Here is a 144,179-nt window from a genome sequence, read left to right on the forward strand (position 1 = left end):
AACCATATATCATGTGTAGAAAGTAAAATAAAAAGCAATTGTTCAACCATATTCCCTCAAATAACCCAATTCTTAAAAACCTTTGTTTTCATAGTTATTTAACTTTTAAAAGTATTTCCATTAATATCTACTGTTGATGAATAGAAATATATCTTAAAATAAATCTGGCCACATATATATGTATCAATTTTTTAAAAATAGTTTTATAGCCGTGTCTACCAAAGAGGCAAGCATGGCTAAATACAGCAACAGCAGAGGTGGTTTGCCTGTGACTATGCACATGGCAGCAGCCACGTCAGTACAAGGCCCAATCGGTTTGAAAGTTTGGTTGATGCGTTTAAGCGGCATCACGCCTGTTTTCACTGGCCAATCGCATTGTGGGTTCCCATCTTTCTTGCTGCATCAACGAACAAGCCAATGGCACACCAGGATGCATTGGCATGACTATGCCCATGCTGTTCGATGACATCCGCATGTGCAAAATCATCGAGTAGCATGGCGAATTACATTGACGCGGCTACACATCCCTGTGTCTCAGTCCCCAGCCAATCATATCACACACTGCGGCTTCGCGCCTACGCGTCATTGTTATCCGCGTCTATGGAATCGTTACAAAAGGAGGCATAATTTAATATCCAGTTTGACACAATCATACATCCAGAGGTATTAATGTGGCTATGCCCATGCCATTCAATGACATCCATTCATGCAAAATCATCCAGCAGCACGTTGAATTACATTGATGTGGCTATGCATCCTTGTGCCTCATTCCCCAGCCAATCATATCACTCACTGCAGCTTTGCATCATTGTTATTCGAGTCGACGGACCGTCCAATCACACGTTCAGCTATATTAACACTGCTATGCCCATACCATATGATGACATCCGTGCATTCTACACTGTCCAATCAGCGTGCGCAGAAGTATGTAGCTGCTAATAATCACCAAACCCACTAAAAAGATGTTTACATGTATCATTGCTATCTGTGCTTGCTAGTGAACAGTTATCTGAGTAACTAAAAGAACTTTTGGCACTTTACCCCTTAAAATGTTTATCTGTTTTACTTTTTTTCTTTTTTAAACTTTGAGGCACTGTCTTTTTCGTGTTGTCATTTTTCATTATTTTACATATTCCTCCCCAGTTGGACATTACAACATGTCCGACCACGAGAGTAGCAGCAGTGATTGTGTTGTTATTTGGGTCCCCAATCCATCACCACCTAGAAGAAAGCAAATGAAATGAAGACCACTGCAGACAGTTGGCGCTACTTCAAAGTGAACGAACACCATTGTAGAAAAGAAGCAACAGGAGGTACGCTACATATTGTGCACCAAAACTCTTTGACATGGCCCTTCAAATATTCTGTCTCAAAGCTTAGTATCATCTATTATGATCAATCGTCTAATGCAAATTCACTGGGATGACATTGATGATGACTATTGGAAATCGCACGAACACCACAAAATGAAAATGCATGGGTCCCATTCCTTACATAGACAGGGATGAGCACAACATTCAGCCCCTCCATCCGCCAGGCAAAAACATCACCAACAGAAAATGAAGCCTCAACATCAGCAGCCATGAGAGGTGCCACAATTAAAGAATGGGAGAGTTTAATCACTAAACACCATATTAACTGTCATCCTTATCTTTTTTATTAAGTGGCAATTTTTCTCCCCTCTTTTTGTAAAAAATAAATAATAAAAATAAAGCAAATGCAACAAATATGTTTTTGTATTTTAATCCCCTTTGTTATATGTTTCATCCTTATGTAATTTCCTCCCTTATTCCACACTTTAAGTTACAAAAATAGATCAAATTGAACACAGACGGCAAAAACATAATGCAATCTCTATTGGAATTTATTTTATGCAGTTTGAGTACTCAAAATCCCGCAATTGTTTGTAACTGCGGTTACACTGTTAACAGGGGAGCCGTTTAGCTGCAAATAAAAGTACTCCAGTCGTTGCTCACCTTAGGCACGCAAGCAGAATCATGCAACTCATTGACCGATACTGTAGCCAGGGCTACAAACAATTTTATTAAAACAAATATACAACTCTGTGTCTATACATATGTGCATTACACATATATATGTATCTTATCTATCAAATGTCTTACCAAATACCTTCATACGTGTTTTCTTCTTTCATCCATATTACCAACTCTGAAACAAAATGAAATGTATTTCACAACAAAATAAACACAAAATGATTTATGTATTTCCGATAATGGTTCTAAGTGAAAACTGATTGTATTCCTAGTACACAACCAATAAAAGGTTGTATTCATTAATCATGCTATAGAGGGAAAAATACTTCTTGTTGGAGAGAAAATAAACCTCTATTCAGTTATTTTAAATATTTAACAATAATTATATAAACATATACACATTGTGCACTAGCTCACTTTCTACAAGTATATCTATATAATTACATGTAAAATAAAAATGTAAACATTTTTATAAAATAAACATTCTATCAAAAACACTGTTCACAAAATAACACTTCAAAAAGTAAGAGATTCTACAGTGCAGTATAGGAAACAAAATTCTGTATTATAACCTCAACTATACTAACCATTTAGGTAACTATGAACTTTTGCATCAGCAAATTGTAAAAAGAATTGCCCACAACATCAATAGTTTGTACACTGATAAAGGTATTTTACTACATTGCACATATGTTATAATACTGTACAAACACCTTCACCAGGAAACCAAGACATATACCCTAGCTATGGCTTCAGTTTTACAAATAAATAAATGAAGACATGCCAATTGTGTAACATTATTTTGAGTACTAATCTTTTTAAAATATAGTCTTACCTATATTTCAAATAATGTGTAGGCAATACAAATCTTTGTGTGTAAATATATTAACACTTCGCAAAAACGACACTAACAACCTAACATATTTTATTACCATAATTCTTATAAAATATGTGTGCGTTCTTTGTTTGGCCAGCTACACACATGAGAAGTTCATAATGACATTTCATAATCTACACATCATATTTAAAAACTAGGAGTTTATTTAAACTTCTATTAGAATACTTTTATATTATTTCAACAGTCATTATAAATTATATAAATTATATCTACATCGCCATTTCACAACTTCCTTTATAATTTGGTGTGTGTCCTTTTTCCTGCCATCTACACACCTAAGAAGATAATTCCTATTCTCTTAAACCTACTATACAAAAACGAAAAAACATCCAAGGTTTAATGACTGAATAGATTGTATGACTTTTCTGAAAACTTCCACACTACAGATAGAACATATTTAAACAGTTAACAAACTAACACTTTGAGTAAGGTGTTTTGATTTTTTATTTCAATTAGAATATTCTTTAGAAAACATTGTGTGCATATTTATTTTCACCACCTTTACACATAATAAGTAAACGCAGTATGTGTACATTCTTCCCTAAAACTCTTATTAGTAGTTGCATCTCATTTATTAAAACAACAATTGCACTATATGGTTTTTCTATCTACAAACTACTGTTTACTTGTTTCATACGTAAACAATCATGACCTACTACACTCCCTGAGAATACAAATAATGTACATGGAACCATTCATGTAACCTACCACTTATAGGGAACACTTGTACATATTAAAATATACAGTGTTTTTTTACAGAATAAAACAGAAGTAGAAGATTGCAGAATATTGTTCTTCTAATTTATGTAATCGTCAAAGTAATACCTCTACATTTATTGCATACTCTTTTTAAAATACATTTTAGTCACAATCCTACTTCTACCTCACATTGAACACTTATTTCCCTATTCTTCCATTTCAAACTTTTATTTTGCATGTTTATATTTGCAAACAATCTACAACATATATTTTCAAACGTTTGTTCTAACAACATTAAGTAAGCATTCTGTAAACCCTTTGCCAATCTAGCTTAGTGTGCGACTATAGAGTCATTACAAACAAGCCAATCTACTCTGTATGCACCCATGCAATGAAATCTCCACACTCAATGGATGGCCCCTCGTGAAAAATAATTGCACACGTCTTAAATGTGTTCTTATTAATAGAAACTGGACCAATTTTAAAATTCATTATTGATAAGTTAATTTTCCTACCATCTACACTGTATCTTTTAATCAATACATACTTATTTAAAGCTAAACGTTGCAGTGTTGATTGTAAATTACCCCCACAGTCACTGCATTGCAAGTCATGGAATGATTTAGTTACACGATCAGAAAAATGTACACTTTTCTCTTATCCAACTCTAAAGTTATAACATAACCGTCTAAAACATCACATTTTTATCTCCTCAATATTTTGCTTCTCTGACAGGTAACAGTTAAACCTGTTGCACCCTGCAAGTGTGCCCATCAATGCATCACAAGACATTTTTCTTTCCTTAAGAGTCAACATGACATCAGATGGACTGCAATCTGCATGAAACATGTTATAAAGCAGCCTTCCATTTAAAACTGCTTTCACTTTCTCCTCAAGAACACCTATACAAATCTCATTAAGCATATCTGCATACTCTAAGTCGGCAAATTGCCTCATATTAATGGTAAGTTCTTGGAATTCAAAACTATTTCAAAGGTTAAAATGACCAATACTCCCTATACTTTTTTGACTATCCTTAGATTGCAGCATTTTGAAAACTGGTTAACCTTTCACAGGAGTTAATTGTAACAAGTCTCCAAAAACAAGTACATGTTTACCTCCAAACAAAACCTAGTCTGTCTTCAAAACCTCTTGCATTCACAAGTGAATGAAAGCTAACATCAAGTTAGACACCATACTTATCTCATCTACAATCAAGGTATTTTAATTTTCATAGAACCTCTCCTACGTCTTGTGCTGCACTTGCTATGAGTGTTTGATACTCTAATTTGTTGTCATGCTTTACTTGTAGCATCAACAGACGATGTATACCTCCTACAATAAATGCTGCTAATCCTGTTGGAGCAGTTACAACACATGACAAAGATCGATCCATTACATTTTGGATCATAGCTCTAATTGCATGAATTTAAAAATGTACCTGTTCCTGCTTGTTCACCAACATAAACAACCATACATGTTTGTATTCCACACATGAACATTCATGCTTGTCATTCTGTAAACCATGTAAGAACCTATCTTTAATTTTTATAATAAACCTCTTTTTGCTCTACATTAAGTTTACTAACAATTTCATCACAATCTACATCTGCAACTTTACTTTGTTGCATTGCAATTTCAACTTAATCCATGGCAAGCTCAATATCAGTTTGAATAATTGGCCCACCAAGCACATTTTGACTTCCTGCTGCAGAATCCTGCCTTCCCTCAGGAGTCTCTTTTGCAAATTCATCTGCCAAATGTTTTTCTTGATGTAGTTCCTTCTACAGTAACTCCAAGTAGTGCTCAAATTTTGGATATGCAATTAAGCTTTCTTTTAATAGCAAAAAGTGATTCTTCAAAAGTTTAAACACTTCCAAGCAAATCACTCTCTGCATGCCATGGGCAGAACAATTGCAAACCAAAAAATAGAATAATTCCTCTGCAGTTTGGCAAGAAAGTTGTATGTGGTTAATGAGACTTGCCTTCTCATGTCTCACTGGACAACCATTACTTCCATTTACTTTAAACGGTCCTCTGTTACTGTTTGCTTCAATATTTTGATATGAGTAGCATTGTGCTACATCATATAAACAAAGATCCTCCAATACTTTTGATTGATTTGGATAATATGTATCAATCAGGTTGGTTTTCAGAATCTCTGCACTATCAGGTACTGCCTCAGCTAACAGCTCAATTTCACTCAAAGGCTTCAGTAACCAATTTCTAGTACTAGCTGGTCCTAGACCTAACCAAAGTACATTAATGCTACATCCGTACAGAGTTAACTAGTTAGCTGGTCTGCGGCTTCGTAGCTATAACACTCTCTATGTGAAAGCATCTTCAGACCAAAGCTTAAAGGTTTCTAAGACTGGTATCTGCTGATAAATATGCCCATACTTCAGCTGCATTGGTCATTTGTCATGTATGCTGTAACATAACGAGCATCAGCTATTGTTATTAAAATTGCATTGTGAAAGTATTTAAAATTGCATTGTGAACATATTTAAAATTGCATTTGTGAAACCTAGGCCTTTTTTCCCCTTGTGCAGGACTCTCAGACTTAGGTGTGTTTTCTCCAGTATTTAAAATTGCATTGTGAAGGTAGAGCCATTCTGTGGTTCTGTCATGATCTCTGCTTCCAAAAGGTCAGGGTTTTCCCAACTCCCTTGGAAGCAGATCCATAACCCAGGTTCCGAGTGCCAAGGACCCAGTCCTGGCGCCAGTGGCACCAGGCTCATAAATATGCCCAGTCCCAGCGCTGGAAGCGCCGGGCTCATAATGCTTGGGTGGACTTACCTGCAGCAGACCATGCTGCTTACTTGCCTGCCAGTTGAGCCTCTGATCCTCTTCTGTTTGGAACTACTTTTCCTGTTGGGTGGGGCAGGAGCCACTCCCTAGATTCAGAACACTGGAACTCTTCTGGAAAGCAGGAACTCTTTTCTTTCCTAGGCGTGGCCGTGGAAGGAGACACCTAAGCACTACAGGAGGCTATTTAAACCACACCCGATGGATGAATCTTGCTTTGCGTTATTCTGCATCCTCTGCAGCAGAACGCTCATCGTGTCTTCTGCATCTGATCCTGGGCCTAAGGAAAAAGGCTTACCATCCTGAATCCAGTCTTCAGCAACACCTATAAAGACAAGAAAGAACAGGTTAGCATTACGGTCTTCAGTGACAGCTCTTCACTTACCTGGTCCATCGGCTGTCACCAACGCCTCGTGCTGCATTCCGACATCTGAAAGACAAAGGCTTACCTACTCTTCGTGCGCTCCGGAGGTCTTCACACTGCATTCCGGCATCTGAAAGACAAAAGCTTACCAACTCTTCGCACGCTCCGGAGGCCTTCGGCGCTGCATCCCGCATCTGAAAGACAAAACAAGGTGCGTTTAAAGACATTGGGGAACTTTAATATTCACGTGCCATTACTCCTTTCCACATCTAACCCAGTGGGTATTCCGGCACCCTGCAGCCGCTCCGAACTTGTACCTGCAAAATAAAAAGACAGTTAGAGCGCATCGTGAAGCAGGCAACAAGCGCTTACTTACGTGCTTCCAGGCGCTTCTATTCATCACACGGGCTCCATCTTCAACTCTCTTCAGCCCGTCATCCGCCATCGCCGGAACCCTGCAAAACAAGAGACATCATTACTAAAGACTTTAAAAACATTAGAATTATTCGAAACTTACCGTTCGTGCAGTAAACGACGGACAGCAGTCCTCTGAAGTCAAGAGGCCTGCTCCCCTTATCCAGTGAAGAAACTGGTTACAGCACCCTGCCCCGAGGCAGATGGAGAGCACAGCGTTCACTTACCTAAGGTGAGAGCCTTAACCTTTGGGGTTCTACAGGAGAAGAGAAAGGGAAGAAGAGAGAGACATTCAATAACCCAGTTCCTTAATCCCATATTTTCTATCTGCAGACATCTTACCCTTCGAGTCAGACATACAGTGCACAGAGGTCCAGCCCAAAGAGCCAGCCGTGTGTTACACATCACCTTTCAAGATACGGTATACGCCCAGTCAAGACCGGCGCCTCTACGGGAATCAGGTGAGCGTTACAGAACGCAAAGCCTACCACAAAACTCCCGTCCAGGCGCTATGGAAACCTCGGATACCGACCAGCTAGCCCAGTTACTTGGGGAACTAAGGGCAGAAGTGCATGCAGCCCATCAGGAAACGAACGCTCTAAGAAAGGAACTGATTATTTCCAAGGAGCGAACAGATGATCTCGCTAGACAATTGCTACAGTCACAAGCCGGACAGACCCCGTTACCCGCATCTGGGGGAAATCTTCCTTCTACATCCTCTATGAATCCAGTGCAGATCAACCTACCTGGGAATGTACCTCTGGCTCCGCCCGAACGATTTTCTGGTGACCCAAAGAGGTTTGCAGTATTTATCAATCAGTGCGGGTTGCATTTCTTATGCCGGCCAGCAGCCTTTCCAACTGATCAAGCTAAAGTAGCTTTCGTGCTTTCGTACCTTAGTGGCAATGCGGCAGACTGGTCGATCCCTCTAGTAAATCAAGATGATCCGGTCCTCCATGATGTTCAAGCTTTTCAGCTCAGTATGGAAAAACTGTTCGCAAGACATTCACAGGGGCAGGCCTTGGACAATGAGCTTCTTTCGTTGCGACAAGGTAATCAAGACCTTTTGGCTTATATTGCGTCTTTCAACAGACTGAGTGATAGTGGAAACTCAATGGCCTGAGGACAAAAGGATTACACTGTTTTATAGAGGTCTACGTGGAGAGCTCAAAGATGTGTTAGCCCAAGTAGTGAATCCCCCACAAGATTGTTCGGACTATATAGACTTAGTCGTTCAAATAGATCACAGACTGCAGAACAGGAAGGCCGATCGTTCCAAGTTTGATGCTCGAGTATTTTCCAAACCGCCAACTCCTTCCAAAGGAGTAGACTCCGGGGAACCCATGCAAATAGGGGGTCTGAAAGGTCCTCTAACACAAAAGGAGCGGGAAAGGAGAAAACAGTTGCAATTATGCCTCTATTGCGGAAACTCAGGGCACTTTCTTCGAGACTGTCCGGTGAAACCTGCCAAGAAGGCAGTAGGAGCTGCAGTTACCAAAGTTACAAACTCTGAGCAGGGAAACGACCTCACCCGACAAGAATAGAGGTCCTCTTGCCGAGCGTGAAAACCAGTTCCGTGACCTCGCATTTCGTGATACCTATGGTCCTCATTAGCCCTGATAATCCGGATCGATTACATGCAATTGAAGCTTACGTCGACAGCGGTGCCATCGGCAATTATGTGGATCATGAAATGGTTTTGAGGATGAATCTAACTCTTTGTCCCAAGGCTGTAAAGGACGTCATTACTACGGTGGATGGTACGGAGATAGCCTCCGGGCCAGTAACGCATACCACTCAAGAGGTGACGCTAGTAAGTCAAGATGGACACCATGAGAAGATCGTGTTCGATATGATCAAGGCCCCTCAGTTTCAGATTATTCTAGGAATACCTTGGTTAGAGAAACACAATCCTCTGATCGATTGGCGAGCAAGAACGGTCCAGTTTCCAGAATGTGTCTCTACTTGTCACCCTCCACCTGGTGTTGCACTGGCAGCAATTTCTTCAGAGACTCCCCAGTTACCTCCCGAATACCTAGAATACCAAGATGTTTTCCGGAAGGATCAGGCTAACTCTCTACCTCCTCATAGGTCTTATGACTGCCAGATAGACCTGATACCTGGATCTACTCCTCCTTGTAGTAGAATTTATGCCCTCACCGAGCCTGAGAACCTTCACCTTCGACAATACCTGGATCAATACCTGGCAAATGGGTTTATTCGTCCTTCCAAGTCCCCTGCTTCTTCAGCTTTGTTCTTCGTTCCAAAAAAGGAAGGAGACCTTAGAACTTGTATAGATTATCGCTCCCTGAACCAGATCACCGTTAAGAATAGATATCCGTTACCTTTGATCCCTGAACTCCTGGACCAAGTCAGAAAAGCATGCATATATACAAAGCTGGATCTTAGAGGAGCTTACCATTTGGTACGAGTAAAAGAGGGCGATGAATGGAAGACGGCCTTCCGCACCAAGTATGGGCTATTTGAATATCAGGTCATGCCCTTCGGACTTTGCAATGCCCCGGCCGCCTTTCAATATTTTATGAACGATGTCCTCAGAGAGCTCATAGATGTGTGTGTTGTTGTTTACATTGACGACATCCTCGTTTATTCTTCATCGGAATCTGAACATCGGAAACACGTGAAAATGGTCCTCGAAAGATTGCGTCAACACAAACTTTTCGCTAAGTTGGAAAAATGTGTTTTCAACGTGACTGAAGTTGAATTCTTGGGATTCATATTATCACCTGGCGGAGTGCGTATGGATTCAAAGAAGGTCGATGCAGTTCTCAAATGGCCATCACCATCCTCCGTAAAAGGTGTGCAAAGCATGTTAGGCTTCGCTAACTTTTACCGCAGGTTTATCCCCGAATTCTCTCGAATAGTCCAGCCACATTTTGAATGGTCTACCGAGGCGGAACAAGCTTTCCAGGATTTGAAGACTAAATTTATCTCTGCACCAATCTTAAAACACCCTCGCCCGAACTCCCCTACATCATGGAAACTGATGCTTCAAGCCTTGCCATGGGGGCAGTTCTATCACAAAAGGACCCGGTAACCAATCAGTTGCATCCCGTGGCATTTTGGTCCCGCAAATTCTCGCCTCCTGATATCAATTTCACGATTACTGACAAGGAACTTCTGGCTATCAAGTCTGCCTTTAAGGCTTGGCGGCATTATCTGCTGGGGGCCCGACACACCGTTACTGTGATTACTGATCACCGAAACCTGCAATATTTGAAAATCGCAAAAGCCCAATCCTCTAGACAACTCCGTTGGGCATTATTCTTTGCCGAGTTTGACTTCATAATTACCTATCGACCTGGTACAAAGAACGGTAAAGCTGATGCCCTTTCTCGGATGGGAGTGGAAGAACACTTGATCAACCCTAAACCTGTACCAATCATTCCCGAACAAAGAATTCTGGGTGTAATCACCACAGAATCCATAGAGGAAGTTAAGGATAAAGCCAGGCAACTTGTAACTCCAGCAGACATACAGAATTGGCATCTGCAGGGAAAGGACTTTGCAGTAAAGGACAACTTATTGTATTTCCAAGAACGATTATACCTACCCAGCACAGATTTACAGAAAAAAGTAATCTCTTGTTATCACGATTCTTTAATGGAAGGACATCCCGGTATGGCCAAGACCTCAGAAAAGATCAAGCGCTACTTCTGGTGGCCGTCTTGGTAAAAAGATATCAGAGACTTTATAATGTCCTGTGGAGTATGCGCCCAAAACAAGAGTCAAAAGGAAAGACCAGCAGGCCTCTTACGCCCTATTGACATCCCACCTCGCCCTTGGCATGCGCTTTCTATGGACTTCATCACCGATCTACCTCCATGCTCCGGATACAATACGATTCTAGTAATCGTGGACTTATTCTCCAAGATGGCGCATTTCATTCCTCTCAAAGGCTTGCCAACAGCAGCAACTCTGGCCCGAGAATTTCTCGAAAACATCGTCCGACTGCACGGTTTTCCTTCGGTTCTAATTTCGGATCGAGGTAGTCAATTTATTTCTCATTTTTGGCGAAGTTGCTGTCGGTCGGCTCAAATTGATGTGAGACTATCGACCAGTCACCACCCTCAGACCGACGGACAAACCGAGAGGACCAATCAAACTCTGGAACAGTATTTACGCTGCATGCTGCAACAAACTGAAAAAACTTGGAAAGACATCCTTTGGATAGCCGAATATGCCTACAATAACTCTGTCCATTCGGGAACTGGGAAAACCCTGTTTTTTCTTTTGTACGGCAGTCACCCTCCAACCTCGGAGTTGGATCCCCTCCAAGATCTTGAAACACCAGCAGTAGACTACCTGCATTCTACAATCACCCAAGCCTTTAAGGAAGCTGTTTCTCACCTTCAAAGGGCTAAAGAACAATACAAGAAAGGAGCAGATCAACATCGGAAGGAAGCCCCTCAATATCAAGTAGGGGATCAAGTCTGGTTATCCACCAAATATCTACCTCTAAAAGGGCCACGCACATTCAACCCAAGATACCTTGGTCCCTATTCCATCACTACCATAGTAAACCCAGTAGCGGTCAAGTTGGACTTGCCCCCGCACATGAAGATACATCCGGTCTTCCACGTCTCTCTATTAAAACCTGTGCAACCTCAAACCCGACTAACTAAATCTCAAAAACCTATCCTAGTTGATGGAGAACTCGAGTTTGAAGTCAAAAGCATTCTGGACTCCAAGATCTCCAAATCTAAACTATTTTACCTAATTGACTGGAAAGGCTACGGCCCCCAAGAGAGATCCTGGGAACCTGCTGAATATGTCCACGCTCCTCGCCTAATCAAAAGATTTCACCGAACATTTCCTGACAAGCCAAAACCCCCGGAGAAGCCCGGTTTGGGAGGGGCCTTGAGGGGGGGTACTGTCATCATCTCTGCTTCCAAAAGGTCAGGGTTTTCCCAACTCCCTTGGAAGCAGATCCATAACCCAGGTTCCGAGTGCCAACCAGTCCCAATTGGGACCTTTTGGACCCAGTCCTGGCGCCAGTGGCACCAGGCTCATAAATATGCCCAGTCCCAGCGCTGGAAGCGCCGGGCTCATAATGCTTGGGTGGACTTACCTGCATCAGACCATGCTGCTTACTTGCCTGCCAGTTGAGCCTCTGATCCTCTTCTGTTTGGAACTACTTTTCCTGATGGGTGGGGCAGGAGCCACTCCCTAGATTCAGAACACTGGAACTCTTCTGGAAAGCAGGAACTCTTTTCTTTCCTAGGCGTGGCCGTGGAAGGAGACACCTAAGCACTACAGGAGGCTATTTAAACCACACCCGATGGATGAATCTTGCTTTGCGTTATTCTGCATCCACTGCAGCAGAACGCTCATCGTGTCTTCTGCATCTGATCCTGGGCCTAAGGAAAAAGGCTTACCATCCTGAATCCAGTCTTCAGCAACACCTATAAAGACAAGAAAGAACAGGTTAGCATTACGGTCTTCAGTGACAGCTCTTCACTTACCTGGTCCATCGGCTGTCACCAACGCCTCGCGCTGCATTCCGGCATCTGAAAGACAAAGGCTTACCTACTCTTCGTGCGCTCCGGAGGTCGTCACACTGCATTCCGGCATCTGAAAGACAAAAGCTTACCAACTCTTTGCACGCTCCGGAGGCCTTCGGCGCTGCATCCCGCATCTGAAAGACAAAACAAGGTGCGTTTAAAGACATTGGGGAACTTTAATACTCACGTGCCATTACTCCTTTCCACATCTAACCCAGTGGGTATTCCAGCACCCTGCAGCCGCTCCGAACTTGTACCTGCAAAATAAAAAGACAGTTAGAGCGCATCGTGAAGCAGGCAACAAGCGCTTACTTACGTGCTTCCAGGCGCTTCTATTCATCACACGGGCTCCATCTTCAACTCTCTTCAGCCCGTCATCCGCCATCGCCGGAACCCTGCAAAACAAGAGACATCATTACTAAAGACTTTAAAGATATTAGAATTACTCGAAACTTACCGTTCGTGCAGTAAACGACGGACAGCAGTCCTCTGAAGTCAAGAGGCCTGCTCCCCTTATCCAGTGAAGAAACTGGTTACAGCACCCTGCCCCGAGGCAGATGGAGAGCACAGCGTTCACTTACCTAAGGTGAGAGCCTTAACCTTTGGGGTTCTACAGGAGAAGAGAAAGGGAAGAAGAGAGAGACATTCAATAACCCAGTTCCTTAATCCCATATTTTCTATCTGCAGACATCTTACCCTTCGAGTCAGACATACAGTGCACAGAGGTCCAGCCCAAAGAGCCAGCCGTGTGTTACACATCACCTTTCAAGATACGGTATACGCCCAGTCAAGACCGGTGCCTCTACGGGAATCAGGTGAGTGTTACAGGTTCACTTCTTAGCAAAGCATTCATCTAGCAAACTTTCTACCATTGTCTGAGCGCCTATCATCTTGTCAAATTGTCACTATTGTCTCGTCTCTCTCTCTCATCTGCTTGCACCCCTCCCTGTATCCTTCCCTAGTGTTCTCCCATCCCTCCCCCAAACCTCCTCTTCTCTCCTCTCCCCACCTACTCTATGGTGCTCTGTGTCTCTCCTATCTTTTCTAACTGCTTCTCTATCGACTATCCTGCTCTCCTCACTAAATCTGGTAGGAAGAAGTTTAAAAAGGACATCCTGGTCTCCAACCCAGGCCTCTCTATCAAAGACACCTATACCAGCGTCTCATCTAGGCAAACTCTCACCGACATCCTCTTTGTCGTTCCTTTGCCAGACCTATGGACTCTTCATATGGTCTCTGTGCATTCTCCTCTCTCTTCTTCTCCCATTAATGGTGGCTCCCGGTGGGTCATTATACATGTTTATCTGAATGGCCCCATCTTGGTCCAAGGCCCTCAGGCCAATCTTCTCCTCTTTGATAGATGCTTCCTGCACCTCATCAATTTACTTTCTTCTCCTGCTGTCCCCTCTCTTCCCTCCATGGCTTCCTTGCCTCCCCCTGCCGTCTCCTCATTGGCTACCTTGCCCCTCCTCCTTCCTCTTCTGCCACCCCTCGGCCTTCTTCTACAACTCCATAGGGCACAACTATGATTTGTACCCCTCCCCAGAAGTCTTTCAAGGATGGCAACCTTCTCCATCTTGCCACTCTTAACTCTCGCTCAGCTGTCAAACACTGCTCTGACATCTGCCGCCTCCTGGAAGAACTTGACCTTGATGTCCTCGGTCTCACTGATAAATGGTTCACGGCCAGATCTGTCACAAGCTCTGACACTCTTCTCCCTGACGGCGTAAGAGCCTCTCCGTGCCCAGGTCCAACTGTTCTGGAGGGGGTGTAGCCCTGATCTTCCCCAAGTGAATTGCTGCCTCTGTCATTCCTAAACAGGCTTACTCCTCTTTCAAATGCCTCATCTGCAGGCTTTATCTCTCCCCTAGCCATTTCCTTAATGTGGCTACCATCTCTTAGCCACCTACTCAGATCACCTCCTTCATCTCTGAGTGGGCGGACCTCTTCTCTTCCCCCCTGGTCTTGACCACTCAACTCCTCCTTCTTGGAGACAATAACTTCCACCTGGATGCTTTCTGTCCTTCCTCTGAACTCTTAAGCGACCTCTCTCTGAGACTCTCTCTCACTCTCTATCCTCTCTATCCTCCCCTCTGGCCCAACTTACTCTGCAGTGCACCTTCTTGATGCTCTGATCTCTACATACCTTCCACTCTCTATCCCTCTCACCACTCCTCTCTCCTGGAGTGACCACTTTCTCTTTTCCCAAGCCAACTCCAGCACTGCCACCTACCTTCTCGGTTATCTGACCCATGAAGTGTGTGTCAGTTGAGGCTTTTGGGCCACTTTCCTCACCCCCTCCAACTTTGGCTGACCCAGCCCTCTCCATGCTCTACTCTGCTATATCTGATACTCTTGATGTTCTTGCCCCTGTCCTGAGGATCCGCTTGAAGCCCAAAGCCAAGTACAACTCCTGGTACAACTCAGACCTCATATTGTATTCCCATTTAGTAGGAGGGTGGCAACACCATGCAATGGGAAAGGCCCTGTGTGAAAACTACGACTCAGACCTTATCACTCTTAAAAGCAAGTGCAGGGTGGCTGAGAGGTAATGGCGTGCTTCTGGTAATCCTCTGACAAACTGACCTGCCGCATGCTCCAAAGGCAATACCGGCTCTCTGTACGCACCAAGAAGAGAGCCCACATCCAAATCTGCATCTCTGCAGCATCTAACAACTTGGCCAAACTCTTTAAAATCTGCAAGGAGCTGGACAATCCTGCTGCAGTCTCTACCTCTCCTGTCCCCTCCCAGTCCCTCTGCACAGCCCTGGCTTCTCATTTCATCACAAAAACTCAGGACATCCTATCCTCTCTCTCTTCCTCTCCCCCTGCCCCTCTACTCCCTGCTCTTCCAATGGCCCTTCTTCGGCCATCTCTCCTCCCTCCTTCTCTGCCTTTGCCCTATTCTCCCCTGATGAGGTTTCTAAACAAGTCCGATTTATGAAAGTCTCTTCAAAACAGGTTCATTCCTGTTCCTCCAAAGCCATTAAGGACCACATTGACACCTTAACCCCTGATCTGCAACCACTCCTTTGCCACTGGTGTCTTCCCCTCCCCACTTGAAGAATTACCTTATGCACCCCCTTCTTAAGAAACTCTCCGCCAACCCGTCCTGCATAGCTAACTATCACCCAAGCTCCATCACTCCTTTCCTGGGCAAACTCCTGGAAAAGCTGGCCAATCTCCCAGCATAATCTTCACACTTAATCTGTTGGTAGTCTCCATGACCATCAGTCTGGCTTCAGAGCTGCTAGAAGCACAGAAAAAGCTCTCCGGAACATCCATAAAGACCTGCTCTCCAACCTTGATTCCAAAACCCACTGTGTCCTCATCTTACTTGATCTCTCTTCTGCCTTTTGCATGGTCAACCATGGCATCCTGCTCAACCGTCTCCATGATAACCTGGGTATCACCGGTCAGGCCTTGGCTTGACTGACCTCTTTCCTCACTGATCGAATCTCCCAGGTCCAACTTGGGCCTGTCCTCTCCTCTATCTCTATCTGTGGTGTTCCCCAGGGATCTAACCTCTCTCCCTGGCTGTTCACCCTATATCTAGCCTACCGCATTGCTGCTCTCTGCCCCAACTTTCAGTGCTATGCAGATGATACTGAGCTAATTTTCAGGCTACCTTCTGCCACTTCTTCTCCTTCTCTCATCTCTGTCTGTCTGCTATCCAGGAGTGGTGTGCTGCCAATGATCTCTGCCGTAATGCCAGTAAGACCGAGATGCTCCTCATTGGCACATCCACTTCCTCCTTTCCTGTCACTCTCTGGCCAGCCTCTCTTGGCCCTCTTCGTGCTCCCGCCTGTGAGGCTAAAAACCTCAGGGTCATCTTTGACTCCACACTCTCCTTCTCTCCTCACATCTCTGATGTCTCTAGGAAGTCACACTACCAGCTGCCCCTCCTCAGAGGTACTCTTCCTTTCCTCTCCTTCGCCCAGACGCTCACTGTCTCCAGAGTTCTGGTTCTCTCTAGGCTGGGCTACTGCAAAAGCCTCTTTCTAAATATGCCTGCTTCTACTCTTCGCCCTCTGCAGCTCATCCAGAACAGGACTGCGAGACTTGTCCTTGGCCTCAAGCCCAGGGATCGTATCTCTCCAGGACTGAAATCTCTGCACTGGCTCCCAGTGCCTGCGAAGATTAAGTTCAAAACACTCTGCATTGTCCACAAGGCATTCTGGGGCCTGGGGCCTCAATACCTTCAACTCTCTCTTCCTAAATATCTTCCTTCTCAAGCTCTTCACTCATCTGCCTCCAACTCCCTCAGGGTGAGTTGCTTCTCCAAGCAACATGTTGGTGGTAGATCCCTTTCTTTGGCTGGGGCCTCCCTCTGGAACAGCCTCCCTGCCTCCCTGAAACTTGAGGAGAACCATCTCCAGTACCTGAAAACCTTCCTCTTTGATTATGCTTTCTTTCCTCCCCTCCCCTGCTGAACTCCTGGCTGAAACTGCAATGGTCATCTGGCTACACTCTGATCTCAGGCTCAGGCCCCTCTCAGCCAGTTGCACACCTGCACTGCCATCCTGGCAACCCCTGGGCTTGAGGACTGTTTTCTGCATCCCTACAGTTCCCTTCAAACACTTGACACCTAATTTCTACACTTACCCTTGCACTTGCCACCAGCTGGCCGCACCCTTTACTTATTGCTTATTTATTCTATTTATTTCTATGGTTGATCACATGTACTGCATGCGCCCCTAGCCCCCCCCCTGCACTTTTTCCCTCCCCCCTCACCTTCACTTGCATCTGTCATCCCCCTGTTCCCCCTCCCTTGCCTCCTCGCGCCTTGAAACACTTGTGTATAGGCACATCATAAATGCCATATCATATCATATCATAGAAATAAATTGTACATCAGTATTTGCATTCCATATCTCAGCAATGATGGCATAGTAATCATTAATGAATTGGCATTCCTTACCTCTTTCTAAATTACATGTATTTCTTGGTGACTTACCCATAAAATGGTGTCAAAAAGATGATACCAAGCTATTCACTCGACCAACTGGTGTCACTGGCCTTGGAAAGCCAAATTGTCAGTGTAGCACTTGTCTTTACTTTCGTATTTTCTCTGACAGTACTTTCTACATGAGTGCCTTTGAAAGCATTCCACCTTGTTCTGTAGATCAGCATTCACATGCTGAGCAGGAATGGAACAAGTAACATAGTTTTTGATGAACTCCATCACACAGCCATCACTTTCCTTACCAAACTGAAGAGCATCTTTAATCCACAACAGCTTATGTATATGCATGGCCTCACTTACCCAGTACTTTTAAAGGACCATTTTCTTTATTACATATAAAGTATTATATGACTCAAAATCTGTGATGAAAGAACCATCATACACTTACAAGGTCCATGGAACACAATTCTCCTGATGTTATGTGTTCTATTTTTTCTTTCTCTGCATTAGTTTTACGAATTCACTCAGCAAATCATCCCAACCATACTCAGCGCAACCTAAAGTCACAAACCAAGATGGAGAGCCCACGAGTTTATGAGCAACAGAATGTTGAAAAATCACTTTCATATAATAAGTGAAAAATATATTCAACATTGGTGCGGAATAATCGAGAATATTCAGAATACATTCTTGTATAACATTCTTTTACAACAAACATCTGAAGCAGATATTTGCACCTTCCAATCATCCAATCTCCCTCCTGTGGCAGTTGGAAAAAGCATAGGGAAACAACAAGCTTCTAACGTCTTTTCCCAAACAGTGATGGGTGCAAATTTCATTGCTTTCATTTGATACAATTCTAAACTGTTGGCCATGACTTCACGAGTGAAGAAGATGAATAGTGTAATGTTCATACAGACTATTCCCTTCTGCAGCAGATAGACTTTGAAACTGACCTTCACTGCTTTTGTTTGTTGACGCAGCATCCAGCATAGACAAGTCTGGTGCAGTCAGACTGCCTTTGTATAAATCAGTGTGCTCCAATAGAATCGCTAATGCGTTTTTCACTTTTTCATTATCTATAAGCTGTTGCCAAATGCTCTTATCTTTAGTAGCAACACCATTCACTAAAACAAACAAAGAATCTGCAATGTCATGCTTCACTTCTAGAGTGTTCACATTTTCTTCCAAATTGAGACATAAATACACATCTTTGGTTCTCACACCTTGCACTAATGTTTAACTAGGTACATTTGACCTCTTTGTGTGCAATCTAACAATAACTTGGAAAGGATGAACAGTTTGCAATGCAATCCCTTCAAACATGTTCAATTTTTGAAACACAGAAGTGATATCAGGCACTACCATGTAATTCAAAAAACTTCTTGGAGGAACACTACTTTGATTATAAAATACAACACAGTGTCTACAAACTTAAAGTTCTTCTGCTGTGTCAAATTGTTCTTCTACAAACAAATGCAGATAAAGTTTTTTTCCAAACAACTTCTACACTGTGTTTAATGTTCTCCTTAATTGCACTTGAGACTTATAAAAAGTGTGTCGACAAGATACGCAAACAATGTCAGGTCGTCCAGTAGAAAATAACTCTAACATTGCAATACTTCTTTTATACTGTTGAAAAATCTGAACCTTTGAAAGCATAGGATCATCGTTTCCACTTCCTGTAAGTGTTTCATCTACTTACACATAGGGCCTCATTACAACCCTGGCGTTAAGGGGTTAACGGCGCCGTAAAAGGCTGCGGCGCCGTTAAACCCTCAACGCCAGATTCACACTTTAACGCCTGCTTTTTGCAGGCGTTAAAGTCCAACCTGCTAAGGGACCTTGGTGCTAATTACGGCACCGTTATTTACGGTTCCGTAATTAGCGCCTTCCCCATTCCCATTGAGCCCTATGGGCCAAAAATGGGAATGGGGAAGGGGCCATGGTGAATGGGGATTTACCACCTCGCCAACCTTGGAATGGGGTGGTAAATCCGCCATCCACCATGGCGGAAACCGGCATGGACCATGGTGCTAATAGCACCATGGTCCAACGCCAGGGTTGTACTGTTTTAAATGCCTGATATTTATCATTTCCACTGTAGAAACTAAACTTTCTACAGTTCCAGTCAAAAGTGCTTGATTTAAAATTGCACGATATATACTTGGTGTTTTGCACTCATACATTTTAATTAGAAGGTATCTATTTTTAGTATGATGTGCAGCCAGTATCCGTATATGGTGAAACTGGCTCTTACACCAACCTTTATCATGACAAACTAGAGAGTGACCCAGAAGAACTGTTTTCTAACAAACATCACACTCATCTATTCTTTGTAGCATAGTCTTTTAACATTATCATTATTGTGCAAAATTGCCAAAATCTCTTTAAGACTTTACAAAAAAAGGATCAATATTGCACAATAAATTGCACGTCCATACCTCACAATACTTCTTTGTTTTTTTCTAGACTGACCTAAAGTATCCATTCATGTATTATGACACCTTACAATTTCTTCTTTTTTTTAAATCACACCATTTCGGACCGCATATCTACATTCACTCTCATCAATATCTTGGGGAACATTCCTTCCTTAAATGTAACTCTCCTCATAAAAACATATTTTTGTATGAGAAGTGTGTTTCTACTCTACACCAAACATGTCACAAAAGTTGTCACATGTAAGTACATAAACTCTTTATATATTTGTATATAATGGTGTACTTACCTTAAGTAATTCTTACGTTTATTCAATACGAAAATTAAACATTTTATTTTCATAGCAAAAGCTTTTTTAATTATTACTTCTTCTTTTTCTAAAGATTTGTAACAATTCGAGAGTGATACATTTTCCTATATTTATCTTTATTCCTCTGTTTAAAATTGATAGCACATTTGCTACCTTTACTTCTAAAAATCTTTATTTTTTTACTAGGTACTTACATATTTGATACATTGTTTCTTTTCTTACTTACAATAAAAACATTCTTGGTTGCATCAATTTGTTCAGCTGGCACATCTCTGTTTAAAATTACAGATTTTCAAAGTATTACCAATAGCAGGTATTGTTGTATTATCTACAGTATTTGTATCTACAGATTTAACAACAATGCTGTTTAAAATATTACATTCTAAAACAATACCTCCCTGCAGACGATCCTTTCTTATGGCACTTTGCTATCTTGATGGCATCTTACAAAAAAGCTGTATAACAAAAAAAATTGGGATGGTGAAGGTCACTCATATGTTTCTTTATATTTTCAATATATAATATAACTTTCACGCCCGGGCTGACGGGCAGAGACAGGGTTTAATTGCCCGCCAGCCCAGGCTTCGCAGGCCCAAGCAAAGTCAGTATTTGCCCGCCAGCCCATGCATGAGTTATTCACACACTGGGGTTTGCCCGCGGTGCAGATCATTTTCTCTTTTTTTATACCCAAAGGTACATGTGCTCCATACCCACCAACATTGAAATCGAAAAGGGATTAGGTCCATTTTCAGATGACGGCAGCCATTTTGGAACAGCTTTTCCATGGGAGCCGTCATTCAAAAAGAAACTCTCTTTTCAGATGACAGCGACCATGGAAAACCTGTTCCAAATAGCCACCATGAGTCGAAAAGGGAACAATGTCCCTTTTTGAATTTGTTGGAAATGGCAAAGCGAGAGGAGAATCAGAGACTGGAGCTTTGCGCTCCAGTCCTCGATTCTTCTCCTGCATGTAAGCTGGGGGTTGGGGGAAGGGTAATTGCATTTTTCAAATGTGGTGAGGCAACAGGGAGAGTCTCCCTGTTGCCTCCCCACATTAGAAAAACATAAAAAAGTGCCACCTGGGCAAGGGTCTTGGGTGGCTAGGACAGCAGGCAGTAATTATGTAATCTTGCCTACTGTTCCGGCAACCTGATTGTTGAGCACCCTTCCAAAAGGCATTCCTTCACCAGAAATGTGAAGGAAGGACACATGGGCCTCATTACGAGTCTGCTTTGCTGGAATGCGGTGATTCCGTGTCGACGGTGACTCTGCTTCCACGACCGCAAGGTTGCAGAAAGAAGGGGCGATTATGGCACGTGCGTCGCGCGCAACACACCGAGGCGGAAACGGAGTCACCGCCGTCACGTAAACACCTATGTGCGTGGACTTAGCGCCACAGAAAACGGCGCTAGAACCGAGTCCGCCCCCGCTGACACGGAAACACCGGAAGCGGAAAAACAAAACCATGACCGCGGGGGAAAAAACGGAAACAGAGAGGCGGCCATTATATAAAGCACAATCCACTGCCATCCTCAGACACCACAGGTCAGATCACCTCCCTGAGACTGACAAACCATCCAACACCATCATGGCATCCAGGATACCAGCACGCAGACAGAGAAAGCAGCGCTTCAGTGAGGCTGAGCTCACAGTACTGGTGGAGCACATTGTTGAGCATGCTGAAATGCTCTTTAGTGCAGATCAGCGGCGCGCTACTCAGCAACAGCGCAAGGAGGTGTGGGCAGAGGCAGCACGCAAGTGCACAGCGGTTGGCGTGACCACACGCTCAGTGAAGGAGTGCCACAAGAGGTGGGATGACCTCAGGCTCCGAGTGCGCAACCTCATCACAGCACACTGCCAACACAGCACTGGTACTGGTGGAGGCCCTGCATCCCCTCTAAAGCTGCAATCGTGGGAGGAGCATTGCAGCAGTGTCATGCACCTCGAAGGCATCCACGGCATAGGAGAGGCAGAGGCAGGAGTGAGCCCACCTGCAGATGCTGGTAAGTGCACAGAGTACAAAGCCATACGTGTGATTGGGAGTGACCCAATGGACCCACTCCCAATGCCCCCCCAAACAGGGGAGGAGTGACCCAGTGGACCCACTCCCAATGCCCTCCCAACAGGGCAGGAGTGACCCAATGGACCCACTCCCAATGCCCCCCCAAACAGGGCAGGAGTGACCCAATGGACCCACTCCCAACGTCCCCCCCTCCAAACAGGGCAGGAGTGACCCAATGGACCCACTCCCAATGCCCCCCCAAACAGGGCAGGAGTGACCCAATGGACCCACTCCCAATGCCCCCCCCCCCCCAAACAGGACAGGAGTGACCCAATGGACCCACTCCCAATGCCCCCCCCAAACAGGGCAGGAGAAACCCAATGGACCCACTGACTGGCCAAACGATGAGTATCACATCCCCAAAGCACGATCCCCTGAAATTCACACAGTGCGTGCCTGACTGGAAGCAGAGTCATACACCTGTGTGTATCAATAGTCAAAAGTGTTGAATTGCAAGTGGCCCTCTGTATCCCCACAGTCGTGACAAGTGACAGCGACGACGGACAAGAGGCTACGCAGCAGCCACCTGCAGGCGCAGAACGCAGCACTCATGTCCAGGAGGATGATGCGAGCTGCTCTGGCACACAGGCACTGGCTGCAGCAGACACACCAGCAACATCAGGCACACCGGCTGCAGCAGGCACACCGGCAACATCAGGCACACCGGCTGCAGCAGGCACACAAGCAACATCAGGCACACCGGCTGCAGCAGGCACACCAGCAGACGACACCATCCCCATGCAGCCACCCACCCTGGCCCCGGATGATGATTCGCAACCCATCTGCACAGCTGAGGAGGCTGCATCAAGTGATGGGAGTGCCCCGGCCATGCAGGCCAAAGCAGTACAACAGGATGAGGCGGAGAACATGGATGGCCTGTCACCCATCCATGTCCTGCAGTTCAGCCCCCCAGAACTGCACAGCCCCATGCGCTCCCCAACTCCATCCATGGGTGAGCTCTGTACACGATTGCAGCACATCGAGCAACAACAGGCCACCCTGATGCAGCTGGTGGAAAGACAGCTGGAAGAGGCCAGGCTGCAGCGTGAGGAGGCCATGCAACAGTGGCAGGAGGCCAGGCTGCAGCGGGAGGAGGCCAGGCTGCAGCGGGAGGAGGCCAGGCTGCAGCGGGAGAGCAATGCCACGTCGGTGCGTCAGCTCACCAGGTCGATTGGACGATTTGCAGTCACAATTTTCACCCTGGCACGCCATGTCAGGGAAGGGAACAGTGTGCAGTCCAGCATTGCCGAGTCAATGTTGGTAGCCCAGCAGGCGTTTCAAGGACGCTTGCCCATAGTTACACCGACAGTCACCTCAGCCAGAACCACCCCATCCAGCTCTGCCACTGGCAGCCCACGGAGGCGTTCAAGTCGGTTGACTGGATCCACCAGCAAGGACACACCTGCGCACAAGCACCCCGCTGTTAGGGGCCTGGTTGGGGGTGGGAACATTTGGGTGGTTTGGGTGGTGGGTGGCATGGGTGTACAGCTTGCCTACCCAATGCACTTTCTTCCCTGTTTAATTGATAATACAAAACCTTTGAAAACTACCATAATGAGTGGACATATGTCATTTCATTAGCAAACAAAAATAATGTATTCACTGGCGTCGTCATATCCATGCTTTGCTGTCAATGTGCAGTATCTCAAAAGTAAATGCGAATGAGTGCATCCCGTGCTTTTTGGCCATCTTGCGCACCCCTGGGAGGCTGTGCTGCCACCCCATCCCCATCGCCATCCCCTTCTCCATCCCCATCTTCATCTTCTGCATCTGGGGGCAGCAGAATGTTCCTGCGCAAGCACAGATTGTGCAGCATGGCACACACAAGCACAATTTTACCCGTCTTCACTGGGTTGTAGAGCAGTGATACTCCAGATGTGCTCAAGCAGCAGAACCTGGCCTTCAGTAGGCCAAATGTCCTCTCAATCATGCCACATGTGCGGACGTGTGCCCTGTTGTACGCCTCCTCATGCCTGTTCCTTGGCCTCCGTACATTTGTCATCAGCCATGGCGTGAGTGCATATCCAGCATCACCTACATGGGATGTAAATGTGTGGGACATGTCAGTGTTTGTGGTTCTTCTCACGATCTGATGCAATGCAATATTGTGTCATTATATGGGCCTAGCCATGGTCGGAAGGGCGGGTGATTGCCATCCATGGGTAATTTTTGTAGATGGTGGCATTTGGACATTGCGCTATTACTTGCTGTGCATATGAAGTGGACCTTATACACGATAGTGGTTGGTAAGTAAGGCACTGTGCAATGACAAGCACACATGGGGGAGTCATTCCATGGCCTGTTATGATTTGGCTGTTGCAGTATGTCTCATGTGCAGCCTTCATGTGCTTTGGGGGGGAAGTGGTCCTAAGTGTGGGTGGCTGGATTGTTGGATTAACTTGTATGGCCTGTTGGTAGCTTTGGTCGTATGTCTCCTTAGGCAGGGTGTGTACTGTGGCAACCGGTCATGTGTAGATATGTGATGTGTGGGTTATACTGACTGTCCATTACATGGGCCAGGGGGTGATGCATGTGCAGTTGTAGCAGCCCACTTACACAGGTCATTGGCCTGGGCACTCAACACACTTCAACAGGGCCTATGCATTGGCAGTTGTACACACCCAATAGCCATGTGCTTTGTCCAGCGTAGCGTTCCATGTAGCGTGGCAATGTGGAATTCCACAGGACCATTGAGTCATGTGTTGACCCAGGAAAATGTGCGCAGCAATGTGTAATCAGCAGTCCGGCCTCACATACCATCTGTACATTCAGTGGGTGGTACTGTTTCTTATTGCGGTACACCATCTCCATTGCACGTGGTACTGTCAGCTCTATGTGGGTGCAGTCTAATGCACCTATGCAATTGGGCATGGCTGACATGGCATGGAATGCCAACTTGTTTTCAATGACCTCTGCAAGTGTATGGGGTAGGGCGATGTGTTCCGACAAATGGCGCAGCAGAGCGTCCAGTACCTGTTCCAATATTTTTCAAAAACAGGGTTGTGAGAGCCCGTGCAGCTCACCAACTGTGTGCTGATAGGTTCCGGTGCCTAGGAAATGCAGTACTGACACCACCTTCAGGAGGTGGGGGATTGCGGTCGAGATGGCAATGTGGCTGCTGATGTCGTCCTCAATCATGGCAGTGATGTACATGATTGTTGGACGGTCCAGCCGGTATAATGTGTGGATCTGTCCTGGGGTCAGGTTCCAGGGTGAGGCCCTGATGCGGGGTATTGCAGGCTGCCTGCGGGGTAGTGCCGGCTGCGCAATCGGGTTTGGCATGGGTGCAGGTTTGCTAACTGACGCCTGCGCCTCCTCCGCCTCCGCCTCATCCTCCTCTGCACCATTGCTGCCACCATGTGCACTGCTGCCTGTAGGTTCAATAGTCCCAGTGCCAATGCTGCTGCTGCCTGCATTGTTGTGTTTGGAGTTGGCCTGGGTGTGGGTGTGGCCTTTTTGTAGCCTCCCAGTGACCTGTTGGGTCTGGCTGGCCTCATTCGGGGCACCTGTGGCCTGATTCACCTCACATGGTACTGTTTAACGTCATGTTCGTGGTGGCGTTGATACCGCCTTCGTGGCCACGGTTTTTCCACCATTTTTGTGGCGGTGTTTCCATGTCTGTGGTACTCGTGATGCCCATGGTGTTTCCTGTTATCGGTAACTGGGTGGTTTCGCGGCCGTTGCATTCTACGGATCCCTTAACTCCGCGGCAGCGGTTTGTGGTGGTAGTTTTTCCGGGTCCGTGGGTCGTGATTGCACGGTCATGGAAACAACGCCGGTATGGTTTTACCGGTGGCGTTAAGTCCGGGTCGGCGGACTCGTAATGAGGCCCCATGGTCTTTTCCCTTTACACAAATGTATCACTTAAAACTAAACATTCAAAGTGTGCATCTTACTCCAGAACACAATAAACATAGTATACATTATCATCACTTGTTAATATACCTACAAAAAGGTGTGGCAAGATAATCTATTACATATCTTGACTTTAATGTAGCAAACTGCCATTCATTAATCTCTGCTGTGTCCTCAATTCATGATGAAGGTGATGAGATAGCAGACCTGGAAGGTAAAGCCCTGCTACTCAGTTACCTCACACTGCTCCAGTTTTCACACCTTACAAACCTCTACTTAAAGACTATAGGTCAACTCTACGTACACAGTATTGAGTAGGATGCTGCTCACATAACCAGAGCCTGCCATTCACTGCCTCCTCCCACCACCTACTTAATCGCTCCTCAGAATTTTGAAAGAAGGGTACATGCTCTTATCTCTATACATTAATTGATCTATCTCTACAAACTAAAGGTGCAAAGTGGGCATCTAAGGCCTAAACCCAATAAAGATGGTATGAATTACCACAATTCCTTACTACACATTCATAAAGGTGTTGCAAGATAATCTGTTAAACATTTTTCCTTTCATGTTCCAACTTACCATTCATGCATCTCTGGTGTGTCCTCAATTAATAAGTAAGGTAATAATAGAACAGAGCTGTAAGAAAATGCACTGCCACTTAGTTGCTCCACCCAGCTCCAGTTGTCATACCTTACAAGCCTCTGCTTAAAAACTGTTGGCCATCTCCACACACACACACCTGTGAGTACACTGCTTCTCACATAACTGGGCCCTGCCACACCCTGGCTTCTCCCACCACCCATTTAATCAGTCTCCCTTAGCCATCCTCATTTAACAGCATTCAAAGTGAACCACCTCACCTGTTCCCACCTATTAAAGCATCATAAGCCAACAGCCTGAATCGCTACCCTGCATTTCACCTACAAACTACTCACTACTACTGCTACTCAACAAAACATAGCACCATGTATGTCCTCCCTCCACTGCCCATCCACATTCTCACTAGAGATTGAATGGCCAAGTGCCCTGGGCAGCCCCAGAAATCTACCCTACTAAACCTAATTAATAATACCATTTTCCCCTAACTCCAATGACCCTGCTGACACAGGACGAGCCGCGGTATCGGGGATGATGCAGACATGGGCTGCGAGATATATGGTGGGAATTACACCCTGATACCACAGGTTATACTTATTACTCTACGCCTCATGGCACATATCCCAGAATCAACTACATATATATCTCTGGGGAATTGGCCGAGGTGACACCCAACTCAGAGATTGAACCAATCACTTGGTCGGATCACGATATGGTCTCAGTGGTTCTAGATATGGGAACTTTACTGCGCAGACAAAGTAAGTGGCGATGTTATGATACTCTCTGGAAAGACCCGAATTTTTGGGCATAGATGGAATGTGAGATAGAAGAATATTTTAAAGTCAATGACAAGGGTGAGGTATTTAAGCGAATAGTGTGGGAAGCAGGGAAGGCAACGTGGCTGGGGAGGTGTTACGCTCACCTGGCTCCCACAGAGGCGTCGATCGGAACTGGACAGCAGCGGTCTCCACCAATGAGACGCGTAGGGCCGAGATGACGGACTGGACTGGCCCACCTTGCTTCGTTTGCTTGGCCCATAGGAATATTCTTCTGCAAATGGAGAAAGGGAATTAACCACCCATGGAGTTGAGCGTAAATCCCCCCACCCCCGCTGTTCTCCCCACAGATCGCCTTTGATGTCCCCTCTTATAGTCTCACCTGATGGTTTGAAAAGATGAGCTCTCCATCCTGCATTGAGCGCAGGGGCGCGTTGATGACCAGTTGCTTCACTGGCTCGAAGGAATTGGTGAGTTCCAGAACAATATTGACTCTGAGATTCCCGGCAAGACGCCATAGGTATAAAGTTCGAAAGAGTTTAAATGCCTGACTTTCACTCTTGTCCGATTCCTTGCAGGTTGCAGCTTGACCCTAATGAAGAGTTCCTCGTGGCAACCGGCAGTATTCTGGTAAGGATTTGTATTTTCCAACACAGTTCGATAAAATAAAGTCAATATGTAACCTGTTGCTTTCTCCTTTATTCAGGCGCTGAGAGAAAGTATGAAGTCTTGGGGAATAATACCTCCGGCGGTAAAATCAGGTAAGTCTATGGGGGGTAACTAATATTCCTCTGTGTATTCCCTTAGCTCACCTTGCTGTTCTTGTCTTCTCTTTAGGTGCCCGAGTGCGGCGGGAACATGCAGAAGGATGCGGTTGAATGTGAAGATGCTGCGAAGGCCAGTGAGTTCAGCGCGGCGCTGCAGCAGGCAACAGGCGAGGTGATGCGCATAAAATAACTTCTTTCTTCCAGCTCGAAGGCGCGATGGATTGGGAATTCAGGTAAGGATTAAAGGTATTGCTCTTGTTCTAGCCTTTTCTCCTTCTTTCTCCCTTTTTCTAGGAGCTCCAAACTCGAGGCGGGCGTGGCAGAAGGCTGAATGCAGACTTGCAGGCACGGTGAGCGTTACGCTGCTGGATGCAGAATAACGCGAAGCGTGTGCTGCTCTTCGGGCGTGGTTTAAATAGCCTCCAAAGTAGTCCCAGGTAAGTATTCCTCCCCATTCCCGCTCGAGTATCAAATAGTCCCTAAGTAAAGTAGTCCCTTCCAAGCCTCTTTTGGCTTGGAGCTCTTGCAGCATGGTCTGCATCAGGTAAGTTTGCAGCATGGTCTGCATCAGGTAAGTTTTCATCTATGAGCCTGGCGCCTATGGCGCCAGGACTGACTCTCCATATGAGCCTGGCGCCAGAGGCGCCAGGACTGGACCCAAATAGCCCCTATCAGGGGTTGTTGGGCTTGCTTAGGATAACTTGATGCCTGCTTCCGGGGTTGCTGGACGTGGTCTGGGTCCCTGGGGGTAGGCATCATGACGGGAGGTAGATCAGAGAAGGCGCTAGCAAGAAAAGGGAAAAGGACCTGGTCGAGATCAAATTGAGGAAGGAGATAGCACATTTAGATTGGGAGGTATGGACCACTTCTGGTGACAGAGAGAAAAATATTAATATAGCTAGACGGAAACGAAATGAGCTCCGCCTCCTTGAGGAAGCTCAGATAGCCCGGAAGCTACAACTACCTAAACAGAAACACTATGAGAAGGGAGACAAAGCAGATGCATTACTGGAAGCAAGGTTAAGGGGTCAAAGAGCGGATAGATGGGTGTCAGCCAAGTAGAGGAGGAAGGGAACGGTCAGGATCCCATGGGAATGAACATCCCGAAGCGTTTGCAGTGTTCTATGAGAGCCTATATAAATCGGAAACAACACAAGGCAATGCAGATATAGAGGAATACTTGAATGCGGTGTGAATGCCAGTTCTCACTAGTGAGGAAACAGATGCCTTGGATGCCACAAATACAGCCGACCAGGTAGAAAACGCAGTGAAGAGGCTATCTCTAGGAAAGGCCCCAGGAAACGATGGCTATTCAGCGTGCTTTTATAAAACCTTCTCGGGCCCCACTCCTCCCTTTACTGGTGAACTTATTTAACAAAATATTAGAAACAGGGACAGCACCGGACTCTTTCTCCGAAGCGCTGATCTCCGTCATCCCCAAGGAGGGAAGAGACCCCAAACGATGTGGATCATACCGCCCAATCTCTCTACTCAACTTAGATGTCAAAATATATGCAAGAATCCTGGCATCCCGACTAGAGATATATATGCCCCGGCTCATACACTCTGACCAGGTTGGATTTTTTTTAGGCAGGCAGGGATCGGATACAATGCGTAAAACGTTACACTTAATACATGAAGCGAAGTGGATGGCCGGACGACCAGCCCACCTATCTGTCGACACAGAGAAAGCCTTCAACAGAGTTGAATCGGGATTTCTCGAGGCGGTTCTCCAGAAGGTACGACTGGGCGAGAAACTTAGGAGAGGGGTAAAGGCAGCCTATATGTCTCCAAAAGCATCATTGTCGGTCAATTCTGAATACTTGTAGTGGTTCATCCTAGGGCAAGCACCAGACAAGGCTGTCCTCTGTCTGCAATATTATTTGCTTTATCGCTTGAACCTCTCGCACATGAAATAATGTTGGATCGCTCAGTTGAGTGAAGGCAGAGACAAGGAACTGAATATAAGTTGCCACTATATGCTGATGATTTGTTGTTACATGTTACAAACCCATTAACCTCCATTCCCAGAGCCATTCAATTAACAGAGCGCTACGGGCTCCTCTCCAGATTTAAAATCAACAAAACAAAGTCTATCTTGTTCCCCCTGAAAGAACCTACACAACAAGATATGGAGAGGTATTCAGTACTGGGCCTCACGATAAAGGACACCACATTACGCTATTTGGGGATTAATTTGGTGAGAGACATGAATGCCCTATACGAGGCCAGCTTCCCTCCCACTGCTGAATAAATTCCGATTGGATTTGGGTAAATGGTAAAAACTCACAATCTAATGGATCGGTAGATTAAATGCTATTAAGATGGTATGTCTCCCCAGGTTTGTTTGTTTGTTTGTTTGTTTATTTATTTATAAAGCACTCCATACCCTGAGGTAACTGGGTGCATTACAAGACAGCTTAAGATACAGCAGATGTTGAGGCAGACATGCGATGCACAAGAAAAAATGAAGGATACAAAAATAAGTGACAATAATTTACAATCATCCATTTACAGTCAGAGGTAAAAAGGGAGCTGTATATTGGTCGTGGAATCCTGTTATCACTGTTATCGAGACCTAACAGTGGGAACAGAAACGTCACTAGCAAGGAGCCACTTTTTTGTGTTCAGTCTGAAACTTTGGAAAGCTTGGTCCGTTCTTAAGTTAAGTTGGAGGGCATTTCTATGCCCCTTCCAGATGCTTCCGATGAAGATGCCCAATTCATTCTTTGGAGAAGTGAAAAACACCATACTAAGATTCCTGTGGCAGGGGAAGAAACCGATAATTGCTTAGGATGTTTTAACGCTACCCAGAAAGAAAGTAGGGGTGGGCCTACCTGACCTTGAAAAATACTACATAGCAACATCCTGTGAGGATCGTCTTTATGTTTAAAAACACAATTTGTGAGTTTTTATACGTTGTGTTTGTATTTGTGTTTCTTCTCTCTTTTTTAAACTTCGATGTGTGTGGTTGTTACACACTCCTGGGGTCATTAAAGTTTTTATAACCCAGTGGATGTGTACACACCCAACCACTACACTACCGAGTGTAAACCTGGCTATTTGTCTCTTCCAATACAGACACGTAGTGGAAGAGAGTGGTTGAGGAGCATGACTTCAACAGGGCTGAATGTTATTAACAACACCTAGAAGTGAATAGTTTATTTTCTTATTCTGTCTCCTTTTTGTAGGCGATACACAAGCGCTACACAGGGACAGATTTGGGTAGGAGGAAGGGATATCTATACATTCAACTCTATCCCTTTCTGTCCTCTTTCACAGCCTTGTTGTGTCTGCAAGTGGCAAAATCCATAGCAGTCCTTTGTTGTCTCTCTTTAAAACAAATTCTGCCCTCAACCACAGTAGTTTTATCCATAAAGCAGGCGAGTTGCCTGCTTTTGGAGATCAGACATGTTTTGGTTTTACCCAAATCAGAATCACAGTCAGCATTTGCCCTACATTTTGTGGTATCATGTTCATAGAGTAAGGGCACTTCCCTGTTAACTCACTCTTTTGGCCCCCCCATTTTCTGTAAATTATCTTCTAACGGCAACAGCCGTGGGCCTATAAATTCCCACAATAAATGGGATTTAGAATTTACATTTCTAATACAAATCACCGGAGTGTATTAATAACATCTGGTTTTTACACAACATTGGAGGTTGATTCACCTCTAATTATCATAAATATTCTAGCCAAATGGCTGATGTAAGCATCAATATGATGACGGAATCTAATTATTTGGCCTTTGCGGAAGACCTAGTGGAAACTATTCTAGCAGCCCCCTCACTCCTAGGAGACACAACAGCACCATCAGTGATGACAAACAATGATGTATGGAACGAACTTGAAGGTCTAATGAAAAAACTAATCAGGACAGAACTTCACGGACTGATTATGACAGAATACCTACGTGCGCAAGCCGCCCCAGACGGACTAATCATCCGGATAGAACCCAGAATCTTCTTAGATCAGATACAGTTCCGAAAAGACTGGAGTTTTATCACGAATAAGTGCACAAGGGATTGGCTTATACTTATAATCAACACGGCCAAAACCGTCTCGATCAAATTGATGAGTGAAATTGAATTGAAAATTGACCAACTAAAGACAACGGAGGATCTAGATAGCTTCAAGAAGAAACTAGATGACTTGAACTCCATGATTAAAGATTTCAAAGACCTGAATTTGACCAAAAAAATCAATAAACCGAAGAAAGATATATTATCCTTCACACATGAAAAGACATACCCATACATCATGGATAGCTACTATGAGGAATCCCAAATAGGAACGGGACAACAACCCACCAGCACAAATAAGCGGGGATGGCAACCACGACGCAATTTCTCCAAAAAATGGAATACACCGGCGCAATGGAGCTTTTCAAGTGGAAGCCCGGACGAAGACAACAGGCCAGGACCTTCAGGAGAACATGAACGGAACAGCTCAAGATCCCGTGACCAATCAGGGGACAGGCGAGTCCAGTTTGCAAACAACAATCAGAGAGGCAACAAAAAGGCCTCTTTTTTATACCACGGCCAAAGAGGAGGCAGACGTGGCAGGGGGCAAATACAGGGATCACCCCGAGTCACCAGTAGCAGAGGCAGGGACCAACAACAACAACCCAATTACTAGTAATGAACCTGTCAGAACATACCCTCTCCAATGCAGAAACCAGGGTATTACAAAAGGGACTGAGTTTTGCACCCACAACTAGACATAATGCGTTTCAGACCAGAATTGAAGTAGCCAGATTAATGAGGAACATCAGATTACGACAACATTTCGGACAACTAGAGTCTAACTCAGATACCAGAAGGGAACAAGATACCACTGGATTACACCCAAAATCGACCTTTTAACCACCGAATGTATCTACAGAATCAATTGTATTTGAGAAAGCTATCTTTAAGAAACTAGAAGAACTGGAAAAAGAAGAAAAACACAGCTTTCAGAATTTGTCCAAACTTGAACGAGAGGCACTCCAAAATCTGAAAAACAACTTGGCAGTGATTATCAAACAAGCCGACAAAGGAGGGGCTATAGTCATCATGAACTCATATGACTACGACCTAATGGTAACCACACTCCTGGAGAAGCAGAACCATTACAAAGTCCTAAAAGGGGATCCCACCCATACTTTACGACTGGCCATTGCAAACATTGTGGAAGAAGCAGCCTGTGAGGAATATATCAGCGCCAAAGAGGCGGCATTTCTCACCCCCAGATTCCCAAAACTACCAGTATTCTATGCGCTACCAAAAGTGCACAAGGGCATAACACCCCCGCCGGGAAGACCTATCGTAGCAGGGATTGAGTCCATCTTGGAACCTTTATCACAATTCGTCGATTTCTTTCTAAGACCGGAAATCCCAAAGATGTGCTCCTACTTGAAAGACACAATGAGCGTCTTGAACATGCTCCACGAGGTCACCTTTGATCCAGCAACTTATTTTTTGGTGACACTAGACATCAAAGCATTATATACCAACATCCCACAAACAGCCACATTACAAATTGTGGAAAAAGTACTACTAGAATTGGAGACCCCACCGGCAGTACCAACAGAAACAATTATGCAGATGGCCGAACTAGCACTAACTTAAAACTTCTTCCTACACAAAGAGACCTTCTACCAACAATGTTCAGGGACTGCCATGGGGGCTACCTTTGCACCGTCCCCGCTAATCTCTACGTAGCAGAATTTGAAGAGCTAAATATCTACACACCAACCAACCCCTATAGGTCACAGGTATCCCTGTGGACGAGATACATTGATGATATCTTGGCGGTCTACACAGGGACGCAAACATCCTTCTTGGAGTTCCTGGACTGGTTGAATTCTCGAAACCCGTTCTTGAAATTCACACACTGCATTTCGAAAGAAGTAATACACTTCCTAGATGTAGAAATCAGAACAAACAAGGGACATCTGACCATGACGGTCTTTAGGAAACCCACAGACCGCAATGCCCTATTGGACTACACAAGCTTCCATCCAAGGAGCCTATGTGAGAACCTACCCTTTGGCCAATTTTTGCACTATAGGCGTTACTGCTTGAGTTTACAGGAATACGACATCCAAGCGCAGACACTGGCAAACAAACTATCAGAACGGGGATACCCCAAAAAGAAAAAAAAACATCAAAATGGCCAGAAAAAGAGCCAGAAACATCCCGAGAGCCATTACTTTACAGCAGAAAGTACGCCCAATAGGTGAAAAAACAATAACGGCAATGTTCATTTATTCCAATAAGGTGAACCAAATCAAAAGAGAAATCATGAAACTTTGGCCATTACTAAACATGGGCCTGGTGACACTCCCTTTACCACGTTTTGCCATCAAAAAGAGGAAAAATTTGAGAGACAATCTCATACACTCCTATATGCCATCCCAGTCAGCTCCCAACCAAACTACTCTTTGGGAGACAACACCAGCATCTGGACACTCTCCATGTGGTCAATGTAATGTTTGCTCCCTCACAAAAAGATCCCAAACCTTGGACCTTGATCTAACGACCCCATGGCGGCAACAGTCGCTGACCAACTGCAATACTTCGAACGTCATCTACATGATTAACTGCCCATGCAATAAAAAATACATAGGCTTGACCACCAGACCTATAAAAAAACGCATACAAGAGCACCAGTCGTGTATAAGAACAGAACGGGAAAATGCCCCAATGGTGGAACACTTTAAACTAAGTAAACATAAAGCCAACGAAATCAGATGGACAATAATAGAGAAAGTGACCTGTCCGAGGAGAGGTGGGGACATGGCCAATTTACTCCTAAAAAGAGAGCAAAAATGGGTCTTCCACCTGAAAACAGACCAATTAGGGCTGAATGAGAATATCCCTTGGCAAACTTTAGCTATGATTAGCTAAACTTCGGGGCACAGACACAATGTGGTTGGGCAATGAATGACATCAGCCTGTATAAGTGAGAGCAATTGCACACACTCGTTCTCAATTATCCAACACGGCCCTGGCACAAGAATATGTGCAGGGTGAGCCGAGACCGTAGTGGCCAGGCACCAGTGACTATCAGAGGTGCCTGTCTTCCGGGTAACACGTATCTGTGATAACCAATGAAATGTGACATTTTCCCTGTCAGCCATCACATGATCTGTGGCGGATTGCGAACGCACGCTCAGGTTAAATAATATAACGCGATATGTTTGGTTACAGTCACATGACCTGTGACGGACTGCACAACGGGCCGGGCAGACGGATGCTGCAGATGTCCTTTCATACATGGACGTACTATAGCACATAGCACCTGCAACAACCAGGTAAGATCTAGCACCCACGGGCCAGAAACAGGGACAAATGCGGAGGGAGTACGACCCGGTAGCAAGTGACTTGCGTCACACACTTTTTGGCTCTGGGCTGTTTTTCCCGCTCCCCGCTTTACAATTGGTCTAATTTTCTGAGACTAAAAAGACCAGGACATGGAGGTAGGGCGCTTACTAACCCCAGCTCACTTTTTGCCAGGTCAGGACTCCACCTCTGACCACCGAGGACACAATTTACCATAGGAATCTTTTCCACATGAGCCCAGATGAAAACACCATGTCAAGTCAACTGTTAATCAGGTCAGTGACCTTTAATGGTCGCCAACGCAATATGATGTATATATATATGTTATAGACATTGTATACACCAGGGCTCTGTTGAATAATACACTGCAAATGGCATGCATAGACTACAAATAACACCAGCAGGTAAAAAATACAAAGTGGGGATCCCCGTTGGGAAAATAGTAAATGCAACATAGACTAACACCAGATTGCGAATTATGATAAAAGACAAGAATCAATCATATCTTGTGTTGTGTATTTAAAGTTTGAATAGTACTAATAGAACTGTTCATTCGAAAGCCATGATTGGCAGTTATTAACCAAACGGTGACGTGTACATATTGTTGTTTTCTGTTACACAGGGTCACCCATCTGTCCCAGCCAAAAGACACACTAAGGAGGTGGTAAAATAACTCTCCCGCCTTCTTCTTTGCTTGAAACCCAACTATTGGTATGTACTAATTAGACCTACCTCCTAGTTGAAAACCATAAGACTGTCCTGAAGAAAGTGACCACACCATAAATGCTGTCGCTGAAACCGGTAGACAGTAATTGCTACAGTCTATAGATACGAATGCAATTCTCTATATATGAGCAATTTTTTACCTCACTTCATCATATGCAGTAAGAAGAACATCTAGGGAAACTTATATTGAAGTGAGGATCGTCTTTATGTTGGTTCAAAAACACAATTTGTGAGTTTTTATACGTTGTGTTTGTATTTGTGTTTCTTCTCTCTTTTTTAAACTTCGAAGTGTGTAGTTGTTACACAATCCTGGGGTCATTAAAGTTTTTATAACCCAGTGGATGTGTACACACCCAACCATTACACTACCGAGTGTAAACCTGCCTATTTGTCTCTTCCAATACAGACACATAGTGGAAGAGAGTGGTTGAGGAGCATGACTTCAACAAGGCTGAATGTTATTAACAACAACTAGAAGTGAATAGTTTATTTTCTTATTCTGTCTCCTTTTTGTAGGCGATACACTAGCGCTACACAGGGATAGATTTGGGTAGGAGGAAGGGATATCTAGAAATTCAACTCTATCCCTTTCTGTCCTCTTTCACAGCCTTGGTGTGTCTGCAAGTGGCAAAATCCACAGCAGTCCTTTGTTTTTTCTCTTTAAAACAAATTCTTCCCTCAACCACAGTAGTTTTATCCATAAAGCAGGCGAGTTGCCTGCTTTTGGAAATCAGACGTGTTTTGGTTTTAACCAAATCAGAATCACAGTCGGCATTTGCCCTACATTTTGTGGTATCATGTTCATAGAGTAAGGGCACTTCCCTGTTAACTCACTCTTTCGCCCCCCCCATTTTCTGTAAATCATCCCCACTGAGTCACATCTGGGCACCAGGAATTTGAGAGGAGATCCCCGACTATAGCAGGTTTCAAAAGTGGTTTGAAGCAGGTCTCGGGACAACTTTGGAAGGGGGCGACTTCATCACGATTGCTGAACTTGAGAATGCACTGAATATAGGAATGCTGTCAGTCTTCCACTTCCTTCAGCTTAAAGGTGCATTGTCAAAGGGAGTATGGAAAGAAAAAATACAAAGGAACTCCACCCTCTTCTCTTTGAGACACTCCTGGATTCCCTCACTCAAACCAAGGGGCTGATCTCAATGATGTACAAAGTTTTGATAGATGCTGGGAATGGGTCCACAAACAAACTGAAAGATAGATGGGAGTTAGATATGAACCTGGAAATTGACTTGAAGTTCTGGTCTCCGATGTGTAAGGGAATCTCCATGGTATCGATTGCCACCCAATACAAACTACATTCCATGCAACCAAACTCCTACACAGATTGCGATACGATCCCTACAGAATGTCAACAATGTTCCAAACAATGAGCCCCCTTTGGGGGCAAGAGTGTGGGGAGCAGGCTAACTATTGGCACATGTGGTGGGAATGCCCATGAATAAGAATATACTGGGAGGAGGTCCTTGGATGGATCAAAGATATGGAGGGTATCCAACGAGAACGAGAGCCTTTGTTTGTTTTGTTCGGGTTGGAAAGGGATGAGGACGGATTCAGGAGGACAAAGGGGCTGGCTGCCCACCTGTTATTGGCGGCCCGTGCATGCATAGTGATCAACGGGAAAGCAGCTATAGCCATGAGTAAGAATGAGTGGGTGAAAGTTGCCACAGGAATATGTTTGGTGGAAAAGATTACTGTGGCCCTGCATGGGAAGGCCACACAATATGCAGCATTATGGCAGGATTATGTAGAAAAATATATCACTAGTGCCCAGACCAATACAGCTACCTTGATCCCGACCTGAAAGAATAAAGGGTATGCAGCAAAATATGTGTAGAACGGTGTTATGAGAACTGGGGAATACCCAGCATAGGTGGAATTTGCGTCCTGGGAAGAACTGTTGTTGATCGTCCAATAACAATAAATGAAAGATGAGACCCAAACCGAAATGTGAAGGGTAATATAAAGACGAAAGATCTACTGTATCAGCTCATATGAGAATAACGCTGTTCCCGTGGGGGAGGGGGAGGGTAAGGGAGAAATGTTTTTTGAAATAAAGTTCAAATGTTTATAAAAGAAAGGGTACAGAAATGGTCCTACGTCAGGTTTGAAGTAATGTAGTGAACTGTAATGGTAAAATGATTACTATGTTTTGTTTGAAAACTTCATAAAATCGATTTGAGAAAAAAAAGTATTTAAAATGTTACAATAACTGTTTACAAATACTATACTCAATACATGTTAAAAATGTTTCCATTTTTTCAAAACTGTTGTACAGCCGCGGCTTCAAACAATCCAATGACGCCCCATGTATTGCTGCCTCGGCTATATGAGTGTGTGTGTATCTTTTAATAAGCAGAGTAAAAACTATTAATAACAAAAGAGACAGTAAAAAGTGTGTAGTTTTTGTGCATTACCGCTATAGCCTGTAGTATAGTTCATCAAACCCGCGACTAGGACCGCCCCAGTCGTTGCTGCTGTTACCCGTACCTCCAAAATCCAACAGCCCATTGGAATACACCATAACTGCGGTTATTCATCTATGTTTAAAAAAATGTAAACCCTTTTAAAAGAAAACATTATCAATTGAAAAACAAACTTTTATGAACACAATACACCTGCTTTTATGACCCTCATATCGTGTATGCAGTCCATTTCATGCACTATATAAGATACATTAGTGCATACAACACTGTTGTATATGAAAATACCACTACAAGAAACAAACTGGGATATATAAACTGGGTGAGTATAAACAAATGACGTTATACTGGGTGGTTGCGGAACAGAGGATGGGAAGGTTAAGTAAACTTGGAGAACAACAGAGAATAGTGTGGCATAATAAAACATGGAGCACAAGGGATAGAAAACAATCACACAGGTAGAGACACAAGTACTGTCATTGTTTTTAGAAATGAAGACCACTACATATAGTTAGAAATATTTCAAGATAAATAAACACTGTTTTTAAAAAATAAAGAAAATCCTAACCACCTTGTGCAAAAAAACACTAAGCCATGGACCTTCAAATGTTCCATTTCAAAGCTTGAAAACAACCAGTTTCTTTGGAAGGCCACCAACAGTGAATAAACTGTCAACTTTTACAACATTGTCAATTCCACCTGTTCCAATTGTACTGCTCCCAATGCTTCTGTTATGAGAGTAATGTGTTGCCTATGCTACAACTGCTTCCTCCACGACATGTCATGTTCCCTCTTTACTGCAGCTGTGAACGGTGGTTGTACAAAATCAAACAGCACACATTAAAGGTGCTGCTACCAACAACCAGAGTCTTGAAAAAACTGCAACATGGCACCACTCCATGTAAAGAATCGTCGGAAATTCTAGAAAGGTCACAAAGAAAGCTTTCCGTGCTGCTTCCATCTCCATCAGTACCACTATCTTTTGACTATTGTTATCCTTTCACAGGAGTTAATTGTACAACATCTAGAGAAAATCCACTGGGATTATGATAACGATGCAGCTGCAAGAAAATACAAAAATAAACAAATTACAAAAATTAACTTGTGGAACACCATCAATTGAACAATCTCACAAAACACTCCAAACACCTACAAGTACTGCATACCTCAAAGTATGATATGATAGGTTATTTATAACGCGCTTACTACCCAGAGGTTTCTAAGCATGGATCCTGGGATTGAACCAGTGTTGCTTCGTGTTGTCTTGCTTCCATGGCCAGCACGGTACCCCTGGGCTATCCTCCCGAGACATTAAGTACATTAAAAGTACAAGAAGTACAATCAAATAAACCTTCAACTTTACTAACATAAATACAAAAGCTAAATGTCCACATTTGTAAAACATAAAAAATACATACAAAAATGCGCAAACACAGCAAAGGAATGAAATAATAATGAACACCGTCTGATATGATGTGATATGATATGGCATTTATAACGTGCCTATACACAAGTGTTTCAAGTCGCAATGAGGCAAGGGAGGGGATACAAAGGGAAGACAGACAACGCTTCTACTAAGCCAGGTGACATTGACATCACACAAGGGTAGGGGAGTGGGGAAGGGGAAAAGTACGGGGGAGAGGGCAGGGGTCAGTGCAGTATATAGGATAACAGTAAAAAATAAATACAATAAATATAAGTGCGGCCAGCTGGTGGCAAGTGTAGATATCAGTGGCAAGTGCTGGTAGGGGCTGTAGGGATACAGAACCAGTCCCAGAGAGCAAAGGTTGCCAGGGGGACAGTGCAGGTTTGAAACTGGCAGGGAGGTGACCTGGGCCCGAGGTCAGAGGGTAGCCAGGTAACCAGTGCAATTTCAGATTCAGCAAGGAGAGAGGAGGAGAGAAAGCACAAGCAAAGACGAAGGTCTTGAGGTGCATCCGGAACTGGATATGGTTCTCCTCAAGTTTCAGAGAGGCAGGGATGCTATTCCAGAGGGAGGCCCCAGCAGAAGAAAGAAATCGAACAGCAACTCGCTGCTTGGAGAAGCGACTGACCATGAGGGAGTTGGAAGCGGATGAGCGAAGATCTCGATGTTAGGCAGAATTATATGCAGTACCCTTTGGGAACACCACACACAATTAAGACTACAAGTGACAGTACAAATTCACCTTTGGTACAAGCCTGATCTACACAGTAGAAGTGGTAGTGATGGCTGAGCAGCCAGACTTATCTCAAGAGCAAGTGAGCAGTATCAATAGGACAGCAATTACTATGATTCAAACAAACACTGACCCAAAGTTTCTGAGTAAAAGAATATACATTTATACAGTAGTATAACATTTCACTAAAGTAAAGCAGTTTAAAAATCACACTCTTAATACACCACACCACTCCCAATAGATTCCAGACAAGTTAAGCACACAAATAAAGTTGGAGCAAAATGGCACTCCAGAAATTAAAAAGGGAGGGAAAGACAAAGGTAGGCAGAAATTGAACAGCCGCGGCAAAACTATTGTACAGCCGCGGCTTCAAACAATCCAATGACGCCCCATGTATTGCTGCCTCGGCTATAGGAGTGTGTGTGTTTCTTTTAATAAGCAGAATAAAAACTATTAATAACAAAAGAGACAGTAAAAAGTGTGTAGTTTTTGTGCATTACCGCTATAGCCTGTAGTATAGTTCATCGAACCCGCGACTAGGACCGCCCCAGTCATTGCTGCTGTTACCCGTACCTCCAAAATCCAACAGCCCATTGGAATACACCGTAACTGCGGTTATTCATCTATGTTTAAAAAAAATGTAAATCCTTTTAAAAGAAAACATTATCAATTGAAAAACAAACTTTTATGAACACAATACACCTGCTTTTATGACCCTCATATCGTGTATGCAGTCCATTTCATGCACTATATAAGATACATTAGTGCATACAACACTGTTGTATATGAAAATACCACTACAAGAAACAAACTGGGATATATAAACTGGGTGAGTATAAACAAATGACGTTATACTGGGTGGTTGCGGAACAGAGGATGGGAAGGTTAAGTAAACTTGGAGAACAACAGAGAATAGTGTGGCATAATAAAACATGGAGCACAAGTGATAGAAAACAATCACACAGGTAGAGACACAAGTACTGTCATTGTTTTTAGAAATGAAGACCACTACATATAGTTAGAAATATTTCAAGATAACTAAACACTGTTTTTAAAAAACAAAGAAAATCCTAACCACCTTGTGCAAAAAAACACTAAGCCATGGACCTTCAAATGTTCCATTTCAAAGCTTGAAAACAACCAGTTTCTTTGGAAGGCCACCAACAGTGAATAAACTGTCAACTTTTACAACATTGTCAATTCCACCTGTCCCAATTGTACTGCTCCCAATGCTTCTGTTATGAGAGTAATGTGTTGCCTATGCTACAACTGCTTCCTCCACGGCATGTCATGTTCCCTCTTTACTGCAGCTGTGAACGGTGGTTGTACAAAATCAAACAGCACACATTAAAGGTGCTGCTACCAACAACTAGAGTCTTGAAAAAACTGCAACATGGCACCACTCCATGTAAAGAATCGTCGGAAATGCTAGAGTAAAAGAATATACATTTATACAGTTATACAGTTGTATAACATTTCACTAAAGTAAAGCAGTTTAAAAATCACACTCTTAATACACCACACCACTCCCAATAGATTCCAGACAAGTTAAGCACACAAATAACATGGGAGCAAAATGGCCCTCCAGAAATTAAAAAGGGAGTGAAAGACATAGGTAGGCAGAAATTGAACAGCACCAACAGGTAAGTAAGCAGGGCAATCTAGACAGAGGAACTACAGTGATGGAATCAAATGAAAAAAGGGTTAGGGCCAAAGTCAATAGGACAAAAGTCTTTTGCTCAAGATCACACAGCTCAGGGTAGTTCACGGTTAAGTCTTTGCCAAGAGTTCGGACGAAGTTGGTCAGCAGAAAAGTTAGTTTAAAGAGTAGAGAAGGACAAGCCCTTGGATTGGAGAAAGATTTCACACACTTTAACCGCGGCTGAACGAAAGGAACAACCGGATTTGCACAGTACCTTTAAATGGAGAAGAATCTGTAGCTGAGGCGGACGTTCCTGGCAGTTCCTGCAGGCTCACGGTTCCTGAAGCGTCTGTCGGACTGACATGAAGTAGGAAGACTGGAGGGTCCTGCACTGCCCAGGGAAGAAACCAGCAGCAGAGCAAAGCAACGAATAAAAGGTGCACTCCTTAAAACCCAAGCAAGGATCGACCTTCCTGGCTATCCGGCCGACTGCAGCTCTGTACAGCGAATTCGACCAGAGGAGGGAGTCCTGGCTTGCAGTTTGGGGAAACTGGTTGGTCCCACCAGCTCAGGGGAAAAAGATTCCTGGAGGATCTTCTCTGTCGTTGGAGTTCAAAGATTCTGAACTGCAGCAGGGCTTCACCAGGAGGTTCAGTCATGAAAGGGGTCCTCTTCCGTCAGCTCCTCGTCTTTTCTTTCATTCCAGTGGCAGCTCTGCCTTTCCAGACCCAGAGACCTGCTCTTTATGTAGTTTTCGCCCATTCACACAGCCTGGCTGTCAATCACACAGCAGGGAGGCTGTCCCGCCGGCACAGTCACCACAGCCAATCAGTTCAGAGTGCAACATGGGTCTCCAAGGAGACCCTGTGCAGGGAGTCCTAAACCCCTCCCTCACAACATGTCCCCGCAAGACATACAAGCACCTGAGGAGGGCTTCTGCGTAGGAGCCCGCAAAAGGACGTTGAACAAAGGAATCAAACCTGGTTTGGCACGCAGAGTAAAACACGAGAAAGACTTTTACAAAAAGAAATGGTGAATAAACCCAGCTGGAACCGTAATAAAACATATATGGTCTAGCGGGTTTAAGTTCGAGGCTACCAACGTAGCCTAAAACAAAACAATGGTTATTTAAGATAACTACGGTAGGAAAAATAGGGTAGTTACCACTGCCACCAGCCAAGTGTTGAAGAAAAGGGAGTGAAACAACGCTCCAAGAGAAACAGACAAAAAGGGATAAGTATTAACCCTTTCCAGTACTCTATGTAAGATAGGGTGTACTGGGACTGTGGGTTTACAGAGGCTAATAAAGTTAATGGCAACTTTATATGTTCTGGGAGACAGTAGTCAGTCCCAGAAAATGGAGTCAGAGTTGGGAAGTCTAAAAGACAACCCTGTGTCAATGCACTGAAGGTGCTGTGTAACACACAGTAAAAAGATGATGCCTGTGGAGTAGGTGAGGCACCACAGTCTATGAACACAAAAATGTAAATCACACACAGCAAAACACATGTAAGAGTAGGAAAGAAGATGCACACTCTTACCAGGTGAAAAAATAAATCCCAGAAATCCAGCAAAGCTGCTGACGGACTCAGTAGGTGAGGGAAATTAGCCATTTGGAGAATTCTCCCTAACACTCATCCCACCCCCCCAGACTAAGGGACAGGAGGATTTAATCAACTCCTGGATGAATCTCTACCTCTAGTTGGTTAAAAATATCCTAGATAGACCATCAGCATTTTGGTGGTGACATCCTGCTCTGCGCTCAATGATGAAATCAAACCCTTGCAGGCAGATTGACCATCTCAGAAGTTTTGGGGTTTCCTCTTTCATTTTCATTAACCATCTCAAGGGTTGATGGTCTGTCTGAATCACAAAAGTAGATCCATACAAGTATGGTCTAAACTTCTTCAGAGACCACACAATGGCAAAACATTCATACTCTATGGTTGCCCACCTTGTTTTTGGTTCCTTCAGTTTCCAACTGATGAAGCAAATGGGTTGCTCTCTACTTTCTCATCCAGTTGACTAAGGACTGCACGTATACCTGTATTGGAGGCAACTGTCTGCACAATGTAGGGTTGGTGATAATCAGGAGCTCTTAGGACTGGAGCTTGACAAAGGGCTTTCTTCAGGTTTTCAAAGGCATGAGTGCACTCCCCATTCCATCTAACCTTTTTAGGGAATTTTGGAGAGGAGATCACATTCAAGGGAGAAGCTATCGTCCCATAATTCTCTATGAAATTCCTGTAGTACCCAGTGAGACCTAGGAAAGCTCTCACTTGGGTTTGAGTAGTAGGGGTGGCCCAGTTTTGTACCGCTTTTACTTGGCTAGGCAATGGCCTTATTTCACCTCCTCCTACCTCATGACCAAGGTAGACCACTTTGCTCTGACCAATTTGACAATTACTTGCCTTTATGGTCAAATGGGCCTGCTCAATATGTTCTTTCCATGTAGGGCTGAACACTGCAATGTCATCCAAGTATGCCATGCAGAAGTCCTCCATCCCATTCAGAAATTGATTGACCATAATTTGGAATGTAGCAGGTGCATGCTTTTGTCGAAAAGGCATAAACTTAGGCCTGCTGGGGTTGAGAATGCAGTTTTCTCCTTGGCATCGTCTGTCAGGACTATTTGCCAATAGCCTGACGTCAGATCAAATGTACTGAGGTACTTGGCTGAATGTCAGGGTTCCGTTCAGTTCTTCCTCATCATGTCTTACAGCAAGTACACACAAGAGGAAACACTCCCCTGCCTCCAGCAAATCTGCCTGTATTCCTAAGAATTTGGGACTTAAACTAAGCCCTCGGAAATCTTGTTCATCCAGAAACACGCGTTCCTTCAGAGAACGCTATGGGCTGCCATGGAAACGTTGACTTCCATTGTATACGTGTATGCCTTCAAGATTACGGCGGCACATATGCATGTAGTCAGCTGTTCGTTATATAAACTCCGCCCACTCTGCACATCACTGCTTCTGAATTTGTTCTGAAAGCTCTATGTCTTGCTGTTACCTTGTTTTCCTGGTTTTCGATTCTCTGGTCAGTATTTCGACTTCCTTGCTTCGTCTCCTGATTTTGCTTTGACTTGTTTGCCTGTTGCCAACTCGGAACGCTTACCGGACTGCACCCGCTTAAGCCCGCTACACGTAGCCTGCCTGATGCCAACTTGGAACACTTACCGGACTGCACCCGCTTAAGCCCGCTACACGTAGCCTGCCTGTTGCCAACTTGGAACGCTTACCGGACTGCACCCGCTTAAGCCCTCTACATGCTTATCCTGCCTGTTGCCAACTCGGAACGTTTACTGGACTGCACGTGATTAAAGCCCTCTACAACTCGCCTACCTGCTGCCATCTCGTAACACTTACCGGACTGCATACGTTTACTGGATCATCACTAATCTGGAACTTTTCAACAGTTCTTCACTTCTTCGCTTATTCTCCTCTCTGAAGACTTTAAAGAACTCATGGATCACTAGTGCAACAGCGCAAGGATCAAAATACTGTGTTTAGGCATCCTCGTGCCAGTGGTGTTAAGAGGGATTTCTGAACTCTGACCTGGAGGGGCAGAGGTTCAGAAGGCCAATCTAGTTTCTTGGAACAGGGTAACATCTGGACAAGCCAGACCAATCAGGGTAGCTATGGCAGGCGGTCAAGACTAAGTTTCAAAAGGGGTGAGGGTGACTGAAAGACCTCAATGAGCACAGAAAGCAAGGACACTTACAAATTTCTCCAGACAGGTGTTATATTAAAAATATCGACACATTTATTACATGGCCTTTGTAATATAGACCATAGCAAAGAATCACAATAATACTAAAGTAAACCAACACATCACAATCAACACAATTTATACACAAGACCAGAGGGGTCTAACAGATTAAAAGGCACGAAATGTGTAGACCACCTAGATGGGGAGGAAAACAGGCAGTGCAAGTAATCTTTAGATCCAGTTCCACATCAAGAATACACCTAACTAAGCAGCAGTCTAAGCCCAATGAAGAGAGGAGCCTTTTGCTCAATAGTACATGCAGGCGTTTGTGCCAAGGGACAAAATAGGGTCTCTTCGAGGGTCACTAGTAGCTCAGGAAGGTGGATAAGGTCGATGAAGAACAAGTCCCCACTATTCAAGCACGACCTCCACTTACGGGAAGAGGCAGGTTGAGAGTGCGGGATGAAGTCGCTATTTCGCAATAGCTGTGGAAAGGAAAGGGGCCCTCGGCTGCGACTTCGTGCGAAAAAATGGGCTCCTGCACTAGGGGCCACCGGTTGGGGTATGGACTACTCACTGGTCCCCAACGCAGGCAGACCCAAACTTCGGTAGTACAGTCCACTTCGCTGGCAGGTTTGAATGCGACAATCAGGACGTCTCGACACTGTGTAGTTTCTGCGGTACAGCGGGGATTCCCAAATGGGACAGGGGCGATTTCTCTGCTCCGGGTGGAGGAATCAGCCCAATTCCACTGCAGCAGGCTTCAGGGTCAAGGGGGTCACACATGCAGTGAACTTGCACAGGTCCTTGCCACAGCAGGGCAACATGGTAACCGTGTTTACTCCGGATCACGCGCACTCATCTCACTTCAGACCTGGGAATGCTAAGTGTATGAAATTCGGTGTGAGGGTGCCATGGACAAAGAGCAAGCAGTATACCAAGTTTCGAGGGCTTCCTTGAAACCGCGCTGGTAACAGAGCAAACGTCCTGTGTAAGCAGGTTAGCCCACTGGTTGGCCCTGGGACACTTCCAAAGAGGCTTACCTGCAGGGTTTGATGAAGGTGCAGAGAATAGTTGGTTCCACTATTCCAATGGGTCGAAGCGACTTCGCAGACCTTCTAGGACGATCACATGCAGAGGGGTCTCGCCGGACGACAGTGAGTTCAGGGTGCCAAACCTTCCAGCGGGTCACCAGCGGTTCCTCGACTTGATTTCTTGTTGCAGGGTACTTGGCTCCTTATCCTTTGTTCGTGTGAACTCAGGAGATTGACATGCTAGCAGTATTCTCGGCATCCTCTTATCCAAAGTTCCCTTCGCGCCGAAACGGAGAGGACCCAATGGGAGATCTGCTCTTAAACACTCACTCCATACGTGGACCAATCATGGACCACGGTGGTCCCAGGCATTCAGGACACTCCAGACTCTCTGGCACCCAGGGTATGTATTGGGAACAGACATCCCAGCCCACATCCTGGAGGCACACACACAAGGCATGCAGAAGCCCGTGAAAGCTTTGGGTTTCACGGGAAAGTACATGACCAGGTGGAAGGGGAACTGGGGAAGGTGAAGGGGCAAGATAGCCAAAGGACAGGACAAAGAACCTCGTGGCATGGCCATTTTGGAGCCAGGCCACCTATTCGTGCCAAACGCGGTAAGCGCGGATAACATGGCAAGAAAGGGTTCAAAACATAGATAAACAATAGCTGCCACTAGTCCTGTCTTTGACACATCTGCACAGTTCATAAAAAGTTCAGCGAGAGTTTCTAGGGCCTTTGTAATGAGTAGAGACCCAAGGGTGTGGTAAAGTAAGTTACATTGCACTCTTGTTACATGTTGCACAAAAGCTGCAACATGAGGAAAGGATTAAGGGAAACAAAGTCTCCCAGTAGTGACTGTCTTAAGGGCATGTCAGTTTCCCCATAAGAAGTGAGCGAAAGCCCAGAGGAGTGAAGCTGAGGGTGGCGCTTCTCTGGCAAAGGTTAGATCAGGGTGTAAAACAGCAGCAAAAAGTGTGGGGGTTGACACATGGAGGGAAAATTACATTCAAATATATAATCGTGCCTGCTCCTGGGATTACACCTACATTACTGCAATCCTCTCTTCAGAAACACTCCAAGACACCTAACATCCTTTTATCGGTCAGCTAAATACTGTTTGAGTCTTTTTGCTCTTCCCTATCTTGTTTGCGCACTAGTAATTGCTACCTCTGTTTTTCCCAGGGTACTCACCATCCTAGCTTGGAAAACCTTAGTCATATCTCTCATTCTTCACTTGTGTGTAACTGCTATTATTCTCGCCTAGTTCCGCCACTGCCTTGAACTGTGCATTAATCCTTGTTTTTTTCTTTTGCAGCCAGCTGTGTGGGTATGAGGGTATACCAAATATTTTTGGGCAATACTCACCTCAATCTGTCCTTTTGTACTCTTGAGGGGTATATTGTCAGAAAGACTCAATTGCTTCACGACGTGTCAAGCCACCACTTCTGAGTTTGGACCTTGGCCTAACATATTCAGGAGTCTTATAAAATGGAAGAAGCTGCTGATCATTTGGCGGCTTTAACCCAAGTGGTGGCTGACCTCAGGGCCAACATGACAGCAGCACATGATGCTACTCAACGTCGTATCAATGAGTTACATGCAGGCTTGCAGTCAGGGGCTCGGACATCAAACCCCAGTCCGGATACTGCTGCTGGAAGGACTCAATCTAGAAGTGAGTCAGGCCCTGTCTACATGGCAGCACAATTTCTGTTGGCCCCTCCAGAAACGTTCTTAGGGGATCCTAAGACCTTTCAAACTTTCATCAATCAGTGTCGCTTACATTTCTTGTGTAGGCCCACGTCTTTTGCACATGCTACCACAAAGGCAGATTGAGTTTTGTCCAACCTAGGTGGCACTGCTACAGTATGGGCCAATCCTCTACTGGAACAAAGCAGTCCGGTCCTTTATGACAGTGAAGCACTGATTACGGCCATGACACGTGTCTTTGATACTCGATATAAGTCACAGGCTACGGATCTGGAATTGCTTTCCTTGCAACAAAGGGAATGTTCACTTTTGGATTATCTGGCAAGGTTCAATCAGCTAGTCGCAGAAACCGATTGGCTGGATGAAAAGAAAGTGGCCTTGTTCTATAAAGGCCTTTCAGAAAACATGAAGGACGTCCTATCAACGGTACCAGTTGTGCCTACTGGCTTCCCAGAGCTGGTTGACGTTGTACTGCAAATAGACGCCCGTAAGGTAGAACGAAAAGGCGAAAAGAGAATATCCCTAGCGGTTCCTCCTGCGTTAACCGACATTGGTTCTCGACATCTGAACCAATGCAAATCAGTGCCATTAGAGGCCCGCTTACCCCCACAGAAAGAGAGCTTCGAAGGACCAATCCTTTCTGCTTCTACTGTGGGTCATCAGAACACTTTCTAAAAATTGTCTCAAGAAACCTAAGAAGGCGGGAAACGCCAAAGCTCGACAATAGACGGGGTCCCTTTGTCGGGTCAGGATATCATGGACCCCAGAGCCTTGGTTGCTTTTTCTGTTTTGGCTATCTTGTCCTATCCATCAGAGAAACCCTGGTCTGTTGAACTCATCCTTGATTCAGGTGCCACAGGTAACTAGGTGGATGCCCAATTTGTTCTTGATCATTCCATTCCACTGCTTTCCAAGAAAATGCCAGAATTAGTTAACGCAGTGGACAGTACTTCTCTGATCTCTGGCCTGGTGACTGAACAAACCATTGATCTTGTATTATCATTTGGTGCCAGGCATTCCGAGGTCATCAGTTTTGACGTCATTTCTGCTCCACAATTTAAGCTCATACTGGGTAATCCTTGGTTAATGAAACACAACCTGGTCATTGATGGGTATCACGGTCAGTGGAATTTACCTCAGTTTATTGTCATGAGTCTTGTCATACATCTAAGGCTGTACAAAGGAATCCCAGTTCCATGATCGTAGATTCAGCCTCGATTATTGGGGCGATCACTACAGTGAGCCTTCCTAAGGACTGTGATTCTTTTAGGGATGTTTTTGATAAAAAAGTGGCAGAAAGACTACCCCTGCATTGTCCCTATGATTGCCCGATTGAGTTACTGGCAGGGGCCAATATTCCTTCTGGCAGGATCTATTCGCTTACACAAAAGGAGGATATAATTCTCAAAGAGTATCTGGATCAGGCACTAAGTACGGGATTCATTCGTCCCTCCAGGTCTCCAGCAGCGTCACCTCTTTTCTTTGTTCCCAAAAAAAAGGGAGACTTATGTCCCTGTATTGATTACAGAGAACTGAACGCTATCACAGTCCGGAATTAGTATCCCATACCTTTGATTTCAGTCCTGCTGTATCAACTGGGTTCTTCCAAGTTTTTCACCAAGCTGGACTTAAGGGGTGACTATAATCTGGTAAGAATCAGAGAAGGAAACAAATGGAAGACAGCCTTCAAGACTAAATATAGTCTTTTTGAATATGTGGTCATGCCATTTGGCTTATGTAACGCCCCAGCTACGTTCCAGTATTTCATTAATGACGTTTTCAAGGATTTACTGGACCAGTTCATGGTTGTCTATCTTGACGATATCCTCATTTATTCCCCTACCTAAAAAGAACATGTGCAGCACATCTCCACTGTTTTGCAGAGATTGTGTGAAAACAATCTCTATGCTAAATTGGAAAAGTGTCTGTTTCACGCTGATCAGATGGAGTTCTTGGGCTACGACATCACCAGTGAGAGTGTCAAAATGAGCAATACTAAGGTGAGAGCGATTTTGGACTGGCCTGTCCCAACGTCTGTGAAATCCCTTCAATCCTTTTTAGGGTTTGCAAACTTATACAGGCAGTTCATCCATTCATTTCCTGCTATCGCAGCTCCTTTGACCACTCTAACTAGCTCCAAGAATCGTTTTATATGGACTGATCAAGCTCAAGAAGCATTTGACACGCTTAAATCCGCTTTTACATCAGCCCCGGTACTCCAGTACCCTGACCAAACACGTCCATTTGTTGTAGAAGCTGATGCTTCAGATCAAGCTGTCGGGGCTATTCTTTCCCAGTTTTGTGAAGACACAGGGCTTCTTCATCCGGTGGCCTATCATTCAAGAAAGCTCACCAAGTATGAGATGAACTATACTATCACTGAACGTGAGCTGTTAGCAGTACTTGATGCTTTCCTGGTGTGGGGGCATCATCTGTTGGGTACTGCTGTTCCGGTACAGTTTTATACTGACCACAGAAATCTTCTTGCTCTCAAATCTGTATGCTTTAGTACCACCTGCCATGCACATTGGCATGAAGACTTCTCAATGTACAACTTCCAAATTACCTACCATCCCGGAAGTTTGGATTCCAAGGCAGATTTAACTGAGAAGGCCAGACGACTACCTGGGAGGGGAAGGTATTACAGCAATCTAATGTCATTTGTTCTTGTACTCTTGATTCCTCCTTGAAAGGCCTAATTCATAGTTGGGTGGCTACAAATCCTCCTGTACTCCATGACTATGATATGGAAGTCCTCCATTCTCTAACATATGTTCAAGGGCGACTTTACCTCCCTTGCCTTAATGGCAGCACATCCTGGTAGGTGCAAGACTCTCAAACAACTAAAACGATGGGCATTTTGGCCTACAATGACTAAGGATGTGTCGCATTACATCAAGAACTGCGCGATTTGTGCCCAGTGCAAAGGCACTATGTCCAAGCCTATGGGATAGATGCAACCCATGCCTATACCAAAGAAACCTTGGGCTATGATATCTATGGACTTTGTGGTAGAATCACCTCTTGTCAGAGGCTGTGATACCATTTGGGTTGTCATAGACTACTTTTCTGAAATGGCTTTGTTTACACCTTGTCAAGGACTACCCTCTGTTCCTGTCTTAGCAGACTTGTTTTTTCATCACGTGTTTCGTCGTTTTGGCCTACCAGAAATGATCATCACTGATCGAGGTTCACAGTTCACCTCCCATTTCTGGCGCCACCTCATCACTGCCTTGGGTATTGATGGACGTTATTCCACGGATTATCACCCTGAAACTGATGGGCAGACAGAGAGGGCGAATGCCACTATGGAACAATACTTACGCTGTCTAATTGCCCAACATCAGGAATCTTGGTTGGAAGTCTTGGAAGCAGCAGAATTTGCATATAACAATTCCGTCCATTCTTCCATTGACACCACTCCTTTCTTTGCCCTTTATGGTCTACACCCTAGGTCTCTTACATTGGATGTAATACCTATGGAAGACAACACTGCAGTTCAGGATTGCATCCGTGAATTCATTACTTTAAGGGAGAAGGTCTCTAACCATCTTGAGGCCGCTCAACGGCAGGCCACAATCTATGCTGACAAACACCGGGCTCCTGCCCCCGAATATCGACCCGGTATGTTGGTGTGGTTGGCTTCCAAGAATCTTCATAAACCTGGTCGTAGGTGTTTGTTGCCTCGTTTTGTGGGCCCATTTCCTATTAAAGAAGTGCTCAGCCCTTTGGTGGTCCGCTTAGAGTTACCTTGCCAGTGGAAAAAACATCCTGTCTTTCATATTTCTCTTCTGAAACCATGCCCTGTGGGGACCCGCCTTGTTACTCGTCCGGCACCGGTTATGGTTAAGGTTGTTGAGAAGTATGAGGTTAAGGCTATTCTGGACACTAAATTGGTACATGGGGTTCATTATTTCCTCATTGACTGGAAGGGGTACGGCCCTGAGGAGTGTACTTGGGAACCTGAGTACACTGTGCATGCTCCTGTTCTTATATCCAAGTTTCCTGCTTCCCACTCTGGGGATCTCTCTTGGGGGAGGAAACTGTCAGGGTTCCGTTCAGTTCTTCCTCATCATGTCTTGCACCAGGTACACACAAGAGGAAACACTCACCTGCCTCCAGCCAATCTGCCTGTATTGCTAAGAATTTGGGACTCAAACTAAGCCCTCAGAAAACTTGTTCATCCAGAAGCACGGTTTCCTTCAAAGAACGCTATGGGCTGCCGTGGAAACGTTGGCTTCCATTGTATAAGTGTATACCTTCAAGATTATGGCGGCGCGTATGCGTGCAGTCAGCTGTTCGTTATATAAACCCCGCCCACTCTGCAAGGCGCTGCTTCTGAATTTGTTCTGAAAGCTCTACGTCTTGCTGTTACTTTGTTATCCTGGTTTTCGATCCTCTGGTCTATATTTCAACTTCGTTGCTTCGTCTCCTGATTTTGCTTTGACTTGTTTGCCTGTTGCCAACTCGGAATGGTTACCGGACTGCACCCGCTTAAGCTCTCTACACGTAGCCTGCCTGTTGCTGACTCAGAAAGCTTACTGGACTGCCCTCGCTTACGCCCGCCACACTTAGCCTACCTGTTGCCGACTCGGAACGCTTACAGGACTGCACCCGCTTAAGCCCGCTACATGCTTATCCTGCCTGTTGCCAACTCAGAACGTTTACTGGACTGCACACGCTTAAAGCCCTCTACAACTCACCTACCTGCTGCCAACTCAGAATGCTTACCGGACTGCATACGTTTACTGGATCATCACTAATCTGGAACTTTTCAATGGTTCTTCACATCTTCGCTTCTTCTCCTGTCTGAAGACTTTAAAGAACTCAGAGGTCATTAGCGCAACGGTGCAAGGATCAAAATACTGTGTTTAGGCGTCCTTGTGCCGGTGGGAATAGTCAACAAGACTTTTGTGCTCCCAGGATTACACCTACATTGCTGCAATCCTCTCTTCAGAAACACTTCAAGACACCTAACATCCTTCTATCGGTAAGCTAAATACTGTTTGAGTCTTTTTGCTCTTCCTTATCTTGTTTGCCCCCCAGTAATTGATACCTTTTTTCCCAGGGTACTCAACATCCTGGCTTGGAAAACCTTAGTCATATCTCTCATTCTTCACTTGTGAGTAACTGCTATTATTCTAGCCTAGTTCCGCCACTGCCTTGAACGGTGCATTAATCCTTGTTTTTTTCTTTTGCAGCCAACTGTGTGGGTACCAGGTGTACCAAATATTTTTGGGCAATACCTCAATCTGTCCTTTTGTACTCTTGAGGGGTATATTGTCAGAAAGGCTCAATTGCTTCATAACGTGTCAAGCCACCACTTCTGAGTTTAGCCCTTGGGCCTACCACTGAACCAAGTCTATCCACAAGTTCATCCGCCTATGGCAAAGGATGGGCATTAGTCTTAGTGATCGCATTCAGAGCTCTATAGTCCACACAGAATCACAACTCCTTGGATCCTGCCTTTGGTACAAGAACAACTGGCCTAGACCATGGACTTGTAGAGGGCTCTATATTCCCAGGATCAAGCATCTTGTTGACCTCTCCTTTGATGTGGTATCTCACATGTTCTGACATTCTATAATCTCTGCTTTTCACAGGTAAACAGTCACCAGTGAGAATATCATGCTGGCCCCAAGGGGTCAAGCCTGGTGATAGTGAAAACAGGGAGGCAAACTGATTTAACAGAACTTCGCACTCCTATTGTTGTTCAGAAGTCAGTTGAGAGGAGAGATTGACTCCTTCTATTTTCTCATCCAAAGGTTGGTCTCTGAGGAGGTCAGGTAGAGGTTCACTCTCCTCTTCCTCTTGAGCTGAAGCTAGAAGCAAAGCTCCCACTTCTGGTCCCGAGACATATGCCTTCAAATGGTTGATGTGAAAGACTCTGGGAGCCTCCTTAGGTCTGCCTAAGTCCACCAAATTGTTCACCTCTCCAAGTTTGCCCACAACCATGAAGGGTCCTATACATTTGTCTTGCAAGGCCCTTTGCCTTGTTGGCACCATACCTAACACAAGCTGGTCTTGAGTTAACTCAACCATTCTGGCCTTCTGGTCATGCCAATGTTTGACCAGAGCCTGACCTGCTTTTAAGTTATCACTAGCTTCTGCCATCAGTGTGACATTCTCCTATGGAGACCTATCACATAGTCAGCCACTCTGACTGGCTTGGGGGAAGGAGCACTCTCCAACCCCTCCTTAATCAAGGGCCAATGGACCTCCGACTGGATGGCCATAGAGTAGTTCAAAGGGACTGTAACCAACTACCCCCTGAGGATCTTCCCTATAAGAAAATAGAAGGCATGGCAGTAGAAGGTCCCACTTTCTTTTAAGGGGTTCCTCTAAAGCACCTATCATGCTCTTTATAGTACGATTAAACCTCTCTACCAGTCCATTTGTCTGTGGGTTTTAGGCTGTAGAGAACTTGTAAGTGACACCACAATTGTTCCACATGGCTTACATGTAGTGGGACATAAAATTGGATCCCCTGTCGGATATCACTTCCTTACGAAACCCTACTCTGGTAAAAATACCAATTAGAGGCTTAGCCACAGCCTGAGCTGTAACAGTACTCATAGGTATGGCTTCTGGGTATCTTGTAGCATGGTCTACTACAACCAGTACAAACCTGTTCTCTGAAGATGTGGGAGGGTCAAGGGGACCAACAATGTCGATGCCCCCCCTCTCAAAAGGAACTCCCACCACTGGGAAAGGCACCAGGGGTGCCACATTCTTGGCTCCACTCTTGCCAGAGGTTTGGCAAGTGTGACATCTCCAACATAATTTGTCAACTTCTGAACCCATCTTAGGCCAGTAGAAGTATAAAGAGAGACTTTCCTTGGTATTTTTGAAACTCAAGTGACCAGCCAAAGGTATCTCATGGGCCAACGGTAGGAACTGGAGTCTGTTGGCAAGGGGCACTAAAATTCTCTTGCTGTCCCCAGGGATAGACTCAGTCGGTTCACTGTAGAAGAGGCCATCTTCCCTGCTTAACCTATGCTTTCCAACCTCTTGCCCGTCAAGTTGAATAGTTGTCGAAGAGTGGAATACTCACTGTGTCCTCTGCTGAAGTCTGCCCTGTTGGGTCCACCTTCTGCCATTAAAGACTGCAGCTCAGGATGGTCAATAGGGTCAAGATCTCCAACTAAGACAGTGTCTTCTTCCAGATCTGATTCTTCAGAATCTGGCTAGACCACACAAGGTTACACCTCACACTCTGCATCAGCAGGTGGAGGAGTCACAGGTGTGACCCTGGAAAATCTTGGGGATGTCCTGGTTGGTATCACAGGGGTGCTGTCTATCTTTTTCCTTGAGGTCTTGGGTTCCCCCTTTGCCTCTTTCTTTCTAGAAGTAGCAGAGAGCAACCCCTGTGGAGTGGGAGTGATAGTTTCCTCTATCAACACTTCTGGAGAACCTCTCAAGGTCCTCTCTATTGCAGGCATAAAATGATTCATCCACCACAGTTATGCTGGCTCCAGTGTCTCTGATGGCAGGAGTCTCTTGGCCATTCACAAGAACACTATCTTTATAATACTCTTTAGTATTATCTGGGATGGAAATATAGACATCTAAATTCTGTTGTTCCCACAAGCCCAGGGACACTAAAGAAACACTAGCTGAGACTCTCATGGGTGCATCCGCCAGTAGGTGAAAGTTTCCACTTGCTATAGGTACTTCTTCCTCTGGGGAGAAGGCTAAGGAGACAGTGTGGATCCCTGAAGGTTTACCCTTACATCTGGGATCCCCTTTCACATGTTAACTTGACCCACAAACATAACATTTCCCAAATGTCTTGATGAATGGGGTTTGTTCTGCCCTCCATCTGGTTTGGGTCCAGATGGTACACCAGCCTGATTTGGTTTCCCTTGTGGTTTACCCTTATGTTGCTGTTTGTGGCCCTCTTTTGGATTGAAGGTATTAGAATTCTCCTTGTTATCCTTCTTTGGCTGCTTTCCCTCATCCTTCTTCTGAGTTGCCCCAGAATCCTTGTGAGTAGCCCTGTGTGCAACCCGCAAGTGAGCAGCCTTAGCTAATTACTTTGGATCTATCTCCTTAGACTCCACCAAGTGCTGTCTGAGCTTAGGAGGGCAGGCATCATAAATTGACTCCAACATAACAAGATTTCTCATACCTTCAAAAGTGTTTCCTCTGTAACCCTTAACCCAACCATCTAAGTTGTTCAAACATTCACATACCCAGGTAGCCCAAGGGGTACCATCATGCTTTTTGAGGGTCCTAACTCTCTTAAGGTACTGGGAAGGGGTCTTCCAAAATCTAGCAATTAAAGCTAGTTTTACACACTCATAGTCCATCCTATCCACCTCCCCCAACTCCATCACAATATCAGATGCAACAGTGGGTAGCCTAGAGAAGAGCCAGGGAAGCAATTGATTCCCTGTAAGACCTTGAATCCCATGGTTATATTCAAACATTGCCAACAAATCCAAAATATCAAGCTTAACTTCATACATACCCACAATTGCTTTAGGCATATGGGGTCTGTTAGGACTGAAAGACCTAGAAGACTCTGGGAGAGAAGCATTATCAAGAGATAACCTTTTCATTTCTAGTTCATGATTCAACTCCATTTCTCTGAGTTTAAGTTCTTGGCGTTTTTGTTCAGTTTGAGCATTTAAACGTTTGAATTCCAATTCAAGCCTCATCTTTTCTAGAGCAATGAATTCAGGACTGAGTGTAGGACCTGATGGGGTCCCAGTGGACAAAGGTTGGGGTTGCTGAGCAGACAAGGGAGCAGTGAGGCCTACATTAGGAGACACATTTACTTAATCAAACCATCAATAATAGACACATTATCATCCTCATTATTTTCCACATTTGCTGGAGAGTCAGGCATTTCAGACCCACTCCCCAGATCTTGGTTCTTCAACAACTTTTCAATGAATTCAGACTTTTTGCCTCTATCAGAGAGGTCCCTTTCTCTACACAGATTTTTTAAATAATCCACAATGTAACTAAGGAGGGTCTCCTGACTGTAGCTTTCCATATCAGTGCGATATGGGTCTTCAAGGAGACCCTGTGCAGGGAGTCCTAAACCCCTCCCTCACATCCTGTCCCCCCCAGACATACAGGCGCCTAAGGAGGGCTTCTGCATAGAAGCCCGCAAATTGAGAGTGAACAAAGGAATCAAACCTCATTTGGCGCGCAGAGTAAAACACAAGAAATACTTTTACAAAAAGAAATGGCGAATAAACCCAGCCGGAACCGTAATAAAACATATATGGTCTAGCGGGTTTAAGTTCGAGGCTACCAAGATAGCCTAAAACAATACCAAGGTTATTTTAAGATAACCGTGGTAGGAAAAATAGGGTAGTTACCACTGCCACCAGCCAAGTCTTGACCAAAAGGGTGCGAAACAACGCTCCAAGAGAAACAGACAAAAAGGGATAGGTATTAACCCTTTAAAGTACTCTATGTAAGATAGGGTGTAATGTGTCTGTGGTTTTACAGAGGCTAATAAAGTTAATGGCAACTTTATATGTTCTGGGAGACAGTAGTCAGTCCCAGAAAATGGAGTCTGAGTTGGGAAGTCTAAAAGACAACCCTGTGTCACTGCACTGAAGGTGCTGTGTAACACACAGTAAAAAGATGATGTCTGTGGAGTAGGTGAGGCTCCACAGTCTATGAACACAAACATGCTAAACACACACAGCAAAACACATTTAAGAGTGGGAAAAAAGACTCACACTCTTACCAGGTGAAAAAAAAGTCTCAGACATCCAACAAAGCTGCTGAGGGACTCAGTAGCTAAGGGAAATTAGCCATTCTGGAGAATTCTCCCTAACACTTGAGACAGAAGATATTTAGGAAGAGAGAGTTGAAGGTATTGAGGTCCCAGGCCCCAGAAGTCCATGTGGACAATGTAGAGGGTTTTGAACTTCATACTCGCCGCCACTGGGAGCCAGTGCAGGGATTTCAGTCCTGGAGAGATACAATCCCTGGGCTTGAGGTCAAGGACAAGTCTCGCAGTCCTGTTTTGGATGAGTTACAGAGGGCAGAGAGTAGAGGCAGGCAGATTTAGAAAGAGGATGTTGCAATAGTCCAACCTAGAGCGAATCAGAGCTCTGGAGACAGTGAGCTTCTGGGGGAAGGAGAGGAAAGGAAGAATACCTCTGAGGAGGTGCAGCTGGTAGTGTGACTTATTAGAGATATCAGAGAGGTGAGGAAAGAAGAAAAGTGTGGAGTCGAAGATGACCCTGAGGTTTTTAGCCTCATAGGTGGGCGCAGGAAGAGGGCCAAGAGAGACCGGCCAGAGGGTGACAGGAAAGGAGGGAGTGGGTGTGTCAATGAGGAGAATCTCGGCCTTACTGGCATTAAGGCAGAGATCATTAGCGGCACACCACTCCTGGATGGCAGACAGACAGTCAGAGCTGAGAGAAGGAGAAGACTTGGACGAAGGGAGCCTGAAAATTAGTCGGGAGTCATCCGCATAGCACTGAAAGTTGGGGCAGAGAGCGGCGATGCGGTGGGCAAGAGGTGCCAGGTATTGGTTGAAGAGCCAGGGAGAGAGGTTAGACCCCTGGGGAACACAAAAGGTAGAAATAGAGATAGAGGAGAAGAAGGACCCAAGTTGGACCTGGGAGGGTCGATCAGAGAGAAAAAAGGTCAGCCAAGCCATAGCAGTGGTTACTATAACTAACACACACAACTCTGTAAATAAACCTTCAAATGTGTACATATTTATTAACACTTACTTTCACATCAGCTACATTCATGCCATGTACATAATGAGAGTGCAGGAATCAAAAGGTTAAAACTGCAGACATTGGTGGCTTTTATACCGAAAAAAGAGGACTAGATACAAATAAAACTACTAAAATGGATGACACCTTTTCAGCACACCTGTCACTAAAACCTACACAAATACAAAAGTAACAACAAAAAATAACAAACAGTGAAACTGGCAGAAATCTATTTTTTCCCCACCTAACATATTTCATAGCCGCAGCTATTCAACAAGGCTACAGATCCTCCTTTGTATCCGCGGCTACATGTACATTTTTCTGCAAGCCCAAGCTTCAAACCTTCAAATCAAATAAGTGAACACCTAAGGACATAAAATAACACACACGAATACAATTCTCTACTGTATCAACCACATAAATTTATGATTATTGCAATGAAATGTTGTGTTTATAGATGCAACTTTAAATATACCTTTGGTTACAGGCACAACTAATAAAATGACCAATAGCATTGACGTTGTGATGCATCTGCTTTTTTATCAGCTGTGGCTACAAACACACAATGTCCCATGTACCATGAAATAGCCATGGCTGCACATGGTACCACATTTACCCATGGGTAACAATGTCGCTCACTGAGTGGCTGCTGGATAGCTGCGGTTAACTACAACAGTACCACAACCAATCAAATACTTCATCATACAAACCCTGTTGATACAAACTACTAGACAATACAAACTAGGACTCATTTTCCTGGAAACAGAAAAAGACTGCCAATATCATGGCTGCTTTGAAAACTGTGTGGCTAATTGGAGACAGTTGGCTGTTTTTGTTGCTGGCTTTTTTGAGAAACTAAATATTAACATTGACCTAGGCAAAGAGACTTTGCATTGCACACAAGTCCCACCTTGTCCCATGCTAAAAACATGGGGAAGGGAGACCCCGGCCATAACATCCTGACTTACCATTTTGTGAACACTTCTTTCTTTTCTTGTGAACATTATCCCACACTATTTTGCAGCATAACGGTAAAGATTGGCAATAGGTTTTGTTAGTATGGCCCTTTTTATTTGACTGGATGCCACTAGGACGACTGTATTATTATTACTTGATGGTCGTAGACTGCTCCTATCTTAGATTTAGGTTTAGATTAGGTGTTTATCTCACCCATTTTACAGTTTAATAAACACCCTTGAACTGTGATCACTTGTGTCTGTCTTACTTTGATGCCATGCCTTTCTTAAAGTAAACTGTACCTCAAAAAATCAAACCTTTAAAAAGAAAACTAATACAAACGGAACCTATAACAGATCTCCCAACAATAAAGAAACAACAGCCAACGGATCTATGTGATCAGTGCCCCACCCGTAACTGCGATGGCCAAAAATGACGCCGCCAGTTACGGCGTGGTGCAGTGATCATATCGATCACTGTGCCCACTTACCCCGGCCTGCATTACCCCACCCAACCCCACCACTCGACTCACCTTTAGGGCAGCACATTTCTGTGTGTGCCACCCACACTCTGCGATCCCCAACGTGGGTTGGAGCTGACGCCGCAGGGTACTTTTCTTTTTTCTATTTTTTTCTAGTTACGTGTCCTCCGTTTTCTGAAATGGTAAGCGGGGGACACCCCTGCAACCCCCGACCCCAGTACTGCGCCCAAGTAGAGCGAGGGACACCCCCGCAAACCCCTCTCTGCTTGGGCGCAGTAAATATCCCCCTCTTTTTCTGTGCCTCCAAAGTCGCAGTGACTGCGGGGGCACACAAATGAGGGAGACATTTTTGTACAATTCCCAGCCAACTGCTTCTCCATAAAATAATACAACCACAGACATTTGTAGTACAAACTCAACTACACATCCATCAGAAGAGAAAGAGACAAATATCTCTTCTCAAAAAAGAACTGCATGCCATCAAAGGATGGAAGCATGCAACTCTCTGGTCTGTTTAAATTCAACAACACAACTGGAGTAAATTGCTATGCAAATGTAACAATCAATCTTCTCTTCCAATTGCCACCAATTATTCACAACATTTACTTAAAAGGCTTTGACCAGCTGTGTTTGCAAATTCTTGTGCTTCATAGTAATGCCACAAATAACCCTTACAGCACTTATAATGTAAGAATGGGTCTACTGTGCAGGAAAGGTAAAATGTACCATAAACACACAGGAAGATGCACAATAATTCCTAATGGACTTACTACTAGTACTGCAAACCAAAAACATCCCTATAAATAATTAAATCTTCCATATGTGATACATGTGCAAACATACATGCAGTCTCTACAACCCTGTTTCACAAGCGCACATCCGTAATGAACAATGTGTATATGTATCCATACCAAATTGTGAACACATTCCATTTCAGCAGCTTCCGCAGAATGCACATCATGGCATGTTATGCCCTTTTTTAATTCAGACAATCGCGCTAGCATACAAATACACTCACATAGCCAATATGTCATACCAATGCTTCTAAGGTGCAATGCAGATAACTGTGAGCTCACTAGCTTTACTCAAAGCCAAGTATCTCGTGACAAGAAACCTTCACAACAGTAGGCATACTATACTACACTGGTGCCACAATCCCTTCAGGACACTATACTGCATATGTCAAAAGTGGTTGGTTTGAATTTAACAACACCTTCGTTACTCAAAAACATAGGTTACCAGCAAATCTAATAACTGCCCACTCAATACACCTTCAATTCAAATGTACTCACTAAACTGTAGCACAAAAACAGTTAGAATATGCCAACAGGTATCTAACTGCATCTGTAATACCAAAATGTACTTTTAAAAGTCTAAATAATTAGCATACGCCAACAGGTACCTAACTACTTCAAAAATCTCCTTCATTTCAATACACTTCAAATACACCATCACAATTCTTGTTACTGCTAAACATCTTGTAAAGTCTAATATAGTTAGAATATGCCAACATGTATCTAACTACTTTAAACATTCCCTTAATTACAACACATTTCACACAAACATACTATCACACTCACATAATTGTTAAAGGTTTTTTAAAATTCTTTATGGATATTTTTTCCACAATGACCCAATGATTACTTCATGTCCATAAAACAACAGTGTAGCACGCACTTGTATTTATTTATTTATTTATTTATGATCAGTTCACAATTGAAATATAATAAATCAATGAAATACAAATTCAGATCAATTAATTAATTAATAACGTCCTTTTTAATACATACAGAGAGAGTAAAAAGACTCTACTACTAAGACTGCTTAGTAGCATTAATAATAAAAGTATTTGATTATTACTTTGATTTGATAGTAAAAGTATACAATATTTTAAACATTAAAACATTTAAAACATGTATCTAACAGATGTAACTGTTCATATTTATCTACAATAGTTTAACTATTTCTTTATAATTTAGTTAGTGCTTATTCAAGATATTTCTGTACAAGACTCCATACTCTCTATAGGGCTATGTGTGTAGACCCACAGTCTGTATTTAGGCAATAGGTCCAAAATTCTATATTTTTCGTAAATTCGTAATCATGAGTCAAGTGGCCTAACAGGGTCACATACATATGTCCTAACTTTCTAACATGAGGTATCTCACTGTTTCAGTACACCCTGGGATTTTACAAACTCTACATATTCGATCAGCTGTAGGGATGTTCCATTGTGCACCACTGATGGATCTCACAGGAAGTTGGTTTGTGCGCATGAGCACTCTGAAATGCTCTACATAAGGATCCCGGCAAAGCAATAAATATCTTTAAGGTTTCATAAATTTATGAGAGACTTGTACTACTTGACTATAATTGTGAAGTGGCTGCAAATGTTTGTAATTCTTAACCAAGTCCCATTTTTTTAAACGGTGGGGAAAAGATCCTTTCAGCCTCAAAAAATGTGAGCAACCGCCAAAATCAGGTTTCCAATCTATTTGAGGAACACATCTTTTACTGAATTCAAGTACCCATTATTTTTCTAAGTGGTGTGCTTGAGACAACATTTAGCACCGAACTTGGTAAGGAAGGGATATACTGGAGAAGTTTGGGATTTCATAAAGGGTTCCCCTCTACATTTGAATGCCGTCGCTTTTAGAGACATTAAACCTAATTCTAACCGTATATCCTCAATAGAGGCTGAGGATGGAAGCCCAAGAACACATAGCCAAAAGAAGCCTTCTAAAACCTGCAACCACTCTAAATTTTGCATCTCAAGGGCATCTATCCTGTACAATACTGCATTTTTCAAGAATACCCCATAATTTAAACCCAGCATGATAGTATACAAATTTACGAACCATAAAAGAAATATGTTTAGCTTTGTGGGATTTACTTGATACAATTTCATGATATCCTTTTTTGTCAGGAATTTCAATCCCCAAATATTTAAAATTATGGGTATACTCAATATGTCCGAGATCACTTATAAGGGGATGCATCTTTACGAGTTGTAACAAGAATGATTAAAGTTTTTAATAAGTTAATAGACAGTCCATCTCCTTTGGCATAGCTAGCGAGGGTGTTTACCATGACCTTCATGCCTGAAAATAAATGGTCACATCGGACCAAGTCATCAGTATAAAGCATCGCTGCAACAATGCATATACCGATCCTGGATGGACACTTAGTGCTCAAAAACATCAAAGCCGGGAGGTCTGCAATATAAAGATTAAAGAGGAGTGCAGCGAGAATACATCCCATGTTCACCCTTCTACCTCTTTGGATGTCACTCGGCAATAGACCTTTATCACCCAAACAAATCTGTGCAGTGGTAGCCGTATGTAGGGCCACAAGTATTTGTAGCAACCACTTGTCACAGCCAAGGGCCAGCAGCTTCTTCCAAAGCAGCTCCCAATTGACCTGGTCAAATGCTGCCCAAAAGTCAATGTATTTGATGTAGATTGGTGGACTATTCTTAGAGTCAGCTCGCTCCATGACTGAGTCTAACAATCTAATGTTATGAGTACGGTGCAAGCCTTGTCGAAAACCGGTCTAAAGAGTATGCAAAATGCTATTTTGGGTGACCCATGCTTATAAATGTTTTAGCACAAATCCAGAAAAAACCTTTGCATACCCGTCAATATGAATTTCTGCATCAGCCACGTCTCCTGAAGAATAATTACAGGATATTTTATTAGGTTATTCAATGACGGACCATTTTGTATATAGTGAGTATTGCCACGCGTATTCCACGAAATAACGTCAATATTTCACTTCCTGAGAATATCCATACCATAATAGACAGTAGATTTTTTACATGTGTTAGGCATAGCTATTGTTACGCCTTTTACTGATATTTTACAATGTTTTACAATGGTCACAACAAGTTGTAGCAGCGCTGATCTAATTCATAACCCAAGAATTCAAGAATTCAAGAGATTCCACTTAGTTTCTAATCAATGTTGCTGTCATGGGAAGTACACAATGAACAGACACCATCCCACCAGTCCCCCCATGTTCCGGTGCGCGGAAATCAAAATCGCTTAAGGTCAATATTATAAGCAGGGTGTTTTAGCCAAAATGTTAAGTAATGTAGGCCTATTAATATGCATTTTTATCCCTGAATCAGCTCGATGCATAATTCGGGCATTTAATTTAACAACAGTATTCTTCTGAACAGCAATGCTCTAAGGTCTTAGATAATCACCAGTCACCACCTTAGAGTCTCGTAGTTCAGTGGAAACACAGGGTGGACTAGCTGAAACAGTGGAGACATCAGTAGGCACTGCCACAGATTCATTGGGTATCAGGTTTTAAAGTTAAAGTTCCGGGATTTTCTTGTCACCGTTTCCATCTTCGTGGAGCCTTTTTCTTTGCTTTTCTTGAACGCACTTTCTGGGTAGCTGTAGTTACTATAGTGGAGTTCATACCATCTGCAATGTCATCCTCCGATGGTATATTAGCTGTGCCCAATTCTGTTTGTTTAACCCCCTGTTTCTCTCATTTCTTATTCCTCTGTGCCTGTTTGTGTGTGGGATATCTAAGGGGTGAGTCAGGCAATTTGGCCACTTGGGGCTCCACTACAATCACCTCAGGATATTGACTTGTAGTGCCTGCAGTAGAAATAGGTACAGATTCATTAGAAGGGGTAAGAGGATGGTTGCTGTTGGAGGCCAGGACATTTTAATCATGCTGCAATAACTGTGCGGTTAAGGCCCCTTGTTTCTGGACATCTTTGTGTATACGACCACAAAGCTTCAAGAGTATATTAATAGCAAAGTTTAACACTCCCCATGCAGGGTCATCACTTAGAAGTTCCTGACCATGTGTAGATTTTACTGTGGAATGATCATTAAACTCAACAGACTGTTTTTCTTGGTCACCGTAGGAGATGTTATCGCCCTCTGAGTGAGCAGTTTGGAACATTCTCGGTGAGGCAGAAAGTCTTAGGGCCTCATTACACAGTAGGCGGTAAGGGTTTACCGGTACCGGTATTTTACCGGTACTGGTAAACCCTTACCGCCTTACTATGAAGTCCCTTTGCGGGTTGGAGAATTTAACGGCTGCTTTTTGCAAGCGTTAAAAACCAACCCGCAAAGGGACCAGGGAGCTAATTATGGTACCGCAATTTGCGGCGCCGTAATTAGCACCTTCCCCATTCCCATTATGCCCTATGGGGCAAAAATGGGAATGGGGAAGGGCAATGGTGGAAGGGGGAATTACCGCCCCGCCAACCTTGGAATACGGCGGTAATTCCCCTTTCCACCAAGGCGGGGCCGGTATTTTACCGGCATGGACCAAGGTGCTAATAGCACCATGGTCCACCGCCATCCGTGTAATGAGGCCCTTAGACTTGAGTTTACTGCAGCACAATTCTGAGTTAAATATTCATTATTATCTTTTATGCTGATCTCATTTTGACGGGGATGTACCACCGAATTAGCATTACACATAGAATAGCACAATTCGAGCAAAGAATTGTTGTCAATATCAGCAAAGTCCTCACATGTAATATTCAAGTCAGATACTTCTTGGGGCAAGATCTTATGTTTCAACGAGTGGTCACCATCAATGGAGGCATTTGCTGGTATAGGCTTTAGACCCTTGGTTACATTGTTGGGTTTAAAATAGGTAGTCATTTGCTCAGCCGTATTTACAGCACCAGCCACAACATCCGTAATCAGAGTCGCTCGTTTAGCCACTGGCACAATTCTGCGGCCATGTTGCCGTCACTATTCCCAGCTCTTTTGTATCCATTTACCTTCACGTAAGGTTTATTGTTTCTCAAGTTGTATGTGCGTTTATTTTGGGTCTTTCTTCAATTTTAAGCGTTAGTACTTGAATTTCCAAGTATCTCGTAATACTGTTGCACACAGGTTGTGGTTAAGGCTTACCGTGTGAAGGGAGTTAAAAGGGCTCACGCTTACACAGCGTATATGCTGCTACACCAGCATACCTGGCTGCACACTGATCACGCCAAACCCTTGGCACACCTAACAATGCAAATGCACCAAAGGCTTAAAGTAAGTAGTAAGCCGTACTGTACTAAATGATGTGGCAAATGTGCAGAGTATGGCTGTCTCCAACAATACAATGTACCAATGCACCCAAGGCATCATGGCACACTCATGCCACACTCTTGCTGTATATGCTGCCGCACTTGTAATGCCGTTATATGCGTTGATCCTCCTCAATCGCAGGTGAAAGAGTAGAGCGCAGATCAGAGCTTAGCTCTGCAGTCCAGTGTAATGGAAAGCCGAGTAGTGCGAGCCGCTCCAGTAAAGGCTCCAAATTGAGACACAAAGTAAAAACAACAGAAGCAATTGTAGCAAACTCTAATAGTACATAGAACGTACTGTTTATGCAGGTCAAGAAAAGGAAATGTATATATAACATTGTATGTAATTAAAGCTTTCAAACTGTCCTGCTTAACAAATTATACTTTTCACAGAAAAAGAATCAGAGATTCCAGTGTTACTACTGTATGCAACTAACCATGCCAAGTATGCATATTCCATAAGCACTATCCGCAATTGTACTACAATCATAAATACCATATACACTTCAATTATATCATTCCACCATATTAAAAATACTGCATACTCCCCCTACAGTACCTATAATTACTATAAACATATTACTATAGTGTGTGTGGCCAGCTAATTCAGAGCCATTTCTTGAGTCTTACTCTTGGGACTGGCATCTCCAAACTCACAGTCAACTCTTCCAGTCTGATGCTCAGAACCCAGCACATAGTCCCTGTAGGAGATCACACTGGCTCTCATTCACATCTTGAGGATGCCATCCAACGCCCTACGATGCCTGACTAGGTACTGGTGCTGGAGATCACCACCTCACAATGGTGCTCTGTGCTTCAGACCCGAGACGGCGGTCGCTCGTGGCGTTGAGATCAGTAACTGCTGCTCGCTTCAGAAGCCCGAGATAAAATTCATACCAGGGAATCAACATAGGCAAACGAGTTACTGCTATCTTCTCAATCCACCAGATGTAAAAAGTTGAATACATCATGCAAAACAACTTAAATGTGTAGGGTTGGGTATGAGGCCTTCTCCTAAAGAGCCGTTAGCTTAGGCAGAACTCATTAGCACCCCCGGACGTATGATCAATATTAACAAACATTACAATTTGATGAAAAATATATGGGTGATTAAATCACACAGGGAAGCTTTTCACATAAATGACATAGGGACGTAAATCCAAATGCGAAGAGCATACCCTGCCTATTATCGTTGAGAAGAGCAACAAGCCTGGGGCATTCGAGAATGTTCTGCCATCATTGGGCCTCCCATGCTAACCCTTAAGTGCCCACTGGCACCCGAAGCACAGGTGAACATTATGCACCTACCCTCACTGGAGGTCTTTTCACTTACCTTCTTGTGAAGAGGTTGGAAGGTGCATGTTGGCACTTCAAAATGAACACATAAAACAAACGTTGATATGGGCAAATTGTTGGTCTTGCTTAAAAGTGCTGCATCATCTTCCATTTAATAATATATACAAGTGTGTATCGTTGATGGCTTGAATGTACTTTGCCGCAGATTCGAGTCGTTCCAATGCACTGCCATCTTAGAGATGTTTTCTTAAAACAGACCGTAAAGCAGCATTGCAGCAGGAATTGTTAAAAAAAACATATATTCAATGGTTCATTTTTTAAACATCTTTTATTCTTGGCCTGGATGCTTTTCCATTTTTCCTAAATACAATGAAAGCCTTTAAACCAGTAATGTTTTTTTCAGGGAATGAAAGGTGAGCACCCGCTATTCTCCACACAGACTAAAATGTAAAAAAAAAACGGTGTTCTTCAGAAGTCATTTATTCAGCGTTTTCGTTGTGTTCACACTGTGCAGGTTCCAGGCTACTTTAGAAGTATTATGTATTGTTTTGCTCTTTTGCTTTAGGCAGAGTAATTTAAAATAGATTTTACTAACATGGAAACGCTACGCCTTCATTCTCCTTTTTGCGGATGTGGACTCGAACAAAACACAGTACACTTCTGACAGTATTTCCCCGTGGTGTGTGTGCATGACGGGCTTTTACTATGAAGAATGCAACCCTCGTGGTCGAGCAGTACTCGGGGGACATTCTGCAGCACCCCAGGGTAGTCCCATTCTTGGGTTGCCAGGGACATTGTAATTGAGGGGATAAAGGTGTGGGCTGCATGCAGAGCAGTGCCTGAGAGCAGGTGGGAATGGGAAACAAAGGCACTTGTTTTGTTTTTCCTCTCGCCCATGCGAGCATCTGGTAAGTGGAGAGATAGCAAGGATTCCGCACACGCATGTAATGATCTTCTAAAAGGAAGCATGTATGACCACTGTATGATCCTCCTTCCAATTCTGCAGGGAGTGTATTCCAAGGAGAACCTCAATGAATTGTGTACTCAGCCGCCAACAAAGAGGGAGTGGTTTTCTAGGGGATTTTTCATCAAGACAACAAGAATATTGGCAACAGTTTTGGCTGTGCCAATGCACGAAGTACTCGATGGGACAATGCAAGTATCACGAGAATCCACACAGACAGATCACAGAGGTTTCATACAGAGCATGGGCCATACCTCCAGGAGGCATGGGACGTGTGATGCAGGGAGAGAGCTGAAAGATGTTTTCTGGGAAATGGTTAGCCATGGTAGGGCAGCCTCGGGACACTGGGTGCTAGTTGAGACAACAGGAAGGCATTCGAAGAATCCAGGGGGTTGTATGAGGCCGCCATGGGTAGATTTCTTGGTAAGAAAGCCTCGGGGATCAGGGGCTTGTGAGAAGTACTAGTAGGGTTAAAATCACCAGCTGAGGCAGCACCTGTGTCCACCGATAAAGGAGACAGTCCCCAAAATGCAATGGGCTTTGAGTTGTGGCTCTTGCTGTAAGGGAGTTTGGGGATGTACCTTGAGTAGCATGGAGACTGTGAAGGCTATGAGAAGTCCCACTGATATGTCCGAGTTGTCATGCATTTTAACCACGTGAGAGGAGAGGTTCACGATGTACGCAATGTTTGTGTATAATTCAAAGGTCACCTCAACACAATCGTAAATTCTGTCAAAACATTACTAGATTGTTAAAAAAAATAGGTGATGGTTTAGTAAGAACAGTGTGAGGTGTTTTAGTTGTGCTATTGCAAGGAGGGATAGAGATCACCAGACATGGCCGCTAAGATGGCGAGGATGTGTAAAATGACTAGTTCTTTTTGGTGTGTAATGATGAATGAAGTATTCCCACCATCTGTGCACTTCCAGAAAACAGCTCCATGGAGAAAATCATGCCTGACCAGGGGAAAGAATGCATTGCACGTGGTCGATAAGATCTAACCAATCAATGCAAAAATCTGTGCAGGCAATTGTCCAGGGGAAAGGGAGAGAGAACCTGTGTAATACAACTCACAGACAAGTGAGATGTGCTACCCAGCTTTCGGTGCAGCCTAAGATTACCGATCTATTCGGTCAGGAAAGCCATCCTCAGGTGTATGGCACAGTTCGAAACTCTTTGCCGAGTCTGTTTTCTTCCCTGCATCAAACGGAGCATCACCAATCATGAATCGGCTCTGAGATGTCTTGGTCAGGAGTTCAAGATGAAGACAGATGCTGAGAGATCTAAGGGATGGAAATACAGTGGAGATTGAGGGAACAGCCCTAACTCTTGTGGAAACCTCTGTGAAACGTCTGTGTTCAATATAACCAGGGGACCCTACACTGCCTTTACCCTCCGAACTGAGTACCACTAAGCTCTCTACACAAGTGAAAATGAAGCCTGACAATGATGGCGATTTGATCAATATTGTGGTCGGACAGAAAGAGCCCCAAAAGTGATGTCCTTGAGTAGATGTTTTCGTGGCCACAGATGACACTCATCTAACAGAGAACAATTTGCCACCGCTCTTGACCATGGAGGCTAAAGGTGCACTATCAAGGACTATAGCAGTGAGCACAGCATTAACCAAGAAACCCGAGCTACAGCCCCAAATTCCGGGAATGAAAGGTTCTTACCACAAACAAACTCGTCCAAACCCTGTCAAGTTATCCCAAGTGGGGGAGGAGGGGGAAGCAGTAAAAGCTCAAGACAAATAGACTGTGTTGATTGGCAATCTTTTCAATCCAGCATTATATCAAACCTTTTTCAATACACTAATCTAAAAGAGTTCTGGCAATGGTTTGACTCTATCAAAGGGGGGGAAATTGAGGTACACCAGAGTACGGTAGACAAAACTATCAATCCACTGTTACAAGGGTTAGAGGTACAAAGGTGGTTGTGTGTGAAGCTGGAAAGAATCAGCAGGGTGAACATGTAGTCCCAAACCAGTCTTCAGAGTCAGTAGAGCCACCAATCCGGGTACGACAGACAACCAACCGCTCCTGTACAGCCTCCTCCAGGAAGAGCAAAAGGAATGTCATTATTGCCAAAGCAGAGAAAACATTGAGGCGTGAACGAAGAGAAGAAGTGGGGAAAAAAGGCCCGGATTGGTTACATCTGAAAGTTGGACATGGCCTCATAAAATCGACCACCCTGAAATTGCTCTACAGGTCACAGATCGACGAATGTGATGACTTTAGCAATATAGATTTTATTGTAGTGGGTTTGTTGTGACACCAATCTCACTTCCATTCTGAATATCTCTGACAGTTTGTCAAACACATCATCTGATTCCAGCCTAAAAATTGTCGTATTTTATTTATGGTTGGTTAATCTTTGAGGCGGCTATGACAATACCACAACATTTGGGCCATTTAGGTTTTTTTTTCCATATCTAATCTTTAATTTTTAATATTGCACCTCAAGCAATACAATGAATTCCACTCTCTCATTTATACCCAAGTGACTGTGTGTTATATGCCATATATACATATATAGATGTATTTTACTTTAAGGATCTATGGCCCAACAGAGTCCCAGCATTAGTATATAACTCTGAGAAGAGTGAACATTATAGCTACTACCATATCTCTAGACATGTACAATTTGAATATGCTCTTGTTTTTCTTTTGTGATCACTGTTGCTGTTTCTGTTTTGATGATTTCATGTATTGTTGTGTGTCATTCTGGTGCACCAAAGGCTAACAGCCGAAGCATGTTAAAATAAAAACTTCAAACTTCCATGGAGAACAGCGATAAAGATTTGCTTGAGACACAATTTGCTTCAGTTATGCTACAAATGAATGACAGGTCAAAGACTCCATAGAAAATTAAAAGAAACTGGAATAAAAACAGAACCCAAACAAAATCGTCTTTTTCCACCAGTTCTAGCGTTTCTTGGTGGTTGCCCCTGGAATGATTTTGGTAGTGTTGTGCTTGCTTGCTCTTTAGTTTCTGCATGTGTGTGCTTCTAGGTCTGCGCCGGATTGCGGTGCTCTCTCACTTGAGCTTAAAGTAATTTGCTCTGTAGTGTTGCATCTAAGTAATTAAACAAGCAGGGAAACCACAGTGACACACACAACATTATTATCCTAGCTATGCTCCTGCACTGCATTTACCTTTTATTAATTATTTTCATGGGGGGCACATCTAGAATTAAATCGAGTGCCATCACATTATCCATGTATTTGTCACTCAACATTCCTCGAAAAATCTACCAATACCAATGAACCATTCCTCTCACACTGACCACTGTGTGTAATCTTGTCCATGCTGTGGACAGTTCATCCAGTACACAGTTTTGCAGTCAGCAAGGAATGCCCTTATTGGCTCTCACTGAGTAGATTGATATTTTGGGATGTTCGTCTTGACCTGTCTCTCAGCCAGTGTCTCCCACATTGGTGCTTACAACTGTAGACTCTTCCGTGCTATTTTATTGTGTGTGTATGTGGTCACAGTGTGCCCTTCATTCTTTTGCCCTATGTCTTCAGCATGACTTTCACCCCCATCGAGATGTCGACTTAGCCATTGGAAAACACTGGAATTCCTGGTGATGCCTGCTGGTCCTTTGCTGGCAGTGATCATGGCGCCTTTCTTTCAATTATTAGAAAATGGTTGGAACTCAAAAGGTAGGAGTGCACTAGGAAAGTGCTGTGGCTGCTAACCTGACATTGATTGTTATGCTGGTGCTTGACCAGGCTAATTGTCTTCACCTGTTTCTAGGTCTTGGGTGCCATATGAAGTGGGTCACGCAAACTGCACAAACCAAGTGCAGTTGCCGATACCCTGGAATTGTTTCTTGGGCTGGTTCTTTGACCTGGAGGATTGCCTTTAACTGTTTCGAAGGGTGGACCTTATGATATCGTAGGCTCAATGCGAAGCGTGCCATGCAAAGTGCACTAGTCAAGTGCAGTTGATGCAGTTGTGCAAGTGGGGCAGGTAACCAGAGTTTCTGTTGTACCTTTACTATCAGCTATCAGCTCAAGGCCATGCCCTCTTCCCCCTGTGACTTCCATGTATAATCTGTCAGTAAATCTGCTAATCAGCCCTGCACCAGCCCTGGGTAGTCCCCTGTCTCTGCAACACTGCAGGGCTTAGATTGTAATCCTTTTGTCCTCTCAACGAACAGAAATGAGCACATCTTTCCTGTTAAGGTTCCAATTACTATCAAGAGAGCTCAGTACTCCAGAATTACAGATTATTTTTCAGGAAAGAGACTTGTAAGGACTCTTTAATTAAGTCTCTCTCTACACTGGATTGTCCTGCAGTTGTTGAGATACATCTTATTCCCTCTGATTCCGTGTTTCCCAACAGTCCTGATTTCTCCAAGCCTCAATAACAAACGAGAACACTTTGGATCTGGATGATTTGAGTGAGACTCATCTTCAATCTTATACTAGGGGGTTGTTATCTTGAACGCTGCTGATTTTCTCTGAACACTTGTCTATGCACTGAAATATTTCCCTTTCCTCGCCATGCTTTTCTAAGCAACATTCTTTCATAACATACTATAGGCCCAGCAGGATCCAATTAAGTTGGGGCCTAATTCTATCCCAGCCCTTTATATGGTGCTGAACTCTGTGGTAAAACTATGCAAAAAAATCAGTGCAGGATTAAAAGTGCATACCTCTAGTTCTGTGGAGATCGAACATAAGCTGGATGACTTTGTTAATATGTTATTTAAGCAATATGCCCCGAGCTGCGGGGGCATTACCGAGTCAAGTAATGCCCCTGCCGCGAGGGGCATATTGCTATTAGTAGCCCGGACTGCAAGATCTGCGTGACCGGGGTACCAAAAGCAGTTTTTTCTGTCCCGAAACGCTGCAGCGTTTCGGGACAGAAAAAAATAAAAGACCAAGAAAATGCCCGTTGGAAAAGGGAAAACTGAGTGTGTTTTCCCTTTCCATGGCCGCCAGCGGGAGAGGACGCGCTGGGAACAGAAGTGTTCCCAGCATGTTTGCTCCCGAAAGACGACAGAGAAGAAGGTAAGTGGCGTTGGGCAGGGGATGGAGGTGGGGAGAGGGAGGGAAAAGAATAAAAATAGATGTACCTGATTACCCAGCGGGGGACGAAGGCAGCCCACAGCCGTGTGGAGGCTCAGAGCGGGGATGGCTCTGAGCCTCTACACAGCTGGAGACTGCCACGCCGCTTGCCGTGGACAAAGGAGGCAGAAGGTAAGTCAGGTGGGGAGGGCGGGGAGGTCAGAGGAAAGGGTAAAAAAAAAACACACCTGAGTCCCCGGCGGGGGCAAATGCAGCTTCTCAGCCGTGTGAAGGCTCGGAGTGGGGATAGTCCCGCTTCGAGCCTTCTCATTGGCTGAGGGGCTGCCACGCCCCTGCTGGGAACAATGGATGTGGAATCACGGCCGAGGGATTCTTGGCCAGTTATTGCCCCGGCGAGGGCCAATCGGAATGCTTGTTTCATTCTGATTGAGCCCTCGCCTGGTACTAATTTCCATTATGAAATCATACTCCAAAACAAACCAGCAGCAACAGGTGAGTGTAGGCTCTGAGAAGAATGAATCAATGACTACCAAGCACTCTGCAATGAATGGTCTTTCTTCATTAAACATAGATATTACTAGGAACAAACCAATGCTAACTGATTACTGTACTACCCAAGCAATAGTAAATAAGAGGCTCATTTCTAAAGTGCCGTTATAAGAAAAATTTTTGGAGACCAAACAAAGAATCAGAAAAGACTGGCAGCGTCTGAAAAAAAACTGTCATTGAAATGTTTACACATTGTAAAACAATGGATGCCAATACCAACCACACTGGAACCTGAGGAATTGGATGTGGCTATGCCAAGTAACATTCTCATTGAAGAGCTCCCCAACAATAGAAGGAGGGAAAGAGACACTAACCTTGAATAATCTGTTAAGCCATCAGACAGTGACATCATCTCATTCCTTGTCAAATCAAAACCCCTCATCCACGAGGGAGAGGAGTCTCAGCAGCCAATTGAAGCAAATTATTTAGATGCAAAGAAGACCCTTAGTACCGTGGAGGCTGAACTTACAGTTGGTGAGCAACTTGACTTTAGTTACCCTGTGTGTATTATTTCCAGTACCACACATTATTTTTTATGTTCATTGATGAATTTGGTCGATTTTCTGAAAGTCTAAAAGTAGACAAACCTCCAGTGGGACAGTAATGTCTGGACTTGGAATTCATATTATTGAAAGACTTCTCCATGATTCCTTATTGATCGAATGTTGTGTCATTGCTTTATGAAACACCACGTTTAAGCAACACGAAAGATAAAGAGCTGATAGAATGAATGGATGATACTTGAATCAATATTGGCTTTGTGCATTTAAATTCAAAAATCCTTTCTGCTATGCTACTTGAAGAAGCTGGTACCTTTTTGACATTTTATGATTTGTTCACTTGCCCCATGGGTCAAGGTCATTCTATCCCAGGACCCACGCAAAACATTTATTCTTCAGACCAAAATCTACCCCAATAACAACAACCTTGACTCTTCAAATATCTTGTCATAGTGATAGCCCCTAGGAAAATGATAGTTCAAGTTGCTGAGGGCGGGAAGCTTCTTGCTGCCACCACTATTGAACAGACGTGTCTTCTTTCTATTTTTCAGCCAGATGTCATGCATAGTAGTGTCTGTGTAAAAGTGCTTTAATACACATTTTTTTTAATGTTCTATCATGGAATTCCTGAGGCAACAGTACATCATTTAACAATGTTAATATGGCTTGCTATTTTAAAAAATATGAAATTGCTATATTGCAGGAGGTGTGGTTGAGGGATTTACAGCCAATAGGGGGCCTCATTACAGCAATAAAAACAAAAATTGGAGCAAATGCAGAAATATGACTTTATCCTCATCCGGGACTACTATAAGTAGAACTGAATTTAATACAACTTTTCTATCTTAACAAGCTTTTGCTAATTAACATATAATGGTATCATGCCCAGATAGATCTTGGCTCTTTTTGGACTATTTAGCCAAAATGATTTCTACATGGTATGGGGATAGGCATCAAGATTAGATTGTTGGCTAGTGATTGTTATGGATAATGCCCAAACCAGTATCAGCAGCAAAGTCTCATTACTAATAGTCAGTTGCAGAAAAAGATAGCAATTGGTAAGCATTGCGTGAGTAGGGTCAACTTCTTGGAAATTTGGAGTATGCACAAATTGAATGAAAATATGGTAGGAGGTACTCAAGCTAAACCGATCTGATATAGTGGCACAATGTTTTCCTACATTAACCATCTTTTAGTTTCAGCCATCTTGTTTGAGTGTTTTTTTCTTTCGAAGTGATGGGAACATCCTTAAGCGTTCATGATTGCCTACAAGTTCTTCAAAACCTGGGGCCAAAGGCAAACGCTGAGTCACTGTGTCAGTGTGAGCCAACCACATCACTCGGATTCCAAAAAGTGTGAACAGATTTAATAAAATGGTAGTAGCAAATATTGGGTTCTTCTCCTATGAGGATCAGTGTTTATTGGCCTTGCCCTGTTTAATAAATACATGTATAAAAGAATCAATGTTAACAGCTCTTAAACACAAAAAGTGGAAACACAGTTTGAAACCCAAGTGCATGCTGAATTAGTTCAAAACAAAAAAGAAATGATGCCATAACCTTAGAACCTTGACTAAAAGGAAGAACATCCAGTGGCTTATCTACAGGAGGGAAGTAATTGCCTTAAATCAGGGTAATAAGAATCAATAAAAAATCCCAAATGATGTGTAAGGAAAGCCAGACTATGCTGCACATACTTTTGAAAAATCAAGTCGTATTTACAGACTAATATAATATTGGAAGACATTTGTGCTCAGTATTACAATAAAATATTCTGAAGCCGATTGCTAATGTCCTATTCCCTCAATGTAACTAAATGGATCCTCCACATTGATTTCAAGGAAGTAGAATATTTGATTATACATGCCAAGAAGGCACATGCACATAGCTATAATGGACTAAAAAAGAAACTTTTGAAAAATTATTTTAAAATATGGGCAGAGATACGTACAGTAATATTCTCTTTTTTAATCAAATATTTGCTGCAAAGTCTCTTTCTACATCCTGGCATATTGCACATATATTACCAATCTTCACAAAAGGGTTAGATGTAATCCTGACAACTACATACCCACAGTTCTCTTAGACGTAAACAGACAATTATTTGTATCAATTTTGCTTAGAGAGTTGGTAAAATGGGTTAAGGACATGGGTCAACTTGAAAAATTCTGGACGAAACAAGTGGGGAGTCTTAGAATAGTTACATATTGGCTTCCCTGCAGTAGCCTGCTTGGAATAAAACCCCTGCACATATATATGCTTTCAACAGTTTTTGACCTTGTCAATCATTCCCACTTATGGGGGAAAACTGGTACCCTGGGGGACTCCTGCGGGGATACTGAGTACTCTTATAGATCTTCACTCTGATACTCAGATTCAGATCAGACAACATTCACAGTGTAATTTGAGAAAAAAAGATTGAAACATATAGATATGTAGATATGTAGGGTGTGTTTTAAGACTTTGGGCCTCATTCCGAATATGGAGGTAATCATGGTGCTATTTGCGCCATGACTGCCTCCCGTACCGGTACCGAGTCCGCCCTGGTTCAATGGGGACTTATCGGTCCATTCCGACCTTGGAGGGACCGGTAAGTCCCCATTGAAAATGGCAATCCCCATTCCCATTTGAGCCCCCATAGGGCTCAATGGGAATGGGGTGGGAGCTAATAACGGTACCGCAATTTGCGGTACCGTTATTTGCTCCCTGGTCCCTTTGTGGCTCCCGCTAAGGGCGTCTGGTAAAACCAGGCGCCCATAGCGGAACCCGCTAAGGGACCTCGGAATAGGGCGCAAAGGGATTACCGGCACCAATGTCCTTAACGGTGCCCGGTATCCCTTTGCGCCCACCTCGAAATGAGGCCCTTTGTCTATTGAACCTTTATATCCCTGTTCTAAGTAAAGTACTTGAGGATGTACATTTTGGGCAAGTTGACTATATGATTTCTAGCATATCCGGATGTTTTCGTTCTATTTGATCATTCTTCAATTGGCCTTCAACATATGACTATCTCTCTTCATGCTTACATGAAAGACGAGTTTTTGATACATATAACACAATCAAAAATGATCTGTTTCTCAAATGTCAACAAAAAACTAGCTATAGTTGGGCCATAAAGGTGACCAAACTGGAGCTAGTGAACCATTTGACTTATTTAGGTTATTCGATCTTTAACCAACGAAATCTAAAAACATTATATGTTATGTTGAAATCAAAAATCATTTTCTTCTCGCACAAATGAAGAGACTGTATGCTAGATGATGACAATTATCTATGATTCCACTCATCAAATAGTATAATGGGACAGTGGTACCCAGTATTATCTATGCCCTGGAGCCGTGGCACTTGAATGATTGGGATAAGTTATCCAACCTTGAAGGGCATCCTTTGGAGAAGAGTTTAATTAGTTCCTAAATGTGTTCCTGCTTTTGTATTTAGGTATACAATTGGGCTAATTTCATTACAGGCAAGGACACATTGGAACTTAATAGTTCTTTATCACAAGATTATGGTTCTCAATGAAGATTCCTTATATGTGGGTATTAATAATACAACCCATTAAGAATATTGTGGATGCCTGAATTAACTGTTAATGGAATGAAACACAATGCTTGATATTCTGGGGTTTAATGGTGAACATTTTCTTTGTAACCCTCGTACTATAAAAAATAAACTCTGGCTGTTGGATTCCAGCACAGTTTTTATTAGGTTATAGACTATGTCAGAACTTGGCTGATGAGGAAATAAATTGGGCGTAAATGTTTCCTGAGTATTTCTTTCATTTTACCCCTATGGGTGGAATCTTGGTGGGATATTGGGGATATGTGCAAGGATAAGTCTGCAGTCCAATCGTCCAAAGCTCGGAAAGGCCAGATTGCTACATTTTGGTAATTAAAAAAAAAATGAAGCTGTTTGGTAATCGGTAGAGTTCTGGTCTTTCACAATTTCTTTGCGGGAATTCATAATTCTTTCACTGTAGCATTGATTACATTTATTAACCATGTTTTGCTTCAGCCCACTAAAATGTAAGAAGTACATTATTTTGTCTTGAGTTGTCACATTTTAAAGCGTTTCTTTTTTATACTCCAATGTCATTAATTTAAAAAGCTTTAAAATGATGTGTTTGCATTTTTTATATTTTGTTTTTAAACATTTATTAATAAACTGATGCACAATAAAATGATGTTAAAACAATAAATAGATAAAAAGGAGACACAGTTTGTTTGGTGGTTGTCTGTTTAGTACTAATACATTTCACCTACTTCAGTGTCAAAACTGCCCAGTCTACATCTTTCACTTTCTTTTTTGTCTCGGGACTGTTTCCTCTCTCTAACTTTATGATTATCGTGCGGTTCAAAAGTCTTGAGGAGTAATCAGGGAGCATCTTTTTGATCGTTCCTCTGCAGTATGCCGATATGTCTGTACTGGTGTAACATCCATAGTGAAGTACAGCATGGTTCGGTAGATGATCAGGACTTCACAGAGAGCCTCTTGCATGAACCTTTGATTCTCATAGGTGATTCGGAAGACTTTATTTAGAGTCCTCATGAGCCTCTCTGCCTCTTTGTTTGCTTGTGGCCTGCACGGCATGATATAGTCTTGATGCACATAGTAATCTTCTGTTAATTGTTTCAAATGATCTCTGTGTAATGCAGTGCATTTTATGATTTCAGGGTGCTTAGCATGCCGTAGGTTGCAAAGAGTTTTTCAGAACAGAGTGAGCTGCTGTGGTAGGCATATTGGAAATAGGTGTCTTTGATTAGTAAATCCACTGGGTGATTCTCCTGGGTGACGAGGGAATGGGTGGTTGTCAGTTCTTCACCTCTGTCACTTGAGACCACATGCATGTCTGTATGAGTTTGACACCCTCCTTTTAAAGTCCCAGGAACCACACCTTTTCCCTTAGCCAGGACTTGGTCTTCACGGCACCGGGGAGGCCAACGTGTGCTAGTTTTATTACAATGACTCAGCAGACAACAGTATAACATACCAAGATCGTTCCAGCAGGATGCCTTTGGTAGTTGCGGGCAGTTTCAAGTGCAACTTCCATAGACTTTTCATTATTTGTTGTGCTTCTTTGGCACGTCTTTTGGGCCCTCTGAGGAAATCCTGCCATCTACCAGACTTGAGTCATTTGATAGCTTCTTGTATACATTCACCATGAGTGTTGCCTCTACAAAATAATTCTGGCAAAAGCTTTTGGTAGAAATTCTCCAGAAACCATGTGTATGTGTTCTTATGTCTATTGGCCTCATTACGAGAATGGAGGTAACCATGCCGATTTTTGCGGCATGGCTACCCCCATTCCGTGTATCGGGTCCGGGTTCCCTGAATGGGGAAATACCTGGCCATTCCAACCTTGGAGGGCCCGGTATTTCCCCATTCAGGGAACCGAACCCGGTACATCCCCATTCCCATTTGAGCCCCCATAGGGCTCAATGGGAATGGGGAGGATGCAAACAACGGGCCTGTTAATGACGGGGTCGTTGTTTTGCATCCTGGTCTGCTCGCGGGACCCGCTACTTAGCTACACAGGTCCCGCGAGGAGACCTCGTAATGAGGCGGTAGGGGGTTAACGGGGCTGGCAGCTCTACCGACGCCGTTAACCCCCTACCGCCTTCCTCGTAATGAGGCCCTATATGTCTCACCAGACCCTGGTGAGACATAGTTTAATTAGAGTGCTACTGAATTTAATTAGTGGGGTTGTCTGCTCCAAATCTGGATTCCAGTGGCAACTGAAGTAGCCACCAGTTGATCCTTGAAGGGGGGTGTGGGGCAGTCCCATTCATTATTGTTCAGATGGGATTTTGGTCAGTGGCAGCTAAAACTTGACGCAGATAAAAGTGCAAATGAAAATGTTTGCAGCCACAGAGAAAAACCATAGCATCCCTTTCCATTCAGGAGTATGTCTGTTCTGCAGGGGTTAGTGTATGGCTTGCAAATGCAACATGGCGTCAATCTCCCTTTCCGTCCACTTGGACGAGTATTGCTCCAATGCAGACCACTGGAGCAATACTCCACAAAATCAGACTCAAATGATAGATTGAAGAATGCCATAATGGTGTCAGTGGTCAGGGCGTGTTTCTTATTTCCTCTTCAATGATTCACAAGCAAGTCCAACTCAAGTAAAACAGAGTTGCCAGATCCAGAATAAATCTTCTTAAAAAAGTATCCTGCCTAGGAAGCTTCTGACCTCGGATGGGAATTGTGGGGAGGATCTTTGTGACTGGCCTGAACCTTCCTTGGGTCCGTAGACAGACCTGAGTTCTAGAAGATGTAGTTAAAGAACTCGATTTACAAATAGGGAAACTCGTGTTTGCTTTTGTTGAGAGTTATGCCATTATTATATTAAAATGTTATCAGAGCCATTGATTACCCCCGAGGTCCACTCAGCAGACTTTATATTGTGTGCTGAATTGGAAGAGGATATCCTGTAGTCAAGGCATTTGTGTAAGAACAGCCGGATATGTGATGTGATTATCACCATGTATCTGGATTGGTCATGAAACAGAATATGCTGATATTCAACCATCAGGTCTACTTTTAAAGAAGTGGTTGTTCCTTGTATATAGGCCATTCTATCTTCGATCGTGGGTATGGGGTGTCTCTCTCTCCCTCTTTATGGCTATGTTGATTATACCCACTACAATAAAGGAACCACAAATGGCAAGACGCATGGTGTCAGTCTCTGGACTCTCAAGATGGTCCCATCAACGTTCAACTTGGCCATCTCCACCGTAACTCTTTTTCTTACATGGAATGTTATCTATTGGTGATGAAGCACCACCAGTTGTAATGTGTGATCGCTGTCTAGTCAAATGGTCGACAAAGGGTTTCGTTTAGGGAAAAAAGTGGTTTTTAGCAAAAAAATGGGGTTGGGCCCCCCCCCCCAAAAAAAAAACTAAAATATGAAAAAAACAAAAAAAGAAAAATTTGATCATTTGACCTGTCGACCTTTTGGTGTCAACCATTTGACCTGTCGACTCTTTAGATTCGATCATTTGACCTACAACCGTGTGATCCACATGCAATTGTACTTCTGAGTTTCTTAGGTAACCAATTTCTTCAAATACATTCAAGTATTCGCCCACAAGACTGTTGATTTCAGCTTTGTAGTTGCTGTAGGCAAAGTATAGCAAAACTAATGATCTGCAGTATCACGGCTTAACAGCATTTCTTTTGCATCCCTGCCTTGACGCAAGCTTTGTCATTTATAAAGCCCATGGTGAATGCTCTATCCAGTGGCGAGGAGATAAAACCACCAAATGTGTTTATTTTTACCTTGGGGTTCATCAGATTCAGATGTGGCATCAATGTCTTAAATTGTGATCTGGCCATAAATTCACTGGGGTACCCATGTAAATGAGTGTAAGAGTGTCAGCAAACTGAATTTGACAGCATGACTTGTGGGCTTGTGAGCTTTTCCAGAGTTGCAACTACATAACATTGAGACAACAACAACAAAAAATGTCATCATCCTCATCTCCATCTTTCCCTTTGATGTTCAGATGTGCCCCAGTGCCCGTGGCATATGATCTTGTGCAGGTTGCCAAGGGCTGTGGTGTCCCTAGTACTGGATAACTTGTGTAGCATAATCTGGTGAAGTGTTTGGCTTCTGGAACCTTCCACAGATCTTACCAGATGCTAGGCAGTTACCCACATTGAACAATGTGCCACCAGAGTAGTTATCTCATTCCAGCTCATCCATTCCCCATTGTTGGGAATGTTAGCATTTTCCATCCTAAACTTCTCATTCCATGTCTCCTGGAGGGATTGGTGCATACAGCCTTTTCTCCCCTTTTCAGACAGAGCATAGAGCATCATCCATCTGGACAACACTTGCATTGAGCAGCTCATCGGAGCGTCCTAACTGTGTTGTGTACTGGAGAGATATTACGGGCTCCCGCAGGATTCAGCACTGAGTAGTAATGTTGAATGTGGGGGCCTCGTATTTTGTCTTCCTTGTCAAGAGGTAATCATATTAAACTTAGATGGTGAAGACATGCATGGAATGCATCTGGGGACTTGTGAGACTCTTGACATGCCTGTCACAAGTGAAACCTCCCTTAATCAGAATTGACCAGGGTAGTATAGTAGTCTGTAAGTACCATGTGCACGGTGTCATATGACTGATTTTAAATATCTTGTGAACAGCCCAGCCAGTGCAAAAGTGGAGCATGGATCACATTTTATCACCTTCCTGGAGATGGTAAAAAAGATTTCAGGGCTATGGACATGGATCTTCCAGCGAGTTCCAAGAGCTGCAGTGCCACCTACAACATCAAATTTAGTTGTCACATCCTGGCCAGCTTTTTGACAGTTCTATGTAGATATGGGTATGTATGCATGTGCATGGATATTTAAGTTTGTGTGTGGGTGTGTGTGTTTGTGTGTGTGACTGTCTAGGCTTGTATGTGTGTTAGCCATGTGTTCATGGGTGCGATTTCTGTTTTGACTCTGTGTATGCATGGCTACTGGTGTGTGTGTCTGTGTGTGTGTATTTGTTTGAGTGTGTGTGTTTGCATTCATGGATGAGTCCACAATTATTTATTTGCATGTGTGAGTAAAAGGTTTTAAGGCATTCACCCCATTCGTTCCAGTGTTTGCTATTAGCCACAGAGTCATCTAGGTTGTCAAATGTAGCTCTCACTTCCTGGCTGGTGTTTGCCATATCTATGTAAGAAGAGGTATGTATTAATGTGCATGGATGTGTGTGTGTCTACACCTTTGTGCGTGAATGTTTTTTAATGGATCTGAATCTCAAGGCTTGCATGTACGTTAGCCATGTGTGAATGGGTGCCTGTTTCTGTGATTACTCTGTGTATGCTTGCCTACCTGTTTTTGTGAGTTTCTGTTTGCTTGTGTCTCATTAAATACAGAGGTGATTCTATGATTATTTGTGTGCCTGGTGAGTGGATTTGGTGGGAGGCTGTTATTGTGTGTGTGTGATAAGGCGGTGGAAAGGAAGGAAGATCAGACCCAGGACAAGACCTCTAGCAAGAAGCCAATCAGACTTTGTGGGATGAGGTCATAATGGAGGGAGGCTACAACCTGGGAGAGACAGAAAATTGGACCAATGGTAATGCTCTAGAACAAGAATGATTTCAAGGATGTCATATTGATACAGGTCTCTGGTGTTTTTCTTTTGAATTAGAGAGAAGAGTTGGAGGAGGGCCCGGGGCCTGAGGAGGAGGTGGCCTATGAGTGGGCCTATTGACATCCGACCCTAAGGAAACAATAGTCCAAGTTGCACCCGTTGTGCCCTATCCTGTTATAACCCGTTTATAGAGACTAAGACATTTATCCCCAAAGAAGAAGTTAGCCATGAGAGAGTTGCTGCTGACGCTGATGGCCCTAACGGCACTTGAGACCCAGCTGGAGGCCTCTGTCATCCGGAAACAAAGGTGAGCGTCGAGTGAATGAGAGGAAGACTGAATGAACAGAGAGGCAGAGGACCGTGCTAACAGTTGTCCAGGAAGCCTTCCCAACAAGGGGAGGGCCTGGGCCAAGGAGGCTGGAGTACAACCAACACGAGTGAGGGTGTGAGCTGGAGACCTCATCTCTGGAGAACTATAGAGAAAGGAATAGGAAGGCTTGAGAGACAATACAAGACTTTAAGGAATTGATCATGAATGATCCCTAGGAAAACAGTTTCCAGAGAATAAAAGGCAATAGAGTCTAATCTCTTGGGGAAGACTCCCAAACACTTTTCGCCTCAAAAGAATGATTTGTGAAAGGTATCTTCACCTTTTTGAGAAAGAAAAGCAAACGGCATGTTGTCCCCCATTTTCCCCAGAATTAAAGAAGCTTGTTGTTTCTGCAAATAAAAGTCAGTAGGTCTAAAGTGTTGAAGGCTGGTGTTCTCATTTCCAAATACCTACATTTGGTGGCAGCGGTGGGATCAAGAAACTCGATGGAAGAGCTGATAAAGTCACTAACGGAGGGACAACAACTGCTGTGACAAGCCCTTCAGATACAGAGCCAGCAAGCCCAGGCTGACCGGCAAGCTTTCCAGCAAGCTATTCAAATGCAAAAGGCTCTGCTGCTAGAAGCTACCGCAGTTAGAGCCCAGCCACAAGTACCTGCGTCAGTGTTGCAGAAATAATCCCCAGGGGAAGATCCTGCCCATTTTTTTGTTAACTTTGAAAGGGTAGCGTGAAACGCTCAATGGCCAGTCGAGAGGTGGAAGCACTATATTGCTCCCCTTATGATGGGGGAAATGCAGAGCGCATACCAGGCCGCTAACCCCTTAGGAGACACTACATACCCTGAGATGAAACGGGCCGTCCTAGAGAGAATGGGCCACGATGAAGAAGCCTATAGATCAAGTTCAGAGATACCAAGCTGTTGCCCGAGGAAACCCCCCGGCAGTTGTTTTACAGAATCAAGGAACTTGGGGACAAGTGGTTGCAAACCACTTCTGATACTGTGCATGAGATGGCAGAGAAGGTGGTCCTCGGGCAATTCATGGAGGCCCTTCCTCCTCCAATGCAGAGATGGGTGCGAGAACACCATAAACCCACCCTACTCGAAGCAGTGGACATAACTTCCGCCTACGAGAAAGCGGGACAGGGGAGATTGGCCTCCTATCCTCCTCAAGTTAGGGCTGTCGGAGTCCCTAATAACATAGGCTCTAGACAGGCCAACAATCCACGCTGGCCAAATTCGATGTTCCGCAGAACAAACTGGGACCCGTCAAGACCCTGACCTAACCATGAAACTCCTGGATCAACCTTCCCTTCACGAACCCCAAGCGCCCCGCCGCAGGGCCCCCAGTGTTTTGAATGTGGAGAATGGGGGTACTTGGCGAGGTTATGTCCAAAGATAATCAAGTGAGAGCCAATGGACATCGGAAGTTTTGAAAGAGCTGGGGGAAAGGAGGTAGATCCATGCAGTTCAAACCCAAGTCACAAGATCACCCATCCATTTGTTTGTGAGGCTGAAGTGGAAGGTCGGCCAACCAGAGCCTTGTTGAACTCTGGAAGTCTACAGACAGCAGTCCAACCGGAACTGGTAAGAGAGGTGAGAAGTTCAAATGAAAATATACCCATTCGATGTGTTCACTGGGATGTTAAAATATACCCACTTAAGAAAATCAAGATAAAGTTAGCAGGTGAGCAAATGGCTGTAAAAGCCACTGTGATTACAACGTTGCCTGAATCACTTTTGATTGGCTCTGATGTCCCAGATCTTCCCCGCCTTATCCACAAATTGGAAAATCACTGGCTGAAAGAAGCCCCCTTTTATGACCAAGACCTAAACGCCGGAAAGCCTAAGTTGAAGAAGAGTAAGTCTACCAAGAGGCTAGAAAAAAGGGGCTGGATAGAGAAAAATATGTGTCCGGTGGCGATAGATTGGAGGATTGATGAACAGCGGGACAGCTTTCGCATGGCACAAGAGCTAGACCCAATCCTGAAACACGCAAGAGCCTCAGTGGTCGACAAACCGGATGGAAGAATGCCATGCTTTGTGAAAGAGAACGGCTTATATTATCACCTTACAGAATCTACAGAAAAAGCAACCACACAACAACTTCTGGTGCCTAGCAAATACTATCAGACTGTATTAGAAGTGGCTCATCTTCAAGTGGGAGATGGACACCTCAGGGCGGAGAAGACCACTCAGAAGATCTTGGCGAGATTCTACTGGCCAGGAATTTATGGCCAGGTGGTACGCTTTTGCCAGCGTTGTCCTGAGTGCCAAAAGAAGAACAATCCCAAAATTTTAAAGGCACCCCTCCAAACCATGACGTTGATATTGGAACCCTTTCAACATATAGGGATGGACATAGTCGGACCTCTGGACCCTTCAAGTCGGGGCCACAAATACTTATTAGTAATAGTAGGTTATGCCACCAGGTACCCAGAGGCCTTTCCCTTGTGTTCTGTGAATACTCAACAAATATGCAACGTCTTGGTTCCTTTCATGGCCAGAGTGGGGATCCCCAAAGAAATAATCACAGATCGAGGCACTAACTTTATGTCCAGTATATTACAGCAAGTATGCGACACCCTATGTATCAAGCAAATCAGGACGGCAGTATATCATCCCGAGACAGATGGCATAAAGCAAATGCTGCGTAAAACCATCCTGCCAGGAGAGAGGAATTGGGACCGACCAATACCATGGATCTTGATGACGCCGAGAAATACCCCCCAATCATTTACAGGCTTCGCTCCTTTCGAGTTGCTATTTGGCAGACCAGTAAGGACTCTCCTGGATATCCTAAAGGAGAGTTGGGAGGAGCAGCCAAGTACACAAGTGTATTTGACCAAATATGCGGCTCAGCTGAAGTCCAGAGTGGAGAAATTGCAGGAGGTGGCACAGTCACATCTACAACAGGCTCAGGTCAAACAAGAGCATTATTACAACAAAAGAACGAAGTTACGTACCTTCCAGGTGGGGGCGAAGTCCTCATGCTACTCCCTACTACAGAAAATAAGATGCTAGCATCTTGGAAGGGTCCATACCAGATAAAAGAAGTTTTGGGCCCTGTTACTTACCGAGTCCATCAACCTGGGAATAGAATTCCCTTTCAAACATACCACATTCATCTTTTAAAGGAATGGAAGGAGCCGGTGGCCACAATAGGGAAGTTCAAGACCGAAGGGATCCCATCAAAGCAGCTACTAAAGCTAGGGGGTCCCGCCGTTATGGAAACTTTGGATATTAATACTGAGCATGACCAAATAGCTCCAGAATATCTACCCTCAGCGGAAGACCACATAGGAAAAGAAGCCCTGAATGTCAACCCATACCTTGGCCCACGTCAAAAGAAAGAACTGTGTGACCTAATCAATCATTACACAGGGATTTCTTCTTCATTCCCAGGTAGAACATCGTTGACATGTCACCACATACAAACATCCCCAGGTACAAAGGTGAGGCTGAGACCATATAGGATCCCGGAAGCCAGGCTACAAGTGGTTAATAAAGAAATAGAAGAGATACTACGCCTGAAGGCAATAGAAACATCTCACAGTGAGTGGTGTTCACCATTAGTAATGGTCCCTAAACCAGATCGGAGCACTCGCTTCTGTATGGATTTTAGAAGGTTAAATGAAGTTTCAAAATTCGATGCATACCCTATGCCCAGAATTGACGATCTGTTAGAGAAGCTGGGCAAATCGGAGTACCTGTCGACAATTGACCTGACAAAGGGGTATTGGCAGATACCAATGTTCCATGATGACCGCGTGAAAACGGCTTTCGCATCCCCGGCCGGATTGTTCCAGTTTATTGTGTTACCCTTCGGGCTACATGGTGCCCCAGCCACATTCCAGAGGCTAATGAACTATTTGATAAAGGGCCATGAAGAATACATCGGAGCATATTGTGTGGGAGCGAGGGGCCAATGGGCCCCTCTCTACCATCACTTCTCAGTACAAACTTGGACCAATTGCCTCTAGTGATGGGTACGCCCGTCGCCCTTATGCGATGCTAACTTTTGGTTACATTCGCATAGATGGGACCACCGGGCAGGACACAGGGCATCAATTTCTTTTGTACCCCCTTTTCGACTCCATCTTGGTGGCCAGGCCTCACTGCAATAGTACAAAATGCATCCCTCCCTTTTGCCTGCCACAGTAGCTCGGAGCACATGGCCCCCACCCTCGTCCACACTCCAACTGGAAAACTCTGCAACTCTATTCTCATGCTGAAGCCGGAGCAGTTGCAACAAATAATAAATGTAACACATCCCTTTTCCTCTGAGATCACTGTCCTGCATGTGAACCAACATGAGCCAAGCACAGAGCTCGTCCATCTCCACAAAAGTGTCCTTGCCCTTTTACCCTCGCCAATTGAAACTTATTGCCATTCTAACCCTGTGTCCTTGCAAGCCATCCCTTTCATGTGCCAGACTGCCAACCTTGCTATGAAGCACACCCAACAGACCCCCCCAACTAACATTAGACCCCTGTGCAGTATATCGTGCCCAATACTAACAAGTGCCACATGCCTGAGATTCTTGTGAGACTAGCCCTATAGTTCAATGACAGTATTATAGTGGTCAAGGCCATAAACCTGTGACCTGTATAACCCAAGTGTGTATAAACTCTTGAGTGATTTGTATAACAACATGATACACTACTGAGAGTCTTTTGATCAACTATTATTTAGTGCATGCATTACTCAGAATGTATTGTTTTAGCTTAGATAGTGACCACCGTGTTTCACAGCGACCTGACCTTCACCCATCCGGAGCACAAATGTCTGATGTCAATCCTCCCGCCAACCAAGCAACTAGATGATGCCCGCACCTAAGACACCACCACGGCTGACCAATTCAGGTCCAACGTAGCATCATATGTTAAAGATGTAGATGTACTATATAAATGTGCTGTAACCTTGATGTAGTCAGAGCGCTCTCAGAGATCTAGATAAACTTTTCCTTGAACTCTTGCAGCCTGCTCTTTTGTGCCTTATTCCCTGCCCAGGGAGTGTCTGTTTTATTCATTTCACACGTGTAAGCCAGGGAGGGCACAAACATTTGGTGACCCCCTGCGACGTGATCGGAGAGGTGCCTCGAGGCCGGTGCCGAGCGGCAAGATCCGGGACGCCCCCCCCAGCAAAACCATCGCCTCCGCGGCCGACCAACCTGGGCGCACTACGAAGAAGGGTCAAGGGTTCCCGGTTGACGAATACCCGACTGAAAAGCTGCTTGCCGAGGCGGGCCACAGCTTGGTTGGGGTGCGAGCCTGACTGGGGTCGGACTGCGAGCGGCGATCCTCGAGTCACCTGACTGAACACGTGAGTGCCGGTTGCGAAGGTTACGAAGGAAAGGTAAGGGGGAAATAGGGGAGACAGGTGGTAACGGGTGATAGGGAACAGTAGGGCCTGTGTGAGTGATGATGAGGCTTTTCTGATCTGTCCTTTATATGGCCATTAGGTTTTTGTAAGAGGTGAAGAGAAAAAGAGAAGTGGTATGCTAGGCTGAATGGGGTAGAAGGCGGCGCCGCGTAGCTTTGTCTCGTCCAGTGCAGAATAAATAAGTGAAGATACAGAGAAAATAGTAGGAGTCTCGTACATTGAGTAGACTCGGAGTAGTCATTTAGAATATTCTTTTTCTGGGTACGAAAGGATTCTTGGAAAAGAGTAAAAGGGTGTAAGAGGTGGGGAGTGAATGAGAAGAGTAGGCGAAATGGGAGAAGGGTGGAAAAACAAAAGAGCAAAACGGGGAGAAAACGCGCACAGGTAGTGCATGTGCATGATCAGTGTTGTATGGTTTTGTGTTCTGTTCATTGTTTCGTCAAGGATATCCAAGTATTGTGATTAATTGTGGTTAAAGTGGCAAAGCATGCAATAATGAACTGTTGAATTTGAACATGCAACAACTAAAGGGTTAACATTGGCAAGTGATTGATATATATATATATATCTTGATACGTATATGTGCATACTAATTACAAGTAACTGACAAGACCCGTGATATATTATCCGACTAGAAGGGAAAAAGGCTAGTGGAGGAGCGGTTAAGGAAAAAAGGGAGGTTGAAAGGTAAGTACAGACAAGAAAGGGAAGGACATACATCGTGACATACATCGTCATGGGAGGAACAACACCACTAGTACATATCTGTCAGCATCTTCCGTTATACAGTGAGAAAATACAAAAATACCACGATCAATAGTTGACAGAGATAAAAGGGGACAGTGTGACACCAATCTGGCCAGAAGGGGGGGTCAGTCGACAAGAGAGTATTGGATTTAGTATCTACACACTTGTTAGCAAGGTACAAGGGGAAACAACTGTAAAAGAGAAGGGAAATACTAGACCTATGGCAAATGTTTGAAGAAGTTACGCCTACAGCAGAGGTAAATAAAGAGAAAGTGAATGAACAGAAAATGCAGGAAGAGGTAAGCGGAACACCAAAGGGCAACCACTACAGCAGAAGGTGATACAACTAAAATATATCCTTTAATGTCAAGACCAGCAGCAGGATATAGTGAGCCCCTGTACGTACCGGCATGTCCCACTCCCACACCCACAACCGGAGCAGTTGCCACAGCACCACCCCACTATGATAAAGGAGGGTTATATGGCCCAACAAGCGCACCCCCTGTGAATTTGGCACATATCACTAGAGAATTAGACCGCAAGCTAGCGCATGCATAGATGGAGATAACGCGGCTGCGAGCATTGTGCGACAGGAGCCAAATGCTGCCAGCGGGAGGAGAGGTGCCACCAGTATCCATGGCGGATCTAACGCCAACATTGAGCACAGCAGGGGAAGTGGTGCAAGCGATCTCAGTACCAGCACGGTCAGTATCATCACAAGGAACACGCATACCACAAGGGCAAGAGAAAGAGTGGCGATCAGGGGAGTTCCTATTCCATCTAAATGACAAACCCGTGAGGATTATATGCCCACCCACCCCAGAAAGTGAGAGAGGGGAAGGATGTGAAGGGAACAATGAGCAAGAATCAGAAATAGAAGAGGTGTGGAGTGACTTAGATGAATATGAAGAGGCAGCTGCCGAGACAGGGTCCCCACTGCCAAACCACCGGTACCCAGACAAACCAGCGCCACCACTATAGCAGGGTAGACTAAGACAGCGAGGGGAAAATATGATTGTAAGTAAAATAAAGAAAGGTGCGGTAAGTAAGGTGGGGAAGGAATATAAGTTACAAATGCCCTTGATACATAAAGGAGCAGGAAGGCCACATTACATTCCATGGGCTCAAATGGATAAAAACAATTTGCTAAAGGTCCTCCCCCCACTATCGGTAGGGGCTGGGAAATGGATATACGCCTTTGAGAAAAACACAGCAGGAGTGCCGCTAGCTATAGGGGATGTGAAGAGCTTATTAGTGTCAGCAATCGGTGACCAGGCGGACGCAGTGTGGGAAAAGGCCGGATTCCCCAGAGTAACAATGAGTTGTGACCGCCACGATGGATCGGCATTCAATAACGTTCGAGCACAAGTATGGGATGCATTGAAGCGCACGTTTCCAGATATTCCAGATTTACATTTAGTGATACAGTGCACAATGGAGGAGAATGAGGATCCCATGCAATTCATACTGCAGGTGCAGGATTTATGGAGAAGCGAAACTGGCACGGCGTAGAACCAGTCCACCGACTTGTTTTATTTTATCATCAAAAAGGGGCTCCAGAAGGAGGTGCAGAAGGCCTTGGATAAAATAGCTGGGATAGAAGCCAACAGCTGGCCTGAAATACAGAATATAATTGTGCACCACTGCAGGAGGATCAAAGAAAGAGAAAAGGAGATAGCACAAAAAAGGCTGGCAGACGAGGCGAAGCTGCTGCAGAACAAATTAGTAAAGGTCGCCACCATCAACGCCAGCGCAACCACAGACCGAGAAAACGAGGGGGACGGAGGAGGGGGAAACAGACCAACAACAATAGAAGCACTGCGGGCCACAGGAGGACAAGGGCAGTGGAACGGAGAAGAGCAATACGGTGCGCAGCAGTGGCAAGAAAGACCAGCAAGAGGAAGAGGTGGGTACCGTGGCCAGAAAGGGGGGTTTAGAGGTATGGGAAATAGGGGATTTGGCGGCCAAGGAATGAGAGGCGGACCACAAGGGTCATGCTGGAACTGTGGGAGAGAGGGACACTACTCTAGAGATTGTAGAATGCGGCCTTCAGGGTACTTCCAGGGGCAACAGCCCATGGAGAACGAACAAGGTTGGGGGTGCCCACACCCAGGTAGCCCCTATGGACTACCGATGGGAAGCGGGAGACAGCAAGACTCGTGCTATAACGAACCTCAGGTACAGCAAGGACAACAACTACCACCACAACCAATGGCAAGACAAAACGAGTGGGAAGTGCAACCCCTAATTGTTATGCAACATCTATAAACGGTTCGCCCGCAGCGTACCGTGGCGTGACCGTGATCGGAGATAAAGTCTTCTCAGTGCCAGGGCAAGAAAGACATTCAGATTAGGACAGCCCACAGGGAAAACTTGCATGTCCAGTCCTATTCACCACCCTATGTGCAGAAGAGGAACCACTAGTGGGGGCAGAGATAGGAAATAAGAAGTTTATCTTTATGGTAGACTCTGGAGCGGAGAAATCATGTCTTATGGAAGGGCGGTTTCCCCTCTCAGGCAGGAATTTAGAGACGCAGGGGTTCTCTGGGGCTATTTTAAAAGTTCCTTACACTAAAGATCTTGATATAACGGTGGGGGGGAGAAACAGTGCGCGCACCCTTACTGTATCACAAAGACACGCCAATCAATTTGCTGGGGAGAGATTTGTTAAGCAAGTTAAATATGACAATCTCGTTTACAGAACGAGGAATAGTGTGCTCAACACCAGGAGTATGCCCAGTACAAGCCATGCTGATGATCAGCACAGTAATGAACAAAGTTGTGGTGCGAGGAATACCCATTGATATAAGCATGTTTGTATATGGTATCAAGGTGTTAGCACGAGTGGTGCCAGAGATAACGAGAAAAGAATGGAGAACACCATCAGATTTTATATTCCGCCCAATTGCACACACAGACATTGTGCCAGGCACGATAATGTCCATAGACATTGTGGCAGTTCAAGTATCTAGCAAACATATTGTGGTCATAGGACTAGACTCGCAAGGGTGCGAGTGGAGGACTGTCTTATGCATAGACCCAAACATAATGCTACAAGCCATAACAGATGAGGAATTATTCACTGATGGTGAGGCTGATGGAGAAATAATAATGGAGATAAGCATACCATGTGACATTATGATCCAGTACAGAGAGGTACATAACCCATTTATGGCTAGCATTAAGGCCCCACTGACTATATTTGAGGAAGACATGGCAAAAGTAGCACCTGAAATTTGGACCACCGGGCCCCACGATGTAGGGCTGCTGCATGAAGTGACACCAATAAAAATAAAACTCAAACCAGGTGCAATACTGCCGAGGGTAAAAAAATATCCCATATCAAGAGAAGCGGAGGAGGGAATTAGGGAAACCATAAATGCACTACTGAAACAAGGCATCATAGTCCCATCAAACTCCCCATGTAATACAGCGATTTTCCCGATCAAAAAAGCAAAGGGAGGGGCATGGACGATGATCCAAGATCTCTGCCCACTCAATGACGTCTTTCAAAAAGAGTCCCCATTAGTGCCTAACCCGGCATCAATATTGTGCAATGTGCCAAAAGAATCAACGTGTTTTCACTGTAATTGACTTGAAGAATGCTTTCTTCTCCATACCACTCGACCCAGGATCCCAGTACCTGACAGCGTTCACGTTAGGGAACAACAGGTACGAACACCGCCGACTCCCGCAAGGGCATTGTGAAAGCCCCAGCATTTTTAACAGGGTGTTGTGGGAAGACATTGGAAACATAGATGTAGAGAGCACCATCATTCAATACGTAGACGATTTGCTCGTCTTTAGCCATAGAGAGGAAAAGTGCCGAGAAGACTCGATAGCACTACTGAATGTGCTAGCTACCAAGGGATACAAGGTAGATAAAGGGAAGTTGCAATAGTGTCTCGCCGAGGTTGTATATCTCGGACAGTTAATATCAAAAGATGGTAAGCGAATACTCCCAGACAGAGCAGCTGCTATACGCAACATAATAATACCAAAAACTGTGAAAGACATGCAAACATTTCTTGGCATTTGTAATTATTGCCGAGCATGGATCCTTGATTACGCGGCATATACACGCCCCCTACTACAAGCATTAAAAGAGGCACAGAAAAATAGAGCGGCAATAAAATGGACGCAGGAAATGACAACACAGTATTCGAAATTAAAAGACCTCATCGCTGATGCCCCAGTCCTCGCGAACCCAGATTATGAGAGGGAATTTTTCTTGTTTTCACACTGCAACGGGAGACTGATGACAGCCAGCAGTACTGACACAGAAGACATCAATAGGTCCCAAACCATTGGCTTACTACAGTGGGACACTAGATCCAGTAATGCAAGGTCATTTCGCCTGCGAACAGGCTCTCGCAGGTGCGGCCTTTGCGATTGAAAAAAGCGCCACCATTGTCATGGGATGTTTGGTAACGCTATATGCGGAGCATTCCCTGTTCGCCATCCTTGAGCGATCAAAATCAACACTAACGACACAAAGAGCAACAGCATATGAAGTAATAATTTCAAGCCCCAACGTACACATTGTGAGGTGCAAGACAGTGAACCCAGAAACATTTATTACAGAACCATGCTCAACAGAGGACATACAGGAACACGATTGTGCCACATATGAGGGGGAAGGTGACGACATCCCGAAAGCAAGTGAGAATGCCCTACAGGAGGGAGAAATATATTTCATAGATGGGTCAGCATCAATAGACCCCGAAGCAGGGGAAAAACACGTTGGAATGGCGGTAGAATGCATGGAAGAAGATGAATATGAGACAATTGTACAAAAGTGCCTCCCATCCCATTATTCAGCAGAGGCAGCAGAATTAACTGCCCTGATTGAAGCCCTGCGCACAGCCAAAGGCTGTGCGTTGACAATATACTCAGACTCAGCATATGCAACTACCACGGTGCACTTAGACGAGGATTCAGGAGAGCAGACGGTTCTCCAGTACAGCATGCAACATTGTTGAATGAGCTGATAGATGCATTAGCAGTACCATCGGTAGTGGCAGTGGTGAAATGAAAAGCCCATACCAACAACACAGACGCAATCTCATTGGGAAACGCGGCAGCTGACGCAGCAACGAAGGAGGCCTCGTATTTCAATGTGACAACAACAGTAGAATGCATCGCAAAAACAACCACCACAGATCCACAAGAGGAAGCATACAATAATACCCCAATAGCACAGATAATAGAGTTACAAAGAAGAGCGTCCCAAGAGGAGCAAGAACTGTGGAGCAAACGGGGATGTAAACAATCAGCCACAGATCTCATTTTGAGACAAGAAACAATAGGAAAGGTTGTAATGCCCATAGAATTACTAGAAATAGCATTCCAACAGCTGCATTTCCCCAGCCATGTAGCAAAACAACACATTGCCGCAGACATCCAGGAACAATGGTTTGTCCCCAATTTGCAAGAGCACCTGTCAAAATTCATTGTAGAATGTATAACATGCCAAACATATAATTCAGGAATGACATTAAGAACGCTGCATGGTACCCTGCCCCGACCAACAGGACCATTTGGAGAGCTTCACATAGACTATGCTGATATGGGAGAGCGGTGTAATGGAGCAAGATATTTGATTGTGGTGGTGTTCCCCTTTTCAAGGTGGGTGGAAGCAGGCCCATGTCCCCACCCAGACGCGAAATGTGCGGCCAAGTTCCTTGTGCGGGAGGTGTTTTCACAATGGGGGATATGCGATGTGATTAGATCAGACAACGGAACGCACTTTGTGAATGACCTCTTTAAGGAAGTGACATCACTCTTGGGGGTAAAACACAAATTATGCTCAATTTATCACCCAATGGTGAATGGAGTGGTAGAAAAGATCAACGGATTATTAAAGAGTAAGTTATCTAAGTTGTGTAACACATTAAAGAACAATTGGGTGCATTGCTTGCCCCTAGCACTGTTCCAACTCAGGACGCAACCATGTAAAGACCACCATCTAAGCAAGCCCCCACAAAATTGCAACTGGGAGGAGAATACACACGCTAGTATCCCCGATTAGAAGAGCCTCGGATGCACACAGGGCTGCCACAGTGCTGGGGGAAGAGTTCAAGGAATACTTAACCCAGCTAAAACGTGCAGTACGCAGCACAGCGCGACAAATAGTACCGCCTTTTACTGAAAATGTGATGACTGATACTGTCATGATGCCTGCCCCCGGGAAACCACCAGGCCCAGCAACCCCAGAAGCAGGCATCATGCCATTTGGAGCAAGCCCAAAAACCCCAGCTAGGGGCTGTTTGGGTGCAGTCCTGGCACCTATGGCGCCAGGCTCATAAGAATAGAGTCAGTCCTTGTGCCATGGGCGCCAGGCTCATAGTAGAAAACCTACCTGATGCAGACCATGCTGCAAACTTACCTGATGCAGACAATGCTGCAAGAAGCCACAAGCCAAATGAGGCTTAGGAGGGACTATTTTATCTAAGGGACTACTTTTTACTCAGGTGGGGCTGTGGAAGAATACTTACCTGGGACTACTTCCAAGGCTATTTAAACCACGCCCGGACAGCAGCACACGCTTTGCGTTATTCTGCATCCAGCAGCGTAACGCTCACCGTGCCTGCAGCAGCTTCCAGTCTTCAGCCACGCCCGCCTCGAGTCCGGAGCTCCTGGAAACAAGAAGAAAGAAGGAGAAAAGGTCAGAACAGGAGTTTTACCTTTAATCCTTACCTGAATCCTGATCCATCACGCCACGGAGCTGGAAGAAGAAGTCTTTAAAAATGCCTTACTTCGCATCCTGCAGCGCCGCGCTGTACTCACCTGTCTTGCAGCACTTCAGCATTCCATCATGCTCTTCTCCATCTTGCGGCCGCTCTCCGACACCTAAGGAGACGAAAACAGCAAGGTGAGCCAAGGGGATACTCTAAGACTGTACAAGCTACCGCCCAAGACTTACCTGATTTGCCACAGGGGGTACTTACCTCATTTCGGGTCGGCGCAGCCTCCGCTGCATCTCCGCCGTGCCCCGGCCCCTATGGAGAAACAACAGAACAGCAAGGCGCAATAAGGGGAAACTGATTTTTTCCCAATAGACTTACCTGGTTTTACCGCTGGAGGCATCAATCCCCAAGACCTCATACCACATCAGCGCCTGAATGGGGGAAAAGCCACATGTTATACATTGACACCATTTTATAGAACTCAGCCGGATAATATAAACCCTTACCTGCATCTTACCGGTTGCCACGCGGAACTCTTCATAAGGGCAATTCAGCAACCTAAAAGGAATTGGACAGAGTGAAGGTCAGACGTTTTTTGAACTCTTACGAACTACAGACTTACGGCGTCTCACCGGCATTCTTTGAGTCAATACCGTTCTGGAACTCACCAACTCCTCCACGCCAGTGAAGAAACTGGTCATCTACGCGCCCCTGCGCTCGAAGCAGGATGGAGAGCTCATCTTTCCAAACCATCAGGTGAGAGCATAGAGGGAATCCAAAAGTGGCCTGTGGGAAGAACTACGGGAGAGGGGAAGGTGGGGTTAACGCTCGAACTCCACAGGTGGTTAATTCCCTTTCTCCATTACAGAAGGATATTCCTACGAGTCAAACAAACGAAGCTGGGTGGGCCAGTCCAGTCCATCATCTCGGCACTACGCGTCTCACTGGTGGAAACAACAGCTGGCCAGTTCAGATCGACGCTCCTGTGGGAGCCAGGTGAGCCTAACAGATACTACCACACCAGCCACAGACAGTTCAATTGGGCCACTGATGCCGGGGGCACACGTGTATGTCCGCAGCTTTGTGAGAAGGTGGAATTCACCCAGGTTTCACGGCCCCTACGCGGTCATTTATAGTACACCCACAGCGGTGAAGGTAAAGGGATTGAAGTATTGGGTGCACTTATCCGATGTGAGGAGGGCACACAATAATACAATCCCCCAGGAGGAGCAAGACAGCGCCAGTGGGACAATAAATGAGGTTGAAAGCAAATAACAAAATCGTCAACTTTCTCTCCCTCTCTATCTCCCACCTTCATTCTGATTATTATCTCTATAGCAAAAGTACATGAGCAATAGGGTAAAAGAACAAGCCTGACTGAAAATAATGATTAAACGTGAAGTTGAAGAAGAATGTAAATATATGTATATATTGTGATGACTTAACAAATTTATATCGCCCCTCCAGGTGAACAATGGCCCAACGACCTATGATCGGAGAGAACAAATTAATGCTAGATAGTGATAGGGTCGCCATTAGGGCTAAAAGGTTCAGTGATGATGAATGCGTTTTGAAATGTGCTGCAATTTTGATGTCAGTAATGTTGTTTTTTGCAGATTGGTACTAAACCCTTTTATCTCTTATTAATGACATGCAAATGGGCGGAAGCGGGGCTAACATGATAAGAGAGGGATCGCAAATGATATGGACTGGGGTGAAGACTATATGGCAGGAGTCACATGAAATTAATGTCAACAAAACAGATGGAATGCAAACCTCAGAATACATCACTGTAGGATCAACAAGTGTGTCAGTGTTACATTTCAATGTAAATATGAGTAATGCTTATGGATATAACGAATATGATGGAGATTATTATTGGACAAATGATTTAATTAACAGTAGTAATAATGCACAGACAACCATACACCCTACCTCACACAATAGTGCTGCTACTGATGACGATACTTATGCCTTATCGAATAGTAATGATACAACCTGGGCCGGGATGTTTCCAACACATTACAAAAGGTTGAAAAACAATGACCAGGAAGGGAGGAGGAGGAGAAAAAGGGGGCGGGAGGGAAAAGATACGACATCTATCACGACCTGGGGTTAGATGAAATAGAAGATCCCCGCCACCCTGATCAATCAAATAAATGGTATTCTGACATGAGTGCCACGCTCGAAGCAAGCAACAAATGAAAGCTGCTATGTCTGTTCACTCATTCCGCACGCATCAGGAACACCGAAAATGTTAGTACCACAGGAAGTGACCTTGTCGGAGGCCCAACTTTTAATTCATCTGGTTTTATGCAGAATAAAGAGCACGTTCCAGGCGCATGCTGTCACATTGGAAAAGCTGAAGAATGAGAAAACATGCACAAGCCAGCGCCAAGGAGTAATTTGCCTCGAGGAACCATTTCTTGTCATCAAGGTGACACGATATGCAGAAAATAAATGGCACGAAGAAACAATCCAATGCAAAACTGAAGCACTTCGAGGCCTACCAAATGACACTTTCCAATGGATAAAAGAGGTATGTGACCCCATCTGGTCGCAACATGTTGCAAAGCTAACGTGGTTCACAGCATTAGAGAAACCTATCAAAATACAAAAAGAAGTACCACATGAACTGTGTTTCCGTGGGGAAGGGAAAGTGAACATGGGGGAAGCAAGGAAAATGGTAATAATACCTGACATGAAGAAAGGCACAGCTGCACTAATGGACATATATTGGGTTTGCGGCAAACAAGCTTACCTGCACCTCCCCGCATTGTGGAAGGAACTTGTGCTCTAGTAACCCTCCACACAGCCCTGATGGTAATACCAAAAGCCATATCCAGGGGGCAGCAGGGCAATCGGCTGGCATATCGGCAGCAGGGCAATCAGCTGAACCATCGACAACGCCCCAACTAATAAGAACGGAAGCTCCAGCATATGGACTATTGTCAGAATATGAACTAAAGACAAGATTGACGCCGAAGGAAAGGTCCTCCAACTACATCTCATCCGAATAATCGAAGCTCCTCGCTGAGATCCCACAGAAATACAAGCTCATTTCATCAGCAGAGACATTCTTCGCCTCACTTCTTGCCCCAGGACTGCAAGCAGGAGTGAACGCCAAATGGTTGCAGATAGTGCGCTGGGAGCTCATTCAACTGGCTAATGACACTGAAGAGGGGTTCAACGTGATAAAGATAGAGCTCCGCGCACTGCGCCTAATGACAATGCAAAACAGATATGTCCTAGATCTCCTCACGGTGATGGACGGTGGTGTTTGCCGAAAAATTGGGGGGGCGTGTTGCACATTGGTGCCAACTGAAGATGCTGATAACGGGACACTCTCCCATGTGATAAACACAGTGCGCAACTTAGAGGAGAGAATGAGAGCGGAAGGAGGATCAGAAGAAAGCACATGGTTCAACAATTTGTTCAGCTGGATACCATCATGGGTAAATGTGGCAATGAAAATACTGATCCCCATCATCGTTTTTGTGCTCCTGTTCTTTTGTGTGTGCCAACTGGGACTACGGTGTTGTGAGAAAAGCATGCCAACCTCGGCTATGATGATGGTAACAATGGGCTGACCGACAACGGTAGCTATCATGATAGATGCACAAATGCAAACAGGGGAATACACTACACCACAATACAGGATAACAGCAATTTACAGGCAATATGGGGATATAGTGGATAATTTGCTTCATTCAATGATAAAAGAACCAAGAGAGTTGCAATGGTACCAAGAAGTATGGGTAGATCTAGATGGGGATGAAGGTATTTACTTAATGTGTACACCAGATGAGTATGCCAGAAGAGGAAATATCCTTAGAAGCATTTGTAGAGCATGGATGCCCATGAAAGGCACCCCTGCATGGGACGAGGCGGTGGCAGAGGCTGAGTGGGTCTATTGACGTCCGACTATAAGGAAACAGTAGTCCAAGTTGCACCCGTTGTGCCCTATCCTGTTATAACCCATTTATAGAGACTTACTAAGACATTTATCCCCAAAGAAGAAGTTAGCCATGAGAGAGTTGCTGCTGACGGCCCTAACGGCACTTGAGACCCAGCTGGAGGCCTCTGTCATCCGGAAACAAAGGTGAGCGTCGAGTGAATGAGAGGAAGACTGAATGAACAGAGAGGCAGACGACCGTGCTAACAGTTGTCTAGGAAGCCTTCCCAACAAGGGGAGGGGCTGGGCCAAGGAGGCTGGAGTACAACCAACACCAGTGAGGGTGTGAGCTGGAGACCTCATCTCTGGAGAACTATAGAGAAATGAATAGGGAGGCTTGAGAGACAATACGAAACTTTAAGGAATTGATGATGAATGATCCCTAGGAAAACAGTTTCCAGAGAATAAAAGGCAATAGAGTCTCATCTCCTGGAGAAGACTCCCGAACACTGTTAGCCTCAACAGAATGATTCATGTATGGTATCTTCACCTTTTTGAGAAAGAAAAGCAAACAGCATGCTGTCCCCCATTTTCCCCAGAATTAAAGAAGCTTGTTGTTTCTGCAAATAAAAGTCAGTAGGTCTAAAGTGTTGAATGCTGGTCTTCTCATTTCCAAATACCTACAGTGTGCTTGTTAAAATGTATGCGAGAGCTCATTTAGGTGTGTGTTGATGTTTCACATTACATTGACTGACACAAGATAAGCTGAGCATAATATGGCCTTACCTGGAAAAACATAGCGATTGTTGTGCCAGTGGTTGTAGCACAGTTGGGAAATGTGTCTGGGTATAGTCCATAGCAGCAAGTACCCATTAGTTTCCACACATCATGTTCGGGTGTGTTAAGAAAAGAATATGTTTTTCAAATAGGCACCATATTCCTTATTATAACATGGAGGGCATTACTGGCACCCTCTCAGCCAATCATCATGCTTAAAAATCAGTTTGTATTTACAGATATTGGGCCTCATTACACGTTGTGCGCTAAAAATCTCAAATTACCGGCATGGCGCTCTTAACGTGTCCGCCCTCGCAAGAGTGCGCTAATAGCGTACCATGACGAGTATGCGGACACGAGCATAGCGCCATGCCGGTAATGACCCTACCGCCATGCCGCTAAAGTCCCCAAAAAGTCTCTTACCGGCGTCGACGAGAGTGCAGATAGCACCTCCGCCCACATGCTGCATGCAAATAGCAGTCACCGCTATTAGCGGTGACCGTTAAATTGCGGAACCGGAAACAGCGTCATCGCACAGGAACGGGAAAGAGCACGGCGGCCATCTTTAAAAACACAATCCATTGCCATCCTCTGCCCCCTGGACCTGTTCTGAGTAGTTTGCAGTAGGAAATCCACAGGGACACCCTCGACATGCCGAAGGCTGTAAAATAAAACACCGACCGGCAGTGGAAGGAAAGATGTACCACAGAGGAGCTATTAATGCTCACCCAGACCCTAGCTGACAATGCCGCCGTGGTCTTTGCCAGCGACATGCGGCGGGAGACACTCATCAAAAAGAAGGCAATCTGGGCTGAGGTCGCCTTGAAAGTCAGTGCTGTGGGCACCACCACCCGCAATGTGCGTGAGTGCAGAAAGAGTTGGGATGATCTCAGACTCCGGGTGAGAAGCATCCTTGCAGAAAACCACAACATTGCCACAGCAGGAGGATCTGGTTCGCCCATAAACCTGAAAGAATGGGAGGAGACCTGCGCCAACCTAATTGGAGTGGAATCAATAGAGGGAGTCGGGACAATGGAGCATGGTGTGGCAACCACTTCAGATGGAGGTGAGTGTACACGTGAAAGCATGCAATGTGAATCTACTGGTCCCCCCAAATGTGAGCCCAGAATCGCCTCATGGATGGCCAAACATCCACACATGCATCCAACCCTGGCCATGTCAGTGTCAGACCCAAACACACACACATGCACACATCACCAGAGACAAGTGCCACACACAACCATGCATGGATGATCCACTGAACTGACACATCACCTGCATCCTTAACAATGAATTCCAAATGCCCACAACTGCATCATTGATGTATACTGCATTAAGTACATAGAACCGTAACCAATGCCATCCCCTTCTTGTCCCTGATAGGCTCACATACAGAAGTTGAGGATGCTGGAAATGCATCTCAGGCACCCCTGTGAGTAAGAAAACCAGGGCACAGGACTCAGAGGACACCCTCACAATATCAAGGGACAAAGGATCCAGATGCAGAGTGTAAAACATCGGTGGAGCGCCACTGCCAAGACACAAGTTGTCACACCACCAACAACTGCCCCACCTCCGGAGGTTAACCCACCACCACCGATCCCATCCACGGAGGGCCCACACTCAGCTGCAGCTAGTTCCGCAGGAGAGGCGGCAGCCACTGCACCACTATCAGATGTGGAGAATACAACCGATTTCCACATGGAGATGCACACCCCAACCCCCCCTGGAACCCCTGAGCCATCACCACAGCAGACACCTGGGTCTAATGTCACTGGCGAGGACAACATGGGAGCTTTTAGTAGCCCCCCGGTAACTTCATCTGTTGACCTGGTTGCATCAGAGGGCACAGCAGCCACACCACCAGAACCCAACACTGCCCTCGACCTGGCCAGCATCAGCCAGCGGCAACAGGAAATAACTGTGCTAGTTGGGCAGCATGTGGAGGAGGCTGTCCGTCTCAGGGCTGAGATTACAGAGACAGCAAGGCACTCTAGAGAGGGGATGGAGGCCTGTACAGACAGGCTGTGTGGAGAGATTGTCCGACTTAGGGAGGTCCACACACGGATAGCGGACGCAATGGACCGCCACTTCCCACCACCACCACCAGGACAGTCAGCCACCTCCTCATCCGCCAGTTCGAGGCGGACAAGCCCCCTCCGCCGCTCCTCACGCACCACCAGGCACACGTGTAGGCAGCCTCCCAATGCTGGTGTTGGCAATGGCCAATAGGGAGTGCATGGTCAAGCTTCCGCATTCATGGCTGGACGGAAACATTGTGGCAGACACATGAGGAACTGTTGTGGGGGGTGGGTGGAAGGGTGTTATGGGACTGTTGTGGGGGGTGAAGGAAAGGCTGTTATGGGACTGTTGTGGGGGTGGGAGCAAGGGTGTTATAGGACTGTTGTGGGGGTTGGGGGAAGGGTGTTATGGGACTGTTGTGGGGGGTGGGGAGAAGGGTGTAATGGGACTGTTGTGGGGGTGGGGGAAGGGTGTTATGGGACTGTTGTGGGGGGTGAGGGGAAGGGTGGTGGGATGTTTGGGGACATGCACATTTTCTTCTTTACGTTCCTTAATACACTGGTGTTTGATCAAAACACAGGCTTGGACTTCTTCATTGTGTATGTGTACTTTATTGACGACAGGGTCCATTGTGCGCTTCCAAACAGACACCAGTGCATTACTACCCATATCCATGTGACAGTACGAAACCATGTTACTCAGAATATTTGGTTGATCAGATGCTGTCTCACAGCACGTGCTCCTGGCCATCCCCTCTTGCATGAACTGCATCCCCTTCACCTCCGTCCTCATCACCATCATCATCCTCATCAGGTGCTTCTATTTCAACGTCAGGGGGCAGTGGCACATTCCGTCTGATACACATATTGTGCAGCATGACACATGCCATGGTGATCTTGGCCACCTTCTCATAGCCATTCAGGAAAGCACCACCATACCTGCTAATGCACCTAAACCGTGTCTTCAAAAGGCCAAAAGTCTGCTCGATCATGATGCGGGTACGGGTATGTGCACGATTGTATTCATCTTCGTGCCTTTTCTGTGGGTTCCGTACATGGGTGAGGAGCCACCTCTTCAGGGGATAGCAGGCATCACCTGTATGGGGGGACAAATGGGGTCCTGTTTCTGTTCACCTCAAGAGTGGCCTGTTCATATCACACAAATTGACTTTGCATTGTGATTGAAGTACACAATTAACAGCATACATGCAGATGGTCTGTGTGACTGCAATGTGCAAAGGTGAGCTCGACGCTGCAAGTAGACATGCCCCATTAATGCATCCAACAGTAATTGACATGTCCTGGGTGAGGCCAGGTCTTAGGTGTCCCTGGGCACAGGCAGATTTGGTACCACACTGCTGGTGTACTGCCATTCCAAAATTGATGTTGCCATGCTGAGAGGCATCATTTCGGTGGTGTTATAGGTGCGTGGTGCAATGCTATGGCTAGCGGTGATCCCTTTGCATGCATTCAAGGGCACATTGCATTATTGATGTTGTGCTGGGTTAATTCTGTATGACTATCTTGATGGCATGTATGACATTTGTGTATTTTGTGGCGTGGATTGTTGTGCAATGTGGATGTGGATGGATGTTTAATGTTCTAGACCTGGATTGTCATCTATGTTGTGTAGCTTATACTTGCATGTCCGTTCATCTCAAGTACGTTGCGGTCTTCCCAGATGGACATTGGCGTACATCTGTATGTGCATTTGTCCGACGGACGACAAGATACACCCATTTCGAGTATGTATCTCTCCCCCCCAATCACACCCAGTTGGAGTAAGTATCTCTCCCCCCAATCACACCCAGTTGGAGTAAGTATCTCTCCCCCCCAATCACACCCAGTTGGAGTATGTATCTCTCCCCCCCAATCACACCCAGTTGGAGTATGTATCTCCCCCCACCCAATCACACCCAGTTGGAGTATGTATCCCCCCCAATCACACTGCCATGTGCTTGCCCTGCTACTCACCAAGTAGCCACAAACGTTGTCCGGCTTGTCGCTCCATGTACCGTGGGATAGTTGAGTTCCACAGGACCATGGAATCATGGGTTGAGCCGGAAAATCGGGCACAGTAATGTGTGATTATCTTGTTGGCATCACATACCATTTGGACATTGATGGAGTGGAATTTCTTCCTGTTTCGGTAGACTATTTCATTGTGATGTGGGACCACCAATTCCACATGGGTACAGTCGATGGCCCCGATGCAACTTGGGATGCCTGTCAGTGAATAGAACCCAACTTTGGTGTTTGCAATCTCCTGGGCAGTCCCTGGCATGAATATGTGTTCAGGTGCATGCTTCAGGAGGGCATTGAGTACCTGGTTCAGCGTGCGTGAGAATACTGGTTGTGAGATGCCATGCATCTGCCCCACTGTATGCTGGTAGGTGCCTGTGGCCAGGAAGTGGAGCACAGTCACCACCTTGAGTAGAGGGGGATGGCAGTTCGGATGTCTATGAGGCTCACAATGTCGTTGTGTATCATGGCCACGTTGCTGGTGATGGTATCCCGGTCCAGACGATACATAGTGTGTATCTGCTCAGGGGTTAGGTTAAATGGACTGACTCTGATCCTGGGGATTGGTGGGTGCCTCTGTGGTATGATTAGGTGCCGTGGTGGTGCTTGCTGTGCCTGTCTTGCCCTCCTCCTCCTCCTCCTGCGTCTCCTCTGTGCTGTCTGTTGTTGTTGCTGCTGCGCTGCAAGCATGTCCTCCAGCCCATGTAATGCTGCTAGTATTGAGACCATCTTGGTGTGTGAAGGGGTGTGGTGTGCTCCTTTTGTGCTGCCACAGTCTCCATTGCCTCCACCTGTGCTGATTGTGTCCACCTGTGGCAGGTGGGAACACTGCTCAGTTCTCTTAATGGGTGGTTCGCGATGCCGGTATTAGTGCCATGGCGGTAAGGGGTTTTGGGGGCTTTACCATGCCGCTATTGGCATGTCCGCTTGCCTTGTGATGCTGTGCTATTAGCGGCATGGCGTTATTTACGGGATGGAGGGTCTCGCGCACGCGGACTGCCCACTATTAGTGACACCGTACTTAGCGGTGCCGCTAATAGCGTTGAGCCGGGTCGTAATTCGCATGGGGATTTAACGTTACCGGTATTCCATTACCGGTAACGTTAAATCCCTACCGCCTACCGTGTAATGAGGCCCATTGACTCCATTCCCAACATTCAGACTTCAGAAGGAGATATAACAACAGAAAATACTGTGTAGTTTCCCAGCAATATTTATTTCACTGCACCTTTAATGGAACATAAAACACCCACTTTAATGCACTAAAGTGAAAGCTAAAACATTAAACAATGTTTTCACTTTTGTATATAGAAACTGTTCACATTTACATTGCACATAATGTGTTCTCATACTAAAGCTAAAGCCAGATGCTCACTGTGATGATTCCAGATAGATTGTCAACTCTCCCCAAAGGGGAGCCACCCCCTTCACAACTAGGGAGGTGAGCAGTTTCCCTTTTTCTCTGAATCAGCAAGGCCATTGAGCGCTTGAAGGCAGCACCCCCTCTGATCCCATTCCTCTAATGATCCTGAAAGACATTTCCTCTGGCATTTTACCATGGATCTGCAAAGCAGTTAATGTGTCTTGTCAGACGGACTATATTCCGGCCGCACTAAAAAAAGCAACCATTATCCCACTGCTTAAAAAGCCATCCCTTAACGTTTCACTTGCCTCTAGTTTCCGGCCTATTTCTCTTCTAGCTTTCTTCATGAAGTTATTGGAAGCACTGGTGTCTCCCCTTCTGTCCTCTTTTCTTGAGTCTTCTGATTCTTTGATCCCTTTCAGTCAGGTTTATGGCCTGGCTAGGCACACAGAGTGTCCTGGTGTCAGTGATGGACAACATGACCAGACTGGTTGATAAAGGAGGTGTCGGACCCTGATATTATTAGATCTGTTGGCGCACTTCGACACCGTCGACCTTCCTACCCTTCAGGTCTGGGCTATCTTCTGCCGGCCTGAGGGGTACTGTCCTGGCCTGGTTTATGTTCTTCCTGACTGACAGGCGCCAGACAATCTCTTTGCCTCCATCCTCTCTTCCCCCTCTTCACTTTCCTGTGGTGTTCCGCAGGGTTCCGCCTTGTCCCCAATACTTTTTACTGTCTATATTCAGCCTCTTCTGGGTCTCATCCACTCTTACAGCCTCAGGTGCTATTCATATGCCGATGACACACACAGATCCTGGCCCATTTAGATCTTGACCATGCATAGATATCATCGTGCCTGTGTTGGTGCCTGGGGGCTGTGGGGGTTTGGATGAACCAGAACTGGCTGAAGCTCAATGGGACAAAATGGTAGTGTTGGTTGTGGGTGCACCGGCGGGGCTGTCACTCTGGGTGCCTCCTTTCTGGCCATCATCGCTGGGCAACCACCCTACTCCTGCTTCCGTAGTGAAAAATCTGGGGGTGACTTTTTCTGCCATTGTGTCCATGACTCAGCAAGTGGCAGCAGTTTGTAAATCGGGGCATTTCCAATTTAGGATTTTGCATAAGGTACTCCCTTTTGTTCCTCCCCATCTTTGTCCACCAGTGGTAGCTGCCCTTATCCTAAGTCGAATAGACTATTGTAACTCGCTCTTTCAGGCCCAGCCAAAGGGTGTGATCCAGCGACTACAGCAGCTGAAAAACTTGGCAGCATGGGTGGCCACTGGCTCCCCCTTTGGAGCCCATATCAACTCTACACTTTGACGCTTGCATTGGCTTCCAGTGTCCAAGCACATTGACTTCAAATCACTGTGTCTAGTTAACCGGGCCATGCTGGCTCTTGGGGCTGGCTATTTGCAGGAAGAACTTGTTTGCTGCTGTCTGTCGCATGATTTTCACTCACAGACAGCTGGCCTTCTGGTGATTCCCGCCTATAGGCGTGCTAGGATGGCGGGGTCGAGCATTCTCAGTGGCAGCGGCCAGATTGTGAAACCCCCTGCCACCCGTGTTAAAAAATATTACGGAATTTAGACGGTCACTGAAAACCTTTCTATTCTAGAGCAGAATGAGGTGGACCGTATTGTGGTTTCCTAGCGCCAAGATGCCTTGTGGCGGTAGTGCGCTCTACAAATCTTCATAACATAACATAACTATGCTTAACACGTATAGGTGACAGCTTAAGCATAAGGTTACTCCCCCTTAGAGGAAAGGGACTCCAACAGGGTGACAAGTCACCATACCCCCGGCACTATGACATTTGTAGGGTTTGGATTTTGTGATGGCTATGTTCACCCTTTACCAATGGCTAACTTGGCTTCTGACCCTAGGTATGCACAAACTCCTGTGAAGACTAAGGAGAGATCATTGAACACGCCCACTGGAGAACCGTCCCTAAAACAATCAATCATGCAGGAGATATCAATATCCTCTATGCTTTGCACTTTTAAAGCCCAGCCAACCCCTTTCCAACACTCCCCCCAGCTTCCATTGGTGAGCCTGGTCACATGCTCCCCTGGGCCAATCTCTGGCCAAGCTATCCCTCCAGCGGGGTAGAGGGAGTTGTTACCAGACACCTAACCCAGGTTGAGAGCGGGCCCTGTACCTCCCCTGAACCCGTCAGACTGGTCATTACCCTGAACCCGTTGCAGCACTCACAGGCCAGACTCATACCAGAGGGAAGCACTACAAGGCCTTTGAAGTCAGCAGGCATGGGAAATGGGCGCAGTTAGAGTAGCAAGAGGAAGGGGGGGTAGACCTGAGAGGGGGTTCCACCATCTTGCTTTTTTTGTTGGGCCTCTTTCCCTGCCTGTCCCTTCCATATCATGCAGGAAACGGCACTATGATGCAATAAGGCAAGGGTCACTTGTTACACAAACAGGGATTGGACACTGTGGTAGGTCAGAAGGAGACAGACCGGTTTTTGGTATTTTTGCAGATGATTTATTGAAATAAGTAAAAAGGCCTCACTCTCCCCAATCTTTGGATTTCCCTGCCTAACAAATCTAACTAGGGTGCTCATCATCTGTTGTGAAGTCCAAAAGCAAACAGTCTGTCCTCCATCCAAAACTAAGGTGCACTGACCCTACCACTAAAACAAAACACCTGGAGCTCAGGAGAATGTCTCCCACAGGGTTTGACAGCATTATAGAGGCTAAAGGAGGTGTGGCTAGAGAAAAAGAGTGATCACCAGTGTGCATGGGCAGGACTGCCATGCGCAACCAGGATAGTGAAGCGAGCCACAGCTGCCTGTCTGACGAACGCAGCAGCCCCAGCAGCCCCAAGAGGCTGATCAAATGAAAGAGTGTTTCAGTAGGATGGTGCAGAGCCCAGCACAGAAGCCGCTTAAGTGACTCTGCCTCAACGAAGCTGTTAGCCCTGACAGAGAGTCTCAGTAGTATAACACAGAGCCAAATGGAGAAGCTGCATAAGTGACTCCACCCCAACCGAGCTGAGAGAACGAGAAAGAGCGTTGGTAGGACAGCACATAAGCAATTCTGCAGTGACCAAGCTGCGAGAGCAAGAAAGAGCAGGATCAGTAGGCCGACACGAAGCCCAGCTGAAAAGGCGAATAAGCGACCCTGCATTGAACGAGTCATTAGAACAAAAAGAGAGAATCTCCAAAGGCACATAAACGATTCTGTGCTGACTGAGTGGTCAGGACGAGACAGTCTAACCCAGGGAGACTGATGCAGAACCTGGTATAAGAGACACATCAGCTCTACGATGACTGGAGAAGTGGTAAGGCTCAACGGGCCTCCTTAGGAACATTGCTCAAGCCATTCAGGTATGAATGGAGAGGGAGGCGGGCAAAGGAGAGTGAAAAAGAGAAAAAAGCCTTAAAGTGGGGAGAGAAGGAGGGAGCCCCAGAGTGAGGAGAGGGAAGGAGAAAAGCCCAAGCCCCAGAGTGGAGAGAGACTGAGACCGCCCTAGAGTGGGGAGTAAGAAGGAGAAGAACCCCTGTGTGGGAGTGATTGAGAACACCCCAGGGTGGAGAGTAAGAAGGAGATGACCCCCAGAGTGGGGAGTGAGAAGGAGAATAACCCCAGAGTGGCAAGGGACTGAGAAAGCCCCAGAGTGGATGACAGATTGAAAGAATCCCAGAAGGGAGAAAGACTGAAATAATCCCAGAGTGGGAAAAGAAGAGAGACCTGGGCTGGAACACATTGATACCATTCCAACACACCAAGAACTGCCGGTCCTGAACCGGGCCAGAGCTCCTGCACCCAATCAATTCGCTGGTAGGAAGAGCACCCCTGATCAGATCGCACAGCGAGCTGAACTCGTTTCTGACATCTATGCTGACGCAGGTTCGAATCCCGGCAGGGACAACTCTGCCTTTCATCTTTCCGAGGTCAATACGTTTAGTACCATGCAGTGGGTAATTACATCAACTGTTATTACAGCGCTTTGATGCCCTTGGGTGCGCTAGCGCTATATAAAAAGGCAATATTATTATTAACACAGTGTGAATAGGAGTTATATGCTCCATTCCTTGTCTTTTCAAAACTGATATACGCAGAAAGACAGTAAGTCTACACTTGGGTCGCTGTCTGTTTATTGAGGTGGACTAACGTGTCTCAGCTGGCGTGGTACAAGTAACATTGATTGGTGCACACTATGGGTAAACGTGAAAATGCTGCAGCATTGATAGCACAGCATTGCGTATTTGGAACATTCAAAAAGCTGCATCAATATTCAGTATGAGGTAAAACAGTAACGTTCATATAAAGGAAAACATGTAAATCCTTTTACGATACACTATAGGACTTTGCAGGTGTGCTGTTTCCAACACATAACATCAGTGAACAAATGCAAAAAAGAAGGTGGTAAAATACATGTGTACCACACTACAGTGTGCACTTTACAGGGTAGATCACAAACAGCACGACTCCAAGTAGCGTCATCCACAACTGAAGAGCTTTGCAAGTGAGGGTGTACAAAACAAAACCCTATTTCGAAAACTATCAGTGCAGTTAATCAAATAACTCGCTATATATTTTCTTAGCACCTGCACCAGCATAGCGCAGCAGTTGCACTCTAAAGCGTCCCTGGTGCAACAACATAGTTGTTATTATCCAGGGTAAGTATATGGAAGAGCAGGATCGGCCAGCAGTGCCACTGTATATTCCATGCCAAGGCTGTAGTATCCCATCCTGCCAGGCATCTATGCACCAACCATAGTGTGAACAAAGTTATAATCCATTGCGAACAGCTCACATAATGAGTTATCATTTTAATGAATTTCTTTTGCCAGTAAAGCTCATGCCATATGAACAGGCTCCTTGATGGGAGGGGACGTGGGGGGTATTCCAGTCATGTGTGGTGGATCTGAATGGATCAAGTGTCACTAGCCAAGTGTCACTGCTTCCTTTCTGCCACACTAAAGGCATTTCAGCTGGAGACAACCAGGAGCAGTACATGGGACCAACATTTGTATATATCACACTTTTTTCTCAATCAATATGGGCATTTCATCAACACATAATGCCACAACTTGTGCTCCAAAAACTACACTGGATCTGGCTGCTGGAAACCACGAGGACGCTAACGAGCAGAATAAAAGGGATCCGAGGATTTGCTTTTCACTGGGTGCAAACTGTGTATTGGAGTGGATGGTGGGAACACCTACGGCTACCCGGACTGTGAAATTGGGGGGTTGGATGTTGAGGAGGTGAGCTGATCGGTTGTCCTTCAGATACAATGACCTCCCCTATGTTTTGCTCCAAAATAGAATTAGGCATTTTTGGCATGCATCTGACAGCAAGGTGTGAGTAGTACGGCATTTTTATTTGCATTTTATTTAATTTATACCACGCTTTCGCCAAAGTGACGAACAAAAGGAAAACAAACCTGTACAATCAGGAGAAGCAATACATTTAAAAAAATAAGAAGGAGCAGTGGGGAATGAAGTTCAGTTGTTGGAAAGAGGGTAAGGAGATGGGATCTGAGATTAGATTGAAAAGAGTGTAAGGAAGAAGAGGGCCAGATAGAGAGGGGGAGGGATTGCAGGGTTGGGGCCGAGCAGGGCAAAGGATCAAAACCCGGGAAAAGGCAAAGGGGGGGGGGGTTGGGGACAGAAAGCAAGAAGTGGTTCTGAGAGCACAAGGACCAATTATGAGGATAGAGCAAAATAAGTGAGGAAAGGTAGAGAGGACCGAGTCCATGGATACACTTGAAGACAATAAACAGAAAGTGAAAGAGAAGACGCGACTCAAAGGGAGGAAGAGACGTAGAGAGAAGTGTGGAGGAAGGCAAAAAAGAAGACGCATATAAGAGTTCAAGATGGAACAGAGCGGAGCCAGTTGAGAGACAGGAAGACCAAGTAGAATCACAGAACAATAGTCAACATGGGAGAACATCAAAGAAGTTAAAAGGAGTTTGGTTGCGTCAGCAAAGGTAAGGGCGTGCAAGACGGATGTTGGATACGGCGTAGCAAGAGGAATGAGCTATGCTAGAAATATGGAGGAAAAAGGAAAGAGAATGGTCAAAGGTGACACCCTGGTTTCGAGCAGATGAGGAGAAGGCAAGAAGGGAAGGAGGAAAAGAACAGAGTGGGGAAGTGGAGGTAGGAGCCTCAGTTTTAGCTGGACTAAGGTGAAGAAAGTTAGAAGACATTGGAGGTAACATAAGTTCATTACTACTGGATACATTTGGTGCTAGTTGGAAAACCTAGAAACGTGTTTTATTTTTTTATTGCTCATTTGGCAACACATACGATGAGAAGGAAATGTTGGTAGTTTGCACGCATTATAGTAGTTGTCCTGGCCAGGTCAAAGCCACCGGAGTGCAAGGTATTGTACTGCTCAGTCAGTACAATATTTGAGAAAACTTAATATGGGGATTTTGCATCAGGAAATAGAAATGTACCAAAGCAGAGCAAACTTAAAGAGAGATCCGAGCACGATGCATTACTCCATCTGTGTTTTAGATCCCATTCATTCAGTAAAGGTGAACATTTCATATGTAGAACAGTTCTTACATCATCTTCTTAAAGAAAGGTGTCATTTTCCCCAAAGGGACAGATGAAAAACATCTCAGAATCTCAGAATCTAAAGGGGACAGTAAGCTAAAGCCACACACCCTCAATGAAGTAGGCTGCACTTTGTAGGGGGTTAACACGTAATTCTCTATCAAATAGACCCCTCCCCCTTCAGTAATAAAATAGCATGCAGAATAGAAATCAATGAATGGTGTCTGAGACAGCACATCAACTCCTCCCACATGATGTAGGAACTTGCCTGAAATAAACATAGAGTCAAGCACTAGCTGAAAAGTTTGAAAGGAACTCCTATGACTGCCCCCTTTTAGTACTACTTATAATAGGCCCCTTATTTTTGTATTTTTTGTTGTACTCTTACAATCTGTTTGTAAAACAATGGTAGGCATTTCCATAAAACAAGTGTTTTTTAATTGTAGGCCATTTAGAACATAACAGTTAACATAAAAACAAATAAAACATGTTACAAAAATAATAACATAACAGGTGTATTTGTAAAGCGCACGTTCACCCCCGAAGGGGCATCTCGGCGCTAATAACAGATGTTTGTGGTTACCCGACCTAATGTTATTCATTTTATCGTCGTCTGAAGGATGAAAGGCTGAGTGGATGAGGTCAAACACAGGCCTCTTTAACACAGACCAGGCAATCCAAAGAGTGCTGATGGAGAGTTTTAAACCTCAGCACCCAGAATGATTCCTTTCTATGAAAGGCTTAGGGTCTTTTTGGGAATGGCATGCGATGCCAATTCTACAAGATCAGCAGATGTTGTGATGTGCTGGGTATGTCTTAACCTCATATCTGCATTGTGTTGTTCATATCCAGCTCCGCACTTGTGGAAAGAGGTTTAGTTAGTTGTCTTGCATTAAAAATTGGAAAAAATAAATACATGTGTTGAACATGGCTCCCTGAGATGCAGAGTATCATGTCATATCAAATCATGTATCACCTGTCAGCTGATATTTAAAATGACAACGACAAGTACTGCAAGGAACAATATCTATGCAAACTCCCCTAGGGGCACGAATTACATTCTATTGCTTTACTTAATTTAGGAGTGCAAAGAAAACACAAATGTTTTGGAGAAGTAAGATAACACTACATCATGTGAATGGCATGAGACCCAATAAATTGCACAAAGAAAAATAAAATGCAAACAACATAATAGGATTATACGGGTCATTGCCTTACACCATGACCTGGACAATCTGTCCGCTGGCCATGGCTACAGGCTGTAGTAACCAACGATATATCACTATTTTGTGTACCTACATTATGCTCCATATGCGAGTTTGTTTGAAATCCGCCCATGTTTGATTTTTTCAAAAGTGTCAAATGTATGTACATACAATAGTCATATAACTTAGGCCCCACTTGACAAAATCCATTCAGTCTTTACACAAACATTGAAGGCTGTGTCTATAATCATTCTGAAAACTTTTGTCCACATTCGGCAAATGGCAACAAAGTTATAAGCCATCTAAAAATGTTGAGACCCCCTCTAATTTAGCCCCCTCTTGAGAAAATCCCACCAAACTTTACAAAAACATGTATATCTAGATTTAAAATAGTTTTGCAAACCTTTGTGCAGATTCGTCAAATGGCACCACATTTATAATCCTTTACAATATTTTGGGACCCCCCCCTCTATATTTGATCCCTCTTGACAAAACAGCTCCACACTTTCCAAAACCATTCAGAATGAAGTCTAGAATAAAATTACAAAATGTCATGCAGTTTCATTGAGTGGTGCCTAAGTTATAAGCCATCCAAGAACTGCTTTTCACCAACCCTGGAATGCAGAAATAGCCTTAGATGTCCATGAACATCTGAAGTGTTTGCGAACATGACAGAACTGTACCCGAACATCTGGACTGTTTGCAGACTTCGGGGGTGCAAAACACCTGTGTTTTGGCTTCTTACAGCCATATTCTATCCCATCCTCATCACCCCTCAAAACCTAATTTTTGGTCATTTTAACAAACATTACTGGACAGATTTACACCAAATTTATAAAAGCACGCTTTTGGGATCAAGCCACCACTACTGGTGCAAATTTGGTGAAAATCTGTCCAGCGGTTTGGGCTGTAGGCGTGAGCAAACCTTTTTTTCCATTATGTCTATAGAAAAAAAAAAGTTGGGATCCCCTATAACTTTGACCCCCCTTGATGAAACCTCCCCAAATGTGCCCAAGAAATTCTGAGCGGACCAAATCCTTTTTTTTGCAAAGTTTGGTAAGGATTCGTCCAGGGGGAGCAAAATTATAAGCCACCTAAAAAGTGTTCTTCCTATGAGCTGAGCAACTTAACCATAAATACACGACTGCTACCACAGGCCATGTAATAGTAATCACACAATATAGCTGGATCATTGTAAGAAACTATATACCTCAGGGATTGCAAGAGTCTGTGCACACTTTGTATCAGATGCTGATGCCTGTCCCTAGATGCTCTGAATGTTTGTTGGTCTATTTCCACTTCTCCACTCAAGGTTTGTGATAATAATGAGGGTTTAGAGCATTGTCTGCACATTGTCTAACCATCATGCCTATGGGCAATCATTAAAGTATGTAGTTGAGAAATTAATAGGGCAGTGGCTGAGCTCTAAACTTGTCTGCTTTTTATTTTTAGCATCTGATGGGAATATTTCTCTAAGTGCCATTAGTGCTATGATAGCATCTCTACAAACGTGATCCCGAGCCGCATGACAGTGGAAGGAGCACAACCGGAGTGTACTAAAGCAGACGGTGTGGATGATTTTAACAACAATCACTCCTTGCCGAGGCACACAGATGCAGTGTTGATAGGTTTGCCATGAAAACGATGGCGTCTGCATACTTGCTATTAATATATTACTAGCTTTTTTTAAACATATTTTTTATATTATATTGGAATTTTATCAAATTGAGACATGCCTCAATGAAGCAACAAAACAAAGGAGTGAATTGCAAATTGGTAACAAGTTGATGTCTAAAAGCCTGCCCCACAGACATGTCTTATCCATACCGAAGATTCAGTGTATCCGTGTTCATCTTATAGTCTTATAGTCTTATAGATTACCTAGGTTAATTGAAACCTTTGCCAGAAAAAAACATGTTCAATGAAAACGAGGAGAGGTGTAGCCAATTTGCTGACTATCCTGGTCCCTGAAGCAGTCATGCCCATGGACAACACCACCGATTGTGTTTTGGTGCACACTATCATGGTCACTGAAGCGCACGTAAACATGATACCACCTCCAATTATGTTTCAGTTGTTGCTATCAGTTACAAGGTGGCAACTATTCATCAAATACCTACCAAATTAGAAACAATGATATACTAACCCATAACCATACCTCATCTTTCTTATTTCTTTCTCAAATATATCATATTGGTTAGGGTGGGAATACACTATTACCAAGCAGTTTGGGTTAAATTTGATGTGTCTTATTTGCTGCGGGTTCTGTCACATGGCCAAACAAATGAGGGTGAAATGTCCTATTGACAGCTTGTAGTACCTCATCCTCTTACTAGTGCATGGTCAATATCCTTTTGCATAACGTTCTGGTCTTCCTCTTCACTGTTTCTTTTCCCACTTCCGCCCTGCATAGGTTGTACCAACATTCCCGAGTTGCTAATAAGATGCTCCCTGCATCTCTTTTCATTAACTGTCTTTACTTCTTGGACATTTCCTCTACAACACACAGCAATTGAAATGTTCCCACCCCCTCTTAACTGTCTTATAATAGTTCTGTTCTTCCATATTGCTCTTCTCTGACCTCTGATCCATTCTCTTTAATAGCGACTCCTCCACAGTGGGCCAGAGAGTGTCCTGCCACCTATTATGCAGAAGCCAGGAAGAGAGGCTGCGTCCAAACCATTTGACTAAATCAAGCTGTAACGAGCAAATGAAGAAGTGGTATTTGGCCAGCCAATGTTGCAGGATATCAGGTATATAGTGTTCCTGCAGTACCTCATGTGGCAGTGTCAGAGGCTTAACCCTGTCAGGGGATAATAGGAACATGCCCTTGTGGGAGGCAGGGGAACTATCAAAGTCTTTGTCATGGTCAGTACTACCCAAGAGATGGGGTTAGGGAGTTGGGGGCCCAGTGCCTGATCCCATTGAATGTGACTTGAATGTAATGACTGGTACCACTTTACATTAGCCAATGCTATACCTCCACAATTCCCGCCCAAGTTCTTTTTGTTTCCTTACAGAACTACAAGAACCCTCAGGCACCCTCAGAACAAAGAGGTCCACTGGACCACTGGAAAAAGACTCCCAGTCAGACTCTAATATACTGGAGACTATCCAAGAAAGATAGCAGTGCTCACAAAAGTTTGGAACGAATGAACCGCAGACAGGTCATTCAACGGAGACTCAAACAGAGACTGCTCAACTTGCCAAAAACATAAAAGGGCCGGGCTAAGAGGAGCTTTTGTAGAATTTCACTACAGTGATCCAGTCCTGAGGGAAAGGAGGGCATCAGATTAGGTCCAGAGTCAGGCATAGCACACAGCCAATGGGCAAGGAAAGAAAGGCAACATACAGGAAGACATGGGTATAAAACACCAGTAGAAGCCTCAGAGTGTCTAGGTTTTTTGGCTGAGGTCAGAATGTGTGGAGGTGGACTGGGAGACCAGTGAGTTTAGTGCCCTTTACGGACATCGGACATGCATACAATGGTTGGGTTCACAGAGTTATTCTGAGTCCAAATAACTGAACCGTCTCAGGAAGATGGCAAAGATACTGTTTCATTAACAATTATCTAAAAAAGGAAGTTACAACTGGCATCAACGGACGTTCGCTCAATTTTCTCTCGCCAATCTTTTCATAAAAACACACTTATATACCAAAATTACATCAGAGGTGATGTCATACTATGAGGCAAAAATTAGAAAGCCTAGTAGGGATTGTGTTAGGCTTAAGGGGAACATCTAAGCACACAATACATAGGATCTAGGATTGGGATTAGCTGCACACTGTCAGCACTGTCAGGTCGACAATACATGCCTACCTCTAAAACATGTAATCTTTAAAACCATTAAGTACACGTTCACTCCTTTCAAGAATAGATAACCGACCTTGGCTGCTTCAGTTATGATACCTGGCCAGACAGCCTTGCCATGCAGCTCCACAATTTCAGCTATTCATGCTGTGACACAATTCTCTTCATGGGTCCTGGTTTACTAAATTCATGACACCAATGCTCAGCTTCTGATAATGGCGGATTTGCCTACATTCTATTCACTACGTATAGCCAGCTTCTATGATGACTTAATCTACCTTGCATTTCAGCATTTGTACAATTATTGAACGGTTAATTCTCTGCAGCACTTTGTGCAAGTGTAAACTTCTTTTTCATATTTAAGTGTTCGCTAAATTCTTTATTTCGTCATAAGTTTCTGTAAGATTGATGCATCCTTCCTCAAATTGTCGTCTCTTCGGGGATACATTTGATAGGAGATTCACAGATCTTTATTACTAATGCACAGTTTACAAAGAAACAAATCAGATAGCTATTTGGCCCTCAGTACATCACAGTGAATACCAGCCCTTCAGTGTGAGAAGTGAGAGGTACTGGACATCTGGACATTCATGCATTTATACAATTTTAGTAACAATGTCCAGCCTCTCTGTAAGTTAATAATCCATGGTCTAGAGTTCATGCCGAGTTCACTTATGGCTTATACAACAATATGCACACGGATTACATTCGTTTTATGTACAAACAAGTTAAAATGGCAACAGTGTATTCCCAGGTTTAGCAGTAAGCCTTAGCACATGTCCCTTCAGAATGCAGTGCAGCCAGTGTCCACATTCGATATTTGCATTACATTGTTTTCGATGTATGTTCGCGGATGAGGCTTATTGGTGCAGACAATCCTAAGACCACAAGTCAGGGATGGGACAAGGTCTCTTTACCCAGTCTAAACATTCAGCCCGTGGACAGTATAAACATTAGCTAAGGTGCAGGGGTCAGGAAAGTTTGGTTACAAGTTGGAAACACAGCCCACCATTTTAGAACACAGGGTTACATTTGAACAGGAATCAAAATGGCAGATGATCCCAAAATGGCGGCGAAGTCAATCTAAAATCGGAACTTTTGAAACGCAGTTTTCTTCGCAGAGCGACTGGGCTTAGGCCAATATACATTAGAAAGGAGGTACAATATGATTTCCCGTTTAACAAACCCTCCTTTTGGCCTAAGCCAAGCACTAAACTACTTCTAGTCACTTTACGAGTAACTCCACGTCTCAATGTCCATACACCCTGAATCACAATCATCAGAGATATCGATCGCCATAAGGTCAGAAACAGATATTTCTTTCAACACAAATTAATTTGTCATTTTCTCTGGGGCACGTACCTTTTGTCCCAATGTTCCCTTCGATTGTGCCAACATCCTCCTAACACCGAACATATGCCAGGAGGACACTGCATACAGCAACAGAAAAACAACAGAATACCCAAAATGATCAGCAAGACTGAAAGTAGCTTCCATCCCTAAGACCGTAAGAAGTCCCAGAACCAAGCTCTAAGATCCCAGTTTCCCTCGGGAACGTGCACTTCTGAACTAAGGACATGCAGATTTTGTATTGCCTTAAATATGGTTGGGGAGGAATCTGGCACGGAAATTCAGCAAGCGGACCCCACTAATTTACATACTCCACCACACTCAGCCAGGATGACGTCTAAGGCCATCCGGTTCTGAAGTGCCACTAACCTTATCGCTTTCTGTTCTAAAGTCATGTTATAGAGTATGTCAGTGGTCCGGTTGATGGTCCTCTCCAGTACTCTCGCTAGTCTTCTGATATCCTCAGAATTTAATATTTGCCCCCAAAAAGGTACAAAGGATTTCGCTAGGTCACCCAGAACTTGTGCTGAAGTATCGCCATTCTCGTCCCGCCTTGGACGAACCTTAGAGATTTCTATGGTGCTTGCTATGAATACCCCGGGTAACAGAATTCCTAAATAACAGGTTCCGTGCCAATCCCTAGGTGACCATGGGAAAGCTTCATTACCGCAAAACAAAGTAGACAGGTTCACCTACATACAAAGGTCTGTCCTCACTGGTCAAGTTTGCAACGTTGGTGCAACCCTTGAAATCACCCATTGACTGAGTACCATTCATCTGTATGTAGAAAGAAACTGAATTGGGGCTGTGGTTAACAGTATAGGAAGCTGGCGTGGCATCCCTATTGCCTATAGGAGCCATCTTGAAAGAGATCAAAGATTGAAAAGGACGAGACAGTCTCAGAAGGCCTGATAGAAGCAACATTAAGCTTGCTCCTATTCGCAAAGAGTGAGCATCCCAGGGGTGTTAGAACTTGTTTCTCGAAATCATTCAAATTAGTTCCATCAAAGTTCCCCGAGATGCTATCGTTCCATTGGCCAAAGAATAGTGCCCTCAAAGAAGCATAGCATGCAGTATTCAAAGGTAAAGGATGAATATTCCAGCCCAACCCCTTGTCTCTGTGTTGCGGTAAATGCGAGCAGACCCAACAATTAGATTTATTAAAAATGGCATGTGTGGCATTCATGATGAGTAATAAAGTGTTACTGTGGTATCTCTGTCTGTGCTGAGAGTCTCTAGGAGATAGAGTGTGCAGCTGCACGAAAGGTGTAGAACCAGTAGGTACATGTTCAGGGGCAAAAGAATTTCAAGCGGATGTACTTCTTCCAAATACAAAAATCCTAAGGCAATTACTATTGTGAAGCCGGTTAACATAATCACAAGACAACAATACGTTTTCGGGGAGCACGCATTCAATTGTTCATTGTTACAATCGGGCACACAGTCTCTTATTTGTTCCGTACGAGTGGGAGAGGTTGCAGGCATTGTTTCTTCAAACGAACACTTCAGAGTTTGTTTGCTGGTGATCTCCTGATCACGCGTTTTCTTAGTTCTTCCCTAACACCAGCCAACAGAATCCCTCACGTGCAAAAGAATGACGCCAAAAGACAAGCCCCCCGATGATTCTTCCTGGTGGCACAGCCGAACCGTGCAGTAAGTCTAGCTCCGTGGACGCAGATCATACCTGGTGACTCCTGGTACCGCGTGATCTGCGAACAACATGTCGTTGCTTCCTGATGGAAGTGGCGGATCCGTGACAGACCGGGACAATGATGAAAAAGGATCTGTAGGAGAGTGTGGAGATAAAGCGACTGTTTCCCCTGGCCCCACGGGCTCAGGGAGAGTCTGCGAAGCACTCTTGGTGCTGCTCAATATTTCGTGATCACTGGGAGCAGCGCAGGTAAGGGTATCTGTATCTTCTGTATCATGTGGCAAAGGGAAGGGAATCCTCTTGATATGCGACGCGTGAATCCAATGCTTTCGCCCCGATACTCGTACTGCGGTCTGTGTGGCCAATAGAACTTGATGTGGGACCTGCCAACGCGGTGCGAGGCAGGATGCTCTTTCAAATGATTTAACCAACACCCAGCTCCCAGGCCGTATGCTGTGAACTGGGCCCTTGTACTTTAGAGGGAGGGCTTCTCGCACCTGTTGATAAATCAAAGACAGATTTTTAGTTAACTGGCCACAGTACTCGGAAAGAAGTACATGTTCAATGTTGCGCAATGATCTAGGCTTAGGCAGTTTCCAAATGTTAGCTTGCCTCCCATTACCACCTCCAATGGAGAGAGCCCAGTCTTAGTCTGTGGGGTCGTTCTCATTGAGAACAACACGATCGGTAAGGCGTCCGGCCATTTCAGTTTAGTGCCGGCACACGTCTTAGCAAGCTTGTTTTTTATGATACCGTTATGTCTCTCTACCAAAGCAGCACTCTGAGCATGTCTAGCCGAATGGAACCATTTATCGATCTGTAATCCTGTGCATATCTTCAGAATTACAGCAGTAATAAAATGTGGACCATTGTCCGACCAGATGACCCTTGGCAAACTAAACCTAGGAAAATATTCCTTAAGCATGGTCTTCACCGTTGTCATTGCTGTGGCATTGTTAACAGGAAAGGCTTCAACCCATTTACTAAAGGTGCAGATAACAACTAATACATACTTGTAGTTATTACAAGGCTCCGTTTCAATGAAATCAAAATGTATGACCTTAAAGGGGACAGAAGGTGGACCAAAACTACCCCTTGGAGTCGATGTGCCCTTTCCCATATTATGCTGTAGGCAAATCATGCAGCTCTGAACAAAACGTTCAGCTACTTTGGAGGTTTTGTCATTCACCCAGACATTTTGCAACATTATGGAAACCTCCTGTGCACAGATGTGGGTGGGGCCATGAGCCATTGCGACCATCATTGTAATGTATGCATCTGGCAGCATCCATTTTCCTTCTAACTTCCTTCTAACTTGTCCACCCAACACCCATCATCATCCAATCTTGCCAAACCCTCAGCCCATTGTTTCGATTCTTCTAATGTGGCATCAGCTTAAATACTCTTTACAGATTCGTAGTGGCTTCTCTTGAAGTATACATTTGTGAATAGAGATCAGTGGCTATCTGTTTGGCTATCTGGTCAGCGAAAGCGGTCCCTTTTCCCACATCATCTATGATTTTCTGATGTGCTGCGCATTTCATGATCGTTAACTGAGTGGGGAGTGCAAGCGCTGAGAGTAACCGTAATATCAAGAGCCATACTCGATCTTAGTTCCATGTGAGGTCAAGAAACCTCGTTCTGCCCAAAGTCTACCGAAGTTGTGAACCACACAAAAAGCATACTGGCTATCAGTATATATATTTACTCTAAGCCCATCGGAAAGTTCATAAGCTCGAGTCAATGCTATAATCTTTGCGGCCTGCGTAGAGTTATGCGTGATTCTTTTGGTCTCCACAATCATGCTCAATGTGGCGCTTGCGTAAGCAGCCGTGGATGTACCATCCGGACGTTTGAAACATGAGCCATCACAAAAGAGCTCCCCTTGTGGATTGTTCAAAGGAGTGTCTTTCAAATCGATTCTGCCTTTAGTCTCTTGTTCTGTGGTGTAGAGGCAGTCATGTGACGCTTCATCACTGCAAGCAGTACCTTGAGGGAAAGGTAAAAGTTCAGCTGGATTCAGAACGCAACACCTTTGAATTTTTATGTGCGGAGCAAACAAGATCAATTTGTATCTCGTTAATCGTGCGCAGGTGAGGTGTTGTGTTTGTGTTCTGTTTAAAAGAACATCTACAGAGTGAGGTAGCATCAGGGTTAAAGCATGGCCTAGTACCATACCCTCACTCTGTTTTACAGACGCAGCAGCGACAGCTCTCAAACATCTTGGCAAAGCGTATGCAACAGGATCAAGGGCGGAAGAAAAGTAGCCACACGGCCTATTCTTCCCTCCATGTTCCTGCGTTAATAAAGCCAATGCACATACAACACAAATGCCTTTTCATAATTTGGTGTGCCCAAAACTGGTGCTGAACACAGTGCAGTCTTGAGCAGATCAAACGCTTGCTGGTGTTCCAAGTTCCATGGCAACGACGAAGAAATGCCCTTCTTTGTCAAAGCCAACATTGGTTTAATCGTTAACAAGAATTTTGGGATCCACTGTCTACAGTAAGAAGCCATTCCTATCAAGGCTCTGACTTCCTTCTGTGTATTTGGGACAGACATGCTAGAAATAATTTGTATTCGCTCAGGCGTCAACCTTCTTCCCTCCTTTGACAGGAGATAGCCTAAATAGAGGCGACCTCCTGTTGTCAATACTGAAACTTTTTGAGTGAAGCTTTGTGTCCATGTTTTGCTAGGGGAATAAGCGACAACACGGTGCCCTCCTTACAGGCACTCTCTGACTCAGCAGCTAAAAGTAGATCGTCTACATATTGAAGCAGTGTACAAGTGGTGGGCAACTCAAGTGTGTTGAGCTGCTCTTTCAAAGCCCTACTATAGATGCTCGGGCTTTCCGTGTAACCTGGCGGTGCACAGGTGAATGTAAACGAACGTCCCCCTAAGGTGAACGCGAACAGATATATGCTATCCTTATGTATACGAATGCTAAAGAAAGCATTTTTAAGATCTACAACACTAAAGGGAGTAGCAGAAGCCGGAATCATGGTTAATATTGTCGTCACATCAGGCACAATAGGAAATTGTGGAGCAACAATCTTGTTGATGGCACATAAATCAATGATGAAACGAAAAGGAATTGCATTATCGCCTTTCTTGTACACAGGCAAAATCGGACTATTGCACAAACTACCTGTAATTTCCTCAATTACCCCACAATGTACAAAATCAGAGGCTATGCATTTCAAAGCTTGCTCACCATCAACCAAAATCTTATACTGAGGAATACGTGGCAATTTTACTCCATGTTTCAAAATGATCTTAACAAGCTCAATTTGTAGAACACCAACATCACTGTCATCAATTGCCCACAAACACTCCGGAACATCACTAAATTCTGGCGGCAAAGGTCTAGTCAAGAACTGAGACAGAAAATTGCTGTGGTGAAATCGTCAAACGAACTCCATCCGAAGAACAATGAATTACAGCATTTAATTCCTTCAACAGATTCAACCCCAACAAATTCTCTCCACAGTTCGTAGTCAAAAGAAATGGACAGTGGTCCATGAATGGACCCAATGTAATCGGTACCGGCGAAGAAACCGGACAGACTACTGGCATACCAGAAAACCCTACAGAAACATTGGTTTGCCCTGACAGTGGAATGTTTGGAAACCGTGAATGGTCAATGGAACACTTCTGCGCTCCTGTATCTACCAGGAATAGATGTTTCCAATTTCCCACCATCATTTCAATGTAGGGAGCTTTCTGATTAACGGGAATAGGCGTTGGTTCCAAACCCTGCTTCGGGCAATCCTAGCGAAACAGAATGTCATCAAAGGGAAGTTCTTCAGAGAGATATGCAGCAGAAGGATGGTCAAAAATGTTTCTATTATCCACACTCGGTGCCTGATTATCCTGCGAAAAAGGTTGCGAATTCTGAGAAAACTGACTCCTACCAGGACCCTCTGCCCCAGGGTGGCCTCTGGATCGTCTACCCATGTTACCAAATGCGTTATTCGACCTCTGCTGGAGGATCGGGCATTGTGCATGCCAGTGACCCTCTTGTCTGCAATAAGCGCACTGGTTCACGTTTACAGGACCCAACGGCGCATTTCCTGTGGAGCATATTGTCCCCGAAATTGTGAAGTACCCCCTCTAGGCCTCTAACAATTTGTTGTAATAGAACTTTAGTTTTCAAGTCTCCCTTTCTCTTTTCGATTCTCTCCTTTTTGTTATTGACACGGTTCTCATAGTACTGAGCCATATGCAATACTTCAGACTGAGACTTGGCTTGCCAAGAGCTCTCAGAAGACATAATTTGTGACTGGATGTCAGGCAACAATCCACGCACAAATGTATCTACAAATAGTCGTTTTCCAGACTCTGTGCTCAAATCTTGTCGATTGTAATCTGAAAACACTTGTTCGACCGATTAAAGAATTCGGTAGCACCCTCAGACTTCCCTTGAACACAGGCAGTAAGTTTGTCCCAAATAATCCTTATTTCAGGAATTATGGCTTTTGATTTTGTGACTATTATATCAGGCAGAGTCAGTATTACCTTTGGCAGTCTCTCGCCAGCTGGCCTTTCTCTATCTAATTGAACTATATTAACCCATGTGTCTCCTAACCCTGGTACATCGTCTACAGTCCTGATCTGTTTCCACAAATCAACAGGTAGGAGCACGGGAAATAACAAATCTATATCGCTCAGAGTATATACTGATGACTTCAAGACAGATTCTATCTCTTTATAGAACCCTGTCGGATTCTTTCTAACATCGGGAATGGATTGCTTAATGGTGTTCACTTCCTGTCTTGAGAACGGGACGTGAAGAAACTGCGACACATAATGTTCAGGAATATCCTGAGCAGCTGCGCCTGTTGCAGGATCCGCTGGAATCTCAACTTTTGGGACAAATGTCAGCGGAACCTCTCTCATAGGCAACTGAGAGGAAGCTCCGAACGCTTACTGAGCAACAGAGCTAAATCGAGCGCTAAAGCAGCTGAAGGAGTGTCAGACGAAAAAGCTCTCTTGTAGATATTCAATAATTCTTTGGGACAACAAATCTTTCTTTTTATACATTCATCCTGCAGGTATTCCACCATTTCCTGTATCACTTTCCTCTGCATTTCTGGTGTATACTGACTAGACATGTCATATACTTCTATGGGAGATATTGACATGTCTGAAATCCACCTAATCGCATCTTTTGTGCAAATTCGCGTTTCCTCACTTATCGACTTACAACAAGTCAGGAACCGTTTTTGTACAAACATAGCATCCAAACTGTCACCAACAGTTTCTTCATTCTGTAACCTTTCCAACCCCCTTCTATACTCAAAAACCCTCTCGACATGCTCATGTACTTTCTCCATAGTATCTCTTGAATATGCTAAAACGTTCAGATCACTCAACCCTTGTGGGAGATCTATATCATCTAGTCTGTTCCACATTACACATAAATGAATTCCCAACCCTTCAATAAAAATGTTTTTCTCAGGATGAACTTGCCAGATTAGAGAGTGTGGCAAAAACATCAGCTTGTTCATCCTTCTCCATGCACTGTCTGGCCCATGCAGTCAAGTCGCGCTTTCTCTCTTTAGGTACAGTATTACGAGTTACAATCTTTGATTCCACTCCCTTATCGACTACAAGCGGAACAGAACCACTCGGAAGAGGAAGAGTAGACAAATCTTGTACAATCGGTAACAAAGGTGCTATCACTGGTGCAGAAGCCATATCTACCAAACCCGTAACAGTAGGCAAAGGCGGAGGAACAAGTGGAGGAGCAATGATAGGAGGAGGAACAACAGCCAGAGGAAGAGGAACATTAAGAGGAATTATAGGAGGAGCAGGAACAACTACTGGAGGTGGAACAACAGCAGGAAGAGGCAAAACAACAGGAATAGGTACATACAGAGGTGGCGCAGTGGCACCAGGCCTTCGTTCATTTAGAAGTTTGTCAATTAGCTCATCAGACACATGAAAGTCTTTAGACGGATACATTTTCTGAATACCAAGTGAAAAAGCCCTATCCATATTCCTAATTGACTCAGATTGTTTATTTTGATTGTACAACAATGCTTTTTCGGCGTTGGACAGATGACGGCGCGCATGTTTTTCTCTACTTTTAAGTTGCTGCATAGCTTCTTTCTTCCAATTTTGTACTACATCAAATGCTGCAGGTCTAGCATTTTTCTTTAATAATATAGACTCTAAGTATTCCATACAAGGAATTTCAAAACTACCATTGGTTGGCCACTGAAGTTCAGAAGCATATCTAGTTTGTCTGTGCCAAATATCATTAAACACTATACTACCAACGCCGTGCTTACAGTAAGTACATAGGAGAGCCCTCCTGTGGAGCCGGTCGGCCAAATTCCAAAGATTGTCTGTCACTGCGGAATAACGCCCTGAAGAAGGCAGACAATTTCTCAGGCATGTCAGATTACTGCTGTTAGCTGGTCAATAATTGTACTCACGAGTGCAATGCCCCAAAATAAATGATCAGGATACTTAAGAATCGGGTCATGACTCACCTGATCAAAGAACAAAGGAGGTCCGATCGGATTTCTAAGGACACAAAGGACCCACGTGGTTGGTGAATTCGGCAAAACTGCCCACCTCGATATATGGACCCTCGTCAAGATGCCATCTCGGACCGCGGGCTCAGCGTCCAGGGATCGGGTCATGCAGTACTGTTGAGGTATTGCTTCTCATCCAAGAAAGGGGCCCCCTTTTTCACCGTCCGATCCCAGTCCGATAGCCTCATCAACCTTCAATGAGATGGCATCAATCTTGAGGGTCCCTATTCGGGCGCCATCTGTAAAAGCAAGAGGAAATATCGAGGCTGAGTACCACAAAAGGAAATACACCAAACACAGGCTTATAAAGATTCACAGATCTTTATTACTACTGCGCAGTTTACAAAGAAACAAATCAGATAGCTATCTGGACCTCAGTACATCACAGTGAATACCAGCCCTTCAGTGTGAGAAGTGAGAGGTACTGGACATCTCTACATTCACGCATTTATACAATTTTAGTAACAATGTCCAGCCCCTCTGTAAGTTAACAATCTATGGTCTAGAGTTCATGCCGAGTTCACTTATGGCTGATACAACAATATGCACACGGATTACATTCGGTTTACGAACAAACAAGTTACAATGGCAACAGTGTATTCCCAGGTCTAGCAGTAAGCCTTAGCACATGTCCCTTCACAATGCAGTTCAGCCAGTGTCCACGTTCGATATTTACATTACATTGTTTTCGATGTATGTTCGCGGATGAGGCTTATTGGTGCAGACAATCCTAAAACCACAAGTCAGGCATGGGACAAGGTCTCTTTACCCAGTCTAAACATTCGGCCCGCGGACAGTCTAAACATTAGCTAAGGTGCAAGGATCAGGAAGGCTCGGTTACAAGTTGGAAACACAGTCCACCATTTTAGAACACAGGGTTACATTTGAACAGAAATCATAATGGCGGATGATCCCAAAATGGCGGCAAAGTCAATCTAAAATCGGAACTTTTGAAACGTGGTTTTCTTCGCAGAACGACTGGGCTTAGGCCAATATACATTAGAAAGGAGGTACAATATGATTTCCCGTTTAACAAAAGGGAGAGGGAAGGGGAAGGAGATGTTGAGTGGTAGGTTGAAGGTAAGCTCAAGTGGTTAGTAAAGAAGGGAAGTAAGGAACGTAGGTGGGAGAAGGGTGTGTGAAGACTGCAGGGTCAGAAGCGGAAGTAGGTGGGAGGAGGGAGTATGAGCTGAAGGGGAGAAAGAAGAAAGTAGAATAGAGGGAGTAGGAGGTGGGATTAGATGGTTGGAGAATTAGAAGGGGTGTAGACAGAGAGGGAGAAAGGCTAGAAAGGAAGGTCAGAAAATAAGGAGACAAGATCAAGGAGAGGAGTGAAAGGGAGAGAGTGAATGGGGAGTTTTTGAAGAAACACAAGCTGCATCTAGAACCATCTTTGAGGCCGTTATTATGGATCATGAGTGCATGGTTTCTTTAGAAAAGCCTGCAGGGAGCAAAACATATAAAGCTTTGGCTTTCGGTCCATCCCAGTTGGAGGGCCTAAAGGCCAAACCCTTATATGTGTCTCTCCCTCCGGGACATTCTTGGGGAAACTGTGTAGTAGTGTTCCCTAATATTGTACTTAAATATGGTTCAAGATGGTTAGAGGATATCTCAGTAGGGATTACCAATCTATAGTGTTGACCGTGATCTGGAATGATAGGGAAACCTAGGATAGTGTGGAATGAGCACATGAGAGTCTGAGGGACCAGTCAGAATAGCCCTTTAGTTGAATTAACCTGCAGTCTCAACCTCCACCCAACAAGGTAAATTGAAACTTGCTAATAAAAAAACCTTCACACTTATATCAGAATTGTGAGTTTCTAGAGGTCCTCTGTAACACTCATCCCACGCATGCCCAATAATCCATGAAAGTATGGCAGTGTTTTGTTTCCCTAGACTTTCATGGTCCATTGCGCATATATGGGGTAAAGCCAATCTATGTTTACTGAAAGGGTACTCCTACACATTGTTGTTGTTGCAGACCTTCCAGGACCCCAGGTCATATGCACAAAGTAGGACTCAGGGAGAGGCATTTATTGGTATACTCCCTTCTTCCAACCTTAACATCTCCAGTTGATGGGAAGCTGGCAGCTGCATGCAATTGTGAGGCGTGCTGGTAGACTGTTGGAGCAGGTTAGTGAAAAAAACATAGTATATCAATGAATGTTAATGCATATCTCTGTTTGCATGTGTGCATTGTAAGAGGATTCAATTCAACACTACAGCTAAGTCGATGCCTAGTCTGGGATACTGAATGGAAACCCTTATTAATATATCTTTATGTCCAGTTCATGCGTTCTGGATGACTACCCCTATATAACACCCCTCTCTTGGAATCCCCCTGACCCCACTGAGCCAAGAAGTAGTTCTGTTTCGCAAGTTTAAAGGTTTATTTGATAATTTAAACAATATATATATATATCACGCTTTATAATAAATTAATAATTGAATATCACACTGAATCTGAGCAGTAATCAATAATGGATAGTCTGGCACTAGCACACTTGTGAATAGGTACAGAAGAATAAGGTGGTAGAGAATGCTTTATATAAGTTCAGATGGATGTAATGTTGAATGAAAATGCAATACAGAAAAAACTCAATATGATTTCAACAAAACAAGGTAATCACTTTTCTCTGGCAATCCCCTCGCCCCTTTATGCAATGCAAGGAAATGGAAGGAAAGCACACAGTTCTCAGAAATGCAATCAAATGTAATTCAGTTCACCCCAGCAAGCTTAGACTACAGATCGGAGTTTTAAACACAGGCCCAAAATGCTTTTACATGTGCTGGCAATGAAGTGAAAAATATGCTAAAATGCTTTTAATTCCTCCTAGAGGTTCAGGGTGAGTGGTATCTAGTTAATATTAGTCCAGGTTCACTCTAGCAATGATTCAGGGATGGTTCTTAAGAGGCAAACAAATTTTTAGCAAGGAAAGCAAGAACTGCTGTTTTCACACGTGGAGAAATTTGCAAATCGCGGTAAAATTCGCGAGTGCGTTTTTCGCGATTGCGGCAAAGGTGTATGGAATCGGAATGCGGTTCTAGGTTCGTTGAAAAGCCAAGATTCTAAGCTTTCAGAGGAAAGTTACTGCAAGTCTCTGGGACAAACGGTCACGGAGATATGAGCGATTAAATAAAGGTAGTTTTTCGGATTTGAAATTTTAAAGTTCAAAAAGACAAGTGACAGCTAGCAACTAGAAAATGACAGGTGACAGCTTTACAAATGACAGGTGACAGTTAGGAGGCAGTTCTACTTAGATTAAAATAGATTGAATTATATTATTTTAACTAAGAGATTGGTTCTGCACAGTCTTGCTAGGTACTCACACTATATTCTTGAATTAGAATGGGCCTCGCCACGGATCTGGTCAGGTTTTAGACTGGACTCTGGTCTGGTCTCGGCACTTCACAATGATCTGGGTCAGCTCTCTGGTTCTGCTAACAGTGGTCTGGGTCAGCTCTGCTCTGCTGGTCTAGCCTCTCTGGATTCTGGAGATTGATGGATTTGAAGTCTGGATCTCTGGATGTTGTATGGTCCGACAGAGCGCGTTGCAGCAAATGGAATTGAATGTCCCTATCTGTCCTGACTGTCTGCTTTTATGTGTTTTGAAAATGGGTGTGTGTGCAGCATCACTAGGCTCTACCCCTCTCCACTTGTCATTGGCCACTTCCTCCTCTTCCCCTTGATTGGGGGAATGAAATGAAGTGTCATCATGATGATTAAAATTACATGTACCCATCACATATCACAGGAGGTATCCCCTGTCCAAATCTGCTCTTCCTGGGAGCTTGCATTCAGAAATGGCAACATATTTCATTTTTTGGTCATGTTACCAATATCAGATTCTTACTCCAATTTATACACATGTGCGCAAGGAGTATGGGCATTACTTGATGAAGTATCCGACTTTTAACATGCATACATTTTAAATAATACCCTCTTAACTGCTAGTTTGCCCCCAGATCATACCACCGGTTCTAAAAACCTCTTAAAATGTGGGCAGAAAAATCACAAGAATTATGGTATCATTTAAATAATTATGACAAGTCCGTACTATGAGTTATTCATCTTTTTCTAAAACCATATTCTGGCTACAGGGGTGTGGTTTCCCCCCAGCACAAGGTTGAATTTCTGGTTTTTCCAGTTCTGCCAAGCCAGCTTGCTCTCACAGGCAGTGCTCCTCCCCTTTCCTTCCAGGAGGAAGCCACTTTTTACGGCCCCCATAATAAAACATTTGCCTGAGTCAGGACAGGGCTTTGTTCAATTTCCTGCAGAGCCCAGGTAATTCAATCAGGGAAGTGTCATATCCCTTTTGGTGGGAGCAGCAAAAGGCAGATAGGCCTGGGAACACAGCTGTTGTGCAAGTCTCATCTCCTGTCGGGGGTAGCTGGTGGGCAGAATTCAGTTCCTTAAGCCAGGCCCCAGCTAATGTCACTTTTAGTTACCCAGTTTTCTGCATTCAAATAAAATGAACCATTTTTACATATGCAGCTAGAATGCTGATTCTAAGTTTAAAACTATGAAATTTAAACAATTGCAACCTATGTGACACTCAAAAGTAGGTCACTCATTTCTTTTAAACATTTAGATTTTTAGTGTCTTTCAGTCCAAATTTACTTAATCTGCTGAAATCCACAACTCAGCCAGTCTTGTTATAAACCTTCAAGTCACTTCAGAATATAACTTTAGATTGTATCCACCTCTCAGTAAGTATTTCTTTGGCCTGCCTTGGGTTCATTTATTCAGTTTTACACAAAAAGAAAAAAGATCTGGTGTTTTAAAACGCTGGCTTTCTGATAGTGGTGAGTACTGGTACTGCACCCATTTTTGGGATTTAAGAAAATGAATTCCCCACAATTCTAGGTTGCTTTTGGCAATCAGCATTGCCATTCCCAATGGTTTCAGACTACTCAGCATTGCCATTCCCAATGGTTTCAGACTACTGTGTGGGTAGTCCAATGGTGGTTTTAGGCAGTGCCCTTCTGTGCCCATAACATCGGCAAAAATGAGTGGCAGCCTATTCTTCATGCATTTCCCTGGGCATTTTCAGGGAATCTCTGGCCATCATGATGTTTTCCATGTCAGTACTGCACAGTTTTGAGGTAGGGCTTGGATGCGTGGATAAAAACATCCCACAAGCCCCCCTCTTGCGATGGCCATTCTGTTTCACTGATGGGACTCGCAAGACCTGGGATGTTTCCTCATCTTCTTCCAATAGATGGCACAGTTCAGCATCTTTTCCTCCATCCGGTCGGATCGATCGATTCTCCTCGCCGGTCCTGATGGGAGTATTGGGCGGTAAACTGGGCCCCTTGCGTCTCTGCTCCCGGTCTCCGGATCGTCCTCCTTGGCCCGTCTCCAGGTTTTCTTTCTCCTAGGACGACAAAGGAAGAGCAGCAATACCTATTCATGGACATTTCTCCCCCACCATTGATATAGTGGGGTGGCATATAAATGTATAGTCAAAACATATGGACATGCACATTTCTTTTTGCATTCAAAAACGAAAACACCCACATTGAGAAACTCAGAATTTGATAGGCTATATGTAGGATCTTTTAAGTTAGAACTGAATTAATCTGAGACAGTACCCTCTAGGATTCCAGAGGATTCCTCCAGTTGTTGCAGAGTGTGCCTGGGATGGCAACACTTCAACTGGTTAATGTGGACCCACTTGTCTTCCCCCTCTGCCAAACCGCCTTTGGGGATGCGGATCTTGTAGGCCACGGGGGAGATTTTGTCTATAATCTCAAAGGGTCCCTTCCATGTAGGCAAAAATTTCCGCTGTTTTGCCTGGTTTCTTTGGAAGTTGTATAGATAGACCCGGTCCCCCACCTGATATTCCTTCCTGGAAGTTTTCAGGTCATAGTGGGTCTTCATGCTATCAGCTGATCTTTCTAGATTCCGCTGAGCATAAGCAAAAGCATGTTGAAGGTGTTTCCTTAAATTCTCCACATACTCATGAGTTGTGGAGGCATTTATCAGTGTCTGCTCTTGGGTCCTGTAGAGCAAATGCTGAGGAAGCACCATTTTGCGCCCAGTCATCAACTCAAATGGTGACATTTTGGTTGCAGATGAAGGGGTAGATCTGATGGCCATTAGGACCAGAGGTAATCGGATATCCCAACTTGGCCCAGAATCTGCCACAAACTTCTTTAATATGCTCACAATGGTTCGGTTATATCTCTCTACTGCCCCAGACGAAGCTGGCCTGTAAGCAATGTGTAGCTTTCTCTTGACCCCCAGTATCTCCCACATCTTTGTCATTACTTCACTGGTGAAGTGGCTACCTCTGTCTGACTCAATCCTTTGAGGTAGACCAAAACGGGAAAAGATGTGGTTAATCATCAGGGCAGCTGCTGTTTCTGCCTTGCAATTTGGGGCTGGGAGACATTCCACCCACTTGGTAAACAAGCATGTCACAGTCAACATGTACTTATTCCCCCTAGCAGAGCGAATCACGGGGCCTACGAAGTCGATTTGTAAATCTGACCATGGCAGTGTCATCCCCCTCTTTTGGAGAGGCGCACGGTGCGTGAGGGATGATGGCTGAAATTGTGCACACACAAGACACCCCTTCAAGTATTGGTCGAGGTCCTGCCCCATGTGTGGCCAGTATGCAACCTCTCTTAAGATTTCCAATTTTGTGTGAAACCCCCTATGACCGGCGGTGGCCGCATCATGGGCGTGACTTAACATCAGGCTTCGGAATGAGGTAGGAACCACCCACTGATCGTGGCCAGCTTTGGATTTCCTTACCAGCAAACCGTCTTGGATTCGGAACATTTTTGGATATTTCATCAACACTCTTAGGTCCTCTTTCCCAATGTAATCGGTATCCGTCAGGGGAAAGTTCTCAGGGTCCTCAAGGTGCTGGTAAAATTTACCAATTATTGGATCCCCCTTCTGAGCGGTAATCAAATCAGCATCAGGGGTCTCCTTGCTCCATTGTGCAATTGAAAGGTCATTGTGAGCATTTGTCTGGGACCTAGTGATAGCAGTGACCTGGATTTCCCCCAACAGGGACTCAATCTCAATTAGATCCCCTTGGATGGCCCCGGTTTTGGCCAGCTGATCAGCTAAGTCATTTCCAGTTTTGTCTGTTCCCTCTACTTTGGAATGACCCTTGATCATTTTCCAATAGATGGTCTTCTCATTCGAGGTGACCAGATCATCAATGTTTTGGATCAACTTCCCATGTTTCAAGGGTTTGTTGTTAGCACATAACATGCCTCTGGTTTTCCAATTAACCAGGTGCTCCACGAACCCGTTCCGTACATAATCCGAATCTGTGATTATGACCAGTTCGCAGAGTTGATGCTGGACAGCAGTGAGGATGGCCTGATGCACAGCCATCAATTCTGCCACCTGACTACTTCGGGGACCAATTTTGTACCCAGCGGAGGGTTCTGGGAACTCCTTCACCCATGCATTCCCTACGCCGGCCACCAGTTCTTTCTCCCCGTGGTTGTCAACATGGTAAGAGCATCCATCCACATAGACAGTGGGCATTCCCTCACACTTGTCCTCTTCAAATACTTTGTGGGGGGAATTAAGGTATGCCTCCATGTTGTCCTTTATTTTTAGACTTTCGTCCTCGAGACAGTTTTCTCTGGCAAAATCATGCAAGTCAGCCAGACCTTGCGCGAGGGGACTCTTCTTGTTTTGGCCATATCTGACCTCCACAGGAAAGCCTTGCATTGACAGAATCCAGGAAGTAATTCGGGAATTACTCACATTTCCGGCCCGGATTCTGTCACTTTGGAGATATTGCAGAGGCTGGTGTGGAGTCTCCACTATGATGTGTTCCCCCTGGATAAAGGGGCGGTAATTCTTCAATGCCCACACCGTTGCCAGGAGTGCCTTCTCACAATCGTTGAATTTTTCCTCCACAGAGGATAAAGTTTTGCTCGCATAGGAGATTACTTTATTGACCTTGTCATGCTTTTGGTATAATACTGCTGTCAAGCACGTATTAGAGAACCCCGTCTCCAGGAAGAACTCCTTGTTTCTGACAGGGTAAGCTAGGCAAGGCGCTTGTGAGAGGCTTCTTTTAAGTTGTTTTACTGCCTCGGCTTGTTCTGGACCCCATTCCCACTTGACCCCCCCCTTCAGGAGATGAATCAGGGTTCTGGTGATCTCTGCGTAGCCCTCAATGAACTTTCTGCTGTAATTAGTCAGTCCAAGGAGGCTCCTTAGTTCCCGCAGAGTTGTGGGGTCTTTCAGTTTCTGAAGTGCTTCCACTTTCTTTTCCTGGGGACAGAGACCCTGAGGAGTAATCTCATGCCCCAAGAAATTAACACGGGTTCTACACCACTGTGCTTTCTGAAAGGAAAGTTTTGCTCCGGCGGCCCTCAACTGGGTCAGAACATAACGGATCTCCGCTATGTGTTCCTCCACAGATGAACTTTTGATGAGGACATCATCTACATAAGCCAGGTTACCCCTCGCACCCAGGTCGGGCATGGCCTTATGTAGGAAAATGTTGAATTCATTGCCGGAGTTGAGGTCTCCGAAGGGAGTCCGGGTCCATGTGTACTGCTGGCCCCCAAAGGTAAAAGCCAGTTTGTATTGGTCCTCCCTACTGACAGGCATGGTCCAGTATCCATTGGTCAGGTCTATTGCAGTGAATACCTGTGACCCCTGAATCTGGGCCAGCCCTTGGTCAATGTAGGGAAGAGGCCATCAGGAAGTATGGACCCGTTTGTTGAGCTCCCTGAGGTCAGCGCAGAGTCTCCACTGGCCGTTTGGCTTCAATATTCCCAGCACCGGATTATTGAAGGTGCTGTGGACTGGACGGATTATTCCCCGGGACTCAAGGTTCTTAATTATTTCAGTAAGGGACTCCACTGATGCGAGAGGCAAGCGATATTGCTTCACAAACACAGGAGTCATGCCAGGGTCCGTGGGGATTGTTGTTGTGTGGATGTCAGTGCGACCACAGTCATATGAGTCTACCGCAAAGAGATCTTGGAAATCCAAGAAAACTTGTTTCAACTTTTGCTTTTGTTCCAGAGTCACACAGGCATCAGCTAGGTTGACTCTCTCTTCCACCATCTGCCTGAAGCCTGGAAAGACTTCTGGTTTGGCTATCTCAGCAGCCTCCTCCAGCTGGGTGGAGAAGTCCCTGGTCAGAGTGCTGATTTGGACTGGAGGCTTCAGGTGGGAAAGGCAGCCCTCATGGACCTGGAAAATCACCTCATCCCTTCTGAAGTCACAAGTCACATCTTCCTTACCATAAGGGCAAGAAGTGTACACCAGGAAGTTCCCCCCATGCCGGGTAAAAATCCTGTCTGGTGTTGTATTGTCATCACTGTCACTGTCAAAGCAGTCCTTGGGGATTGGCCCTAACAGTTCATTACCTAAATCGATGGAAAAATGTCGGTCATCAACCGCCATTCCAATAATGGTGCCTGCGGCTAGAGTAATACTCTTTAAGTCGCTGTTATCCACCTCTATTAGAATGGTGTCATGTTCTATGTTGACTAATGGTGTTGGTTTACCCCCAACCCTTGCTGTTGAAGAGAAGCGTTTAGATGTATGTAAGCATCAGGGTTTTGCAAATATTGTCCTCTTTTAACTTTCACTTCCAGGGAGAATTGTCGGGTCCTTTCTGGGATGGTGATTTCCTCTTTGATCTGAATTTCAACTGCATACGGTAGCAATTGAGCTGACCTAAATGCTTTTTCTGGATCATCAAAGCCCATGGGATTATCCGCTAATCGGGACCAAGCTTTGAAGTTTATTAGGTCCAAACTAATGGCAAAGCGATTGAGAATGTCACTGCCTAAGTAAAAGGCGGCAGTAACGTCTCGCACGACCCAACAATTATGGACTATGCTCTTGTTGCCAATGGAGATTTTGAGCATACACCTGCTTGGCAGGAGATGTTTGGAATTAGGTGCTTCCAGGTCCATTTCCCATTTGTCTATCAGTTTGAATGTGGGAATGGCTTGATCTTTTGGGAGTTGGCGGAACATGGCTTCGCTGATGAAGCTCTTACCGTTGTTCACACACACTCGAGCGAGAACAGAGTCCTTCCTATCATTTAATTGGACAGGGATGAACAACTGCTCTCCAATTTGCTGAATGTCAGCCAGGCTCTGAGCTGATTTCACATCTTTCTGGACTATAGGAGTGGGAGTTTCTGATTGTGGATTAGTATAGAATTTCAGAGTGTTTCCTTCCAGCGTGGAATACCACTTTAGACTGGAAGGAAGGTTGATTTTCAGAAATAGAGAGGACCCTCCATCACCAGTCTGTTGTCCTACTGCTATTACTGTTACGTCTGGAATTTGGCTATTCTGGAAGTGGAATTCTACTTGGTCAGATTTTTGTTCAACCATGTGGCAGGTGCCGTTTAAACTAACATGGTTGACACTCTGTTTTAATTTTATTGGTCGGCTAGTCTGGGTCCAGAGGACCTTGTTTACGCAATCTATTAAGGGTGACAACCTCCTCAGGAGGTCATTCCCCAGTAAACAAGGGGTGCCCTCTGGAGTCACTACTATGACCGGGTGTTTCACCTTGTGTCGCCCGATCTTAATGTCCAAGTCTGCAGTCCCTTCAACAGGAATTTCCTTCCCGTCAAAGTTCTGCAGTTGTCCAGGAAGAGAGGTGAGAGGAATTTGGTAATTCTCTCCCCTTCCTGCATTCAGTTTGTCAAAGGCCCTTCTGGACAGAAGGGTAGCTTGAGATCCAGTGTCCACCAGTGCCAAAATTGTACCCTGCCCCTGTACTTGTACCGGTGCATAGTATCTTCCCTCCTTCTCCTCAAGGGGGCACAGATAATGCACATTTTTGGACAACTGGTGGGCTAACTTTCTGGTTTAGGACATCGCTAGCAAAGAGATTTGGGCAGAATTCTGTGGAGAGCCTTGGGAATCTGAAAGAAAAAATTGGCAACTGGAGATCAGAGCCATTGTGGGTTCCCCTGGCTCCGGTTCTGGGCCGCCCCCCCCTTTTTGGAGGCAGTCATCAGGATGGGTTTGAACCAGGGGATTTTCTTGCTGTTGGTTCTGGGATGAGATGGTGGGCGGCGGTAGCTCGGTCTCCACATCTCCCCAGTCTGGATTTGCATCCCTAGGGACCCATTTTTCTTTGGGAGGAGTTCCCCCCTCTCTGAAGGAGAAGATCCTTTTCCCAGGATCCTCTGAGGATCCCTCTCCCTCAAATTGGAAGATCTGTACCTCCTCCTCAAACTGAGTCTGTTTGGGGCTTTTGTTTCTCCTACCCCCCCTCTGCTCCTTAGGAGGCAGACTTTCAGGGGCAAGAGATTTTGTTTCTGGTTCCTGGGTTTCCAGGGGCTGTTTACAAGTGAGGAAGGAAGCTTCCTCCAATGCTTTACACCCCACTTCCCTTTGTGCCTCCTCCCTGGGAACCGGTGAGTTATCGGGGTGCTGCCCCGTCATTGTTCTGGAGCACCAGGTCCAGAGTTGGGTGCGTTCTGCACCGGCATGCCGATCTGAGGGTTCTGCTGAGCCCTCAGTATGTGACCCAGATCCCGCGCCATGTTTTGAACCTGGCGCTCTAACTGGGAAACCCGCTCAGGCTGATACGGGGCCCTGTTTTCTCCCCTGGGCTGATTCCGGGAAGGGTAGCTATCCCTTCTTTGGTAGTACCCCTGGTTGGGAAGATTTGCATACCCCTCCACCCTTGGCCTCCCCTCTCCCGGATTCGGTTGTCTGGGCTCAGGGAATTGGGGAAAGAAGGGTGGAGGATTTTGGGGCTGGAAATTGGGTGGATACCTGGGGAAAAAGTTCTGCCCAGGATTTGGAGAATTTCTGCCCTCCTGTGAGAAGTTGGGAGGGAAGTTCTCTGGGTTAGGTGCTTGGCTGGATCCCCCCCCTTGGGCTGGAGGAGTCCACACATAACCCAGGATGGGTCTGTTTCCCTTGTAACGGGGGCTTACATAATCAGGAGAGCGAGGGACCCCATTTGTGGGGCTGCCTCCCTGGCTCCCTGTCTGTGCCTGGCCCGAGAACCTTCTGGGCCTAGCATTATTAGGTGCAGGTAGGTTTTTAGGCCCCCCCATCTCCAACTCTAAACCGGGGGTGACCTTTACCTCTGCCACCTTGGCAGCAGCAGGGGTGTTGTTGACTTTGGGGTTTTTGGGCGCATTATTTTTATTTTCTATTGGCTTCTGCACCTCATAGATCCGGGTCGCCTGATCAATGACCCAGTCTAAAGATCTTTTCTCGTGAAAATCCCTCACGAACTGGGTCATTATGTATTTGGGCAAGGCATGGAAAAACGTATTAATAAATTCTCTGCTATCCGTGCGCACCCTTCTTGTGGTCTGTGCAAAAGCACGCTTTAACTCCTGCACAAATTCTTGTGGGGCCTGATCCTCCCCACATTGTAAATTGTAGGCTGCCTTGCGAGCCTCTTGGGGATTTCTGTGAACAGAAAAATGTTTTAATATGGCCGCCCTATAGGTGGACCACCTGGAATGATTTTGGTCCTCCAGCCCTGCAAAGAAACTGGAGTACTCTGGGGAGTATGTCCACTTTACATATTGGATACAGCTTTGGCTGTCCTTCAAATGAAAAGTCTCCATCATTTGCTCAAACAACTCTAAGTGCTCCCAAACAGAATAATTGGCGTTCTTATGATAAGGCGTGATGACGCTCCTGATTGCCTTAATCTGCTTTAAGGGGTCCTTAAGCAAGGCCCTTTTTGTCTTATTGGCCCTTTTGGTCCGGGTAACCCTGGTCCATTCATCTTCTGACTCAGAGGCACTGCTCCCAGAGGTTCCCGTCTGTTCTTCCAGGTTTTCCCGGATTCTGCGAGCCTGGGAATGGCTGGCAGAATGTGGGGACCTGGTCTCCTGTGTCCTGTACCGCTCAGAGGAGTCTTCAGATCCCTCCTTGCTGCCAGGATTTGATGGGTACCCCCCCACTGACCTAACTGGGCAGAGGTTTTCAGGGTGCCCTTAATGGGCCTACTCTCCTGGGGTTCCCCATCAAATTGCACTGTGCTTGGGTGCCCATACCCGGATGCCCGCCCCTCCATTCCTGGGTGGTACTGGCCGATGAGCCCCATGCTTCTCACTGGATAGTAATCTGCCATCCCTGTGGCCCTGTGCTCATGTGCGCCAGGGGACATGGGGGTGGCAGAGTCCAGGGACTGAGAGAGATACAGGCCTCTGGTACTAGGGCTCCTGGGGTTATGCTCAGGAGTTTCTCTTTCCCAGCGAACCTCATCTCTATCCGCCCCTGCTCCCTGTTGCAATGCAAGAGCCTGCGCCTTCAGTTCCTCAGTTAAGGCCTTACTAGACTCTATCAGTCTCTCCTGCATCGCTACCTGTTGTTGGAGTCTATCATTGTGCTGGCAGAGAGCCTCATTCTCTCTCTGTGTTTCCTGATTGGTCCTGGAGCACTGGGCCAGTCTTTGCTGCAGGAGGGTTACCTCCTGAGCTGTGTCCCTATTGGCCTGCTCCTTTCTTGCCAGAGCATCCTCCACCTTCCTGTTGTGCTCTAACAAGTTATGGTGTTCTTTTTGGAGGTCACCCAGTCCCTGGAGGGCCAGGCGATTTTCTTCCATTTTCCTTTTTAAGTGGCAAACTTCCTGGCCTAAGGTATCCCTTTCCTGACTAAGAGCCTGCATCTGTGCAGCCAGGTCGTCCCTTTGCCTTTGGAAGGCACCAGCTTTCTGGCGCTCCTGGTCAAACTCTGCCTGGTTATCCAGGTCTTTCAAAATCAGTTTATTGCTCTCTGCCTTCTCCCTATCTAGGTGGCTTTGCAGGGTGACTACCTGCTCAGCACATGCCCTATTGAAGTCTAACTGTTGCTCCAGCTTTTTCTGGCTCTGCAGTAGGGAGTCCAAACCTTCTTGGTACTCCTTCTGCAAGGCCAGAAATCTGGTATCCTGGTCAGCCTTTTCCTGTTGCAGGATGTCCATATCCCTCTTTATTTTAATGATGTGCTGTCTACTCTCATTTTCTGACTCCTGGCTCCCCTGCAGCCTCTGCTCAGAAGAGACCAGGTCAGATTGGACCTTCTCTAACGCCATATGTCGCTTATTCGCCAGATCTTGGCTTTCAGTACATTTATCCTGCATGTCACCCATATATAGGTACAGGTATGCCGCTATCCTAACCATCTTGTCTTGTTCATCCTTAGCTTTAGGAGCCATGTATAGTTCACTCAGGGCCACATGTAAGGGACCCTGATCTCTCCATATATCTGACCCTGTTTCCGTGACCTGTTGCGTGATGGCCTGCTACCAGACCATGCGGTCCTGGTGAGTCCACTCACCTCTCACAAATAACTTATGTAAGAAGTGCTCTCTGGCTATTTTCATGTCTACTAAGGTCGTCATTCTGGAATTTGAGTTCCTTCCTGACTTACAGAAGTTTGTATTTTATTTTTGCAAAACAGACCTTTTCCTTAGAGCGTTCCTTTGAGGAGTGCTTTACAGCGTAACACAGCGTGGTGATCCGACCGGATATGTGTATCTGGTCAGCTGGCACACTGTATTAATCTGCACAAGTGATAGATCTAACCCAAACGTCCCGCTCGAGCCCCCATTTGTAAGAGGATTCAATTCAACACTACAGCTAAGTCGATGCCTAGTCTGGGATACTGAATGGAAACCCTTATTAATATATCTTTATGTCCAGTTCATGCGTTCTGGATGACTACCCCTACATAACACCCCCTCTTGGAATCCCCCTGACCCCACTGAGCCAAGAAGTAGTTCTGTTTCGCAAGTTTAAAGGTTTATTTGATAATTTAAACAATATATATATATATATCACGCTTTATAATAAATTAATAATTGAATATCACACTGAATCTGAGCAGTAATCAATAATGGATAGTCTGGCACTAGCACACTTGTGAATAGGAACAGAAGAATAAGGTGGTAGAGAATGCTTTATATAAGTTCAGATGGATGTAATGTTGAATGAAAATGCAATACAGAAAATACTCAATATGATTTCAACAAAACAAGGTAATCACTTTTCTCTGGCAATCCCCTCCCCCCTTTATGCAATGCAAGGAAATGGAAGGAAAGCACACAGTTCTCAGAAATGCAATCAAATG

The sequence above is a fragment of the Ambystoma mexicanum genome, chromosome 4p (assembly GCF_040938575.1).
Source record: "Ambystoma mexicanum isolate Mex_15411 chromosome 4p, UKY_AmexF1_1, whole genome shotgun sequence".
Lineage (NCBI taxonomy): Eukaryota > Metazoa > Chordata > Amphibia > Caudata > Ambystomatidae > Ambystoma > Ambystoma mexicanum.